The following is a 101,706-nucleotide window of genomic DNA, read 5'->3' as shown; positions in this document are numbered from 1 at the left end:
GCAATTTGGGTTTCTAGTCCCTTTTTAACATGTGATTGGTCTGAATAACGGGCGGAAGTAGAGTCCGACGAGTTTGAGCTACAAACGCATGTAACATGTTCAGCTTTATTTCACTCAAAAGCTACACACAAGTCGTTAGGAAGGTAAAGGTTGTTTTTAAACATTTATTTTACCTCTTATTTAACGAGGCAAGTCGGTTATTAAAGAACAAATCCTTATTTTCAATGACCGTCTCGGAACAGTGGGTTATAACTGCCTTGTTCAGGGAGCAGAGGCTCTAACCGCTAGGCTACCTGCTGGTTATTGGCCCAACACTCTGACCACTAGGCTACCTGCTGGTTACTGGCCCAACACTCTGACCACTAGGCTACCTGCCGCCCCTACACTCTAACCACTAGGCTACCTACTGGTTACTGGCCCAACACTCTGACCACTAGGCTACCTGCCGCCCCTACACTCTGACCACTAGGCTACCTGCCGCCCCTACACTCTGACCACTAGGCTACCTGCCGCCCCTACACTCTGACCACTAGGCTACCTGCCGCCCCTACACTCTAACCACTAGGCTACCTAATGGTTACTGACCCAACGCTCTAACCACTAGGCTACCTGCCGCCCCTACACTCTGACCACTAGGCTACCTGCTGGTTACTGACCCAACACTCTGACCACTAGGCTACCTGCCGCCCCTACACTCTGACCACTAGGCTACCTGCCGCCCCTACACTCTGACCACTAGGCTACCTGCCGCCCCTACACTCTGACCACTAGGCTACCTGCCGCCCCTACACTCTAACCACTAGGCTGCCTACTGGTTACTGACCCAACGCTCTAACCACTGGGCTACCTGCTGGTTACTGGCCCAACACTCTGACCACTAGGCTACCTGCTGGTTACTGGCCCAACACTCTGACCACTAGGCTACCTGCTGGTTACTGGCCCAACACTCTGATCACTAGGCTACCTGCTGGTTACTGGCCCAACACTCTGACCACTAGGCTACCTGCTGGTTACTGGCCCAACACTCTGATCACTAGGCTACCTGCTGGTTACTGACCCAACACTCTGACCACTAGGCTACCTGCTGGTTACTGGCCCAACACTCTGATCACTAGGCTACCTGCTGGTTACTGACCCAACACTCTGACCACTAGGCTACCTGCTGGTTACTGACCCAACACTCTGACCACTAGGCTACCTGCTGGTTACTGGCCCAACATTCTGACCACTAGGCTACCTGCTGGTTACTGACCCAACACTCTGACCACTAGGCTACCTGCTGGTTACTGACCCAACACTCTGACCACTAGGCTACCTGCTGGTTACTGACCCAACACTCTGACCACTAGGCTACCTGCTGGTTACTGGCCCAACATTCTGACCACTAGGCTACCTGCTGGTTACTGACCCAACACTCTGACCACTAGGCTACCTGCTGGTTACTGACCCAACACTCTGACCACTAGGCTACCTGCTGGTTACTGACCCAACACTCTGACCACTAGGCTACCTGCTGGTTACTGACCCAACACTCTGACCACTAGGCTACCTGCTGGTTACTGACCCAACACTCTGACCACTAGGCTACCTGCCGCCCCTACACTCTGACCACTAGGCTACCTGCCGCCCCTACACTCTGACCACTAGGCTACCTGCCGCCCCTACACTCTGACCACTAGGCTACCTGCCGCCCCTACACTCTAACCACTAGGCTGCCTACTGGTTACTGACCCAACGCTCTAACCACTGGGCTACCTGCTGGTTACTGGCCCAACACTCTGACCACTAGGCTACCTGCTGGTTACTGGCCCAACACTCTGACCACTAGGCTACCTGCTGGTTACTGGCCCAACACTCTGATCACTAGGCTACCTGCTGGTTACTGGCCCAACACTCTGACCACTAGGCTACCTGCTGGTTACTGGCCCAACACTCTGATCACTAGGCTACCTGCTGGTTACTGACCCAACACTCTGACCACTAGGCTACCTGCTGGTTACTGGCCCAACACTCTGATCACTAGGCTACCTGCTGGTTACTGACCCAACACTCTGACCACTAGGCTACCTGCTGGTTACTGACCCAACACTCTGACCACTAGGCTACCTGCTGGTTACTGGCCCAACATTCTGACCACTAGGCTACCTGCTGGTTACTGACCCAACACTCTGACCACTAGGCTACCTGCTGGTTACTGACCCAACACTCTGACCACTAGGCTACCTGCTGGTTACTGACCCAACACTCTGACCACTAGGCTACCTGCTGGTTACTGGCCCAACATTCTGACCACTAGGCTACCTGCTGGTTACTGACCCAACACTCTGACCACTAGGCTACCTGCTGGTTACTGACCCAACACTCTGACCACTAGGCTACCTGCTGGTTACTGACCCAACACTCTGACCACTAGGCTACCTGCTGGTTACTGACCCAACACTCTGACCACTAGGCTACCTGCTGGTTACTGGCCCAACACTCTGACCACTAGGCTACCTGCTGGTTACTGGCCCAACACTCTGACCACTAGGCTACCTGCTGGTTACTGGCCCAACGCTCTAACCACTAGGCTACCTGCTGGTTACTGACCCAACACTGACCACTAGGCTACCTGCTGGTTACTGACCCAACACTGACCACTAGGCTACCTGCTGGTTACTGACCCAACACTCTGACCACTAGGCTACCTGCTGGTTACTGGCCCAACACTCTAACCACTAGGCTACCTGCTACCCTACATAGAAGATCATAGGAAATCCCAGAACATAGTGTCTATAATACTGTAATAAGCTCAAATAGTTGCTGTCACAAATCCAATGGTCATTGACTAGTTTATTAATTTCCCACTAAAGCAAACCATTTCCGTACTTACTGTATTCATATTAAATTAAAGTTTGTTCAGGTTTTTGATTTACGTCAATAAAACGCAAGAATATAACTGATTTGTTAAATAGTTGTGTCCTACTTGTTGTCCTGATCAGAAAATGGTAAAAATCACTTCATTGTGTGGCTAAATATAAGGTCTGCAGATGCGTTGGGACTGATGAGGCTAAACCTCCCTTTTTTTGGGGGGGGGGGGGGGTTAATTTCAGCCGATAGTTTTGCTCGCAATCCAGAAGTTGCCCTTTTTAAAATAAAATAATATTCTTGTTTACATCATCCATTTCGTATGATATGTCCTACAATTTTTTTGTTTTGTGTTTTACGAATCCAATTTGTGTTTTTAAGCTCCTGGAGTGCGTCTTTAATAAGGAAGGGCGCAGGTGAACGGTCTGTCTTAACTGTCCTACGCCCTTACCTGACCAGTTTAGGTGAACGGTCTGTCTTAACTGTCCTACGCCCTTACCTGACCAGTTCAGGTGAACGGTCTGTCTTAACTGTCCTACGCCCTTACCTGACCAGTTTAGGTGAACGGTCTGTCTTAACTGTCCTACGCCCTTACCTGACCAGTTTAGGTGAACGGTCTGTCTTAACTGTCCTACGCCCTTACCTGACCAGTTCAGGTGAACGGTCTGTCTTAACTGTCCTACGCCCTTACCTGACCAGTTTAGGTGAACGGTCTGTCTTAACTGTCCTACGCCCTTACCTGACCAGTTCAGGTGAACGGTCTGTCTTAACTGTCCTACGCCCTTACCTGACCAGTTTAGGTGAACGGTCTGTCTTAACTGTCCTACGCCCTTACCTGACCAGTTTAGTCACCGCGCTAGCTGGCTACTGAAGGATATCACCTTACTACTCGCCTCACTTATGTTTTTATCTTTTTGTAGCAAAACTGGCGAAAACCCCGTGGTATCGACAACCGGGTGCGGCGGCGCTTCAAAGGCCAGATGCTGATGCCCAACATCGGCTACGGCAGCAACAAGAAGACCAAACACATGCTGCCCTCCGGCTTCAGGAAGTTCCTGGTGCACAACATCAGAGAGCTGGAGGTCCTCATGATGAGCAACAAGTATGTTCCCATATTTATTTCTTCCTTTCTCTGAACGTGTACACTTGCGCTCTCCCCCCGTCACGGCTTTAAAAGCATTGGATTGGTGTACGCATTGACTGGATGAGCTTTTCAGCATTGTTAAATCCGTGACAAGAAGGGTTCAGAAATGGAATCCCACCTGTGATCATTCAGCGGGGCTGCGTTCAGCTCAGCGGGGCTGCGTTCAGCTCAGCGGGGCTGCGTTCAGCTCAGCGGGGCTGCGTTCAGCTCAGCGGGGCTGCGTTCAGCTCAGCGGGGCTGCGTTCAGCTCAGCGGGGCTGCGTTCAGCAGGGCACCACGTTTGTGGAACATTCACCTTAGAAAATATGTTATACAACTCCATATAATAGACATGTATAATAAGGAGTCCTGTTGGCTTTATTCATGACAGTTCATGAACAACGTTTGGGTTGCCTACTGAACGTAGCCCAGGGGTAGAAAGTAGACTGATGGTTCAGCATGTGGTGCAATGTTATGGTTTGGTTTGTCTTAAGTCTTGTGAATCTTTTTCTTAGAATCCTATTCATTAATTTTGAGGTGTTCATTCAAGTGCAATATTTCATTTTGGCTTATGTTTGTGTCCTAGCCTGGTTAAAAACAGCCGGATCTCACAGTAGCTCACATTCTGAAATGAAATAGGGGGGTCGCGGTCTGTCTGCTTGACCAGGCTATGTGGATTAACCCTTGTGCATGTGTGTCCTGTAGATGTCCTGCATATAATGACTTATAAATCTAGTTAAGTCTAATTCCATTTGAATTACGTTAAAAACAGCCGGATCTCACAGTAGCTCACATTCTGAAATGAAATAGGGGGGTCGCGGTCTGTCTGCTTGACCAGGCTATGTGGATTAACCCTTGTGCATGTGTGTCCTGTAGATGTCCTGCATATAATGACTTATAAATCTAGTTAAGTCTAATTCCATTTGAATTACATAAGCATTGAGGAATTAGAATTTCGTGGTTTACTTCCTGAATTGAAATTTAATCGACCCCTAACCCTGATGACATCCAGTTGTTTCCGGAGAAATGAAATCTCCCCTTTTTTGCCCTCTTGTGTCTTGTTACTATAACCATCTCCCTACCCCCTCCCCAGGACCCATGCTGCAGAGATAGCCCACAACGTGTCGTCTAAGAACAGGAAGTTGATTGTGGAGAGGGCAGCTCAGCTGGCCATCAAGATCACCAACCCCAACGCCAGGCTACGCAGCGAGGAACACGAGTGATCTGGGACCACGACTCTTCGTCTTTCAATAAATTATCTATAAACCTGTCAATACTATTTACTGTATGTGCCTGTCATCATATGGTTTGATTATATTAGGGTGGGGGGTCATAATGCTTTATAATGGCCTTAGGGAGGGTGGGGGGGTCATAATGCTTTATAATGGCCTTAGGGTGGGTGGGGGGTCATAATGCTTTATAATGGCCTTAGGGAGGGTGGGGGGGGTCATAATGCTTTATAATGGCCTTAGGGTGGGTGGGGGGGGGGTCATAATGCTTTATAATGGCCTTAGGGTGGGGGTGGGGGGGTCATAATGCTTTATAATGGCCTTAGGGTGGGGGTGGGGGGGTCATAATGCTTTATAATGGCGTTAGGGGGGGGTGTCATAATGCTTTATAATGGCCTTAGGGTGGGGGTGGGGGTCATAATGCTTTATAATGGCCTTAGGGTGGGGGTGGGGGTCATAATGCTTTATAATGGCCTTGGGGGGGGGGGTGTCATAATGCTTTATAATGGCCTTAGGGTGGGGGGGGGGGGGTCATAATGCTTTATAATGGCCTTGGGGGGGTCATAATGCTTTATAATGGCCTTGGGGGGGGGTCATAATGCTTTATAATGGCCTTAGGGTGGGGGGGTCATAATGCTTTATAATGGCCTGTGGGGGGGGGGTCATAATGCTTTATAATGGCCTTAGGGTGGGGGGGGGTCATAATGCTTTATAATGGCCTTGGGGGGGGGTCATAATGCTTTATAATGGCCTTGGGGGGGGGGGTGTCATAATGCTTTATAATGGCCTTAGGGTGGGGGTGGGGGTCATAATGCTTTATAATGGCCTTGGGGGGGGTCATAATGCTTTATAATGGCCTTGGGGGGGGGGGTCATAATGCTTTATAATGGCCTTAGGGTGGGGGGGTCATAATGCTTTATAATGGCCTTAGGGGGGGGTCATAATGCTTTATAATGGCCTTAGGGTGGGGGGTCATAATGCTTTATAATGGCCTTAGGGTGGGGGGGGGGGGTCATAATGCATTATAATGGCCTTAGGGTGGGGGGGGTCATAATGCTTTATAATGGCTTTAGTGTGATATATTAGGGTGGGGGGGTCATAATGCATTATAATGGCTTTAGTGTGATATATTAGGGTGGGGGGGTCATAATGCTTTATAATGGCCTTAGGGTGGGGGGGGTCATAATGCTTTATAATGGCCTTAGGGTGGGGGGGTCATAATGCTTTATAATGGCCTTAGGGTGGGGGGGGGTCATAATGCTTTATGATGGCTTTAGGGTGGGGGGGTCATAATGCTTTATAATGGCCTTAGGGTGGGGGGGTCATAATGCATTATAATGGCCTTAGGGTGGGGGGGTCATAATGCTTTATAATGGCCTTAGGGTGGGGGGTCATAATGCTTTATAATGGCCTTAGGGTGGAGGGGGGGGTCATAATGCATTATAATGGCCTTAGGGTGGGGGGTCATAATGCTTTATAATGGCTTTAGGGTGGGGGGGTCATAATGCTTTATAATGGCTTTAGGGTGGGGGGGGTCATAATGCTTTATAATGGCTTTAGGGTGGGGGGGTCATAATGCATTATAATGGCTTTAGGGGTGGGGGGTCATAATGCTTCATAATGGCCTTAGGGTGGGGGGTCATAATGCATTATAATGGCTTTAGGGTGGGGGGGGGGTCATAATGCATTATAATGGCCTTAGGGTGGGGGGTCATAATGCATTATAATGGCTTTCGTGTGATAGGGTGGGGGGTCATAATGCATTATAATGGCCTTAGGGTGGGGGGTCATAATGCTTTATAATGGCTTTAGTGTGATAGGGTGGGGGGGGGGTCATAATGCTTTATAATGGCTTTAGGGTGGGGGGGTCATAATGCATTATAATGGCTTTAGGGTGGGGGGTCATAATGCTTTATAATGGCCTTAGGGTGGGGGGGTCATAATGCATTATAATGGCTTTAGGGTGGGGGGGGGGTCATAATGCATTATAATGGCCTTAGGGTGGGGGGTCATAATGCATTATAATGGCTTTCGTGTGATAGGGTGGGGGGTCATAATGCATTATAATGGCCTTAGGGTGGGGGGGTCATAATGCTTTATAATGGCTTTAGTGTGATAGGGTGGGGGGTCATAATGCATTATAATGGCCTTAGGGTGGGGGGGGGGGTCATAATGCATTATAATGGCCTTAGGGTGGGGGGGGAGTCATAATGCATTATAATGGCTTTAGGGTGATATATTATTGGGTGGGGGGTCATAATGCATTTAGTGTGATATATTAGGAGGGTCTTAATGCATTATGTCGGCTTTAGGGTTTATTTTTTATTTATTTAACCTCTATTTAACTAGGCAAGTCGGTTAAGAACAAATTCTTATTTTCAATGATGGCCTAGGAACAGTGGGTTAACTGCCTGTTCAGGGGCAGAACGACAGAGTTGTACCTTGTCAGCTCGGGAGTTTGAACTCGCAACCTTCCGGTTACTGGTGTGATATATTAGGGGGTCTTAATGCATTATGACGGCTTTAAGGCTGGGATCATCAACTAGATTCAGCTGCAGGCCAATTACAAAAAAAAAAATACAAAGTATGTTGTTCAGATGGTTGGGGGGCCGGGAACATAATCCCAAAAATAATTAGCAGACTGCAAATTGACCTCAAGAAGTCCTAACAGATATATTTTAAACTTTGCCTACGTTTATATATAATCTTGTGTTTCTCTCTGCGTGGGAATACTTGGAACCGGTTTACAAAATTAATGTCCCGACAATAAATGCAAAATAAAGCCACTCGTGGGACGCCAGTTGGGGAACCCTGCTTCAGTATTACAACCTTAGTCTGAAATGGATCACAAAAATAAATCTATGACTAAGTGAAAACAGGTTTAAGACGTTTTTGCGAATGTATTGAAAAGAAACAGACCATTTGCTTTGTAGAAATTGAGCTCCGGGTGATCCTGTTTTCCATTGATCATCCTTGAGATGTTTCTACAACTTGATTGTCGGTCTACTTGTGGTAATTAAATGGACATGATTTGGAAAGGCAACACATCTGCCTATATAAAGGTCCCACAGTTGACAGTGGAAAAACCAAGCCACAAGGTCCACGGAGTTGTCCGTGAGAAACGGGATTGTGTCACGAGACAGATCTGGAGAACGGCACCAAAACATTTGCTGCATTGATCGTCCCCCAAGAACAGTGGGGACTTCAATAAATAAACTTTGGAACCACCAAGACTTCCTAGTGCCGTCCGCCCGTCCGAACTGAGCAATTCGGGGGGGGGCCTTGGTCAGGGAGATGACTAAGGACCTGATGGACCAAAATATAGAGATCCTTGATGAAAATCTGCTCCGGAGCGCTCAGGGCCTCCGACTGGGGCAAAGGTTCACCTTCCAACAGGACAACGCAGGAGAGGCTTCGGTACAAGTGTCTGAATGTCCCTGAGTGGCCCAGTCAGAGCCCGGACTTGAACCTGATCGAACATCTCTGGAGAGATCTGAAAATGGCTGTGCAGTGACGCTCCCCATCCAACTTGACAGAGCTTGAGAGGATCTGCAGAGAAGAATGGGAAAAACTCCCCAAATAGAGGTGTGTCAAGCTTGTAGCGTCATACCTAAGACGACTCGAGGCTGTAATTGCTGCCGAAGGTGCTTCAACAAAGTACTGAGTAAAGGGTCTGAATACTTATGTAAATGTGATATTTAAGATTATTTTGAATCGTTTTGTAAAAATGAATTTAAAAAAAAAAAAAAAAACGTTTTGCGTTGTCATTATGTGCTATTGTGATGTCATTATGGGGTATTGTGATGTCATTATGGGGTATTGTGTGGAGATTGATGAGGGAAAAACTATTTAATCCATTTTAGAATAAGGCTGTAAGGTAACAACATGTGGAAAAAGTCAAGGGGTCTGAATACTTTCCAGAATGCCCTGTATATTAGTAGGGGGCTGTAATGCATTATGCAAGTCTTACATGTTACACACTAGACGATGCACAGTTAAATGAACAAAACGTTTGTTTATTTGCAATGTATTCACGGAGAATACTGTATCAATATCACAGCCCTACCAAAATGGCACTGAATACCACTGGCCTTAAAGTCCTTGATCAGAAGGCACGTTTTCATCTCAACGTTGATTAAGGCAGATGAATAATTGCCATTGATTAGGCCCTACGACATCCCGACTAGCCAATAAGGCACGTTTTCAACTCAACTTTCAAGGCAGAATATAAATAATTTCAGTGGCAGTGAATACGGCCTATGACAGTCATACAATTTTGCATCTAGCCAAAAATGCTGGGCATTGGCTTCGGTTTCTGTTCTATTTTAAAGAATAACTTCAAATTATCCTGGGAGGGTGTCCCCTCCTGTCGTTTGGTTCTAACTGGTGTCCATGCTTTCCACTGTGCTGGAGCGTGTGTCTCCCTGAATGCTCTCTAAGATGGAGGCCATCTCTGCGTTGGTGCGTATCTGGTTGGCAAAGTCGGCCATGGCAGGACTCTTCTCCACCTCGCTGATAGAGAGCAAGGCTGCCACGGCCCTCATCGCTGAACGACGCAGCTCCTCCTGCTTCTCAAACTCCTGCTTCACTGACCCCGCCTTCACCTGGGACGACGATAGAAGAAGCAAATGTTATGTAAGCGCTGTCATCTTTTATTGGCAACGTTAACGTAAATACAGTGAGCTCAAAGTATTGTGCTATTTTGGAGTCACTTTAAAAAAAAGAAATGTAAATAAGAATATAATGTTTCTAAACACTTCTACATTCATGTGGATGCTACAATGGTTACGGATAACCCTGAATTAATCGTGAATAATGATGAGTGAGAAAGTTACAGACAAATATTGTACCCCCGAGACATGCTAACCACTTACCATTACAATAACTGGGGAGGTTGCCAGACCTTATAGGTAATTTTATGTGTGGTGTACAGAGATGAGGTAGTCATTTAAATATCATGTTAAACACTATTGCACACAGAGCTATGTGTACACAGCACTAAACTAACAGGTTAAATGAACTAACGGGTTGTAACTACAGTATGTGTTTGCAGCTCTAAACTTACAGGTTGTAACTATGTGTTTGCAGCTCTAAACTTACAGGTTAAATTCATTAACGGGTTGTAACTACAGTATGTGTTCACAGCTCTAAACTAACAGGTTAAATTAACTAATGGGTTGTAACTATGTGTTCACAGCTCTAAATTAACTAACGGGTTGTAACTATGTGTTCACAGCTCTAAACTAACAGGTTAAATGAACTAACAGGTTGTAACTATGTGTTCACAGCTCTAAACTAACAGGTTAAATTAACTAATGGGTTGTAACTATGTGTTCACAGCTCTAAACTAACAGGTTAAATTAACTAACGGGTTGTAACTATGTGTTCACAGCTCTAAACTAACAGGTTAAATTAACTAACGGGTTGTAACTATGTGTTCACAGCTCTAAACTAACAGGTTAAATTAACTAATGGGTTGTAACTATGTGTTCACAGCTCTAAACTAACAGGTTAAATTAACTAATGGGTTGTAACTATGTGTTCACAGCTCTAAACTAACAGGTTAAATTAACTAACGGGTTGTAACTATGTGTTCACAGCTCTAAACTAACAGGTTAAATGAACTAACAGGTTGTAACTATGTGTTCACAGCTCTAAACTAACAGGTTAAATAAACTAACGAGTTGTAACTACAGTATGTGTTCACAGCTCTAAACTAACAGGTTAAATTAACTAACGGGTTGTAACTATGTGTTCACAGCTATAAACTAACAGGTTAAATTAACTAACGGGTTGTAACTACAGTATGTGTTCACAGCTCTAAACTAACAGGTTGTAACTATGTGTTCACAGCACTAAACTAACAGGTTGTAACTATATGTTCACAGCACTAAACTAACAGGTTAAATTAACTAACAGGTTGTAACTATGTGTTCACAGCACTAAACTAACAGGTTAAATTAACTAACAGGTTGTAACTATGTGTTCACAGCACTAAACTAACAGGTTAAATTAACTAACAGGTTGTAACTGTGTTCACAGCTCTAAACTAACAGGTTAAATGAACTAACGGGTTGTAACTATGTGTTCGCAGCTCTAAACTAACAGGTTAAATTAACTAACGGGTTGTAACTATGTGTTCACAGCTCTAAACTAACAGGTTAAATTAACTAACGGGTTGTAACTATGTGTTCACAGCTCTAAACTAACAGGTTAAATTAACTAACGGGTTGTAACTATGTGTTCACAGCACTAAACTAACAGGTTAAATTAACTAACGGGTTGTTACTATGTGTTCACAGCACTAAACTAACAGGTTAAATTAACTAACGGGTTGTAGCTATGTGTTCACAGCACTAAACTAACAGGTTAAATTAACTAACGGGTTGTAACTATGTGTTCACAGCACTAAACTAACAGGTTAAATTAACTAACGGGTTGTAGCTATGTGTTCACAGCACTAAACTAACAGGTTAAATTAACTAACGGGTTGTAACTATGTGTTCACAGCACTAAACTAACAGGTTAAATTAACTAACGGGTTGTAGCTATGTGTTCACAGCACTAAACTAACAGGTTAAATGAACTAACGAGTTGTAACTGCAGTATGTGTTCACAGCTCTAAACTAACCGGTTAAACTAACTAACGGGTTGTAATTATGTGTTCACAGCTCTAAACTAACAGGTTAAATTAACTAACAGGTTGTAACTATGTGTTCACAGCACTAAACTAACGGGTTGTAACTATGTGTTCACAGCACTAAACTAACGGGTTGTAACTATGTGTTCACAGCACTAAACTATCAGGTTAAATGAACTAACAGGTTAAATGAACTAACAGGTTAAATGAACTAACGGGTTGTAGCTACGTGTTCATAGCTCTAAACTAACAGGTTAAATTAACTAATGGGTTGTAACTATGTGTTCACAGCTCTAAACTAACAGGTTAAATTAACTAACGGGTTGTAACTATGTGTTTGCAGCACTAAACTAACAGGTTAAATGAACTAACGGGTTGTAACTATGTGTTCACAGCTTTAAACTAACAGGTTAAATGAACTAACGGGTTGTAACTATGTGTTCACAGCACTAAACTAACAGGTTAAATTAACTAACGGGTTGTAACTATGTGTTCACAGCACTAAACTAACAGGTTAAATTAACTAACGGGTTGTAACTATGTGTTCACAGCACTAAACTAACAGGTTAAATTAACTAACAGGTTGTAACTATGTGTTCACAGCTCTAAACTAACAGGTTAAATGAACTAACGAGTTGTAACTACAGTATGTGTTCACAGCTCTAAACTAACAGGTTAAATTAACTAACGGGTTGTAACTATGTGTTCACAGCTATAAACTAACAGGTTAAATTAACTAACGGGTTGTAACTACAGTATGTGTTCACAGCACTAAACTAACAGGTTGTAACTATATGTTCACAGCACTAAACTAACAGGTTAAATTAACTAACAGGTTGTAACTATGTGTTCACAGCACTAAACTAACAGGTTAAATTAACTAACAGGTTGTAACTATGTGTTCACAGCACTAAACTAACAGGTTAAATTAACTAACAGGTTGTAACTGTGTTCACAGCTCTAAACTAACAGGTTAAATGAACTAACGGGTTGTAACTATGTGTTCGCAGCTCTAAACTAACAGGTTAAATTAACTAATGGGTTGTAACTATGTGTTCACAGCTCTAAACTAACAGGTTAAATTAACTAACGGGTTGTAACTATGTGTTCACAGCTCTAAACTAACAGGTTAAATTAACTAACGGGTTGTAACTATGTGTTCACAGCACTAAACTAACAGGTTAAATTAACTAACGGGTTGTTACTATGTGTTCACAGCACTAAACTAACAGGTTAAATTAACTAACAGGTTGTAACTATGTGTTCACAGCACTAAACTAACAGGTTAAATTAACTAACGGGTTGTAGCTATGTGTTCACAGCACTAAACTAACAGGTTAAATTAACTAACGGGTTGTAGCTATGTGTTCACAGCACTAAACTAACAGGTTAAATTAACTAACGGGTTGTAACTATGTGTTCACAGCACTAAACTAACAGGTTAAATGAACTAACGAGTTGTAACTGCAGTATGTGTTCACAGCTCTAAACTAACCGGTTAAACTAACTAACGGGTTGTAATTATGTGTTCACAGCTCTAAACTAACAGGTTAAATTAACTAACAGGTTGTAACTATGTGTTCACAGCACTAAACTAACGGGTTGTAACTATGTGTTCACAGCACTAAACTAACGGGTTGTAACTATGTGTTCACAGCACTAAACTAACGGGTTGTAACTATGTGTTCACAGCACTAAACTAACAGGTTAAATGAACTAACAGGTTAAATTAACTAACGGGTTGTAACTATGTGTTCACAGCACTAAACTAACAGGTTAAATTTACTAACAGGTTGTAGCTACGTGTTCACAGCTCTAAACTAACACAGGTTAAATTAACTAACGGGTTGTAGCTACGTGTTCACAGCTCTAAACTAACAGGTTAAATGAACTAACGGGTTGTAGCTATGTGTTCACAGCACTAAACTAACGGGTTGTAGCTATGTGTTCACAGCTCTAAACTAACAGGTTGTAGCTATGTGTTCACAACACTAAACTAACGGGTTGTAGCTATGTGTTCACAGCTCTAAACTAACAGGTTGTAGCTATGTGTTCACAGCTCTAAACTAACAGGTTGTAGCTATGTGTTCACAGCACTAAACTAACAGGTTGTAGCTATGTGTTCACAGCTCTAAACTAACAGGTTGTAGCTATGTGTTCACAACACTAAACTAACGGGTTGTAGCTATGTGTTCACAGCTCTAAACTAACAGGTTGTAGCTATGTGTTCACAGCCCTAAACTAACAGGTTGTAGCTATGTGTTCACAGCTCTAAACTAACAGGTTGTAGCTATGTGTTCACAGCCCTAAACTAACAGGTTGTAGCTATGTGTTCACAGCTCTAAACTAACAGGTTGTAGCTATGTGTTCACAGCTCTAAACTAACAGGTTGTAGCTATGTGTTCACAGCTCTAAACTAACAGGTTGTAGCTGTAGTGTTCACAGCTCTAAACTAACAGGTTGTAGCTATGTGTTCACAGCACTAAACTAACAGGTTGTAGCTGTAGTGTTCACAACGCTAAACTAACAGGTTGTAGCTATGTGTTCACAGCTCTAAACTAACAGGTTGTAGCTATGTGTTCACAGCACTAAACTAACAGGTTGTAGCTATGTGTTCACAGCTCTAAACTAACAGGTTGTAGCTATGTGTTCACAGCTCTAAACTAACAGGTTGTAGCTATGTGTTCACAGCTCTAAACTAACAGGTTGTATCTATGTGTTCACAGCTCTAAACTAACAGGTTTTAGCTATGTGTTCACAGCTCTAAACTAACAGGTTGTAGCTGTAGTGTTCACAGCTCTAAACTAACAGGTTGTAGCTGTAGGACCTTCAGAATGTATTCACACCTCTTACATGTTTCCTCATTTTGTTGTTATAGCCGACATTTAAAATGAATGAAACTGTGATTCTGTGTCACTGGCCTACACACAATAAATACCCCATAATGTCAAAGTGGAATGACGGTTTTTTGAAACATTTTTTTTTACAAATGAATAAAAAAATAGAAGGCTGAAATGTCTCGAGTCAATAAGTATTCAACCACTTTGTTATGGTAAGTATAAATAAGTTCAGGAGTAACAATGTTTCTTAACAAGTCAAATAATAAGTTGCATGGACTCTGTGTGCAATAAAATAGTGTTTACCATATATTGTTTGATGACTACCCCACACATTACAATTATCTATATGGTTCCTCAGTTGAGCAGTGAATTTCAAATGTTCCAAAACATGCGTCCTGTTCGCAATAAGGCACTAAAGTAAAACTGCAAAATCATGTGGCAAAGAAATTAACTTTATATCCTGAATACAAAGCGTCATGTTTGGGGCAAATCCAACAAAACTCATCACTGAGTATCACGCTTCATATTTTCAACCATGGTGGTGGCTGCATCATGTTATGGGTATGCTTGTCATCGGCAGGGACTAGGGAGTTTTTTTTTTCGGACAAAAATAAACAGAATAGACCTAAGCACAATCCTAGAGGAAAAGCTGGTTTAGTCTGGTTTCCAACAGACACTGGGAGACAAATTCACCTTTCAGCAGGACAATAACCTAAAACACAAGGCCAAATATACGCTGGAGTTGCTTATCAAGACAACATTGAATATTCCTGAGTGACCTAGTTACACTTTTGACTTAAATCAGCTTGAAAATCTATGGCAAGACTTGAAAATGGCTGCTTAGCAATGATCAACAATCAATTGGACAGAGCTTGGAAGAATTATCCAGGCGTGCAAAGCTCTTATTAGAGCCTTACCCAGAAAGGCTCACAGCTGTAATCACTTCCAAAGGTGATTCTAGTATGTATTGACTCAGGGGTGTGAACACTTGTTTTTTTTTTACATGTTGGCAAATGTACTGAAAATGAAATACAGAAATATCTAATATACACATGTTTTCACTTTATCATTATGAGGTATTGTGTGTAGATGTGTGTGAGAGAAAAAAAATATTTTAATCCATTTTGAATTTCAGGCTGTAACACAACAAAAAGTGGAATAAGACAATATATATATATATATGATATATATATATATATATGATATATATATATATGATATATATATATATATATATATATCATATATATATATGATATATATATATATATATATATATCATATATATATATATATTTGTTGATAGGGATAGGGATATGAATACTTGTTGAAGGCACTGTAAGTCAATTTGTCCCAATACTTTTGGTCCCCTGAAATAGGGAGACTATGTACAAAAAGTGTTGTAATATCTAAACGGTTCACCTGATATGGATGAAAATATCCTCGAATTAAAGCTGACAGTCTGACCTTTAACCTCGTAGTCACCTGTATCATTTCAAATCCAAAATGCTGGAGTACAGAGCCAAAACAACCAGAAATGTGTCACATTCCCAATACTTATAGAGCTCACTCTATATAACATTCTTGCAGGATGAACATCAAACTGTAATTCTGCTATAAATGTCCTTCATGCTTTTTGTGAACGTCAGTTCACACAATTTACTACTTGGCATATTGTCAAAGTACATTATACAACCCAAATAGAAGGTTCTTAGACTGTGGACTGGCACAAGCCCGACCTTCCCCTGGAACGAAGATGATGCAATAATGCACATGGTTTTGATTGGTGTTCTTTCACAGTTATATTTCCTAACCAGTATAGCTTAGCATAATAATGGTAAGATGTTTACGGATGATTAGTCAATTCAAACCAGACGAAACGTGCAAATATGTGTCCTGCGCACAAGTCAAGGTGGATCTGTTCTAGTTTGTTGACATCCACATAAGAAAAGTGACGCTTTTAATAATAATTATAAAAAATAAAATAAAAATGACCCCCAATTTCGTGGCATCCAATTGGTAGTTATAGTCTTGTCTCATCGCTGCAACTCGCGTACGGACTTGGGAGAGGCGAAGGTCGAGAACCGTGCGTCCTCCGAAACACAACCCAACCAAGCCGCACTGCTTCTTGACACAACGCCCACTTAACCCAGAAGCCAGCCACAACAAAGTGTCGGAGGAAACACCGTACACCTGGCAACCGTGTCAGCGTGCACTGCCCCCGGCCCGCCACAGGAGTCGCTAGTGCGCGATGAGACAAGGACCTCCCTGCCGGCCAAACCCTCCCCTAACCCGGACGACGCTGGACCAATTGTGCGCCCCCCCATGGGTCTCCTGGTCACGGCCGCCTGCGACAGAGCCTGTAGTCCAACCCAGAATCTCTAGTGACACAGCTCGTACTGCCTTAGACCACTGCGCCACTCGGATAGGCCCTCGCTTTTAATTATTTGAGGCTTGTGTGGACTGCCATGTCATAAGTCTCCTTACCTTAGTGGTGCAGGTAACCCTGAGAGGTTCGATCAGTCTGTCCAGTCTCTGGACCACAGCATTGGGACACAGACAGCAGAGTCTGGCCAGCATGATGAATGTCAACATCTGGGTAAGGGGGGGAGGGGGGGACAGGCAGGAAGACATTTTAGAGAAATAAGATGGGAGAGACATTCTATCTGTTTTCAATGCCGGACGTGCATAATAATGGAGGAATTCAGTTTGAGCACTAGCCACAGAATTTGGAGCGTGCAACATGGTTCAATGTGCCTTTTAAATCAGCACAATCTACTTGTTCATGTTTTCAAATTGCCACCGTCTTGGGAGTTAGAATTGGGGTCATATATACAGTGCTAATGCCGATACAAAACAAGAGGAGAACACTGTAAAATAAGGAGAATTTAGCAAATGAGGAGGTTGTGGTAAGTACATCTTTATGGCATTGGTTGACAAATCTCTCATTGCATCAAAGTTGGTCTCTCGTTAAAAAAAAAGAGTTCTGGGTGAATTAAGATTTAGATTTAAAGATTTAAAAACCTCCCCAATTTTTTTCTGACAGACAGCGTGGCACTCCTCTCATCTAAAACCATTAAGTTGGCTGTGTACTTTAAGCATCATTTGTCCGGTTTAGGAGTGCCCCAACACACTAGTACCATGTTTTAGGGATTTCAAATGGCCTTGAAGAAGTTAAGTTTGCCGTCCTGCTAAGTTTACGTGCAGTCTTACTCTGATGTCGTAGTGGTCTTTAAGGCCTTCTTCTACGCGGTCGAGGAACTCGAAGATGTCCAAGCAGTCCAGACAGCTGTCCAGCAAAGTATACATGCACTCAAACGCTGCCTTTCTCACGTCCAGACCATCGTCCACTGTGTGCTTGAACGGACCCATCTCCACCTGACATAGACAGAGTAATGGAGGAAGAAGAGGAGGAGGAGGAGGGTGAGTGAGTGGAGTGAGTGATTGAGTGAGTGAGTGAGCGAGTGAGTGAGCGAGCGAGTGAGTGAGTGAGCGAGCGAGTGAATGTGTTTGTGTCTAAAAAGCAAGCTTGTTATTCGATAATCCGTTTGTTATTTTATCACCTAAGTGTTCTTCGTCGATCCGTTTATTGTTATTGACGTAATGGTTGCCTGTACTGTGATTAAAGTGATACCATCCTCTCATTTTACAACATACACATATTCAACATATAGTCAATACAGGGGATTTATCAAAATGCACACATTGGACTCCACTCGACACAGTAGCTTGTGAAAGGATTCACCCCCTGGGCATTTTTCCTATTGTGTTGCCTCACAACCTGGAATTAAAATAGATTTTTTGGGGGGGGATCTGTATCATTCGATTTACACAACATGGCTACCACTTTGAAGATACAAATATATTTTCTTGTGAAACAAATAAGAAATAAAACAAAGAAACTTGAGCGTGCATAACTATTCACCCCCCCCCCCAAAGTCAATACTTTGTAGAGCCACCTTTTGCAGCAATTACAGCTGCAAGTCTCTTGGGGTATGTCTCTATAAGCTTGACACATCAAGCCACTGGGATTTTTGCCCATTCTTCAAGGCAAAACTGATCCAATTCTTTCAAGTTGGATGGGCTCTGCTGGTGTACAGCAATCTTTAAGTCATACCACAGATTCTCAATTGGATTGAGGTCTGGGCTTTAACTAGGCCATTCCAAGACATTTAAATGTTTCCCCTTAAAACACTTGTGTGTTGCTTTAGCAGCTTAGGGTCATTTTCCTGCTGGAAGGTGAGCCTCCGTCCCAGTCTCAAATCTCTGGAAGACTGAAACATGTTTCCCATCGCCATCCATCATTCCTTCAATTCTGACCAGTTTCCCAGTCCCTGCTGATGAAAAACATCCCCACAACATGGATGATGTTCTCAGGGTGACGAGAGGTGTTGGGTTTGCGCCAGACATAGCATTTTCCTTGATGGCCAAAAAGCTCAATTTTAGTCTCCCACATGCCTTTTGGCTAACAGCAACTGTGTTTGCTTATTTCTTTCTTTAAGCAATGGCTTTTTTTTCTGGCCATTCTTCCATAAATCCCAGCTCTGTGGAGTGTACGGCTTAAAGTGGTCCTATGGACAGATACTCTAATCTCCACTGTGCAGCTTTACAGCTCCTCCAGGGTTCTCTTTGGTCTCTTTGTTGCCTCTCTGATTAATGCCCTCCTTGCCTGGTCCATGAGTTTTGGTGGGCGGCCCTCTCTTGGCAGGTTTGTTGTGGTGCCATATTCTTTCCATTTTTTAATAATGGATTTAATGGTGCCCGTGGGATGTTCAAAGTTTCGGATATTTTGTTATAACCCAACCCCGATATGTACTTCTCCACAACTTTGTCCCTGACCTGTTTGGAGAGCTCCTTGGTCTTCATAGTGCCGCTTGCTTGGTGGTGCCCCTTGCTGAGTGGTGTTGCAGACTCTGGGAGTCACGCCCTGACCTTAGTATTCTTTGTTTTCTTTATTATTTTGGTTAGGTCAGGGTGTGACATGGGTGATTATATGTTTTTGTCCTGTCTATGGTTTTTTGTATGTCTATGGTTGCCTAGATTGGTTCTCAATTAGAGGCAGCTGTTTATTGTTGTCTCTGATTGGGAACCATATTTAGGCAGCCATATTCCTTGAGTATTTCACGGGTGATTATCTATGTCCATGTCCAGTTGCCTGTACTAGTATATTATAGCGGAACGTTCGGTTTATTGTTTTGTAAGTTTGTTAAGTGTCTCTTCATCTTCATTAAAGTAGTATGTATTCATCTCACTCCTGCTCTTTGGTCTCCTCCACAAACGTGACACTGGGGCATTTCAGAACAGGTGTATATATACTGAGATCATGTTTTATTTTTTATTATTTATTTAACCTTTATTTAACTTGGCAAGTCAGTCAATAACAAGTTATTATTTATTTACAATGAAGGCCTAGGAACAGTGGGTTAACTGCCTTGTTCAGGGGCAGAACGACAGATTTTTACCCTGTCAGCTTGGGGATTCGATCTAGCAACCTTTCGGTTACTGGCCCAACGCGCTTCCCGACTTGGCTACCTGCTGCCCCAAATATGACACTTAAATAAAGTCCACCTGTGTGGACTGACTAACTAATTATGTGACTTCTTAAGGTAATCAGTTGCACCAGATCTTATTTAGGGGCTTCATAGCGAATATGCACGCACCACTTTTCCAGTTTTTTCTGTTGTTGTGGAATTTATTGAAACAAGTAATTTTTTTCATTTCACTTGACCAATTTCGACTATTTTATGTATGTTCATTACATGAAATCCAAATACAAACCCATTTAAATTACAGGTTGTAATGCAACTAAATAGGAAAAACGCCAAGGGGGATGAATACTTTTGCAATGACCATGGCAGAACACTGACATTCCTGTCTTGCAGGAAATCACGCACAGAATGAGCAGTATGGCTGGTGGCATCGTAATGCTGGAGGGTCATGTCAGGATGAGCCTGAAGGAAAGGGACCACATGAGGGAGGAGGATGTCTTCTCTGTAACGCACAGCATTGAGATTTCCTGCAATGACAACAAGCTCCGCCCGATGATGCTGTGACACATCGCCCCAGACCATGACGGACCCTCCACCTCCAAATCGATTCCGCTCCAGAGTACAGGTCTCGGTATAACGTTTATTCCTTTGACGATAAACGTGAATCCGACCATTACCCCTGGTGAGACAAAACCGCGGCTCGTCAGTGAAGAGCACTTTTTGCCAGTCCTGTCTGGTCCAGCGACGTTTGTGCTCAAAGGCGACGTTGTTTCCTATGATGTCTGGTGAGGACCTGCCTTACAACAGGCCTACAAGCCCTCAGTCCAGCCCCTCTCAGCCTATTGCGGACAGTCTGAGCACTGATGGAGGGATTGCGCGTTCCTGGTGTAACTCAGGCAGTTGTTGTTGCCATCCTGTACCTGTCCTGCAGGTGTGATGTTCGGATGTACCGATCCTGTACAGGTGTGACACGTGGTCTGCCACTGTGAGGACGATCAGCTGTCCGTCCTGTCTCCCTGTAGTGCTGTCTTGGGCATCTCACAGTACGGATATTGGAATTTATTGCCCTGGCCACATCTGCAGTCCTCATGCCTCCTTGCAGCATGCCTAAGGCACATTCACACAGATGAGCAGGGACTCTGGGCATCTTGATTTTGGTGTTTTTCAGAGTCAGTAGAAAGGCCTCTTTAGTGGTCTAAGTTTTCACAACTGTGACCTTCATTGCCTACCGTCTGTAAGCTGTTAGTGTCTTAACGACCGTTCCACAGGTGCATGTTCATTAATTGTTTATGGTTCATTGAACAAGCATTGGAAACACTGGGAAACAGTGTTTAAACCCTTTACAATGAAGCTCTGGGAAGTTATTTGGATTTTTTACGAATTATCTTTGAAAGGTAGGGTCCTAAAAAAGGGACGTTTCTATTTTTGCTGAGTTTAGTAACATGTTTTCACGAGGAAACATATTTCACTAAACTGTTGACCGCCCCTCTACGTGCTCAATAAAGGAATGAAGGAGAGAGAGGATGAGATGGAAACGCACGGTGGTCAGATACTCTGTAATGTGTCAGCCTATTAATTATGAAAATATAAAATATGACCTATTACGAGGCTATTCAAAATACAAAATTCACTATAATTGTCGCCCAACTCTGAATACGTTTAGGCTCGACCAATTACGTACCAAAGACATCTTAAATCAGTTTTTAAATGTTTTTCTGCCAGGCGTAATAAGCAATAGACTATTGTGACGGACATTTTTCTGTTTGTGCTTTTCTAATGTCTGTGTTCATGTAAGTGACTGATTGAACGAATCCTCACTATCAGTATCTGCAATTTGACAGGACGCCCAGAAACTTGTTTAGAGCAAAGGGATATCTCCGTTTTTAAGGTCTCAGCTTAGACATCAGAAGCATTGGTCTGTCACATGCATGACCCAGTATTGGTCTGTCACATGCATGACCCAGTATTGGTCGTCACATGAATGAAGCAACCATTAATTATGAATAATCATGCAAATATAACTTGTCGGTATATAAAACATCTAAGTTTGACTGTACTCACTCTAGCTTGCTGACAATAAACAGCGATTAATCTAAGATTGACTTCGAGTGTCCCTGTGTAAGAATTTCCAAAACACTATGTATTGTATAATGGCACAATCATTATTTCAATTCAGGGTTGTTATTTTTTTCTGGCTTGGACTATACATACACTCTAATATGCATAATCTTACAGCTGTCCATTTCGTTGTGTTTGGCTTTGAAACAACATCCGCAACAACCACGTTGTTCCCCACTCAGTTTCAACCTGTTATTGAACCTCTTTCTTCACATGTATCGATCACAGTGAGGTGAGTTTTAAAAGCACTGATACTGTTTTAATGATACGTGTTTTGATGTGATTTTCCATTTCATTTGCATTGATGTCAGAGAGGTTATCAGGGACAATGGAGCCCTGAGTACCAGGCCATTAGCGACGACCCGATGATCGTTATCGAGTTGTCGAGTACTACTAAAGCTCTTCCAGAGTGTATAAGAGGAGATTACAGTGACTCAGCGGTCACATGGAATTCAGCCATGACACATGACATCAGGTGTGGCGGTAACACGGTCAAGGCAACAGCCTCCTTCCTGATCTGTGTCTTGTATGTAGAGGTTAGGTGATATTGAGGCTAGCTGCACACACACACACACACACACACACGCACGCACGCACACACACACACACACACACACACACACACACACACACACACACACACACACACACACACACACACACACACACACACACACACACACACACACACTACCTCTCTGATAAGGTCCTTCTTGATCTGTGTCTTGTATGTAGAGGTTAGGTGATATTGAGGCTAGCTGCACACACACACACACACACACACACACACACACACACACACACACACACACACACACACACACACACACACACACACACACACACACACACACACACACACACACACACACACACACACACACACACTACCTCTCTGATGAGGTCCTTCCTGATCTGTGTCTCGTTGTAGAGGCTAGGCAGTACTGAGGCTAGCAGACCGCGGATCAGAGAAGGTTTGTTGTGGGCCGCTGAGTTGAACATCACCAAGGCCACACGACGCACATTCGGGTCTTTGTCCTGCAGAGTCTTCAGGAAGTCACCTGGCATAGAGAACAGGGTGATGTTCATTAAGAACCAAATGGGAGAAATCAAACAGAAACCGGGAGGCAAACACACCAAAAAATATTTCCCGTTGCAAATATTATTATTTTTTTCATTAACTGAATGAATACAACCCTGGACGTTGCAGCATGTTGTGGGTGCATTTTAAATGACACCCCATTCCTCCATAAAGTGCACTATTTTTAACCAGACGTGGCTTTAACCCAAAAGAAGTGCACTACGGTTGAATAAGGCTATCATATAACCAGTGTAGAAAAAGTTATATGTTGCGTCACTTTGACATCTTACCTATGCATCCTTTGAGTAGTGAATCTATAGGTACAGGCTGGTCAACGATGGTGAACTTAACAGCAGTGACCACAGTACTGCGGGCCACAGGAGACCCTGAGGACAGCTGTTGTTTGAGCCTGGGCAAGAGCTGAGCCGGGTTGGCCATGGTGAGTTTCCCCAGGCACTCCGCCACCACATTCCTCGTCCCCTCTTCGGCACACTCGCGGTTCTTAAAGAGCAGAGCCCAGATATCCTCGACGTGGGCCAACAAGCTCTCCGTCGAGCAGGCGCTGATCACCTCTTTGAGGCTGTGTAACAGCAGGTACCTTCTCTTAGCCTGGCTACCAATCTCCGTCAGCATAAAGGGAAGGTAGTCCTCCAGGTTGCCCACACAGATGTTCCCCAGAGCGCAGGAAGCGGCTGACTTGACTTCCTCGTTGGGAGAGGAGAAGGCCTCCAGGATCACGGTCTTTAGTTCCTTCTGACCCCCCAGGTTCATGGTACGCCCCGCCTCCCCAGACACAGGAAAGACAGGATTCTGACGGACTCGGAACACTTGGGGTTCTTGACTTCCTGGATGAAGCCGGTGACCATTCCGGATGCTTCTTTAGGGCACACGGAGGATAGAGCAGCTACACACCTGGCCAAAACAAGAGACAATATAAAACAGAAAAAATAAAAACATCATTTTGTGTTTCTCATGCCTCTACAAGACACTATAGGTATATCACTTATATCTATCCTCTTTATCTGTACGCTCAATCAATCAATCAATCAATCAATCAATCAATCAATCAATCAATCGAACAAACCACTACTCCTACCTGGCCACAGAGTAGTAAGACTGTCTGTGCATGGGTGTGGGGTCTGTAGCCTTCGCTGAGCCGTGGAAAGGACCGGTGAGAGCTTTCAAGAGGTCGTTGTATCCCATGTTCCCAGCCTTAGTGACCACCAGGGCCTTGAAGAACTCCAAGATGGCCGACAGAGCCCCTCCTTGCAGCAATGGGGAATGAACCAGATGAAACACACCAGGTAAGACGGTGTTCCCGATCTTGGACAGGGAGGAGGGGCACACCTTAGCTATACAGGTGAGAAGCATCACCGCCACCTGGGATATGTGCATGTCGTTCTCCTCGATCAGGGCAGGTAGCTCGTTGAGCACAGCCTCGATCACGGGCGGCTTCAGGCTGTCGCTGTAGTTCATAACTATCATGTTGAAGGCAGTCAGTGTGCTCAGCTTGAGGGCGCGCTGGTTCTTCCTGAGGAAGGAGGCTAGGATGGGGATGCCCTCAGTGAGTAAAGGTCGGAGGTCGATCCTGAGGGGCGATGTGGCGATGAGAGTCAGTGTCTTCACCGCTGTCAGCCTGTGAGGAGAAGAATTGGACCAGTTTGAAACAGAGACAGCCCTCAACGACGCTCCACAAGTTGTCACAGAAGCCATTATTGGAGAGATGCAAAGATGAACCCTGGATAACATACATTATTGTCATGGAGACACTTTTTGTTTTACACACCCCCCCCCCCCCCCCACACACACACAATATACATATAAACCCACAGAGAGCTTTGATGAAAGAGTTAGCCACAGTTTAGTTTATGGGGTTGAGTGTGTTGCTCAATGGCACGAGATAGTATGGGGATACTGATGCCAGTAACTCTCCTGTTGCAGGCTCACTTCCCAGCCTACACCAGATGTTGTTTTTTTACAGTTGGGAGCAGGGATTTGTACCTGCAAAACACTAGGCTACCTACCTGGTGATCTCGTTCTTCAGTCTCTCCAGGAAGATCTGCAGTGTCGGCTGGAGGTCCCCGCCCAGCTGGTCTCCTAGGTGACACACGATGTGACCCATACAGGAAATGGCCCTCTCCTTCACTTCCTGGTCAATGTCTGCAGCCTTCAGCCTCTTCAGAGTGGCAGAGAACACATCCTTCACGTAGGGCTTGACATCGAAGGCGGGTAGTTTATCTAGAGTAGAATAGATACTTTTATTTGGAACGGAATTTCTTATTCTACCTTTCATCCCAACCCCAGTAAAAACAATGCTCTGACACTAGTAGCCAGTTCAGTCCTCACAATTTCCTCCCCATGGACCAGGACTTGAACCAGCAACCTTTTGATTACTGATCCACCTCTCTAACCTCTGGGCTACAGTACCTACCTCCTAACGGGCATATGATCTTGACCATCTGCTGCGTGACCAGTAGGGCTTCGGAGGTGATCTTATAGAAGGGGTCCTCCACACACTGCACCACCGGAGGCAGAATAACCTTCATGTGAGGCTGGAACACGGCAGGAGGATGGCTGCACAGGAGGACATTGAGGAAAGAGAGGGCATCGATCTTCATGTTGGACGAGGTAGACTTGTCTGTAAGGGAGTGAACTATACCTGAAAAGAGAGATGCCAGAGAAAAGGTGAATATGAATGTCGAGATGACTTTTTTTGACATTGTATCTATAACCCTTCCAAGCATTATTTCCTTTTAAGTTATAGTACTATATTTTTATTGACGGGAGTTTTCCTGACCACGTGGCTAGAACGCGAAATTGTCCTGACTAACTACAGAGAAGAAATTAACAACTGTTGTAGCCTATAACTACAGTAGGCCCTGAGTTTTTCCTGGCCAGGTCACATGATCGATGCCCTGTCTTTCCTCAAGGTCCTCCTAAGCAGCCATCCTCCTGCCTCAGGAGGACCCCTTCTATAAGATCACCTCCTGAGGCCCTACTCGTCACTCAGCAGATGGTCAAGATCATTTTAAATGTTATGTAGCTCTGTCATTGAGCTGTTCTTGTCTATTATTGTCCTGTATTCTGTCATGATTCTTGTTTATTGTGGAACCCAGGAAGAGTAGCTGCTGCTTTTGCAACAGCCAATGGGGATCTAAATGAAATCCGATTTGTAATGGAAAAACTACTGGCCTCAGAAATGAACAAAGGAATGTAGTAATTTCGATAAGAAGCTGCGGGTAAGTGAACGTGTGAGTGAGGTTGCCAGGGATGTGAGTGAGGTTTACCAGGGATGTGAGTGAGGTTGCCAGGGATGTGAGTGAGGTTTACCGGGGATGAGAGATGGTATGTGAGGGTGTGAGTGAGATTACCAGGGATGAGAGATGGTATGTGAGGGTGTGACTAACTACAGGTTACCGGGGATGACTAACTACAGGTTACCGGGGATGAGGTTACCGGGGATGAGAGATGGTATGTGAGGGTGTGAGTGAGGTTACCGGGGATGAGAGATGGTATGTGAGGGTGTGAGTGAGATTACCAGGGATGAGAGATGGTATGTGAGGGTGTGAGTGAGGTTACCAGGGATGAGAGATGGTATGTGAGATTACCAGGGATGAGAGATGGTATGTGAGGGTGTGAGTGAGATTACCAGGGATGAGAGATGGTATGTGAGGGTGTGAGTGAGATTACCAGGGATGAGAGATGGTATGTGAGGGTGTGAGTGAGATTACCAGGGATGAGAGATGGTATGTGTTTTCCCAAGGCTCCTGGCAGTACGTTGGCCAGCTCTGTCAGCAAACTGAAACAGCCCTGTCTAGACTTCATACTCTTCTCCTTCAGCTGCTTGTGGAGAGCCTTCACTACTGTGGGGACCTGGGAAACAACAACAAAAAGCCCTGAGGAACACCTCAAACGAATGAAAGCTCACATTAAAACGTACTTAAATATGTCTCCTAATTCACCTTGTCATCTCTGTATTGTGATATACACTATTACTGTATGCTCTGCTGATGTCTTGGATGAGGTCCCACTTTAAAAGGCATTTTAGCCCCATGAGACTAACGCCGGTTGATTAATGTTTAGAAAACAACAACAACAAAAACAACAACAAAAAGCAAAACAAATGACCTGTTTCTTGAGCAGAGTGATGGCTGGATCTTCTTGGACTCCAGGCTCTGTTGCCGTGGCGATGAGGCCCTGAGAAGGCCTGGTCTGTTTGAGTAAGGCAACAAAAGCTACAAAGATGTCCGTCCTGACGTTCTCCTCCCTCTCTTTAAACCGAGCCAGCAGGGTTGGAGCCACGGACCCATAGAGCTCCACTAGCAGGTCTCTCCTTGTGCTGATCACAGCCTCCAGACACTTCACTGACGACCTCCGTACCTTCCAGCTCATGTCGTCATCGTCACTGTACTCGTCATCTGACTCTGCAAGGGAAAAGAATGTTGACTTTGTTCCAATGTCCATATATGCATACCATATTACAATTAATGTCTAATAGATTGCATTTAAATTCCCTAAATTCCCTTACCCTGACCCTAACTCTAACCTCAAACCTGACCCTAACTCTAACCTGACACTAACTCTAACCCCAAACCTGACCCCATCTCTAACCCCAAACCTGACCCTAACCCCAAACCTGACCCTAACTCTAACCTCAAACCTGACCCTAACACGAACTCTAACCCCAAACCTGACCCCATCTCTAACCCTAAACCTGACCCGAACTCTAACCTCAAATCTGACCCTAACTCCAATCTCAAATCTGACCCTAACACTAACCTGACCCTAACCCCAAAACTGACCCTAACTCTAACCCCAAACCTGACCCGAACTCTAACCTGACCCTAACCCCAAAACTGACCCTAACTCTAACCTCAAACCTGACCCTAACCCCAAACCTGACCCTAACTCTATCCCCAAACCTGACCATGACCCCAAACCTGACCCTGACCCCAAACCTGACCCTAACTCTAACCCCAAACCTGACCCTAACCCCAAACCTGACCCTAACTCTAACCCCAAACCTGACCCTAACCCCAGAACTGACCCTAAACCCTAATCCAAACCTGACCCTAACTAACCCCAAATCTGACCCTAACCCTAACCCCAAACCTGACCCTAACTAACCCCAAACCTGACCCCAAATCTGACCCTAACCCCAAACCTGACCCTAACTAACCCCAAACCTGACCCTAACCCTAACCCTAACCCCAAATCTGACCCTAACCCCAAACCTGACCCTAACTAACCCCAAACCTGACCCTAACCCTAACCCCAAATCTGACCCTAACCCTAAATCTAATCCAAAATCAGACCCTGATCCTAACTCTATTTAATAATTGCACATCAGCATAGTTGCTGTTGATAGGTTTGTTGATAGTTTGAGTACCTTGGTCCTCATCCTCTCCGTCCTCTGTGTCCATGGACTCATCCCCGTCCTCATCCCCGCCCTCATCCACATCATAGTTGTAGTTGGGGTCATAGGTGACGTACCTCAGACACAGCTTGATCACCGTGGACATATGTGGGGACATCTCCTTGGGGCATCTCATATAGAAATAACAGATCAACTATTGAACGAATTTAGTAGTTATGGGTCTGTTTTTTCATCTGTGTCTAATCTTGTGTGAGCACTGGGCTCTGGTCAGCTAGTAATGGGTGGAATAAATCACAAGAGAAACCTCAAGTAGAGAGGGAGAGAGAGAGAGAGAGAGAGAGAGAGAGTTTTTATTTATTTATTTTTTTACCTGCGGATGAAGGCTTCAAAGGCCTGGAAGCAGTACTCCCTGAGTTCATCATCCTCCACACTGCAGAACGTCATCACCATGGGGATGATCTTCTCCAGGTGCTCACCTGGAACAAGAGCAATAAAACAACCACTTACCCGACCGACCAATACAATGCTTCTCTCTGGTGACTAAAAGTACAACCACTTACCAGACCGACCAATACAATGCTTCTCTCTGGTGACTAAAAGTACAACCACTTACCAGACCGACCAATACAATGCTTCTCTCTGGTGACTAAAAGTTCAACAATGTCCATTTTGATTTGCAACCACTTTGACAGATATCAAGTTGGTTTCGGAAAAAAATAAATAACTTGGATGTCATTTCATTTCCAGAGCTCAGATTTTTTATTTTACTATAAATTCAACAATCAAGCTTAAAGAAACTGATCCCCAGCCAACCTCACCCTACACTCTACCCTGTTGAACAGCACCTCACCCTACCCTCTACCCTGTTGAACAGCACCTCACCCTACACTCTACCCTGTTGAACAGCACCTCACCCTACCCTCTACCCTGTTGAACAGCACATCACCCTACCCTCTACCCGTTGAACATCACCTCACCCTACCCTCTCCTGCCTGTTGAACATCACCTCACCCTACCCTCTACCCTGTTGAAAATCACCTCACCCTACCCTCTACTCTGTTGAACATCACCTCCCCCAACCCTCTCCTGCCTGTTGAAAATCACCTCACCCTACCCTCTACCCTGTTGAACATCACCTCCCCCAACCCTCTCCTGCCTGTTGAACAGCACCTCAACCTACCCTCTACTCTGTTGAACAGCACCTCAACCTACCCTCAAACCTGTTGAACATCACCTCACCCTACCCTCGACCCTGTTGAACATCACCTCACCATGCAATCTACCCTGTTGAACATCACCTCACCATGCAATCTACCCTGTTGAACAGCACCTCACGCTACCCTGTTGAACAGCACCTCACCCTACCCTCTACTGCCTGTTGAACATCACCTCACCCTACCCCTATCCTGCCTGTTGAACAGCACCTCACCAGACCTATCCTGCATGTTGAACAGCACCTCACCCTACCCTCTACTCTGTTGAACATCACCTCACCCTACCCTCCACCCTGTTGAACATCACCTCACCCTACCCTCTACCCTGTTGAACATCACCTCCCCCAACCCTCTCCTGCCTGTTGAACAGCACCTCAACCTACCCTCTACCCTGTTGAACAGCACCTCACCCTACCCTCTACCCTGTTGAACAGCACCTCACCCTACCCTCTACCCTGTTGAACAGCACCTCACCCTACCCTCTACCCTGTTGAACAGCACCTCACCCTACCCTCTACCCTGTTGAACAGCACCTCACCCTACCCTCTACCCTGTTGAACAGCACCTCACCCTACCCTCTACCCGTTGAACATCACCTCACCCTACCCTCTCCTGCCTGTTGAACATCACCTCACCCTACCCTCTACCCTGTTGAAAATCACCTCACCCTACCCTCTACCCTGTTGAAAATCACCTCACCCTACCCTCTACCCTGTTGAACATCACCTCCCCCAACCCTCTCCTGCCTGTTGAACAGCACCTCAACCTACCCTCAAACCTGTTGAACATCACCTCACCATACCCTCGACCCTGTTGAACATCACCTCACCATGCAATCTACCCTGTTGAACAGCACCTCACCCTACCCTCTATCCTGTTGAACAGCACCTCACCCTACCCTCTACTGCCTGTTGAACATCACCTCACCCTACCCCTATCCTGCCTGTTGAACAGCACCTCACCAGACCTATCCTGCATGTTGAACAGCTCCTCACCCTACCCTCTACTCTGTTGAACATCACCTCACCCTACCCTCCACCCTGTTGAACATCACCTCACCCTACCCTCTCCTGCCTGTTGAACAGCACCTCAACCTACCCTCTAACCTGTTGAACAGCACCTCACCCTACCCTCTACTGCCTGTTGAACATCACCTCACCCTACCCCTATCCTGCCTGTTGAACAGCACCTCACCAGACCTATCCTGCATGTTGAACAGCTCCTCACCCTACCCTCTACTCTGTTGAACATCACCTCACCCTACCCTCCACCCTGTTGAACATCACCTCACCCTACCCTCTCCTGCCTGTTGAACATCACCTCACCCTACCCTATCCTTCCTGTCGAACAGCACCTCACCCTACCCTATCCTGCCTGATGAACAGCACCTCACCCTACCATCTACTCTGTTGAACATCACCTCACCCTACCCTCTACCCTGTTGAACATCACCTCACCCTACCCTCTACCCCGTTGAACAGCACCTCACCCTACCCTCTACCCTGTTGAACAGCACCTCACCCTACCCTCTACCCTGTTGAACAGCACCTCACCCTACCCTCTACCCTGTTGAACATCATCTCACCCTACCCTCTACCCTATTGAACATCACCTCACCCTACCCTCTACCCTGTTGAACAGCACCTCACACTAACCTCTACCCCGTTGAACATCACCTCAACCTACCCTCTACCCTGTTGAACATCATCTCACCCTAACCTCTACCCTATTGAACATCACCTCAACCTACCCTCTACCCAGTTGAACATCACCTCACCCTACCCTCTACCCTGTTGAACAGCACCTTACCCTACCCTCTACTGCCTGTTGAACAGCACCTCACCCTACCCTCTACCCTGTTGAAAATCACCTCACCCTACCATCTCCTGCCTGTTGAACATCACCTCACCCTACCCTCTCCTGCCTGTTGAACATCACCTCACCCTACCCTCTCCTGCCTGTTGAACAGCACCTCACCCTACCCTTTCCTGCCTGTTGAACAGCACCTCAACCTACCCTCTACCCTGTTGAACATAGCCTCACCATACATTCTACCCTGTTGAACAGCACCTCACCATACATTCTACCCTGTTGAACAGCACCTCACCCTACTCTCTACCCTGTTGAACAGCACCTCACCCTACCCTTTACCCTGGTGAACAGCACCTCACCCTACCCTCTCCAGCCTGTTGAACATCACCTCACCCTACCCTATCCTGCCTGTTGAACAGCACCTCACCCTACCCTATCCTGCCTGTTGAACAGCACCTCACCCTACCATCTACTCTGTTGAACATCACCTCACCCTACCCTCTACCCTGTTGAACATCACCTCAACCTACCCTATCCTGCCTGTTGAACTGCACCTCACCCTACCATCTACTCTGTTGAACATCACCTCACCCTACCCTCTACCCTGTTGAACATCACCTCACCCTGCCCTCTACACTATTGAACATCACCTCACCCTACCCTCTACAATGTTGAACAGCACCTCACCCTACCCTCTCCTGCCTGTTGAACAGCACCTCACCCTACCCTCTACCCTGTTGAACAGCACCTCACCCTACTCTCTTCTGCCTGTTGAACAGCACCTCACCCTACCCTCTCCTGCCTGTTGAACATCACCTCACCCTACCCTCTCCTGCCTGTTGAACATCACCTCACCCTACCCTCTACCCTGTTGAAAATCACCTCACCCTACCCTCTACCATGTTGAACATCACCTCACGCTACCCTCTCCTGCCTGTTGAACAGCATCTCACCCTACCCTCTCCTGCCTGTTGAACAGCACATCAACCTACCCTCTACTCTGTTGAACAGCACCTCACCCTACCCTCTACCCCGTTGAACATCACCTCACCCTACCGTCTACCCTGTTGAACAGCACCTCACCCTAACCTCTACCCCGTTGAACATCACCTCAACCTACCCTCTACCCTGTTGAACATCATCTCACCCTACCCTCTACCCTATTGAACATCACCTCACCCTACCCTCTACCCTGTTGAACAGCACCTCACCCTAACCTCTACCCCGTTGAACATCACCTCAACCTACCCTCTACCCCGTTGAACATCATCTCACCCTATCCTCTACCCTATTGAACATCACCTCACCCTACCCTCTACCCGGTTGAACAGCACCTCACCCTACCCTCTACCCTGTTGAACAGCACCTAACCCTACCCTCTACTGCCTGTTGAACAGCACCTCACCCTACCCTCTACCCTGTTGAAAATCACCTCACCCTACCCTCTACTCTGTTGAAAAGCACCTCACCCTACCATCTCCTGCCTGTTGAACATCACCTCACCCTACCCTCTCCTGCCTGTTGAACATCACCTCACCCTACCCTCTCCTGCCTGTTGAACAGCACCTCACCCTACCCTTTCCTGCCTGTTGAACAGCACCTCAACCTACCCTCTACCCTGTTGAACAAAGCCTCACCATACATTCTACCTCGTTGAACAGCACCTCACCATACATTCTACTCTGTTGAACATCACCTCACCCTACCCTCTTGAACATCACCTCACCATACATTCTACCCTGTTGAACAGCACCTCACCATACATTCTACCCTGTTGAACAGCACCTCACCCTACCCTCTACCCTGTTGAACAGCACCTCACCCTACCCTCTACCCTGGTGAACAGCACCTCACCCTACCCTCTCCTGCCTGTTGAACATCACCTCACGCTACCCTATCATGCCTGTTGAACAGCACCTCACCCTACCCTATCCTGCCTGTTGAACAGCACCTCACCCTACCATCTACTCTGTTGAACATCACCTCACCCTACCCTCTCCTGCCTGTTGAACATCACCTCACCCTACCCTCTCCTGCCTGTTGAACAGCACCTCACCCTACCCTTTCCTGCCTGTTGAACAGCACCTCAACCTACCCTCTACCCTGTTGAACAAAGCCTCACCATACATTCTACCTCGTTGAACAGCACCTCACCATACATTCTACTCTGTTGAACATCACCTCACCCTACCCTCTTGAACATCACCTCACCATACATTCTACCCTGTTGAACAGCACCTCACCATACATTCTACCCTGTTGAACAGCACCTCACCCTACCCTCTACCCTGTTGAACAGCACCTCACCCTACCCTCTACCCTGGTGAACAGCACCTCACCCTACCCTCTCCTGCCTGTTGAACATCACCTCACGCTACCCTATCATGCCTGTTGAACAGCACCTCACCCTACCCTATCCTGCCTGTTGAACAGCACCTCACCCTACCATCTACTCTGTTGAACATCACCTCACCCTACCCTCTACCCTGTTGAACATCACCTCACCCTGCCCTCTACCCTATTGAACATCACCTCACCCTACCCTCTCCTGCCTGTTGAACAGCACCTCACCCTACCCTCTAACCTGTTGAACAGCACCTCACCCTACCCTCTACCCGGTTGAACAGCACCTCACCCTACCCTCTACCCTGTTGAACAGCACCTCACCCTACCCTCTACTGCCTGTTGAACAGCACCTCACCCTACCCTCTACCCTGTTGAAAATCACCTCACCCTACCCTCTACTCTGTTGAAAAGCACCTCACCCTACCATCTCCTGCCTGTTGAACATCACCTCACCCTACCCTCTCCTGCCTGTTGAACATCACCTCACCCTACCCTCTCCTGCCTGTTGAACAGCACCTCACCCTACCCTTTCCTGCCTGTTGAACAGCACCTCAACCTACCCTCTACCCTGTTGAACAAAGCCTCACCATACATTCTACCTCGTTGAACAGCACCTCACCATACATTCTACTCTGTTGAACATCACCTCACCCTACCCTCTTGAACATCACCTCACCATACATTCTACCCTGTTGAACAGCACCTCACCATACATTCTACCCTGTTGAACAGCACCTCACCCTACCCTCTACCCTGTTGAACAGCACCTCACCCTACCCTCTACCCTGGTGAACAGCACCTCACCCTACCCTCTCCTGCCTGTTGAACATCACCTCACGCTACCCTATCATGCCTGTTGAACAGCACCTCACCCTACCCTATCCTGCCTGTTGAACAGCACCTCACCCTACCATCTACTCTGTTGAACATCACCTCACCCTACCCTCTCCTGCCTGTTGAACATCACCTCACCCTACCCTCTCCTGCCTGTTGAACAGCACCTCACCCTACCCTTTCCTGCCTGTTGAACAGCACCTCAACCTACCCTCTACCCTGTTGAACAAAGCCTCACCATACATTCTACCTCGTTGAACAGCACCTCACCATACATTCTACTCTGTTGAACATCACCTCACCCTACCCTCTTGAACATCACCTCACCATACATTCTACCCTGTTGAACAGCACCTCACCATACATTCTACCCTATTGAACAGCACCTCACCCTACCCTCTACCCTGTTGAACAGCACCTCACCCTACCCTCTACCCTGGTGAACAGCACCTCACCCTACCCTCTCCTGCCTGTTGAACATCACCTCACGCTACCCTATCATGCCTGTTGAACACGACCTCACCCTACCCTATCCTGCCTGTTGAACAGCACCTCACCCTACCATCTACTCTGTTGAACATCACCTCACCCTACCCTCTACCCTGTTGAACATCACCTCACCCTGCCCTCTACCCTATTGAACATCACCTCACCCTACCCTCTACAATGTTGAACAGCACCTCACCCTACCCTCTCCTGCCTGTTGAACAGCACCTCACCCTACCCTCTAACCTGTTGAACAGCACCTCACCCTACTCTCTTCTGCCTGTTGAACAGCACCTCACCCTACCCTCTCCTGCCTGTTGAACATCACCTCACCCTACCCTCTCCTGCCTGTTGAAAATCACCTCACCCTACCCTCTACCCTGTTGAAAATCACCTCACCCTACCCTCTACCATGTTGAACATCACCTCACGCTACCCTCTCCTGCCTGTTGAACAGCATCTCACCCTACCCTCTCCTGCCTGTTGAACAGCACATTAACCTACCCTCTACTCTGTTGAACAGCACCTCACCCTACCCTCGACCCTGTTGAACATCACCTCACCATGCCATCTACCCTGTTGAACAGCACCTCACCCTACCCTCTACTGCCTGTTGAACATCACCTCACCCTACCCTATCCTTCCTGTTGAACAGCACCTCACCCTAGCTATCCTGCCTGTTGAACAGTACCTCATCCTACCCTCTACTCTGTTGAACATCACCTCACCCTACCCTCTTCCCTATTGAACATCACCTCACCCTACCCCCTACCCTGTTGTACATCATCTCACCCTACCCTCTACCCTGTTGAACAGCACCTTACCTTACCCTCTACCCTGTTGAAAAGCACCTCACCCAACCCTATCCTGCCTGTTGAACATCATCTCACCCTACCCTCTACCCTGTTGAACATCATCTCATCTCACCCTACCCTCTACTCTGTTGAAAATCACCTCACCCTACCCTCTACCCTGTTGAAAATCACCTCACCCTACCCTCTACCCTGTTGAACATCACCTCACCCTACCCTCTACCCTGTTGAAAATCACCTCACCCTACCCTCTACCCTGTTGAACATCACCTCACGCTACCCTCTCCTGCCTGTTGAACATCACCTCACCCTACCCTCTCCTGTCTGTTGAACAGCAACTCAACCTACCCTCTACTCTGTTGAACAGCACCTCACCCTACCCTCTACCCCGTTGAACAGCACCTCACCCTACCCTCTACTCTGTTGAACAGCACCTCACCCTACCCTCTACCCTGTTGAACATCATCTCACCCTACCCTCTACCCTGTTGAACATCATCTCATCTCACCCTACCCTCTACTCTGTTGAAAATCACCTCACCCTACCCTCTACCCTGTTGAAAATCACCTCACCCTACCCTCTACCCTGTTGAACATCACCTCACCCTACCCTCTACCCTGTTGAACATCACCTCACCCTACCCTCTACCCTGTTGAACATCACCTCACCCTACCCTATCCTTCCTGTTGAACAGCACCTCACCCTAGCTATCCTGCCTGTTGAACATCATCTCACCCTACCCTCTACCCTGTTGAACATCATCTCACCCTACCCTCTACCCTGTTGAAAATAACCTCACCCTACCCTCTACCCTGTTGAAAATCACCTCACCCTACCCTCTACCCTGTTGAACATCACCTCACCCTACCCTCTACCCTGTTGAAAATCACCTCACCCTACCCTCTCCTGCCTGTTGAACAGCAACTCAACCTACCCTCTACTCTGTTGAACATCACCTCACCCTACCCTCTACCCTGTTGAAAATCACCTCACCCTACCCTCTACCCTGTTGAACATCACCTCACCCTACCCTCTACCCTGTTGAAAATCACCTCACCCTACCCTCTCCTGTCTGTTGAACAGCAACTCAACCTACCCTCTACTCTGTTGAACAGCACCTCACCCTACCCTCTACCCCGTTGAACAGCACCTCACCCTACCCTCTACCCTGTTGAAAATCACCTCACCCTACCCTCTACCCCGTTGAACAGCACCTCACCCTACCCTCTACCCTGTTGAACAGCACCTCACCCTACCCTCTACCCCGTTGAACAGCACCTCACCCTACCCTCTACCCTGTTGAAAATCACCTCACCCTACCCTCTACCCCGTTGAACAGCAACTCAACCTACCCTCTACTCTGTTGAACATCATCTCACCCTACCCTCTACCCTGTTGTACATCATCTCACCCTACCCTCTACCCTGTTGAACAGCACCTCACCTTACCCTCTACCCTGTTGAAAAGCACCTCACCCTACCCTATCCTGCCTGTTGAACATCATCTCACCCTACCCTCTACCCTGTTGAACATCATCTCACCCTACCCTCTACCCTGTTGAAAATAACCTCACCCTACCCTCTACCCTGTTGAAAATCACCTCACCCTACCCTCTACCCTGTTGAACATCACCTCACCCTACCCTCTACCCTGTTGAACAGCATTCCACCCTAACCTCTACCCCGTTGAACATCACCTCACCCTACCCTCTACTCTGTTGAACAGCACCTCACCCTACCCTCTACCCTGTTGAAAATCACCTCACCCTACCCTCTCCTGCCTGTTGAACAGCATCTCACCCTACCCTCTACTCTGTTGAACATCACCTCACCCTACCCTCTACCCTGTTGAACAGCACCTCACCCTACCCTCTACCCCGTTGAACAGCACCTCACCCTACCCTCGACCCTGTTGAACATCACCTCACCATGCCATCTACCCTGTTGAACAGCACATCACCCTACCCTCTACTGCCTGTTGAACATCACCTCACCCTACCCTATCCTGCCTGTTGAACAGCACCTCACCCTACCTATCCTGCCTGTTGAACATCATCTCACCCTACCCTCTACTCTGTTGAACAGCACCTCACCCTACCCTCTACCCTGTTGAACATCATCTCACCCTACCCTCTACCCTATTGAACATCACCTCACCCTACCCTCTACCCTATTGAACATCACCTCACCCTACCCTCTACCCTGTTGAACAGCACCTCACCCTACCCTCTACTGCCTGTTGAACAGCACCTCACCCTACCCTCTACCCTGTTGAACAGCACCTCACCCTACCCTCTACCCTGTCGAACAGCACCTCACCTTACCCTCTACCCTGTTGAAAAGCACCTCACCCTACCCTCTCCTGCCTGTTGAACATCACCTCGCCCTACCCTCTACCCTGTTGAACATCACCTCACCCTACCCTCTACCCTGTTGAACATCACCTCACGCTACCCTCTCCTGCCTGTTGAACAGCATCTCACCCTACCCTCTCCTGCCTGTTGAACAGCACCTCAACCTACCCTCTACTCTGTTGAACAGCACCTCTCCCTACCCTCTACCCCGTTGAACATCACCTCACCATACCATCTACCCTGTTGAACAGCACCTCACCCTACCCTTTACCCTGTTGAACAGCACCTCACCCTACCCTCTCCTGCCTGTTGAACATCACCTCACCCTACCCTATCCTGCCTGTTGAACATCACCTCACCCTACCCTCTACCCTGTTGAACATCACCTCACCCTACCCTCTACCCTGTTGAACATCACCTCACCCTACCCTCTACCCCGTTGAACATCACCTCACCATACCATCTACCCCGTTGAACAGCACCTCACCCTACCCTCTACCCCGTTGAACATCACCTCACCCTACCCTCGACCATGTTGAACATCACCTCACCATGTCATCTACCCTGTTGAACAGCACCTCACCCTACCCTCTACTGCCTGTTGAACATCGCCTCACCCTACCCTATCCTTCCTGTTGAACAGCACCTCACCCTAGCTATCCTGCCTGTTGAACAGTACCTCATCCTACCCTCCACCCTGTTGAACATCATCTCACCCTACCCTCCACCCTGTTGAACATCACCTCACCCTAACCTCTAACCCATTGAACATCACCTCACCCTACCCCCTACCCTGTTGTACATCATCTCACCCTACCCTCTACCCTGTTGAACAGCACCTCACCTTACCCTCTACCCTGTTGAAAAGCACCTCACCCTACCCTATCCTGCCTGTTGAACATCATCTCACCCTACCCTCTACCCTGTTGAACATCATCTCACCCTACCCTCTACTCTGTTGAAAATCACCTCACCCTACCCTCTACCCTGTTGAAAATCACCTCACCCTACCCTCTACCCTGTTGAACATCACCTCACCCTACCCTCTACCCTGTTGAACATCACCTCACGCTACCCTCTACCATGTTGAACATCACCTCACCCTACCCTCTCCTGTCTGTTGAACAGCACCTCAACCTACCCTCTACTCTGTTGAACAGCACCTCACCCTACCCTCTACCCCGTTGAACAGCACCTCACCCTACCCTCGACCCTGTTGAACATCACCTCACCATGCCATCTACCCTGTTGAACAGCACCTCACCCTACCCTCTACTGCCTGTTGAACATCACCTCACCCTACCCTATCCTGCCTGTTGAACAGCACCTCACCCTACCTATCCTGCCTGTTGAACATCATCTCACCCTACCCTCTACTCTGTTGAACAGCACCTCACCCTACCCTCTACCCTGTTGAACATCATCTCACCCAATCCTGTACCCTATTGAACATCACCTCACCCTACCCTCTACCCTATTGAACATCACCTCACCCTACCCTCTACCCTGTTGAACAGCACCTCACCCTACCCTCTACTGCCTGTTGAACAGCACCTCACCCTACCCTCTACCCTGTTGAAAATCACCTCACCCTACCCTCTACTCTGTTTTACAGCACCTCACCCTACCCTCTCCTGCCTGTTGAACATCACCTCAACCTACCCTCTAACCTGTTGTACATCACCTCACCCTACCCTCTACCCTATTGAACATCACCTCACCCTACCATCTACAATGTTGAACAGCCCCTCACCCTACCCTCTACCCTATTGAACATCACCTCACCCTACCCTCTACCCTATTGAACATCACCTCACCCTACCCTCTACAATGTTGAACAGCACCTCACCCTACCCTCTCCTGCCTGTTGAACAGCACCTCACCCTACCATCTACAATGTTGAACAGCCCCTCACCCTACCCTATACCTATTGAACATCACCTCACCCTACCCTCTACCCTATTGAACATCACCTCACCCTACCCTCTACCCTGTTGAACAGCACCTCACCCTACTCTCTTCTGCCTGTTGAACAGCACCTCACCCTACCCTCTCCTGCCTGTTGAACATCACCTCACCCTACCCTCTCCTGCCTGTTGAACATCACCTCACCCTACTCTCTACCATGTTGAACATCACCTCACGCTACCCTCTACCCTGTTGAACATCACCTCACGCTACCCTCTACCCTGTTGAACATCACCTCACCCTACCCTCTCCTGCCTGTTGAACATCACCTCACCCTACCCTCTACCATGTTGAACATCACCTCACGCTACCCTCTCCTGCCTGTTGAACATCACCTCACCATACCATTTACCCTGTTGAACAGCACCTCACCCTACCCTCTACCCTATTGAACATCACCTCACCCTACCCTCTACAATGTTGAACAGCACCTCACCCTACCCTCTCCTGCCTGTTGAACAGCACATCAACCTACCCTCTACTCTGTTGAACAGCACCTCACCCTACCCTCTACCCCGTTGAACATCACCTCACCATACCATCTACCCTGTTGAACAGCACCTCACCCTACCCTCTACCCTGTTGAAAATCACCTCACCCTACCCTCTACTCTGTTTTACAGCACCTCACCCTACCCTCTCCTGCCTGTTGAACATCACCTCACCCTACCCTCTCCTGCCTGTTGAACATCACCTCACCCTACTCTCTACCCTGTTGAAAATCACCTCACCCTACCCTCTACCATGTTGAACATCACCTCACCATACCATCTACCCTGTTGAACAGCACCTCACCCTACCCTCTACCCTATTGAACATCACCTCACCCTACCATCTACAATGTTGAACAGCCCCTCACCCTACCCTCTACCCTATTGAACATCACCTCACCCTACCCTCTACCCTATTGAACATCACCTCACCCTACCCTCTACAATGTTGAACAGCACCTCACCCTACCCTCTCCTGCCTGTTGAACAGCACCTCACCCTACCATCTACAATGTTGAACAGCCCCTCACCCTACCCTATACCCTATTGAACATCACCTCACCCTACCCTCTACCCTATTGAACATCACCTCACCCTACCCTCTACCCTGTTGAACAGCACCTCACCCTACTCTCTTCTGCCTGTTGAACAGCACCTCACCCTACCCTCTCCTGCCTGTTGAACATCACCTCACCCTACTCTCTACCATGTTGAACATCACCTCACGCTACCCTCTACCCTGTTGAACATCACCTCACGCTACCCTCTACCCTGTTGAACATCACCTCACCCTACCCTCTCCTGCCTGTTGAACATCACCTCACCCTACCCTCTACCATGTTGAACATCACCTCACGCTACCCTCTCCTGCCTGTTGAACATCACCTCACCATACCATTTACCCTGTTGAACAGCACCTCACCCTACCCTCTACCCTATTGAACATCACCTCACCCTACCCTCTACAATGTTGAACAGCACCTCACCCTACCCTCTCCTGCCTGTTGAACAGCACATCAACCTACCCTCTACTCTGTTGAACAGCACCTCACCCTACCCTCTACCCCGTTGAACATCACCTCACCATACCATCTACCCTGTTGAACAGCACCTCACCCTACCCTCTACCCTGTTGAAAATCACCTCACCCTACCCTCTACTCTGTTTTACAGCACCTCACCCTACCCTCTCCTGCCTGTTGAACATCACCTCACCCTACCCTCTCCTGCCTGTTGAACATCACCTCACCCTACTCTCTACCCTGTTGAAAATCACCTCACCCTACCCTCTACCATGTTGAACATCACCTCACGCTACCCTCTCCTGCCTGTTGAACAGCACCTCAACCTACCCTCTACTCTGTTGAACAGCACCTCTCCCTACCCTCTACCCCGTTGAACATCACCTCACCATACCATCTACCCTGTTGAACAGCACCTCACCCTACCCTTTACCCTGTTGAACAGCACCTCACCCTACCCTCTCCTGCCTGTTGAACATCACCTCACCCTACCCTATCCTGCCTGTTGAACATCACCTCACCCTACCCTCTACCCTGTTGAACATCACCTCACCCTACCCTCTACCCTGTTGAACATCACCTCACCCTACCCTCTACCCCGTTGAACATCACCTCACCATACCATCTACCCCGTTGAACAGCACCTCACCCTACCCTCTACCCCGTTGAACATCACCTCACCCTACCCTCGACCATGTTGAACATCACCTCACCATGTCATCTACCCTGTTGAACAGCACCTCACCCTACCCTCTACTGCCTGTTGAACATCGCCTCACCCTACCCTATCCTTCCTGTTGAACAGCACCTCACCCTAGCTATCCTGCCTGTTGAACAGTACCTCATCCTACCCTCTACTCTGTTGAACATCACCTCACCCTACCCTCTACCCTGTTGAACAGCACCTCACCCTACCCTCTACTGCCTGTTGAACATCACCTCACCCTACCCTATCCTGCCTGTTGAACAGCACCTCACCCTACCTATCCTGCCTGTTGAACATCATCTCACCCTACCCTCTACCCTGTTGAACATCATCTCACCCTACCCCCTACCCTGTTGTACATCATCTCACCCTACCCTCTACCCTGTTGAACAGCACCTCACCTTACCCTCTACCCTGTTGAAAAGCACCTCACCCTACCCTATCCTGCCTGTTGAACATCATCTCACCCTACCCTCTACCCTGTTGAACATCATCTCACCCTACCCTCTACTCTGTTGAAAATCACCTCACCCTACCCTCTACCCTGTTGAAAATCACCTCACCCTACCCTCTACCCTGTTGAACATCACCTCACCCTACCCTCTACCCTGTTGAAAATCACCTCACCCTACCCTCTACCCTGTTGAAAATCACCTCACCCTACCCTCTACCCTGTTGAACATCACCTCACCCTACCCTCTACTCTGTTGAACAGCACCTCACCCTACCCTCTACCCCGTTGAACAGCACCTCACCATGCCATCTACCCTGTTGAACAGCACCTCACCCTACCCTCTACTGCCTGTTGAACATCACCTCACCCTACCCTATCCTGCCTGTTGAACAGCACCTCACCCTACCTATCCTGCCTGTTGAACATCATCTCACCCTACCCTCTACTCTGTTGAACAGCACCTCACCCTACCCTCTACCCTGTTGAACATCATCTCACCCAATCCTGTACCCTATTGAACATCACCTCACCCTACCCTCTACCCTATTGAACATCACCTCACCCTACCCTCTACTGCCTGTTGAACAGCACCTCACCCTACCCTCTACCCTGTTGAAAATCACCTCACCCTACCCTCTACTCTGTTTTACAGCACCTCACCCTACCCTCTCCTGCCTGTTGAACATCACCTCAACCTACCCTCTAACCTGTTGTACATCACCTCACCCTACCCTCTACCCTATTGAACATCACCTCACCCTACCATCTACAATGTTGAACAGCCCCTCACCCTACCCTCTACCCTATTGAACATCACCTCACCCTACCCTCTACCCTATTGAACATCACCTCACCCTACCCTCTACAATGTTGAACAGCACCTCACCCTACCCTCTCCTGCCTGTTGAACAGCACCTCACCCTACCATCTACAATGTTGAACAGCCCCTCACCCTACCCTATACCCTATTGAACATCACCTCACCCTACCCTCTACCCTATTGAACATCACCTCACCCTACCCTCTACCCTGTTGAACAGCACCTCACCCTACTCTCTTCTGCCTGTTGAACAGCACCTCACCCTACCCTCTCCTGCCTGTTGAACATCACCTCACCCTACCCTCTCCTGCCTGTTGAACATCACCTCACCCTACCCTCTACCATGTTGAACATCACCTCACGCTACCCTCTCCTGCCTGTTGAACAGCATCTCACCCTACCCTCTACCCTGTTGAACAGCACCTCACCCTACCCTCTACCCCGTTGAACATCACCTCACCATACCATCTACCCTGTTGAACAGCACCTCACCCTACCCTCTACCCTGTTGAAAATCACCTCACCCTACCCTCTACTCTCCTCTGTTTTACAGCACCTCACCCTACCCTCTCCTGCCTGTTGAACATCACCTCACCCTACCCTCTCCTGCCTGTTGAACATCACCTCACCCTACTCTCTACCCTGTTGAAAATCACCTCACCCTACCCTCTACCATGTTGAACATCACCTCACGCTACCCTCTCCTGCCTGTTGAACAGCACATCAACCTACCCTCTACTGCCTGTTGAACATCACCTCACCCTACCCTCGACCCTGTTGAACATCACCTCACCCTACCCTCTCCTGTCTGTTGAACAGCAACTCAACCTACCCTCTACTCTGTTGAACAGCACCTCACCCTACCCTCTACCCCGTTGAACAGCACCTCACCCTACCCTCGACCCTGTTGAACATCACCTCACCATGCCATCTACCCTGTTGAACAGCACATCACCCTACCCTCTACTGCCTGTTGAACATCACCTCACCCTACCCTATCCTGCCTGTTGAACAGCACCTCACCCTACCTATCCTGCCTGTTGAACATCATCTCACCCTACCCTCTACTCTGTTGAACAGCACCTCACCCTACCCTCTACCCTGTTGAACATCATCTCACCCTACCCTCTACCCTATTGAACATCACCTCACCCTACCCTCTACCCTATTGAACATCACCTCACCCTACCCTCTACCCTGTTGAACAGCACCTCACCCTACCCTCTACTGCCTGTTGAACAGCACCTCACCCTACCCTCTACCCTGTTGAACAGCACCTCACCCTACCCTCTACCCTGTCGAACAGCACCTCACCTTACCCTCTACCCTGTTGAAAAGCACCTCACCCTACCCTCTCCTGCCTGTTGAACATCACCTCGCCCTACCCTCTACCCTGTTGAACATCACCTCACCCTACCCTCTACCCTGTTGAACATCACCTCACCCTACCCTCTCCTGCCTGTTGAACAGCATCTCACCCTACCCTCTCCTGCCTGTTGAACAGCACCTCAACCTACCCTCTACTCTGTTGAACAGCACCTCTCCCTACCCTCTACCCCGTTGAACATCACCTCACCATACCATCTACCCTGTTGAACAGCACCTCACCCTACCCTTTACCCTGTTGAACAGCACCTCACCCTACCCTCTCCTGCCTGTTGAACATCACCTCACCCTACCCTATCCTGCCTGTTGAACATCACCTCACCCTACCCTCTACCCTGTTGAACATCACCTCACCCTACCCTCTACCCTGTTGAACATCACCTCACCCTACCCTCTACCCCGTTGAACATCACCTCACCATACCATCTACCCGTTGAACAGCACCTCACCCTACCCTCTACCCCGTTGAACATCACCTCACCCTACCCTCGACCATGTTGAACATCACCTCACCATGTCATCTACCCTGTTGAACAGCACCTCACCCTACCCTCTACTGCCTGTTGAACATCGCCTCACCCTACCCTATCCTTCCTGTTGAACAGCACCTCACCCTAGCTATCCTGCCTGTTGAACAGTACCTCATCCTACCCTCTACTCTGTTGAACATCACCTCACCCTACCCTCTACCCTGTTGAACAGCACCTCACCCTACCCTCTACTGCCTGTTGAACATCACCTCACCCTACCCTATCCTGCCTGTTGAACAGCACCTCACCCTACCTATCCTGCCTGTTGAACATCATCTCACCCTACCCTCTACTCTGTTGAACATCACCTCACCCTACCCTCTACCCTGTTGAACAGCATCTCACCCTAACCTCTACCCGTTGAACATCACCTCACCCTACCCCCTACCCTGTTGTACATCATCTCACCCTACCCTCTACCCTGTTGAACAGCACCTCACCTTACCCTCTACCCTGTTGAAAAGCACCTCACCCTACCCTATCCTGCCTGTTGAACATCATCTCACCCTACCCTCTACCCTGTTGAACATCATCTCACCCTACCCTCTACTCTGTTGAAAATCACCTCACCCTACCCTCTACCCTGTTGAAAATCACCTCACCCTACCCTCTACCCTGTTGAACATCACCTCACCCTACCCTCTACCCTGTTGAAAATCACCTCACCCTACCCTCTACCCTGTTGAAAATCACCTCACCCTACCCTCTACCCTGTTGAACATCACCTCACCCTACCCTCTACTCTGTTGAACAGCACCTCACCCTACCCTCTACCCCGTTGAACAGCACCTCACCATGCCATCTACCCTGTTGAACAGCACCTCACCCTACCCTCTACTGCCTGTTGAACATCACCTCACCCTACCCTATCCTGCCTGTTGAACAGCACCTCACCCTACCTATCCTGCCTGTTGAACATCATCTCACCCTACCCTCTACTCTGTTGAACAGCACCTCACCCTACCCTCTACCCTGTTGAACATCATCTCACCCAATCCTGTACCCTATTGAACATCACCTCACCCTACCCTCTACCCTATTGAACATCACCTCACCCTACCCTCTACCCTGTTGAACAGCACCTCACCCTACCCTCTACTGCCTGTTGAACAGCACCTCACCCTACCCTCTACCCTGTTGAAAATCACCTCACCCTACCCTCTACTCTGTTTTACAGCACCTCACCCTACCCTCTCCTGCCTGTTGAACATCACCTCAACCTACCCTCTAACCTGTTGTACATCACCTCACCCTACCCTCTACCCTATTGAACATCACCTCACCCTACCATCTACAATGTTGAACAGCCCCTCACCCTACCCTCTACCCTATTGAACATCACCTCACCCTACCCTCTACCCTATTGAACATCACCTCACCCTACCCTCTACAATGTTGAACAGCACCTCACCCTACCCTCTCCTGCCTGTTGAACAGCACCTCACCCTACCATCTACAATGTTGAACAGCCCCTCACCCTACCCTATACCCTATTGAACATCACCTCACCCTACCCTCTACCCTATTGAACATCACCTCACCATACCATCTACCCTGTTGAACAGCACCTCACCCTACCCTCTACCCTGTTGAAAATCACCTCACCCTACCCTCTACTCTGTTTTACAGCACCTCACCCTACCCTCTCCTGCCTGTTGAACATCACCTCACCCTACCCTCTCCTGCCTGTTGAACATCACCTCACCCTACTCTCTACCCTGTTGAAAATCACCTCACCCTACCCTCTACCATGTTGAACATCACCTCACGCTACCCTCTCCTGCCTGTTGAACAGCACATCAACCTACCCTCTACTCTGTTGAACACTACCTCACCCTACCCTCTACCCCGTTGAACATCACCTCACCATACCATCTACCCTGTTGAACAGCACCTCACCCTACCCTCTACCCCGTTGAACATCACCTCACCCTACCCTCGACCCTGTTGAACATCACCTCACCATGCCATCTACCCTGTTGAACAGCACCTCACCCTACCCTCTACTGCCTGTTGAACATCGCCTCACCCTACCCTATCCTTCCTGTTGAACAGCACCTCACCCTAGCTATCCTGCCTGTTGAACAGTACCTCATCCTACCCTCTACTCTGTTGAACATCACCTCACCCTACCCTCTACCCTGTTGAACAGCACCTCACCTTACCCTCTACCCTGTTGAAAAGCACCTCACCCTACCCTATCCTGCCTGTTGAACATCATCTCACCCTACCCTCTACCCTGTTGAACATCATCTCGCCCTACCCTCTACCCTGTTGAACATCATCTCGCCCTACCCTCTACCATGTTGAAAATCACCTCACCCTACCCTCTACCCTGTTGAAAATCACCTCACCCTACCCTCTACCCTGTTGAAAATCACCTCACCCTACCCTCTCCTGCCTGTTGAACAGCATCTCACCCTACCCTCTCCTGTCTGTTGAACAGCACCTCAACCTACCCTCTACTCTGTTGAACAGCACCTCACCCTACCCTCTACCCCGTTGAACAGCACCTCACCCTACCCTCGACCCTGTTGAACATCACCTCACCATGCCATCTACCCTTTTGAACAGCACATCACCCTACCCTCTACTGCCTGTTGAACATCACCTCACCCTACCCTATCCTGCCTGTTGAACAGCACCTCACCCTACCTATCCTGCCTGTTGAACATCATCTCACCCTACCCTCTACTCTGTTGAACAGCACCTCACCCTACCCTCTACCCTGTTGAACATCATCTCACCCTACCCTCTACCCTATTGAACATCACCTCACCCTACCCTCTACCCTATTGAACATCACCTCACCCTACCCTCTACCCTGTTGAACAGCACCTCACCCTACCCTCTACTGCCTGTTGAACAGCACCTCACCCTACCCTCTACCCTGTTGAACAGCACCTCACCCTACCCTCTACCCTGTCGAACAGCACCTCACCTTACCCTCTACCCTGTTGAAAAGCACCTCACCCTACCCTCTCCTGCCTGTTGAACATCACCTCGCCCTACCCTCTACCCTGTTGAACATCACCTCACCCTACCCTCTACCCTGTTGAACATCACCTCACGCTACCCTCTACCCTGTTGAAAATCACCTCACCCTACCCTCTCCTGCCTGTTGAACAGCACCTCAACCTACCCTCTACTCTGTTGAACAGCACCTCTCCCTACCCTCTACCCCGTTGAACATCACCTCACCATACCATCTACCCTGTTGAACAGCACCTCACCCTACCCTTTACCCTGTTGAACAGCACCTCACCCTACCCTCTCCTGCCTGTTGAACATCACCTCACCCTACCCTATCCTGCCTGTTGAACATCACCTCACCCTACCCTCTACCCTGTTGAACATCACCTCACCCTACCCTCTACCCTGTTGAACATCACCTCACCCTACCCTCTACCCCGTTGAACATCACCTCACCCTACCCTCTACCCCGTTGAACAGCACCTCACCCTACCCTCTACCCCGTTGAACATCACCTCACCCTACTCTCTACCCTGTTGAAAATCACCTCACCCTACCCTCTACCATGTTGAACAGCACATCAACCTACCCTCTACTCTGTTGAACAGCACCTCACCCTACCCTCTACCCCGTTGAACATCACCTCACCATACCATCTACCCTGTTGAACAGCACCTCACCCTACCCTCTACCCCGTTGAACATCACCTCACCCTACCCTCGACCATGTTGAACATCACCTCACCATGCCATCTACCCTGTTGAACAGCACCTCACCCTACCCTCTACTGCCTGTTGAACATCGCCTCACCCTACCCTATCCTTCCTGTTGAACAGCACCTCACCCTAGCTATCCTGCCTGTTGAACAGTACCTCATCCTACCCTCTACCCTGTTGAACATCACCTCACCCTACCCTCCACCCTGTTGAACATCACCTCACCCTACCCTCCACCCTGTTGAACAGCACCTCACCCTACCCTCTACTGCCTGTTGAACATCGCCTCACCCTACCCTATCCTTCCTGTTGAACAGCACCTCACCCTAGCTATCCTGCCTGTTGAACAGTACCTCATCCTACCCTCTACTCTGTTGAACATCACCTCACCCTACCCTCCACCCTGTTGAACATCACCTCATCCTACCCCCTACCCTATTGAACATCATCTCACCCTACCCTCTACCCTGTTGTACATCATCTCACCCTACCCTCTACCCTGTTGAACAGCACCTCACCTTACCCTCTACCCTGTTGAAAAGCACCTCACCCTACCCTATCCTGCCTGTTGAACATCACCTCACCCTACCCTCTACCCTGTTGAAAATCACCTCACCCTACCCTCTACCCTATTGAACATCACCTCACCCTACCCTCTACCCTGTTGAAAATCACCTCACCCTACCCTCTCCTGCCTGTTGAACATCATCTCACCCTACCCTCTACTCTGTTGAACAGCACCTCACCCTACCCTCTACCCCGTTGAACAGCACCTCACCCTACCCTCGACCCTGTTGAACATCACCTCACCATGCCATCTACCCTGTTGAACAGCACCTCACCCTACCCTCTACTGCCTGTTGAACATCACCTCACCCTACCCTATCCTGCCTGTTGAACAGCACCTCACCCTACCTATCCTGCCTGTTGAACATCATCTCACCCTACCCTCTACTCTGTTGAACAGCACCTCACCCTACCCTCTACCCTGTTGAACATCATCTCACCCTACCCTCTACCCTGTTGAACATCACCTCACCCTACCCTCTACCCTATTGAACATCATCTCACCCTACCCTCTACTCTGTTGAACAGCACCTCACCCTACCCTCTACCCTGTTGAACATCATCTCACCCTACCCTCTACCCTGTTGAACATCACCTCACCCTACCCTCTACCCTGTTGAACAGCACCTCACGCTACCCTCTACTGCCTGTTGAACAGCATCTCACCCTACCCTCTACCCTGTTGAACAGCACCTCACCTTACCCTCTACCCTGTTGAAAAGCACCTCACCCTACCCTCTCCTGCCTGTTGAACATCACCTCGCCCTACCCTCTACCCTGTTGAACATCACCTCACCCTACCCTCTCCTGCCTGTTGAACAGCACATCAACCTACCCTCTACTCTGTTGAACAGCACCTCTCCCTACTCTCTACCCCGTTGAACATCACCTCACCATACCATCTACCCTGTTGAACAGCACCTCACCCTACCCTTTACCCTGTTGAACAGCGCCTCACCCTACCCTCTCCTGCCTGTTGAACATCACCTCACCCTACCCTATCCTGCCTGTTGAACATCACCTCACCCTACCCTGTACCCTGTTGAACAGCACCTCACCCTTCCCTCTCCTGCCCGTTGAACATCACCTCACCCCATGCTAAGGCTAGCTAGCTGCCTCACCGACTCGATGCCCTCCCTGGCGGCTGACGGTGGCCAGACACTGGATGTAGGTGCGTGTGGTGGAGGTCTGCTGTCCTCGGCCCAGCTCAGCCAGCAGGTGCTCAGTGAGCTGGGTGAAGAGAATTGTGCTGCAGCTGGGCACCAGGTGACCCAGGGCCATGATAGCCCTCTTCCTCACAGCCATACGGGGACTGGTCAGCTGGGGGAGCAGGCTGGTCAGGATGGAGGCATGGAAGCTGATCAACGTACCACTCAACCTATAGGGGTGAACAGAGAGGGTACAGGATCAGATTTTTTTTTAAACAACATTATGTAACATTCTTTCAAATATCTGAGCCGTGCTTGATTTTCCAAGTACAATGGTCCAAAAACTCTAAATGTAATCAAAAACACATCAATACGAGAATTGACCTGTATTTGATCCAGATCTGTATAAGATAAATACTGGTCGTCATGGAGTCTTCTGCTTAAAAAAAAATAAATGTTTATTACACTCTAGAAAAGCAGTACTTACCTTCCCAACATGTCCGACAGGATGTCCAAGGCCTCCAGTTGAACAGAAACATCCTCCTGTTTCCCCATGGCTCCTATCAGCTGAGATGTGATCTTCTTACACACGTTGGCAGTCAGGCTCTGACCTGGTAACTCAAAGGAAAAGAGGAATTCTAGAACTGTATAATTTTCTGCATTCAGATTCTCTACCCTTTTTACCGAAGAGGTGCACTTGTAGGCTACACTACCTGGCTCAATCCCAAATGGACCACTAAGCCCTAAAACCTATGCCTATAAGGTTTAGGGGTGCATTTGGGATTGGGCACCTGTCATGGATTTAACAATGGTGGACACTTCCTCCAGTCATTGCTTTCACCAATCCGATTCGCTACATGGTTAGCTGACATAATATAAAACACTCTCATTGGACAGTTTCCATTTCAGAGCTCCTCCAAGGAGGAGAACCAATACTGTAGTGTAGCTTGTACAACAACAACAGAGACTCGTACCTGCGGAGCATGGGGGCAGCTCAGCGATGACTGTCTTCAGACCCATACTGGAGATGTCTCTGAGTTGTTCCTTGTCTGACACCATGTTAGAGCAGAGAGTATCCACCATGATCTCAACCTGGTACTCTTTCACCTTGCTCACCAAGGGACCCAGACTGCAGCAGAGAGACACAAAGCATTACCCAACTAACTGATTGAAAAACAAAATAAAGTTGTTATATCTGCAAGTGCTCCTTGAGAAAGACTTAACTATTTTATTTTTTACCTTTAATTTACTAGGCAAGTCAGTTAAGAACAAATTCTTATTTTCAATGACGGCCTAGGAACAGTGGGTTAACTGCCTGTTCAGGGGCAGAACGACAGATTTGTGCCTTGTCAGCTCAGGGAATCGAACTTGCAACCTTTCGGTTACCAGTCCAACGCTCTAACCACTAGGCTACCTGCCACCTCTACACACTAATCACTAGGCTACCCTGCCACCTCTACACTCTAACCACTAGGCTACCTGCCACCTTTACACTCTAACCACTAGGCTACCCTGCCACCTCTACACTCTAACCACTAGGCTACCCTGCCTCCTCTACACTCTAACCACTAGGCTACCCTGCCGCCTCTACACTCTAACCACTAGGCTACCCTGCCGCCCTTACACTCTAACCACTAGGCTACCCTGCCACCTCTACACTCTACCACTAGGCTACCCTGCCACCTCTACACTCTACCACTAGGCTCCCTGCCTCCTCTGCACTCTCACCACTAGGCTCCCTGCCTCCTCTACACTCTAACCACTAGGCTCCCTGCCTCCTCTACACTCTAACCACTAGGCTACCCTGCCTCCTCTACACTCTAACCACTAGGCTGCCCTGCCACCTCTACACTCTAACCACTAGGCTGCCCTGCCACCTCTACACTCTAACCACTAGGCTACCTGCCACCTCTACACTCTAACCACTAGGCTACCTGCCTCCTCTACACTCTAACCACTAGGCTACCTGCCACCTCTACACTCTAACCACCAGGCCACCCTGCCGCCCCCACTATCAACATGTGACTTTAAAACCTTTAAAAAAATCTGAAATATCTTTGTGACACACAAGAGATTTTATTTAACCTTTATTTAAATAGGCAAGTCAGTTAAAGAACAAATTCTTATTTACAATGACGGCCTATCCCGGCCAAACCCTAACCCGGACGTCACTGGGCCAATTGTGAACCGCCCTATGGGACTGCCTATCGCGGCCTGTTGTGATACAGCCTGGAATCGAACCAGGGTCTGTAGTGAGGCCTCTAGCACTGTGATGCAGTGCCTTAGACCGCCGTGCCACTCAGAAGCCCAAGTGGTGATGCCTTGTGCATTTTAACGCTTTACAAAACACAATGGATATTATAAAGAGACATGGCCAGCATTAGCCTACCACTTGACAGCCAGATTCTGCACCTCTCCATTCTTATCTTCCAGTAGCTTCAGGAGCATGGTGACCACCTTCTTCTCGCTGTCTTCATCCAACTTGATAGAATCCTTCTGAAGCTCCATCATCAGGTCATTGGTGGCCATGAAGCTTGGAGGAAAAGATGAGTCCAGTTATTCCACTAACACAAAGTTATCTCCTGTATTTTAGACAGTATTACTTTATTATGGCCATGAACGTGGAGGAAATGAGTCCACTATCTGTTTTGGTTCTCACAAAATGAACAATAAAATACAATTGCAGTTGGAAGTTCACATACACCTTAGTAAATTACATTTAAACTCAGTTTTTCACAATTCCTGACATTTAATCCGAGTAAAAATTCCCTTTCTTAGGACAGTTAGGATCACCACCTTATTTTAAGAATGTGAAATGTCAGCTTTTATTTATTTCATCACATTCCCTGTGGGTCAGAAGTTTACATACACTCAATTAGTATTTGGTAGCCTTGCCTTTAAAATGTTTAACTTGGGTCAAACGTTTTGGGTAGCATTCCACAAGCTTCCCACAATAAGTTGGGTGAATTTTGGCCCATTCCTCCTGACAGAGCTGATGTACCTGAGTCAGGTTTGTAGGCCTCTTTGCTCGCAAGCGCCTTTTCAGTTCTGCCCACAAATTTTCCATATGATTGAGGTCAGGGCTTTGTGATGGCCACTCCAATGCCTTGACCTTGCTGTCCTTAAGCCATTTTGCCACAACTTTGGAAGTATGTCCTGTGTGGCTCAGTCGGTAGAGCATGGCGCTTGCAACGCCAAGCGTCGTGGGTTCGATTCCCGCTGGGGCCACCCATATGTAAAAGTAGTGGCCCCAGCCGACTTGTAAGTCGCTTTGGACAAAAGCGTCTGCTAAATGGGATATATTATATTATTATATTATTATTATATATTGGGGTCCATGTCTATTTGGAAGATCCATTTGTGACCAAGCTTTAACTTCCGGACTGATGTCTTGAGATGTTGCTTCAATATATCCACATCATTTTCCTTTCCTCATGATGCCATCTATTTTGTGAAGTGCACCAGACCCTCCTGCAGCAAAGCACCCCCACAACATGATGCTGCCACCCCCATGCTTCACAGTTGGAATGGTATTCTTCGGTTCCTAACATAACGATGTTCATTATGACCAAACAGTTCTATTTTTGTTTCATCAGACCAGAGGACATTTCTCCAAAAAGTACGATCTTTGTCTCCATGTGCAGTTGCAAACCGTAGTCTGGCTTTTTTAGGGCGGTTTTGGAGCAGTGGCTTCTTCCTTGCTGAACGGCCTTTCAGGTTATGTCAATATAGAACTCGTTGTATTGTGGATATAGATTATTTTGTATGTTTCCTCCAGCATCTTCACAAGGTACTTTGACGTTGTTCTGGGATGGATTTTCACTTTTCGCACCAAAGTACGTTCATCTCTAGGAGACAGAACACGTCTACTTCCTGAGCGGTATGACGGCTGCGTGGTCCCATGGTGTTTATACTTGCATACTATTCTTTGTACAGATGAACGTGGTACCTTCAGGCATTTGGAAATTGCTCCCAAGGATGAACCAGACTTGTGGAGGTCTACAATTTATTTTCTGACATCTTGGCTGATTTATTTTGATTTTCCCATGATGTCAAGCTAAGAGGCACTGAGCTTGAAGGTAGGCCTTGAAATACATCCACAGGTCCACCTCCAATTGACTCAAATGATGTCAATTAGCCTATCAGAAGCTTTTAAAGCCGTGACATAATTTTCTGGAATTTTCCAAGCTGTTTAAAGGCACAGTCAACTTAGTGAATGTAAACTTCTGACCCACTGGAATTGTGACCTCTTATTTTCATGGCTCTCACTATCACACCTGTCATTCAATTATCATAATGTACAGTGAGTGATAAGTCATTTTGAGGTTCTGGAAGATAGCATTACGTCATAATTATTATTGTTGGACCCACTTTCGTGAAAGGAGTAAGAATTTATTTTATCATAACCTTGACGTTATTATTGTTATGCATTTAATTTGTAATTATAGCCTAATCTACACTAAGCGTATTATTTGAATAGGTGAGATACGTTATAGGCCAGTTTTTAAAGTCATTAGTAATAAAAGTAGTCAAAAATACTTCGTGGCAGACTTGACACACACGAAAAAATGACAGTCATTGTTGATAGCCCACATTATTACTGTCATCCCACACGCAAACATGCATCGCAAAACACTCGGCCTTCTTACCGAAAGTCTTTGTCGGTAGATGTCATTTTCTCCAACAGATTGGAGATATGGTAGGAGATATTCGACATCTTGACTACCAATTACAGTTAATTTATATATGATAAAAGTTGAATGAATAACTTTGAAAATAGTGTAGAGCAGAAGTTTCAGCCGGAGAACATGGCGAGAGACAGGGTGGCAATAGCGACGAGCTAACTTTGGACAAGAACAAACTGAGAAACATGACACTTTCAGGGTTCGTTATAAATAGGCACGACCGTGTTACGAGTGAGTCGAGAATGAATTCCTAGTTTATACTGACACCTGGCGGAACCAATCAGGAACCAACGCTCAGCGCATCAGAAACGTTTTTCTTCCTTAAGTTGTACATTTTCTCGAAATCTAATGGCACAATCTATATTCGAGCCAATGTTTTAAGTAGTTGAACATGTTATCACTCCAACCTCGTGAAAGTGACAAACTGACACGTTTTCAATTTCGTCAAAAAACAACTTTATATCGAAAGACGCGCAGTTCGTAGCGAGACGACCGTTAGACCCGAAGACTTGATTCCACGCATGAGTTTCGCCAACGTCGCCATGCAACCCAGTCTCTCGTTATTAGTACATAAAATGTGTAAATATTGTACATAATTCATGAGCGACTGAGTTGCGCCATGACATCGCCTACAAATGTGATCGTGGAAACAGTTCAATTCAAAGGGCTTTATTGGCATGGGAAGCATATGTTAACATTTGCCAAAGCAATTGAAATAGATAAGAAACAAAAGTGAAATAAACAATTTAAAAAAATGAACAGTAAACATTACAATCATTAAAAAAGTTTCTAAAGAATAGAGACATTTCAAATGTCATATTATGGCTATGTACAGTGTTATAACAATGTGCAAATAGTTGAAGTAGAAAAGTTTATGCCTATCTTCATATTGTACTATCTTCATATTGTACTGTCTTCATATTGTACTGTCTTCATATTGTACTATCTTCATATTGTATTATCTTCATATTGTACTGTCTTCATATTGTACTATCTTCATATTGTATTATCTTCATATTGTACTATCTTCATATTGTACTATCTTCATATTTTCATATTGTACTATCTTCATATTGTACTATCTTCATATTTTCATATTGTACTATCTTCATATTCTACTATCTTCATATTGTACTGTCTTCATATTGTACTATCTTCATATCTTCATATTGTACTATCTTCATATTGTACTGTCTTCACATTGTACTATCTTCATATTGTATTATCTTCATATTGTGCTATCTTCATATTGTACTGTCTTCACATTGTACTATCTTCATATTGTACTATCTTCATATTGTACTATCTTCATATCTTCATATTGTACTATCTTCATATTGTACTGTGTTCATATTGTACTGTGTTCATATTGTACTGTCTTCATATTGTACTATCTTCATATTGTACTGTGTTCATATTGTACTATCTTCATATTGTACTATCTTCATATTGTACTGTGTTCATATTGTACTGTGTTCATATTGTACTGTCTTCATATTGTACTATCTTCATATTGTACTGTGTTCATATTGTACTGTGTTCATATTGTACTGTCTTCATATTGTACTGTCTTCATATTGTATTATCTTCATATTGTACTATCTTCATATTGTACTATCTTCATATTGTACTATCTTCATATTGTAATATCTTCATATTGTACTATCTTCATATTGTACTATCTTCATATCTTCATATTGTACTATCTTCATATTGTACTATCTTCATATTGTACTATCTTCATATTGTATTATCTTCATATTGTACTATCTTCATATTGTACTATCTTCATATTGTACTATCTTCATATTGTAATATCTTCATATTGTACTATCTTCATATTGTACTATCTTCATATCTTCATATTGTATTATCTTCATATTGTACTGTCTTCATATTGTACTATCTTCATATTGTACTATCTTCACATTGTACTATCTTCATATTGTACTATCTTCATATTGTACTATCTTCATATCTTCATATTGTATTATCTTCATATTGTACTATCTTTATATTGTACTATCTTCATATTGTACTATCTTCATATTGTACTATCTTCATATTGTATTATCTTCATATTGTACTATCTTCATATTGTACTATCTTCATATTGTACTATCTTCATATTGTAATATCTTCATATTGTACTATCTTCATATTGTACTATCTTCATATCTTCATATTGTATTATCTTCATATTGTACTGTCTTCATATTGTACTATCTTCATATTGTACTATCTTCACATTGTACTATCTTCATATTGTACTATCTTCATATTGTACTATCTTCATATCTTCATATTGTATTATCTTCATATTGTACTATCTTTATATTGTACTATCTTCATATTGTACTATCTTCATATTGTACTGTCTTCATATTGTACTATCTTCATATTGTACTATCTTCATATTGTACTATCTTCATATTGTACTGTGTTCATATTGTACTGTCTTTGAGCTGGATCCACATGAAGACTTCCGGGTTTTTCAGATCTTTACCTTCAAAAAGAAAAGACCACGCTATGTGTATGCTAGGAATGAATCCATCTGGGCATCATGCTTAAGACAGAACAGACCATGTCAGTACAGTTCAAAGGTCGCAGTCATATCAAATCAGTCAGGGTACAGTTAGTAGCCAAATACAGTTTCATCAGCTGTCCGGGAGGTTTGTCTCAGATGATACCCGCAGGTGAAGAAGCCAGATGTGGAGGTGTATTGGTTGGCATGGTTACGCGTGGTCTGCGGTTGTGAGGCCGGTCTAAAACGATGTAGAGAAATTAACATTTCATTCTCTGGCAACAGCTCTGGTGGACATTCCTGCAGTCAGCATGCCAATTGCACGCTCCTTCAAAACTTGAGACACCTGTGGTATTGTGTTGTGTGACAAAACTGCACTTTTTAGAGTGGCGTTTTATTGTCCCCAGCACAAGGTGCACCTGTGTAACGATCACGTTGTTAAATCAGCTTCTTGATATGACACATTTGTCAGGAGGAAGGATTATCTTAGCAAATGAGAAATGCTCATTAATAGGGATGTCAACAAAATTTGTGAACAACATTTTAGAGAAATAAGCTTTTTTTGTGAGTATGGAACATTTCTGAGATCGTTTATTTCAGCTCATGAAACACATGACATGTTCCGTTTTATATTTTTTTTGTTCAGTGTAGCTAAGATAGTTGACTGAGTGTCATTGATTTGATTTTGAATGAGTTGTGTATCAGGTTAATTCCACTGCCCTGTATGTCTTTATTAAGCTTTTCCTCACTCGACTGTTATGCAACAAAACTATCCTCTGAATTGATTGTATCTAGCTATGCCTCGTCTATTACGAACTGCACCTTGACTGATTTGATTTGACTGCGACCTTTGAACTGTACTGACGCGGTCTGTTGTGTGTAGAAGCATGATGCCCAGATGGATTACTCCGGCACCAGACAGGCCACCTGCTCTTCTGACAGGTCTGTCAAGAATCTTCCATGTCAAAAATGGAGAACAGATCCTTGTGGCGGATTTGAGAGGGTAAGTGTGACCGAAATGATTACAGATCTATTGTGGTTGTTCTTTTGATCACAGTTCTTATCTTTTATTAGTTATTTAACCTAGTTATATATTTATTTCCCCCACCAGGAGAAGATATTCTACCATGTGGTCAGCGTAGTAGGAAAACATGTGATTGTTGGAACTTTTTTTTTCACATTTTCAAACTCACACGGAGGGAAGTATAAATGTTGGTGTTTTATAATTTTCTCTCTCGACCGCAGTCACGAGGGTCCTGTGTGGCAGGTGGCCTGGGCTCAGCCCCATGTACGGCAACATCCCGGCCTCGTGTTCCCGCGACAGGAAGGTGATCATCTGGAAGGAGGAGGAACGGTTCTTGGGACAAAATGTACTAGTACACTGGACACGACTCTTCAGGTAAGAGCCTCTCTTGTAACCACGTAACCCTTAATTACTCCAGGGGCACGGAACCTTGGCTGACCCTGACCCTGTGCTTCAGGGGGTTCGGTTAAAAGGCAAGCAAAATAAGCATTTCTGTGGACTGTAAAGAAAATAGGCAATAATGTATTCTGGGAAATATACCAGTATGTACATGTATATACTGTACTCTATATCATCTACTGCATCTTTATGTAATACATGTATCACTAGCCACTTCAACTATGCCACTTTGTTTACATACTCATCTCATATGTATATACTGTACTCGATACCATCTACTGTATCTTGCCTATGCTGCTCTGTACCATCACTCATTCATATATATGTATGTACATATTCTTTATCCCTTTACACTTGTGTGTGTATAAGGTAGTAGTTGTGGAATTGTTAGTTAGATTACTTGTTAGATATTACTGCATTGTCGGAACTAGAAGCACAAGCATTTCGCTACACTCGCATTAATATCTGCTAACCATGTGTATGTGACAAATAAAATTTGATTTGATGTTAAAGATCTGTGAATTTTGTTGTATGTTATTGGTTGTTATAAACCGGGTGAATACTTACTGGCTGAAAGCTGTGGTATAACAGACCGTATACCACAGAAAAAAATACTATTTACTGTTATAATCATGTTGGTAACCAGTTTATAACAGCAATAAGGCACCTCGGGGGTTTGTGGTATATGGCCAATATATCACGGCTGAGGGCTGTGTCCAGGAGATCAACAGTGGGGCATGAAGAAGATCAGCAATGCACACACAGTGAGAACAACGTTAACGATTTAAATTAATGTACTTTTTCACTGTGTGGTCTGACGTAAAACCCTACAGCTTTCTATTCTCATAACGCTTCGTATGAATAAAACCTGAATGTTTCAGACTAAAGTAGTCAACATTTGAATTGTTTGACATGTTGTGGTCGTATAAACGGGCTTTTTCTTTATTAAACTGTCTGTCAATGTGACTGTGTGTTGTAACAACACAATGTACTCCCTCTGTCCTGTCAGATTGGCTGTAAATGCAGTGAGCTGGGCTCCTACGGTGGTGCCAGGTGGTCTGATAGACCAGCCATCGGGTCAGAAACCCAACTGCACCAAGAGGTTTGTCTCAGGAGGCTGTGACAACCTGGTCAAGCTCTGGAAGTAAGTCAAGGGGGTCTCCTCTGTTAATGTTTAAATGCACAGCACCGTTATAGTTCTATAAAACTAAAGAAAATATTCACTTACAACATGATGAAATAGCGTGAGCCACTTTCATGAAAAGTGTTACTAAATAGGTTAATATGTTAAGTGAAGAATTTTACTAAAATGGCTGCCAGACAGGTTTGTATGTCTTCTTTCTTAGAGAGGAGAATGGCCAATGGAAGGAAGACCAGAAGCTGGAGGCTCACAGTGATTGGGTCAGAGATGTAGGTTGGGCTCCCTCCATAGGGACTACCCAGGTACGTCTCTACTACTATCAGAGAAAAACAGTCTTGTGTTTGATTCAGGCTCATCTCATATGACCAACAAACTGCTGAAGGTCAAATCCAATTTAGTTCATTCCGTCAATTCCAACAATTTGAAAAAGTGGCCGTTTTATTTACAATTAGAGGTGTTTTCGCCCTCAAAATGTCACTTCCTGAATTTAAATGGAGTTGGACACATAACCACATTCGATCATCTTGTAAGGTCTGTTGGGACCCACGCGAACGGCAGTTTAAAATAAAACAGTTGTTTGTTGTGGTCTTGTCTGCTAGTGTGGCTAAGACATTTATCTCATAACAAAAAACTCTCTCTTGCTGTCTGACTGCAGGACGGTTTTCATCTGGACGTGTGACGACCCTTCAGGTAACGAGTGGACGGATAAACTGCTCCACGAGTTCAACGATGTGGCGTGTCAGCTGGTCCGTCACCGGAAACATCCTGGCTGTATCCGGAGGGGACAACAAGGTCAACACACACACACACACACACACACACACACACACACACACACACACACACACACACACACACACACACACACACACACACACACACACACACACACACACACACACACACACACACACACACACACACACACACACACACACACACACACACAGGTCAGGGTTGAAATGTTTACTCTTTCACTAAATAAACCTTTTTAATTTTGTCTTTAATTGTGACTGTCGTTGCCTGTCTCTAGGTGACTCTGTGGAAGGAGTCTATGGACGGCCAGTGGGCTTGCATCAGCGATGTCAACAAAGTCCAGGGAGCCGTATCAACCATCACAGATGGAGCAGCGAGTGAACTACCACCTAGCCTAGTCCCAGATCTGGGCTAACTACCACCTAGCCTAGTCCCAGATCTGGGCTAACTACCACCTAGCCTAGTCTCAGATCTGGGCTAACTAACACCTAGCCTAGTCCCAGATCTGGGCTAACTACCACCCAGCCTAGTCCCAGATCTGGGCTAACTACCACCTAGCCTAGTCCCAGATCTGGGCTAACTACCACCTAGCCTAGTCCCAGATCTGGGCTAACTACCACCTAGCCTAGTCCCAGATCTGGGCTAACTACCACCTAGCCTAGTCCCAGATCTGTGCTAACTACCACCTAGCCTAGTCCCAGATCTGGGCTAACTACCACCAAGCCTAGTCCCAGATCAGTTATAGCTACTACCTAGTCCCAGATCTGGGCTAACTACCACCTAGCCTAGTCCCAGATCTGGGCTAACTACCACCTAGCCTAGTCCCAGATCTGGGCTAACTACCACCAAGCCTAGTCCCAGATCAGTTATAGCTACTACCTAGTCCCAGATCTGGGCTAACTACCACCTAGCCTAGTCCCAGATCTGGGCTAACTACCACCAAGCCTAGTCCCAGATCAGTTATAGCTACTACCTAGTCCCAGATCTGGGCTAACTACCACCTAGCCTAGTCCCAGATCTGGGCTAACTACCACCTAGCCTAGTCCCAGATCTGGGCTAACTACCACCAAGCCTAGTCCCAGATCTGGGCTAACTACCACCTAGCCTAGTCCCAGATCTGGGCTAACTACCACCTAGCCTAGTCCCAGATCTGGGCTAACTACCACCAAGCCTAGTCCCAGATCAGTTATAGCTACTACCTAGTCCCAGATCTGGGCTAACTACCACCTAGCCTAGTCCCAGATCTGGGCTAACTACCACCTAGCCTAGTCCCAGATCTGGGCTAACTACCACCAAGCCTAGTCCCAGATCAGTTATAGCTACTACCTAGTCCCAGATCTGGGCTAACTACCACCTAGCCTAGTCCCAGATCTGGGCTAACTACCACCAAGCCTAGTCCCAGATCAGTTATAGCTACTACCTAGTCCCAGATCTGGGCTAACTACCACCTAGCCTAGTCCCAGATCTGGGCTAACTACCACCTAGCCTAGTCCCAGATCTGGGCTAACTACCACCTAGCCTAGTCCCAGATCTGGGCTAACTACCACCTAGCCTAGTCCCAGATCTGGGCTAACTACCAATTTGTTTGTTGGCTCAGTAAAACGCAGGGCATGAGTCCCAAATGGCACCCTATTCCATATATAGTGCACTACTTTAGACCAGAATCATATTCCCTATATAGTGCACTACTTTAGACGCAGAGCACTATTCACTATATAATGCACTACTTTAGACCAGAACCCTATTCCCTATATAGTGCACTACTTTAGACTCAGAACCCTATTCCCTATATAGTGCACAACTTTAGACCAGAACCCTATTCCCTATATAGTGCACTACTTTAGACCCAGAACCCTATTCCCTATATAGTGCACTACTTTAGACCAGAACCCTATTCCCTATATAGTGCACTACTTTAGACCCAGAACCCTATTCCCTATATAGTGCACTACTTTAGACCAGAACCCTATTCCCTATATAGTGCACTACTTTAGACCCAGAACCCTATTCCCTATATAGTGCACTACTTTAGACCAGAGTCCTATTCCCTATATAGTGCACTACTCTAGACCCAGAACCCTATTCCCTATATAGTGAATTGTTTTTGACCCTGTTTCGCAAATAGGGTTTAACCTTTATATAGGGAATAGTATGCCATTTGGGATGTCGTCCATGCATGGTTGTCATGAAACTCCACTTTCCGCAGCTCCTGAACTTCAAGGTGTTAGTAAATGATTAATAACGAAGTGTTATTTTTACTAGTTTGTTTAATGATACTCGTTTAATGCACAATTATGCAAATGGAGGGTGAAATTAGAATATTACATGGCAGGAAACAGCGTTAAACCTGCTCAGACAAAGATTATACTTGCTTGTCATATATGAAACTGTTGAGATTTTCCAATTGATTGTTGAAAAGCGAGAATGTTACATTTTTGATATTTTCAAAATGATTTTAAAAACAGATCTTCAAAGGGAAAATCTATATTGCTCAGCGGAAGATGTTGGATAAGTGAACATAGTTCACTCAGGACGTTTACCATTGGGGAATAAAATTGCCAGTTCCTGTCAGCTTAACGGGTTGGCTCTCTAGCTTTGGTCTGCTTAGTTCATTTGACTTCAATTGAACCAGAAAAATAACAGCGAGTGGATTGTCTCGCTTCTGGCTCGGCTATTTATTCCATGCCAAAGGCCATATTTGTCTATAACAGATCCTAACAGGGATGAGAAACTCCAGTCCTCAGGGGCTTGATTGGTGACACACTATTACCCCAGCTGATACACACCTGACTCCAGTAATCAAAGTAAACAAAGTGCGTGCCACGTTAAAGAGTGTGCCGTCAGGCACCAGATTGCTATAATATGATGTGGTTAGCTGATATGTAAAATACCTATCCAAGCGTTGTAAGATCTGGGATGCGTCAGCAATGTAGTCGGGCGGGAACGCACTCAAGGTCAGCAACATGGACCTGTGGGAGTGCACCAACAAGGTTTCTGTGGATGAGGAGATCCGGAGCTGATGATGGAGATTGGCCACATCCTCCGAAAGGCACTCCACCATCACCAGGCAAGTTCTCTGCTAAAACCACCAAAGGCAAAAGGAAAAGAGGGCACCAAGGAAACACCTAGAGAGGTGCCAAAGAAACACCAAGGAACACCTAGAGAGGTGCCAAAGAAACACCTAGAGAGGTGCCAAAGAAACACCAAGGAACACCTAGAGAGGTGCCAAAGGCACACCTAGAGAGGTGCCAAAGGAACACCTAGAGAGGTGCCAAAGAAACACCTAGAGAGGTGCCAAAGGAACACCTAGAGAGGTGCCAAAGGAACACCTAGAGAGGTGCCAAAGGAACACCTAGAGAGGTGCCAAAGAAACACCTAGAGAGGTGCCAAAGAAACACCAAGGAACACCTAGAGAGGTGCCAAAGAAACACCTAGGAACACCTAGAGAGGTGCCAAAGAAACACCTAGAGAGGTGCCAAAGAAACACCAAGGAACACCTAGAGAGGTGCTAAAGAAACACCTAGAGAGGTGCTAAAGAAACACCTACAGAGGTGCCAAAGGAACACCTAGGAACACCTAGAGAGGTGCCAAAGAAACACCTAGAGATGTGCCAAAGAAACACCAAGGAACACCTAGAGATGTGCCAAAGAAACACCAAGGAACACCTAGAGATGTGCCAAAGAAACACCAAGGAACACCTAGAGATGTGGCAAGGGAACACCTAGAGAGGTGCCAAAGAAACACCTAGAGAGGTGCCAAAGAAACACCTAGAGAGGTGCCAAGGGAACACCAAGGAACACCTAGAGAGGTGCCAAAGAAGCACCTAGGAACACCTAGAGAGGTGCCAAAGAAACACCTACAGAGGTGCCAAGGGAACACCTAGAGAGGTGCCAAAGAAACACCTAGGAACACCTAGAGAGGTGCCAAAGTAACACCTAGAGAGGTACCAAAGAAACACCTAGAGAGGTGCCAAGGGAACACCTAGAAAGGTGCCAAAGAAACACCTAGGAACACCTAGAGAGGTGCCAAAGAAACACCTAGAGAGGTGCCAAAGAAACACCTAGAGAGGTGCCAAAGAAACACCTAGAGAGGTGCCAAAGAAACACCTCGAGAGGTACTAAAGAAACACCTAGAGAGGTGCCAAAGAAACACCAAGGAACACCTAGAGATGTGCCAAAGAAACACCTAGAGAGGTGCCAAAGAAACACCTAGAGAGGTGCCAAAGAAACACCTAGAGAGGTGCCAAAGAAACACCTAGAGAGGTGCCAAAGAAACACCTAGAGAGGTGCCAAAGAAACACCTCGAGAGGTACTAAAGAAACACCTAGAGAGGTGCCAAAGAAACACCAAGGAACACCTAGAGATGTGCCAAAGAAACACCTAGAGAGGTGCCAAAGAAACACCTAGAGAGGTGCCAAAGAAACACCTAGAGAGGTGCCAAAGAAACAGCAAGGAACACCTAGAGAGGTGCCAAAGAAACACCTAGGAACACCTAGAGAGGTGCCAAAGAAACACCAAGGAACACCTAGAGAGGTGCTAAAGAAACACCTAGAGAGGTGCCAAAGAAACACCTAGAGAGGTGCTAAAGAAACACCTGGAGAGGTGCTAAAGAAACACCTACAGAGGTGCCAAAGGAACACCTAGGAACACCTAGAGAGGTGCCAAAGAAACACCTAGAGATGTGCCAAAGACACAACAAGGAACACCTAGAGATGTGCCAAAGAAACACCAAGGAACACCTAGAGATGTGCCAAAGAAACACCAAGGAACACCTAGAGATGTGGCAAGGGAACACCTAGAGAGGTGCCAGAGAAACACCTAGAGAGGTGGCAAAGAAACACCTAGAGAGGTGCCAAGGGAACACCTAGAGAAGTGCCAAAGAAGCACCTAGGAACACCTAGAGAGGTGCCAAAGAAACACCTACAGAGGTGCCAAGGGAACACCTAGAGAGGTGCCAAAGAAACACCTAGGAACACCTAGAGAGGTGCCAAAGAAACACCTAGAGAGGTACCAAAGAAACACATAGAGAGGTGCCAAAGAAACACCTAGAGAGGTGCCAAAGAAACACCAAGGAACACCTAGAGAGGTGCCAAAGAAACACCTAGAGATGTGCCAAAGAAACACCTAGAGAGGTGCCAAAGAAACACCTAGCAACACCTAGAGAGCTGCCAAAGAAACACCTAGCAACACCTAGATAGGTGCCAAAGAAACACCTAGCAACACCTAGAGAGGTGCCAAAGAAACACCTAGCAACACCTAGAGAGCTGCCAAAGAAACACCTAGCAACACCTAGATAGGTGCCAAAGAAACACCTAGCAACACCTAGAGAGGTGCTAAAGAAAAACACCTAGAGAGGTGCCAAAGAAACACCTAGCAACACCTAGAGAGGTGCCAAAGAAACACCTAGCAACACATAGAGAGGTGCCAAAGAAACACCTAGCAACACCTAGAGAGGTGCCAATGAAACACCTAGAGAGGTGCCAAAGAAACACCTAGAGAGGTGCCAAAGAAACACCTAGAGAGGTGCCAAAGAAACACCTAGAGAGGTACCAAAGAAACACCTAGAGAGGTGCCAAGGGAACACCTAGAGAGGTGCCAAGGAAACACCTAGAGAGGTGCCAAAGAAACACCTAGCAACACCTAGAGAGGTGCCAAAGAAACACCTAGTTAGGTGCCAAGGGAACACCTAGAGAGGTGCCAAAGAAACACCTAGCAACACCTAGAGAGGTGCCAAAGAAACACCTAGAGAGGTGCCAAAGAAACACCTAGAGAGGTGCCAAAGAAACACCTAGAGAGGTGCCAAAGAAACACCTAGCAACACCTAGAGAGGTGCCAAAGAAACACCTAGAGAGGTGCCAAAGAAACACCTAGAGAAGTGCCAAAGAAGCACCTAGGAACACCTAGAGAGGTGCCAAAGAAACACCTACAGAGGTGCCAAGGGAACACCTAGAGAGGTGCCAAAGAAACACCTAGGAACACCTAGAGAGGTGCCAAAGAAACACCTAGAGAGGTACCAAAGAAACACATAGAGAGGTGCCAAAGAAACACCTAGAGAGGTGCCAAAGAAACACCAAGGAACACCTAGAGAGGTGCCAAAGAAACACCTAGAGATGTGCCAAAGAAACACCTAGAGAGGTGCCAAAGAAACACCTAGCAACACCTAGAGAGCTGCCAAAGAAACACCTAGCAACACCTAGATAGGTGCCAAAGAAACACCTAGCAACACCTAGAGAGGTGCCAAAGAAACACCTAGCAACACCTAGAGAGCTGCCAAAGAAACACCTAGCAACACCTAGATAGGTGCCAAAGAAACACCTAGCAACACCTAGAGAGGTGCTAAAGAAACACCTAGAGAGGTGCCAAAGAAACACCTAGCAACACCTAGAGAGGTGCCAAAGAAACACCTAGCAACACATAGAGAGGTGCCAAAGAAACACCTAGCAACACCTAGAGAGGTGCCAATGAAACACCTAGAGAGGTGCCAAAGAAACACCTAGAGAGGTGCCAAAGAAACACCTAGAGAGGTGCCAAAGAAACACCTAGAGAGGTACCAAAGAAACACCTAGAGAGGTGCCAAGGGAACACCTAGAGAGGTGCCAAGGAAACACCTAGAGAGGTGCCAAAGAAACACCTAGCAACACCTAGAGAGGTGCCAAAGAAACACCTAGTTAGGTGCCAAGGGAACACCTAGAGAGGTGCCAAAGAAACACCTAGCAACACCTAGAGAGGTGCCAAAGAAACACCTAGAGAGGTGCCAAAGAAACACCTAGAGAGGTGCCAAAGAAACACCTAGAGAGGTGCCAAGGGAACACCTAGAGAGGTGCCAAAGAAACACCTAGAGAGGTGCCAAAGAAACACCTAGCAACACCTAGAGAGGTACCAAAGAAACACCTAGAGAGGTGCCAAGGAAACACCTAGAGAGGTGCCAAAGAAACACCTAGAGAGGTGCCAAAGAAACACCTAGCAACACCGAGAGAGGTGCCAAAGAAACACCTAGAGAGGTGCCAAAGAAACACCTAGAGAGGTACCAAAGAAACACCTAGAGAGGTGCCAAAGAAACACCTAGAGAGGTGCCAAAGAAACACCTCGAGAGGTACCAAAGAAACACCTAGAGAGGTGCCAAAGAAACACCTAGAAGCGGGCGCTTAAAGCAGAAACCAAAGAAATTCGGAATGGGGTGGAATGATCTGGAGAAGACAGGATCTGGCATGGGGTGGAAGGAGCTGGAGGTGACAGTCCAGAACAGAGTGTGATGGAAGGGGAGTCATCGATGAACTAGGCTCCCTGGGGAATGACGAGCCAAAGTAATTAGGTCAGGCTGTATTTAACGCAACACTTTACTAAAGTCTTCATAACCAATTTCATAAGCAGTACAGAAGTATAACTCACTTTAATTCCTAAAATATGTATTTGTTTCTTATTATTTGTTTTACCATCACCACCATCGCTCTCACCATCATCATCACCTCTACCACCACCATCACTCTCAACATCATCATCACCTCTACCACCACCATCACTCTCAACATCATCATTACCTCTACCACCACCATCACTCTCAACATCATCATTACCTCTACCACCACCATCACTCTCAACATCATCATCACCTCTACCACCACCATCACCTCTACCACCACCATCACTCTCAACATCATCATCACCTCTACCACCACCATCACTCTCAACATCATCATCACCTCTACCACCATCATCACCTCTACCACCACCATCGCTCTCACCATCATCATCACCTCTACCACCACCATCACTTTCAACATCATCATCACCTCTACCACCACCATCACCTCTACCACCACCATCACTCTCAACATCATCATTACCTCTACCACCACCATCACTCTCAACATCATCATCACCTCTACCACCACCATCACCTCTACCACCATCATCACCTCTACCACCACCATCACTCTCAACATCATCATCACCTCTACCACCACCATCACCTCTACCACCACCATCACTCTCAACATCATCATCACCTCTACCACCACCATCACCTCTACCACCACCATCACTCTCAACATCATCATCACCTCTACCACCATCATCACTCTCAACATCATCATCACCTCTACCACCACCATCACTCTCAACATCATCATCACCTCTACCACCACCATCACTCTCAACATCATCATCACCTCTACCACCACCATCACCTCTACCACCACCATCATCATCACCTCTACCACCATCATCATCTCTACCACCACCATCACCTATACCACCACCATCACTCTCAACATCATCATCACCTCTACAACCACCATCACTCTCAACATCATCATCACCTCTACCACCACCATCACCTCTACCACCACCATCACCTCTACCACCACCATCACCTCTACCACCACCATCATCTCTACCACCATCATCTCTACCACCACCATCACCTCTACCATCATCATCACCTCTACCACCATCACCTCTACCACCATCATCTCTACCACCACCATCACCTCTACCACCACCATCACCTCTACCACCACCATCACCTCTACCATCATCACCTCTACCACCATCATCACCTCTACCACCACAATCACTCTCACCATCATCATCACCTCTACCACCATCATCATCACCTCTACCACCATCACCTCTACCACCATCATCACCTCTACCACCACCATCACTCTCACCATCATCATCACCTCTACCATCATCATCACCTCTACCCCCATCATCACTCTCAACATCATCATCACCTCTACCACCACCATCACCTCTACCACCACCATCACTCTCAACATCATCATCACCTCTACCACCACCATCACCTCTACCACCATCATCACCTCTACCACCACCATCACTCTCAACATCATCATCACCTCTACCACCACCATCACCTCTACCACCATCATCACCTCTACCACCACCATCACTCTCAACATCATCACCACCTCTACCACCACCATCACCTCTACCACCACCATCACTCTCAACATCATCATCACCTCTACCACCACCATCACCTCTACCACCACCATCACTCTTAACATCATCATCACCTCTACCACCACCATCACTCTCAACATGATCATCACCTCTACCACCACCATCACTCTCAACATCATCATCACCTCTACCACCATCATCACCTCTACCACCACCATCGCTCTCACCATCATCATCACCTCTACCACCACCATCACTTTCAACATCATCATCACCTCTACCACCACCATCACCTCTACCACCACCATCACTCTCAACATCATCATTACCTCTACCACTACCATCACTCTCAACATCATCATCACCTCTACCACCACCATCACCTCTACCACCATCATCACCTCTACCACCACCATCACCTCTACCACCACCATCACTCTCAACATCATCATCACCTCTACCACCACCATCACCTCTACCACCACCATCACTCTCAACATCATCATCACCTCTACCACCACCATCACTCTCAACATCATCATCACCTCTACCACCACCATCACTCTCAACATCATCATCACCTCTACCACCACCATCACTCTCAACATCATCATCACCTCTACCACCACCATCACCTCTACCACCACCATCACCTCTACCACCACCATCATCATCACCTCTACCACCATCATCACCTCTACCACCACCATCACCTCTACTACCATCACCTCTACCACCACCATCACTTCTACCACCATCACCTCTACCACCACCATCACCTCTACCATCATCATCACTACAACTACCATCATCACCTCTACCACCATCATCATCACTACCATCATCATCACCTCTACCACCATCATCATCACTACCATCTTCATCACCTTTACCATCATCATCACCTCTACCACCTCGACTTCCATTTGGCAAATCTGACCATAACTCTATCCTCCTGATTCCTGTTTACAAGCAAAAATTAAAGCATGAAGCACCAGTGACTTGGTCAAAAAAAAGTGGTCAGATGAAGCAGATGCTAAACTACAGTAAAGTTTTGCTAGCACAGACTGGAACATGTTCCGGGATTCTTCCGATGGCGTTGAGGAGTACACCACATGGCAACTGGCTTTATCAATAAGTGCATTGAGGACATTGTCTCCACAGTGACTGTATGTACATACCCTAACCAGAAGCCATAGATAACAGGCAACATTTGCAAACAAGCAAAGCGTCAATACAGGACTAAGATCGAATCGTACTACACCGGCTCCGACGCTTGTCAGATGTGGCAGGGCTTGCAAACTATTACAGACTACAAAGGGAAGCACAGCTGAGAGCCTTCCAGTGACACGAACCTACCAGACGGGCTAAATAGCATCAGCTGTTCCCGTCGACTGTGTGATCACGCTCTCCACAGCCGATGTGAGTAAGACCTTTAAACAGGTCAACATTCACAAGGCCGCAGGGCCAGACGGATTACCAGGACGTGTACCCCGTAAAGCATGCGCTGACCAACTGGCAAGTGTCCTCACTGACATTTTCAACATCTCTCTGTCTGTAATACCAACATGTTTCAAGCAGACCACCATAGTCCCTGTGCCCAAGAACACTAAGGTAACTTGCCTAAATGACTACTGACCTTTAGCTCTCACATATGTAGCCATGAAATGCTTTGAAAGGCTGGTCATGTCTCACATCAACACCATTATCCCAGAAACCCTAGACCCTCTCTAATCTGCATACTTCCCCAACAGATCCACAGATGATGCAATCTCTATTGCACTCCACACAGCCCTTTCCCACCTGGACAAAAGGAACATCTATGTGAGAATCGTGTTCATTGACTACAGCTCAGTGTTCAACACCATAGAGCCCTCAAAGCTCATCACTAAGCTAAGGATCCTGGGACTAAACACCTCCCTCTGCAACTGGATCCTGGACTTCCTGACGGGCCAACCTCAGGTGGTGAGGGTAGGTAATAACACATCCGCCCAGCTGATCCTCAACACAGTGGCCCCTCAGGGGTACGTGCTCAGTCCCCTCCTGTACTCCCTGTTCACTTATGACTGCACTGTCAGGCATGACTCCAACACCATCATTGCCGATGACACAACAGTGGTAGGCCTGATCACTGACAAAGATGAAACAGCCTATAGGGAGGAGGTCAGAGACCTGACCGTGTGGTGCAAGGACAACAGCCTCTCCCTCAATGTGATCAAGACAAAGGACATGATTCTGGACCATAAGAAAAGGATGACCGAGCACGCCCCTATTCTAATCGAGGGGGCTGTGGTGGAGCAGGTTGAGAGCTTCAAGTTCCTTGGCATCCACAACAAACTAACATGGTCCAAGCACACCAAGACAGTCGTGAAGAGGGCACAACAAAACCTATTCCCCCTCAGGAGACTGAAAACATTTGGCATGGGTCCTCAGATCCTCAAAAGGTTTTCCAGCTGCACCATCGAGAGCATCCTGACGGGTTGCATCACCGCCTGGTATGGCAACTGCTCCGCAAGGCAGTACAGAGGGTAGTGCGTATGGCCCAGTGCAGCCATAAGACTCCTGAACATCTAATCAAATGGCTACTCAGACTTCTTGCATCCCCCCCCTTTACTGTTAGTTATTATCTATGCATAGCCACTTTAATAACTCTACCTACATGTACATATTACCTCAATTACCTTGACGCCAGTGCCCCTGCCCATTGACTCTGTACCAGTGTCCCCTGTATATAGCCTCCACATTGACTCTGTACCGGTACCCCCTGTATATAGCCTCCACATTGACTCTGTACCGGTACCCCCTGTATATAGCCTCCACATTGACTCTGTACCGGTACCCCCTGTATATAGCCTCCACATTGACTCTGTACCAGTACCCCCTGTATATAGCCTCCACATTGACTCTGTACCGGTACCATCTGTATATAGCCTCCACATTGACTCTGTACCGGTACCCTCTGTATATAGCCTCCACATTGACTCTGTACCAGTGTCCCCTGTATATAGCCTCCACATTGACTCTGTACCGGTACCCCCTGTATATAGCCTCCACATTGACTCTGTACCGGTACCCCCTGTATATAGCCTCCACATTGACTCTGTACCAGTACCCCCTGTATATAGCCTCCACATTGACTCTGTACCGGTACCACCTGTATATAGCCTCCACATTGACTCTGTACCGGTACTCCCTGTATATAGCCTTCACATTGACTCTGTACCGGTACCCCCTGTATATAGCCTCCACATTGACTCGTACCGGTACCCCCTGTATATAGCCTCCACATTGACTCGTACCGGTACCCCTGTATATAGCCTCCACATTGACTCTGTACCGGTACCACCTGTATATAGCCTCCACATTGACTCTGTACCAGTACCCCCTGTATATTACATTTACATTACATTTAAGTCATTTAGCAGACGCTCTTATCCAGAGCGACTTACAAATTGGTGAATTCACCTTCTGACATCCAGTGGAACAGCCACTTTACAATAGTGCATCTAAATCATTTAAGGGGGGGGGTGAGAAGGATTACTTATCCTATCCTAGGTATTCCTTGAAGAGGTGGGGTTTCAGTTGTCTCCGGAAGGTGGTGATTGACTCCGCTGTCCTGGCGTCGTGAGGGAGTTTGTTCCACCATTGGGGGGCCAGAGCAGCGAACAGTTTTGACTGGGCTGAGCAGGAACTGTACTTCCTCAGTGGTAGGGAGGCGAGCAGGCCAGTGGTGGATGAACGCAGTGCCCTTGTTTGGGTGTAGGGCCTGATCAGAGCCTGGAGGTACTGCGGTGCCGTTCCCCTCACAGCTCCGTAGGCAAGCACAATGGTCTTGTAGCGGATGCGAGCTTCAACTGGAATCCAGTGGAGAGAGCGGAGGAGCGGGGTGACGTGAGAGAACTTGGGAAGGTTGAACACCAGACGGGCTGCGGCGTTCTGGATGAGTTGTAGGGGTTTAATGGCACAGGCAGGAGCCCAGCCAACAACCACTAGGCTACCCTGCCGCCTCTACACTCTAACCACTAGGCTACCCTGCCGCCTCTACACTCTAACCATTAGGCTCCCCTGCCACCTCTACACTCTAACAACTAGGCTACCCTGCCGCCTCTACACTCTAACCACTAGACTACCCTGCCACCTCTACACTCTAACCACTAGGCTTCCTGCCGCCTCTACACTCTAACCACTAGGCTACCCTGCCCCCTCTACACTCTCTTTACTAGGCTACCCTGCCGCCTCAACACTCTAACCACTAGACTACCCTGCCGCCCCTACACTCTAACCACTAGACTATCCTGCCACCTCTACACTCTAACCACTAGGCTACCCTGCCACCTCTACACTCTAACCACTAGACTACCCTGCCGCCCCTACACTCTACCACTAGGCTACCCTGCCACCTTTACACTCTAACCACTAGGCTACCCAACCACCCCAACACTCTAACCACTAGGCTACCCTGCCCCCTCTACACTCTAACCACTAGGCTACCCTGCCGCCTCTACACTCTAACCACTAGACTACCCTGCCACCTCTACACTCTAACCACTAGGCTTCCTGCCGCCTCTACACTCTAACCACTAGGCTACCCTGCCCCCTCTACACTCTAACCACTAGGCTACCCTGCCGCCTCTACACTCTAACCACTAGACTACCCTGCCGCCCCTACACTCTAACCACTAGACTATCCTGCCACCTCTACACTCTAACCACTAGGCTACCCTGCCACCTCTACACTCTAACCACTAGACTACCCTGCCGCCCCTACACTCTACCACTAGGCTACCCTGCCACCTTTACACTCTAACCACTAGGCTACCCTGCCACCCCAACACTCTAACCACTAGGCTACCCTGCCCCCTCTACACTCTAACCACTAGGCTACCCTGCCGCCTCTACACTCTAACCACTAGACTACCCTGCCGCCCCTACACTCTAACCACTAGACTATCCTGCCACCTCTACACTCTAACCACTAGGCTACCCTGCCACCTTTACACTCTAACCACTAGACTACCATGCCGCCTCTACACTCTAACCACTAGGCTACCCTGCCGCCTCTACAATAACCACTAGGCTACCCTGCCGCCTCTACACTCTAACCACTAGGCTACCCTGCCACCTCTACACTCTAACCATTAGGCTCCCCTGCCACCTCTACACTCTAACCACAAGGCTACCCTGCCGCCTCTACACTCTAACCACTAGACTACCCTGCCACCTCTACACTCTAACCACTAGGCTTCCTGCCGCCTCTACACTCTAACCACTAGGCTACCCTGCCCCCTCTACACTCTAACCACTAGGCTACCCTGCCGCCTCTACACTCTAACCACTAGGCTACCCTGCCACCTCTACACTCTAACCACTAGGCTACCCTGCCACCTCTACACTCTAACCACTAGACTACCCTGCCGCCCCTACACTCTACCACTAGGTTACCCTGCCACCTTTACACTCTAACCACTAGGCTACCCTGCCACCCCAACACTCTAACCACTAGGCTACCCTGCCCCCTCTACACTCTAACCACTAGGCTACCCTGCCACCTCTACACTCTAACCACTAGACTATCCTGCCACCTCTACACTCTAACCACTAGGCTACCCTGCCACCTCTACACTCTAACCACTAGACTACCCTGCCGCCCCTACACTCTAACCACTAGACTATCCTGCCACCTCTACACTCTAACCACTAGGCTACCCTGCCACCTTTACACTCTAACCACTAGGCTACCCTGCCACCCCAACACTCTAACCACTAGGCTACCCTGCCCCCTCTACACTCTAACCACTAGGCTACCCTGCCGCCTCTACACTCTAACCACTAGGCTACCCTGCCACCTTTACACCCTAACCACTAGGCTACCCTGCCGCCTCTACACTCTAACCACTAGACTACCCTGCCGCCCCTACACTCTAACCACTAGACTATCCTGCCACCTCTACACTCTAACCACTAGGCTACCCTGCCACCTCTACACTCTAACCACTAGGCTACCCTGCCACCTCTACACTCTAACCACTAGACTACCCTGCCGCCCCTACACTCTACCACTAGGCTACCCTGCCACCTTTACACTCTAACCACTAGGCTACCCTGCCACCTCTACACTCTAACCACTAGGCTACCCTGCCACCTCTACACTCTAACCACTAGACTACCCTGCCGCCCCTACACTCTACCACTAGGCTACCCTGCCACCTTTACACTCTAACCACTAGGCTACCCTGCCACCCCAACACTCTAACCACTAGGCTACCCTGCCCCCTCTACACTCTAACCACTAGGCTACCCTGCCGCCTCTACACTCTAACCACTAGACTACCCTGCCGCCCCTACACTCTAACCACTAGGCTACCCTGCCACCTTTACACTCTAACCACTAGGCTACCCTGCCACCTTTACACTCTAACCACTAGGCTACCCTGCCACCTCTACACTCTAACCACTAGGCTACCCTGCCACCTCTGCACTCTAACCACTAGGCTACCCTGCCACCTCTACACTCTCCACATTGACTCTGTACCGGTACCCCCTGTATATAGCCTGCACATTGACTCTGTACCGTAATACCCTGTATATACTCCACATTGACTCTGTACCGTAACACCCTGTATATAGCCTCCACATTGACTCTGTACCGCTACCACCTGTATATAGCCTCCACATTGACTCTGTACCGGTACCCCCTGTATATAGCCTCCACATTGACTCTGTACCAGTACCCCCTGTATATAGCCTCCACATTGACTCTGTACCGGTACCACCTGTATATAGCCTCCACATTGACTCTGTACCGGTACTCCCTGTATATAGCCTTCACATTGACTCTGTACCGGTACCCCCTGTATATAGCCTCCACATTGACTCGTACCGGTACCCCCTGTATATAGCCTCCACATTGACTCGTACCGGTACCCCCTGTATATAGCCTCCACATTGACTCTGTACCGGTACCACCTGTATATAGCCTCCACATTGACTCTGTACCAGTACCCCCTGTATATTACATTTACATTACATTTAAGTCATTTAGCAGACGCTCTTATCCAGAGCGACTTACAAATTGGTGAATTCACCTTCTGACATCCAGTGGAACAGCCACTTTACAATAGTGCATCTAAATCATTTAAGGGGGGTGAGAAGGATTACTTATCCTATCCTAGGTATTCCTTGAAGAGGTGGGGTTTCAGTTGTCTCCGGAAGGTGGTGATTGACTCCGCTGTCCTGGCGTCGTGAGGGAGTTTGTTCCACCATTGGGGGGCCAGAGCAGCGAACAGTTTTGACTGGGCTGAGCAGGAACTGTACTTCCTCAGTGGTAGGGAGGCGAGCAGGCCAGTGGTGGATGAACGCAGTGCCCTTGTTTGGGTGTAGGGCCTGATCAGAGCCTGGAGGTACTGCGGTGCCGTTCCCCTCACAGCTCCGTAGGCAAGCACAATGGTCTTGTAGCGGATGCGAGCTTCAACTGGAATCCAGTGGAGAGAGCGGAGGAGCGGGGTGACGTGAGAGAACTTGGGAAGGTTGAACACCAGACGGGCTGCGGCGTTCTGGATGAGTTGTAGGGGTTTAATGGCACAGGCAGGGAGCCCAGCCAACAACCACTAGGCTACCCTGCCGCCTCTACACTCTAACCACTAGGCTACCCTGCCGCCTCTACACTCTAACCATTAGGCTCCCCTGCCACCTCTACACTCTAACAACTAGGCTACCCTGCCGCCTCTACACTCTAACCACTAGACTACCCTGCCACCTCTACACTCTAACCACTAGGCTTCCTGCCGCCTCTACACTCTAACCACTAGGCTACCCTGCCCCCTCTACACTCTCTTTACTAGGCTACCCTGCCGCCTCTACACTCTAACCACTAGACTACCCTGCCGCCCCTACACTCTAACCACTAGACTATCCTGCCACCTCTACACTCTAACCACTAGGCTACCCTGCCACCTCTACACTCTAACCACTAGACTACCCTGCCGCCCCTACACTCTACCACTAGGCTACCCTGCCACCTTTACACTCTAACCACTAGGCTACCCAACCACCCCAACACTCTAACCACTAGGCTACCCTGCCCCTCTACACTCTAACCACTAGGCTACCCTGCCGCCTCTACACTCTAACCACTAGACTACCCTGCCACCTCTACACTCTAACCACTAGGCTTCCTGCCGCCTCTACACTCTAACCACTAGGCTACCCTGCCCCCTCTACACTCTAACCACTAGGCTACCCTGCCGCCTCTACACTCTAACCACTAGACTACCCTGCCGCCCCTACACTCTAACCACTAGACTATCCTGCCACCTCTACACTCTAACCACTAGGCTACCCTGCCACCTCTACACTCTAACCACTAGACTACCCTGCCGCCCCTACACTCTACCACTAGGCTACCCTGCCACCTTTACACTCTAACCACTAGGCTACCCTGCCACCCCAACACTCTAACCACTAGGCTACCCTGCCCCTCTACACTCTAACCACTAGGCTACCCTGCCGCCTCTACACTCTAACCACTAGACTACCCTGCCGCCCTACACTCTAACCACTAGACTATCCTGCCACCTCTACACTCTAACCACTAGGCTACCCTGCCACCTTTACACTCTAACCACTAGACTACCATGCCGCCTCTACACTCTAACCACTAGGCTACCCTGCCGCCTCTACAATAACCACTAGGCTACCCTGCCGCCTCTACACTCTAACCACTAGGCTACCCTGCCACCTCTACACTCTAACCATTAGGCTCCCCTGCCACCTCTACACTCTAACCACAAGGCTACCCTGCCGCCTCTACACTCTAACCACTAGACTACCCTGCCACCTCTACACTCTAACCACTAGGCTTCCTGCCGCCTCTACACTCTAACCACTAGGCTACCCTGCCCCCTCTACACTCTAACCACTAGGCTACCCTGCCGCCTCTACACTCTAACCACTAGGCTACCCTGCCACCTCTACACTCTAACCACTAGGCTACCCTGCCACCTCTACACTCTAACCACTAGACTACCCTGCCGCCCCTACACTCTACCACTAGGTTACCCTGCCACCTTTACACTCTAACCACTAGGCTACCCTGCCACCCCAACACTCTAACCACTAGGCTACCCTGCCCCCTCTACACTCTAACCACTAGGCTACCCTGCCACCTCTACACTCTAACCACTAGACTATCCTGCCACCTCTACACTCTAACCACTAGGCTACCCTGCCACCTCTACACTCTAACCACTAGACTACCCTGCCGCCCCTACACTCTAACCACTAGACTATCCTGCCACCTCTACACTCTAACCACTAGGCTACCCTGCCACCTTTACACTCTAACCACTAGGCTACCCTGCCACCCCAACACTCTAACCACTAGGCTACCCTGCCCCCTCTACACTCTAACCACTAGGCTACCCTGCCGCCTCTACACTCTAACCACTAGGCTACCCTGCCACCTTTACACCCTAACCACTAGGCTACCCTGCCGCCTCTACACTCTAACCACTAGACTACCCTGCCGCCCCTACACTCTAACCACTAGACTATCCTGCCACCTCTACACTCTAACCACTAGGCTATCCTGCCACCTCTACACTCTAACCACTAGGCTACCCTGCCACCTCTACACTCTAACCACTAGACTACCCTGCCGCCCCTACACTCTACCACTAGGCTACCCTGCCACCTTTACACTCTAACCACTAGGCTACCCTGCCACCTCTACACTCTAACCACTAGGCTACCCTGCCACCTCTACACTCTAACCACTAGACTACCCTGCCGCCCCTACACTCTACCACTAGGCTACCCTGCCACCTTTACACTCTAACCACTAGGCTACCCTGCCACCCCAACACTCTAACCACTAGGCTACCCTGCCCCCTCTACACTCTAACCACTAGGCTACCCTGCCGCCTCTACACTCTAACCACTAGACTACACTGCCGCCCCTACACTCTAACCACTAGGCTACCCTGCCACCTTTACACTCTAACCACTAGGCTACCCTGCCACCTTTACACTCTAACCACTAGGCTACCCTGCCACCTCTACACTCTAACCACTAGGCTACCCTGCCACCTCTGCACTCTAACCACTAGGCTACCCTGCCCCCTCTACACTCTAACCACTAGGCTACCCTGCCGCCTCTACACTCTAACCACTAGGCTACCCTGCCACCTCTACACTCTAACCACTAGGCTACCCTGCCACCTCTACACTCTAACCACTAGGCTATCCTGCCACCTCTACACTCTAACCACTAGGCTACCCTGCCACCTCTACACTCTAACCACTAGACTACCCTGCCGCCCCTACACTCTACCACTAGGCTACCCTGCCACCTTTACACTCTAACCACTAGGCTACCCTGCCACCTCTACACTCTAACCACTAGGCTACCCTGCCACCTCTACACTCTAACCACTAGACTACCCTGCCGCCCCTACACTCTACCACTAGGCTACCCTGCCACCTTTACACTCTAACCACTAGGCTACCCTGCCACCCCAACACTCTAACCACTAGGCTACCCTGCCCCCTCTACACTCTAACCACTAGGCTACCCTGCCGCCTCTACACTCTAACCACTAGACTACCCTGCCGCCCCTACACTCTAACCACTAGGCTACCCTGCCACCTTTACACTCTAACCACTAGGCTACCCTGCCACCTTTACACTCTAACCACTAGGCTACCCTGCCACCTCTACACTCTAACCACTAGGCTACCCTGCCACCTCTGCACTCTAACCACTAGGCTACCCTGCCACCTCTACACTCTCCACATTGACTCTGTACCGGTACCCCCTGTATATAGCCTGCACATTGACTCTGTACCGTAATACCCTGTATATACTCCACATTGACTCTGTACCGTAACACCCTGTATATAGCCTCCACATTGACTCTGTACCGCTACCACCTGTATATAGCCTCCACATTGACTCTGTACCGGTACCCCCTGCATATAGCCTGCACATTGACTCTGTACCGTAATACCCTGTATATACTCCACATTGACTCTGTACCGTAACACCCTGTATATAGCCTCCACATTGACTCTGTACCGCTACCACCTGTATATAGCCTCCACATTGACTCTGTACCGGTACCCCCTGCATATAGCCTCCACATTGACTCTGTACCGTAATACCCTGTATATAGCCTCCACATTGAATCTTTACCGTAATACCCTGTATATAGCCTGCACATTGACTCTGTACCGTAATACCCTGTATATAGCCTCCACATTGAATATTTACCGTAATACCCTGTATATAGCCTGCACATTGACTCTGTACCGTAATACCCTGTATATAGCTTCCACATTGAATCTTTACCGTAATACCCTGTATATAGCCTCACTATTGTTATTTACTGCTCTTCTTTAATAATTTGTTATTCTTATCTCTTACCTTTTTTTTGGTATTTTCTTAAAACTACATTGTTGGTTAAGGGCTTGTCAGTAAGCATTTCACTGTAAACACCTGTTGTGTTCGGCGCACGTGACTAATAAACTTTGATTTGATCATCATCACTACCATCATCATCACCTGTACCATCATCATCATCACCTGTATCATCATCATCATCACCTGTACCATCATCATTATAACTACCATCCTCATCATCCCTATCACCATCACATGTACCATCATCATCATCACCTGTATCATCATCATCATCATCATCACCTGTACCATCATCATTATCACTACCATCCTCATTATCCCTATCACCATCACCTGTACCATCATCATTATCACTACCATCCTCATCATCCCTATCACCATCACATGTACCATCATCATCATCATCACCACTACCATCATCATCATCACTTTCACCATCATCACTACATCATCCCCATCACTATCACCATCATCATCATCATCATCACTACCATCATCACTACCATCATCCTCATCTTCATCACTGTCATCACCATCATCATCATCACTACCATCATCACTACCATCATCCTCATCTTCATCACTGTCATCACCACTACCATCATCATCATCACTTTCACCATCATCACTACATCATCCCCATCACCACTACCATCATCATCATCATCACTACCATCATCACTACCATCATCATCATCTTCATCACTGTCATCACCACTACCATCATCATCATTCAGCTCTCTGAGGAGGAATGGAACTGCAACTGAGGTGTGTGTGTGTGTAAGAGAGAGAGAGAGAGAGTAGCATATTGAATACTCAACGAAATAGATGCATCTTAATTCACCATTTTCCTCCATTTTATAATGCCATAAGCATTGTCATGTTTGAGAAAATCACGAGCTTATAAGTGTTGGGATCAGACAGATGGGCTGTTGAGGAGTCTGCGTCCTCCACTACTGAAACCAGGGAGCCTATCAGCGGAGACTCTCCGCTCCCGAGCGTTCCTGTTCTGAGACGTGCAAGCTGCGGCGCAAGTCTCTCTGCTTCCCAAGCGGTGTGTGATGCTCTCTGTCTCTCTGCTGCCCAAGCGGTGTGTGATGCTCTCTGTCTCTCTGCTTCCCAAGCGGTGTGTGATGCTCTCTGTCTCTGCTTCCCAAGCGGTGTGTGATGCTCTCTGTCTCTCTGCTTCCCAAGCGGTGTGTGATGCTCTCTGTCTCTCTGCTTCCCAAGCGGTGTGTGATGCTCTCTGTCTCTCTGCTGCCCAAGCGGTGTGTGATGCTCTCTGTCTCTCTGCTGCCCAAGCGGTGTGTGGTGCTCTCTGTCTCTCTGCTTCCCAAGCGGTGTGTGATTTCTCTCTGTCTCTCTGCTTCCCAAGCGGTGTGTGATGCTCTCTGTCTCTCTGCTTCCCAAGCGGTGTGTGATGCTCTCTGTCTCTCTGCTTCCCAAGCGGTGTGTGATGCTCTCTGTCTCTGCTTCCCAAGTGGTGTGTGATGCTCTCTGTCTCTCTGCTTCCCAAACGGTGTGTGATGCTCTCTGTCTCTCTGCTTCCCAAGCGGTGTGTGATTCTCTCTGTCTCTCTGCTTCCCAAGCGGTGTCTATATGTGCTGCTCAGTTATGTCCATGAATAACAAACTTCACAATGACAACAAACCAAAAATATGATGCAAAACGTGTCATACAGGCTGTTTTTCTGCCTGCTTGAATGAGATGAACCCAGCTGCAGCCCCGCAATGACCCCCTGCAATGACCCCTGAAGTGACCCCGGGAATCAATAGAGCATTGCTCAGAGATTCACAAATACAACATACAGTAACATTCATCTACAGTAACATTCAACTACAGTAGCATTCAACTACCGTAGCATTCAAATACAGTAGCATTCAACTACCGTAGCATTCAACTACAGTAACATTCAACTACCATAGCATTCATCTACAGTAGCATTCAACTACAGTAGCATTCAACTACAGTAACATTCATCTACCGTAGCATTCATCTACAGTAGCATTCAACTACAGTAGCATTCAACTACAGTAGCATTCAACTACAGTAACATTCATCTACAGTAGCATTCAACTACAGTAACATTCAACTACAGTAGCATTCAACTACAGTAGCATTCAACTACAGTAACATTCATCTACAGTAGCATTCAACTACAGTAACATTCATCTACAGTAGCATTCAACTACAGTAGCATTCAACTACAGTAGCATTCAACTACAGTAACATTCAACTACAGTAGCATTCAACTACAGTAACATTCAACTACAGTAGCATTCAACTACAGTAACATTCAACTACAGTAGCATTCAACTACCGTAGCATTCAAATACAGTAGAATTCAACTACCGTACCATTCAACGACAGTAACATTCAACTACCATAGCATTCATCTACAGTAGCATTCAACTACAGTAGCATTCAACTACAATAACATTCATCTACCATAGCATTCATCTACAGTAGCATTCAACTACAGTAGCATTTAATTACAGTAACATTCAACTACAGTAACATTCAACTACAGTAGCATTCAACTACCGTAGCATTCAACTACAGTAGCATTCAACTACCGTAGCATTCAACTACAGTAACATTCAACTACCATAGCATTCATCTACAGCTTACATTCAAAATGGGTGAATCTTTCCTTTCAGCCAAAAGCAAGGTTTTACCAAGCCAAAGGTTGCGTGTTTGAATCACATCTCGTACAACTTCAGCTATTTAGTAACTTTAGTACCTTTTTTTTTAGCTAATTTGCAACTACTTAACATGTTCGCTAACCCTAATCTTAACCCAGGCTATCCTAAATTCGGTCCTCGGGATGCCAAGGGATAGGCATTTTGGTTTTTGCCTTAAAATAATCAATTAATCATCATGCTTTGATCATTTGAATCAGCCGTGTGGTGTTCGGACAAAAAACAAAACGTGCACCCCTTGGGGTTCCTAGGAGCAGGTTCTGGAAATGCTTTTTTTTAAACCTTTATTTAACTCGGCAAGTCACGGTTCTGACTTAGAATATATGGACAACTACAAATACCTAGGTGTCTGGTTAGACTGTAAATCTAGAATCAGCTTCCTATTTTGCAACAAAGCCTCCTTCACTCATGCTGCCAAACATACCCTCGTAAAACTGACTATCCTACCGATCCTTGACTTCGGCGATGTTATTTACAAAATAGCCTCCAACACTCTACTCAGCAAATTGGATGCAGTCTATCACAGTCCCATCTGTTTTGTCACCAAAGCCCCATATACTACCCAGCACTGTGACCTGTATGCTCTCATTGGCTGGCCCTCGCTTCATATTTGTTGCCAAACCCACTGGCTCCAGGTCATCTATAAGTCTTTGCTAGGTAAAGCCCCGTCTCATCTCAGCTCACTGGTCACCTTTGCAGCACCCACCCATAGCACGCGCTCCAGCAGGTATATTTCACTGGTCACCCCCAAAGCCAATTCCTCATTTGGCCGCCTTTCCTTCCAGTTCTCTGCTGCCAATGACTGGAACGAATTGCAAAACTCACTAAAGCTGGAGACTCATATCTCTCTAACTAACTTTAAACATCAGCTGTCAGAGCAGCTCACAGATCATTGCACCTGTACATAGCCCATCTGTAAATAGCCCATCCAACTACCTCATTCCCATATTGTTATTTTTGTTGTTGCTCCTTTGCACCCCAGTATCTCGACTTGCACATTCATCTTCTGCACATCTATCACTCCAGTGTTTATTTGCTAAATTGTAATTACTTTGCCACTACGGCCTATTTATTACCTTACCTCCATAATCTTACGTCATTTGCACACACTGTATATAGATAGTTTCCATTGTGTTATTGACTGTACGTTTGTTTATTCCATGTGTAACAATTAGATTGCGCACAGGTGGACTTTATTTAAATAATTTTGTGACTTCTGAAGGTAATTGGTTGCACCAGATCTTATTTAGGGGCTTCATAGCAAAGGGGTGAAAACATATGCACGCATCACTTTTCTGTTTGGAATTGTTTTTTTGAACAAGTCATTTTTTAAATTTCACTTCACCAATTTGGACTATTTTGTGTATGTCCATTGCATGATATCCAAATTACAGGTTGTAATGAAACAAGATAGGAAAAACGCCAAAGGGGTGAGTACTTTTGCAAGGCACTGTAGCATATCATCAAATGGAGTGAGATGGATTTTACGTTTACTATGTTACGTCTACCCTGAGCGCAGGTTGCCAAAAATGACCAATGTCCAACTGCTTAGGGTATGTTTTTTTGCCAACACTTCCCGGGACTCGCACTCTCTCTGAAGTGCCGAAAAGGGACACTTACTGCGGCGCTCGCTGACACATAATCTGAAGTGAAGTAGCAGTTTACGACCGTTCTCCTCCGTCATCATCGTTTGCCTTACTACAACATCATTATCTCTGTTCAGAGAGCGCTTTCATCTTTACCAACATGCCCGGCTGGAAATTAAATCTGACTTTATGCCTGCAGAGAATCAACGAACAAGGTAAGACCGAGGGTTTTTATTATGACAAAAGGGGATGCAAAAGGCGATGTTTCTTGTGATGCTGAGGTTTGTCATTTCTGATTTTAGATATTTAAGCACAATATTTGAAGCTGTGTTGAATGAAATGAGGGGTAGTTTTGATGTCTCAGGTTGGAATAAAGCGCTACTGGGCTCAGAGCTGCGCGCCGCTCTTAGCAGCACGTGTCTTTATGATTTTAGTTGCCGCTTTCCTCTTGCGACAGCTGTGTTGTTACAAGATGTTTTCATTATGACTGGTTCTGTAGCCGAGCCGTGGGTTCACAGATTGTGTGGTTCCGTAGTCAACTGGTTCTGGGTCGTCTGTGTCTGTCTATTCGACTTGGCAGAATTCCAACTCATTCAGTTGTCTATTAGGCTACTTTACAATAAGTTGTCATTATGCACATGTATGGAGTCCATGGATTTGAGTCCGAAACACTGTTGCTTCATGGGCTACAGTAGATGTGCCACACAAGTGCTCTACCTCTAAAGCATGTGACGTGACAATGAGTATACATTTGAATTTACTGGAGAAATAACTTTTGGTATCCACTGTGTGTTTGGGTTTATGTGCCAGCCAGGCATACAGTAGGTCACCTGAACTCTCCTGCTAGTTTGCATGTGGTGTCAGAGGTGGGATTTTAAAGGGAGAGGCTCAACCTGCCTCTTATCTTGTGCCTCTGCATACATATTATCATGGGAGGAACCCAACTGGTTCTGTTGAGGAACGACTGGTAACAGGTAATCAGTCCCAGTATCTTGTCTGTAAACCAAGATACTATATGAACAGGTAAGAAACCATGCCAATTTTATTTTTTTATTTTTTTAAACCAGGAAATTAGTTGTAGAACTGCTACATGTTCTCCCAGCCTCATTGCAAAAATGTATAGAATAGCATGAGGTTTGCTATAGAACTTCAGGTTTTGGTGTGTGTGTGTGTTTTTAAGTGTACTTTCTAATCTGAGCCAAGAGGTGGGACTGTTTGAAGGTGTTATCTTCAGACCGGGAGTGGGTGGGGGGCTTGGTGAACCAGGGTGGTAGGATGGTAAACCAGGATGGTAGCCTGGCGACAAGACAGATACACCTGCTCCAGCAGGTGTATCTCACTGATCATCCCTAAAGCCAACACCTCATTTGGCCGCCTTTCGTTCCAGTACTCTGCTGCCTGTGACTGGAACGAATTGCAAAAATCCCTGAAGTTGGAGACTTTTATCTCCCTCACCAACTTCAAACATGTGCTATCTGAGCAGCTAACCGATCGCTGCAGCTGTACATAGTCTATTGGTAAATAACCCACCCATTTTCACTTACCTCATCCCCACACTGTTTTTATTTATTTACTTTTCTGCTCTTTTGCACACCAGTATCTCTACCTGTACATGACCATCTGATCATTTACCACTCCAGTGCTAATCTGCAAGGTTGTAATTATTCGCCTACCTCCTCATGCCTTTTGCACACAATGTATATAGACTCGCCTTTTTTCTACTGTGTTATTGACTTGTTAATTGTTTACTCCATGTGTAACTCTGTGTTGTCTGCTCACACTGCTAAGCTTTATCTTGGCCAGGTCGCAGTTGCAAATGAGAACTTGTTCTCAACTAGCCTACCTGGTTAAATAAAGGTGAAATAAAATAAAAAATAAATAAAAAATAAACAAATGTGCAGGTTATCCCTCCAGACACTTCTCCATCCCAATGATGTTGAAAACATACTCTTCCGATTCTAGAAGCTCATGTGCTCAATATTATAAGATGTACTTCATTAGTTCCCCCTCTCTTATATTTATTTATATATCTATCTATCTGGGTGCCAGGTAGCCCAGTGGTTAGAGCGTTGGGCCAGGTAGCCCAGTGGTTAGAGCGTTGGGCCAGGTAGCCCAGTGGTTAGAGCGTTGGGCCAGGTAGCCCAGTGGTTAGAGCGTTGGGCCAGGTAGCCCAGTGGTTAGAGCGTTGGGCCAGGTAGCCCAGTGGTTAGAGCGTTGGGCCAGGTAGCCCAGTGGTTAGAGCGTTGGGCCAGGTAGCCCAGTGGTTAGAGCGTTGGGCCAGGTTGCCCAGTGGTTAGAGCGTTGGGCCAGGTTGCCCAGTGGTTAGAGCGTTGGGCCAGGTTGCCCAGTGGTTAGAGCGTTGGGCCAGGTAGCCTAGTGGTTAGAGCGTTGGGCCAGGTAGCCTAGTGGTTAGAGCGTTGGGCCAGGTAGCCTAGTGGTTAGAGTGTTGGGCCAGGTAGCCTAGTGGTTAGAGTGTTGGGCCAGGTAGCCCAGTGGTTAGAGTGTTGGGCCAGTAACTGAAAAGTTGCTGGATCAAATCCCTGAGCTGGCAAGTCAAACATCTGTTGTTCTACCCTTGAACAAGGCAGTTAACCCACTGTTCCCTGGCTGCTGATGATGTCTCTGACTCAGAAGTGTTGGGGGTTAAATGAGGAAGACACATTTCAGTTGAAGGCATTTAGTTGTACAACTGACTAGGTATCCCCCTTTCCCCTTTCAAGTAACCCAGGTTGTCTGTATACCAAGGCTGGTTCCTATCTTTAGTCTACTACTTTAGACAAAGGGCTCACAAAGGGCTCGCACTCCAAGAGTTTAAGTGAAAATAAACCTATGCACTTCTGTTATTTCCCGGTTTCACACTCCGTTTATCAAGCTCTCCAAAAAAAATATGCTCCTAAATATGTCATTTTTAGAAAATAATATTGATGAACATGTGTGAATGATTTCGATAATCATGTCCGTAGATTCATGAGTGTGTTTTATTTATTTTTATTTTACCGTTATTGAACTAGGCAAGTCAGTTAAGAACAAATAATTATTTTCAATGACGGCCTAGGAACAGTGGGTTAACTGCCTTGTTCAGGGGCAAAACGACAGATTTGTACCTTGTCAGCTTGGGAATTTGAACTTGCAACCTTCCAGTTACTAGTCCAATGCTCTAACCACTAGGCTACCCTGCCACCCTGTGTGCTAGAGTAATTATGGGGGTAAATTCATTAACATTAACATAATTGCACTGTAACGTTTACGCGCTCACACCTATTAAGTGTTTTTAGGTGTTAATTACTGGCTGTGTAGACTGTGTACTCACGGCTGTGTAGACTGTGTACTCACGGCTGTGTAGTCTGTGTGAGATGGAGCTTTCCAAACAGTTTATTGTACAGATGGTGTGTGTGCACGCACACGTTGCAAGCGTTTGTGTGTATGTGCATTTGTGTGTGTGTGCGTGTTGCCCTGATTACCCTGAGGGCATTACAGCCCCCCAACATGGGTCTGTACTATAACACCACAGCTTGGGACTGTCATGACTGACTGATCACTGTTGGCATATGCATGATCGCTCAGTAAAAGCAGATATTTTAGTTTACACTTAATTTTATTTCTCCTTTCCTTCTGGTGTGCTCATAAATGAGTCAATGGCAACATATTCTAATCGATGTAGACCACTGAAAGTGCACATGTGTATGTGATGTGAAGCTGTACTCTATGACACGTTTCCATTCTTTCTTGTGCTGTGCTCTGACACGTTTCCCTGCTTTCTTGTGCTGTACTCTATGACACGTTTCCATGCTTTCTTGTGCTGTACTCTATGACACGTTTCCATGCTTTCTTGTGCTGTACTCTATGACACGTTTCCATGCTTTCTTGTGCTGTGCTCTGACACGTTTCCATTCTTTCTTGTGCTGTGCTCTGACACGTTTCCATGCTTTCTTGTGCTGTGCTCTATGACACATTTCCATGCTTTCTTGTGCTGTGCTCTGACACGTTTCCATGCTTTCTTGTGCTGTGCTCTATGACACGTTTCCATGCTTTCTTGTGCTGTGCTCTGACACGTTTCCATGCTTTCTTGTGCTGTGCTCTGACACGTTTCCATGCTTTCTTGTGCTGTGCTCTGACACGTTTCCATGCTTTCTTGTGCTGTGCTCTATGACACGTTTCCATGCTTTCTTGTGCTGTGCTCTATGACACGTTTCCATGCTTTCTTGTGCTGTGCTCTATGACACGTTCCCATGCTTTCTTGTGCTGTGCTCTATGACACGTTTCCATGCTTTCTTGTGCTGTGCTCTGACACGTTTCCATGCTTTCTTGTGCTGTGCTCTATGACACGTTTCCATGCTTTCTTGTGCTGTGCTCTATGACACGTTTCCATGCTTTCTTGTGCTGTGCTCTATGACACGTTTCCATGCTTTCTTGTGCTGTGCTCTGACACGTTTCCATGCTTTCTTGTGTGCTGATGATGATGTACAACATGTACAGCGCCTTTGGAAAGAATTCAGACCCCTTGACTTTTTCCCACATTAAAAATCGGATAAACCAAAAAAATATACCCTCAGCCATCTACACACAATGACGTCACAATGACGTCACAATGACCCCACAATACCCCACAATGACGTCACAATACCCCACAAAGACAAAGCATTTTTTTTAAAGAAATGTTTTCAAATGTATAACAAAACAGATACCTTACTTACATTTTAGTATTCAGACCCTTTACTATGAGACTCAAAGTTGAGCTCATGTGCATCTTGTTTTCTACAATGTTTCTACAACTTGATTGGAGTCCACCTGTGGTAAATTAAATTGATTGCACATTATTTGGAAAGGCACACACCCATCTATATAAGGTCCCACACTTGACAGTACATGTCAGAGCAAAAACCAAGCCATGAGGTGGAAAGAATTGTCCGTAGAGCTCAGACAGGATTTTGTTGAGACACAGATCTGGGGAAGGGTACCAACATTTCTGCAGCATAGAAGGTCCCAAAGAACTCAGTGGCATCCATCATTCTTAAATGGAAGAAGTTTGGAACCAACAAGACTCTTCCTAGTGCTGGCTGCCCGGTCAAACTGAGCAATTGGGGGGAGAAGGGCTTTTGTCAGGGAGATGACCAAGAACCTGATGGTCTCTGACAGAGCTCTAGAGTTCCTCTGTGGAGATGGGAGAAACTTCCAGAAGGACAACCATCTCTGCAGCACTCCACCAATCAGGCCTTTATGGTAGAGTGGCCAGACAGAAGCCACTCCTCAGTAAAAGGCTCATGACATCCCGCTTGGAGTTTGCCAAAAGGCACCTAAAGGACTCAGACCATGAGAAACAAGATTCTCTTGTCTGATGAAACCAAGATTGAACTCTTTGGCCTGAATGCCAAGCGTCATATCTGGAGGAAACCTGGCACCATCCCTACGGTGAAGCATGGTGGTGGCAGCATCATCTATTCCAATTCTGTAGTCTACCAATTCTCCATTGTCTTGGCTGTGTGCTTAGGGTCGTTGTCCTGTTGGAAAGTGAACATGAGTTCCTGAGCGCTTTGGAACAGGTTTTCATCAAGGATCTCTCTGTACTTTGCTCCGTTCATATTTCCCTCAATCCTGACTAGTCTCCCAGTCCCTGCCGCTGAGAAACATCCCTAAGGCATGAGTCCCTGAATGTCATTGAATCCGGACTTGAACGGACTTGAACTTGAATCAAACATCTCTGAAGAGACCTGAAATTAGCTGTGCAGCGACGCTCCCATCCAACCTGACAGAGCTTGAGAGGATCTGCAGAGAGGAATGGGAGAAACTCTCCAAATACAGGTGTGCCAAGCTTGTAGCGTCATACCCAAGACTCAAGGCTGTAATCGCTGCCAAAGGTGCTTCAACAAAGTACCGAGTAAAGGGTCTGAATACTTATGTAAATGTGAAAACAGTTAATTTTTATTTTTAATACATTTGCAAACATTTTTAAGAACCTGTTTTTTTTGCTTTGTTATTATTGGGTAATGTGTAGATTTGATACATTTTAGAATGAAGGCTGTAACCTATAACAAAGTGGAACAAGTCGAGGGGTCTGAATACTTTCCAAAGGCACTGTATATTCTATAGGTTAAAATACTCTGCTATTCCTTCTATGTAAGGTTCTCAAGTTAAGTGCACATGGTGTGTGTGTAGTGGGTCTTTGTGATATATATACAGTACCAGTCAAAAGTTTGGACACCGACTCCTTTAGGGTTATAGTCCACGTGGAGCACTCTCATTAGGGTTAGTCCACGTGGAGCACTCTCTTTAGGGTTAGTCCACGCGGAGCACTCTCTTTAGGGTTAGTCCACGTGGAGCACTCTCTTTAGGGTTAGTCCACGCGGACCACTCTCTTTAGGGTTAGTCCACGCGGAGCACTCTCTTTAGGGTTAGTCCACGCGGAGCACTCTCTTTAGGGTTAGTCCACGCGGAGCACTCTCTTTAGGGTTAGTCCACGCGGAGCACTCTCTTTAGGGTTAGTCCACGCGGAGCACTCTCTTTAGGGTTAGTCCACGCGGAGCACTCTCTTTAGGGTTAGTCCACGCGGAGCACTCTCTTTAGGGTTAGTCCACGGAGCACTCTCTTTAGGGTTAGTCCACGTGGAGCACTCTCTTTAGGGTTAGTCCACGCGGAGCACTCTCTTTAGGGTTAGTCCACGTGGAGCACTCTCTTTAGGGTTAGTCCACGCGGAGCACTCTCTTTAGGGTTAGTCCACGCGGAGCACTCTCTTTAGGGTTAGTCCACGTGGAGCACTCTCTTTAGGGTTAGTCCACGCGGAGCACTCTCTTTAGGGTTAGTCCACGTGGAGCACTCTCTTTAGGGTTAGTCCACGGAGCACTCTCTTTAGGGTTAGTCCACGCGGAGCACTCTCTTTAGGGTTAGTCCACACGGAGCACTCTCTTCAGGGTTAGTCCACGCGGAGCACTCTCTTTAGGGTTAGTCCACGCGGAGCACTCTCTTCAGGGTTAGTCCACGTGGAGCACTCTCTTTAGGGTTAGTCCACGCGGAGCACTCTCTTTAGGGTTAGTCCACGCGGAGCACTCTCTTCAGGGTGATAATGTGGTTGGAGGACTCAGAGCATCATGTCTCTGCGTCTCTCTGCCTCTCTCTGCAGGCCATTGTGCCTGCTGTATTTATCCTAAACCATTAAAACACTTTTTTTTGGTCCTAATACCTATGTAGGTACACACTGTGGCAGGCAGGCTTAATGTGTGCTGAGAATAATCCAGCACTCTGATTCACAGGATAACTAATGACATTTTCCGTGCAATAAGCACGTTTTTATGTACAGTAGTAAGTCATTGGTACATGGGTATCTGTCTATGACTCGCACTTCCCTGCTTTGAGATGCAAAGATGAGACTGGCTGGACGATGGAAGAGATCAACGTCTGACATTAAAATACAGGACTCATATTTATTCAGTTTAGATCTCTGTCAGGAAAATGTAGTGTGTGTGTGTGTGTGTGTGTGTGTGAGAGAGAGATGCAGAGAGAGACTCTTCCGCTCTGTGGGTCTAGTGAGGACTACAGACAGGCAATGGAGACATGATCCTGGTGACCCTACGACCCTGCTGGGTGTCCTAGAGCCAGGGTGACCCTACGACCCTGCTTGGTGTCCTAGAGCCAGGGTGACCCTACGACCCTGCTGGGTGTCCTAGAGCCAGGGTGACCCTACGACCCTGCTGGGTGTCCTAGAACCAGGGTGACCATACGACCCTGCTGGGTGTCCTAGAACCAGGGTGACCATACGACCCTGCTGGGTGTCCTAGAACCAGGGTGACCATACGACCCTGCTGGGTGTCCTAGAACCAGGGTGACCATACGACCCTGCTGGGTGTCCTAGAACCAGGGTGACCATACGACCCTGCTGGGTGTCCTAGAGCCAGGGTGACCCTAGAGCCAGGGTGACCCTACGACCCTGCTGGGTGTCCTAGAGCCAGGGTGACCCTAGAGCCAGGGTGACCCTACGACCCTGCTGGGTGTCCTAGAGCCAGGGTGACCCTACGACCCTGCTGGGTGTCCTAGAGCCAGGGTGACCCTACGACCCTGCTGGGTGTCCTAGAGCCAGGGTGACCCTACGACCCTGCTGGGTGTTCTAGAGCCAGGGTGACGCTACGACCCTGCTGGGTGTCCTAGAACTACAGTCTACTGGGATTCCTACACCTCCAGGCACCAGGCAGACCTCCTGTTACTGACCCTGTGTTACTACAAGGCCTTGGGTAGACCATATGGTCCTGGATTACCCAGAACACTTAGAGCTCTGATCCCGTGAGTACTGGGGAGACTGTTCCTCGCTCTGTCTGTTCCTAACGTTACTAGATCCACACCACTATTGCTCTTTAGAGGGTAGAACAGAACACAGTGTACAATATGCTAGGAATGTAATTCTACCTGATTTGTAGATCTGTATACATTTCTCTACGACCAGTGGCCCAGAAGAAGAAGCTTTGAGGGCTGTTGTTGTTGTTTGAGACAGAACTACAGTCATTTCCTCCTCGTGGTTGACTCTTCATAGCTGCTGTTGAAAGATGCCATCTTGCAGTGGGGCTAGTTGTCCTCCTGAAGAAACAGAAAAACCAGCAGTCATCTATCTTGTCTGTCAGTCAGTGTGGTGCTGTTTCCTGCGAGCTGAGTTGAGTGGTAGGTTAAAAGTTAAGACAAGTGTCCATGGCCACTCATCAGGCGTGCGTGTGTGTGTGTTAAGACACGGGTTCATCCACACGCTCTCTGTGTGTGTGTGTGTGCAGCCACTCTTCAGCAGAGCCAATCGCAGTCCCTTAGGCATGGACAGTAAAGATCTGTCAATTACATTATGGGTAGAAGTTTTTCTCCTCTCAGGACACACACACACACACACACACACACACACACACACACACACACACACACACACACACACAGTGTTTGGTGGTGTAAGAAATGAGGACGCAGCTAGGGGAATGATACGCTGACAATGCACCGTAGGGTGTGGCGGGGTCGTGTCTGTGTGTTTCGTAGTCTAGTAAAGGAACCTTGGAAACAGGACGCCTGCTACAGTAGTCTAGTGAAGGAACCTTGGAGACAGGACGCCTGCTGCAGTAGTCTAGTGAAGGAACCTTGGAGACAGGACGCCTGCTGCAGTAGTCTAGTAAAGGAACCTTGGAAACAGGACGCCTGCTGCAGTAGTCTAGTGAAGGAACCTTGGAGACAGGACGCCTGCTGCAGTAGTCTAGTGAAGGAACCTTGGAGTCAGGACGCCTGCTGCAGTAGTCTAGTGAAGGAACCTTGGAGACAGGACGCCTGCTGCAGTAGTCTAGTGAAGGAACCTTGGAGACAGGACGCCTGCTGCAGTAGTCTAGTGAAGGAACCTTGGAGACAGGACGCCTGCTGCAGTAGTCTAGTGAAGGAACCTTGGAGACAGGACGCCTGCTGCAGTAGTCTAGTGAAGGAACCTTGGAGACAGGACGCCTGCTGCAGTAGTCTAGTGAAGGAACCTTGGAGACAGGACGCCTGCTGCAGTAGTCTAGTGAAGGAACCTTGGAGACAGGACGCCTGCTGCAGTAGTCTAGTGAAGGAACCTTGGAGACAGGACGCCTGCTGCAGTAGTCTAGTGAAGGAACCTTGGAGACAGGACGCCTGCTGCAGTAGTCTAGTGAAGGAACCTTGGAGACAGGACGCCTGCTGCAGTAGTCTAGTGAAGGAACCTTGGAGACAGGACGCCTGCTGCAGTAGTCTAGTGAAGGAACCTTGGAGACAGGACGCCTGCTGCAGTAGTCTAGTGAAGGAACCTTGGAAACAGGACGCCTGCTGCAGTAGTCTAGTGAAGGAACCTTGGAGACAGGACGCCTGCTGCAGTAGTCTAGTGAAGGAACCTTGGAGACAGGACGCCTGCTGCAGTAGTCTAGTGAAGGAACCTTGGAGACAGGACTCCTGCTGCAGTAGTCTAGTGAAGGAACCTTGGAGACAGGACGCCTGCTGCAGTAGTCTAGTGAAGGAACCTTGGAGTCAGGACGCCTGCTGCAGTAGTCTAGTGAAGGAACCTTGGAGACAGGACGCCTGCTGCAGTAGTCTAGTGAAGGAACCTTGGAGACAGGACGGCTGCTGCAGTAGTCTAGTGAAGGAACCTTGGAGACAGGACGCCTGCTGCAGTAGTCTAGTGAAGGAACCTTGGAGACAGGACGCCTGCTGCAGTAGTCTAGTGAAGGAACCTTGGAGACAGGACGCCTGCTGCAGTAGTCTAGTGAAGGAACCTTGGAGACAGGACGCCTGCTGTAGTAGTCTAGTGAAGGAACCTTGGAGACAGGACGCCTGCTGCAGTAGTCTAGTGAAGGAACCTTGGAGACAGGACGCCTGCTGCAGTAGTCTAGTGAAGGAACCTTGGAGACAGGACGCCTGCTGCAGTAGTCTAGTGAAGGAACCTTGGAGTCACACTTCTGATAGGACCAGGATAGAGTTCTGAACACACCATCCATTATTTGAAAGGAGAGATAAAAGGACACTGTAATAGTGCCACTTTGAAAGGTTATAGAGATATTTGTACCCGACAGACACACACACACACACACACACAGAGACACACACACACAGAGACAGACACACACACACAGAGACAGACACACACACACACACACACAGAGACAGACACAGAGACAGACACACACACACACACAGAGACAGACACACACACACACACAGAGACAGACACACAGACACGAGTGTGCCTATTGTCACAAAGACTGACTCTCTCAGACAATCTCCCCTCGTCTGATTGCTACTCAGGTTTAGAAGGGAAACCAATAAGTACCGAACATGGTGCCAATAAGTACCGAACATGGTACCAATAAGTACCGAACATGGTGCCAATAAGTACCGAACATGGGAGAGTTCTTCACAGCACATCCTCACATCCTCTCTAATCAATTCAACTATTGTCTTGCAGGAAGCAGCATTTCGCTGTGCCTGGCAGTTACTACGCTTTTATTGGACTTCTTTTGAAAACGACCAATAGCATTAATCCATTTACATGGAGAGGCTGTTGTACGGTATTCTGTTGTTGTACGGTATTCTGTTGTTGTACGGTATTCTCCGGTTGTACGGTATTCTCCGGTTGTTGTACGGTATTCTGTTGTTGTACGGTATTCTCCTGTTGTACGGTATTCTCCTGTTGTACGGTATTCTGTTGTTGTACGGTGTTCTGTTGTTGTACGGTATTCTGTTGTTGTACGGTATTCTGTTGTTGTACGGTATTCTGTTGTTGTACGGTATTCTCCTGTTGTACGGTATTCTCCTGTTGTACGGTATTCTCCTGTTGTACGGTGTTCTGTTGTTGTACGGTGTTCTGCTGTTGTACGGTATTCTGCTGTTGTACGGTATTCTGCTGTTGTACGGTATTCTCCTGTTGTACGGTATTCTCCTGTTGTACGGTATTCTGTTGTTGTACGGTATTCTGTTGTTGTACGGTATTCTCCTGTTGTACGGTATTCTGTTGTTGTACGGTATTCTGTTGTTGTACGGTATTCTGCTGTTGTTGTACGGTATTCTGCTGTTGTACGGTATGCTGTTGTTGTACGGTATTCTGCTGTTGTACGGTATTCTGCTGTTGTACGGTATTCTGTTGTTGTACGGTATTCTGCTGTTGTTGTACGGTATTCTGCTGTTGTACGGTATTCTGCTGTTGTACGGTATTCTGTTGTTGTACGGTATTCTGCTGTTGTTGTACGGTATTCTGCTGTTGTTGTACGGTATTCTGTTGTTGTACGGTATTCTGTTGTTGTACGGTATTCTGTTGTTGTACGGTATTCTGTTGTTGTACGGTATTCTGCTGTTGTTGTACGGTATTCTGCTGTTGTTGTACGGTATTCTGCTGTTGTACGGTATTCTGCTGTTGTACGGTATTCTGTTGTTGTACGGTATTCTGTTGTACGGTATTCTGCTGTTGTACGGTATTCTGCTGTTGTACGGTATTCTGCTGTTGTACGGTATTCTGCTGTTGTACGGTATTCTGCTGTTGTTGTACGGTATTCTGCTGTTGTACGGTATTCTGTTGTTGTTGTACGGTGTTCTGTTGTTGTACGGTATTCTGCTGTTGTACGGTATTCTGTTGTTGTACGGTATTCTGCTGTTGTTGTACGGTATTCTGCTGTTGTTGTACGGTATTCTGCTGTTGTACGGTATTCTGCTGTTGTACGGTATTCTGTTGTTGTACGGTATTCTGCTGTTGTTGTACGGTATTCTGCTGTTGTTGTACGGTATTCTGCTGTTGTACGGTATTCTGCTGTTGTACGGTATTCTGCTGTTGTACGGTATTCTGCTGTTGTACGGTATTCTCCGGTTGTACGGTATTCTCCGGTTGTACGGTATTCTCCTGTTGTACGGTATTCTGCTGTTGTACGGTATTCTGTTGTTGTACGGTATTCTGTTGTTGTACGGTATTCTGCTGTTGTACGGTATTCTCCGGTTGTACAGTATTCTGCTGTTGTACGGTATTCTCCGGTTGTACAGTATTCTGCTGTTGTACGGTATTCTCCGGTTGTACGGTATTCTCCGGTTGTTGTACGGTGTTCTCCCGTTATTGGTCACATATACACATGGTTAGCATATGTTAATGGCCACATGGTCAGCATATGTTATTGGTCACATACACATAGTTAGCAGATGTTATTGGTCACATACACGTGGCTAGCAGATGTTATTGGTCACATACACATGGTCAGCAGATGTTATTGGTCACATACACATAGTTAGCAGATGTTATTGGTCACATACACGTGGCTAGCAGATGTTATTGGTCACATACACATGGTCAGCAGATGTTATTGGTCACATACACATAGTTAGCAGATGTTATTGGTCACATACACGTGGCTAGCAGATGTTATTGGTCACATACACATGGTCAGCAGATGTTATTGGTCACATACACGTGGTCAGCATATGTTATTGGTCACATACACGTGGTCAGCATATGTTATTGGTCACATACATGTGGTCAGCATATGTTATTGGTCACATACACGTGGTCAGCAGATGTTATTGGTCACATACACGTGGTCAGCAGATGTTATTGGTCACATACACGTGGTTAGCAGATGTTATTGGTCACATACACGTGGTCAGCAGATGTTATTGGTCACATACACGTGGTTAGCAGATGTTATTGGTCACATACACGTGGTCAGCAGATGTTATTGGTCACATACACGTGGTTAGCAGATGTTATTGGTCACATACACAGCAGATGTTATTGGTCACATACACATGGTTAGCAGATGTTATTGGTCACATACACATGGTTAGCAGATGTTATTGGTCACATACACATGGTTAGCAGATGTTATTGGTCACATACACGTGGTTAGCAGATGTTATTGGTCACATACACGTGGTTAGCAGATGTTATTGGTCACATACACGTGGTTAGCAGATGTTATTGGTCACATACACACGGTTAGCAGATGTTATTGTGGGTTTAGGGAAATGCTTGTGGGTCTAGTAGAGTGGTGCTGATGGTAGGATACTGCTAGCTCTGGCCTCTGCTGCCTTACAGCTGTGTTGTCATGCGTGGATAACACCGGGCTGTTTCCCCACGCACTGATAACACCGGGCTGTTTCCCCGCGCACGGATAACACCGGGCTGTTTCCCCACGCACGGATAACTCCGGGCTGTTTCCCCACGCACGGATAACACCGGGCTGTGTCCCCACGCACTGATAACACCGGGCTGTTTCCCCACGCACGGATAACACCGGGCTGTGTCCCCACGCACTGATAACACCGGGCTGTGTCCCCGCGCACTGATAACACCGGGCTGTGTCCCCGCGCACGGATAACACCGGGCTGTGTCCCCGCGCACGGATAACACCGGGCTGTGTCCCCGCGCACGGATAACACCGGGCTGTGTCCCCGCGCACGGATAACACCGGGCTGTGTCCCCGCGCACGGATAACACCGGGCTGTTTCCCCACGCACGGATAACACCGGGCTGTGTCCCCGCGCACGGATAACACCGGGCTGTTTCCCCACGCACGGATAACACCGGGCTGTTTCCCCACGCACGGATAACACCGGGCTGTTTCCCCACGCACGGATAACACCGGGCTGTGTCCCCACGCACGGATAACACCGGGCTGTTTCCCCACGCACTGATAACACCGGGCTGTGTCCCCGCGCACGGATAACACCGGGCTGTTTCCCCACGCACTGATAACACCGGGCTGTGTCCCCGCGCACGGATAACACAGGGCTGTTGTCCCCACGCACGGATAACACCGGGCTGTTGTCCCCACGCACGGATAACACAGGGCTGTTGTCCCCACGCACGGATAACACCGGGCTGTTGTCGCGCACGGATAACACCGGGCTGTTGTCCCCGCGCACTGATAACACCGGGCTGTTGTCCCCGCGCACTGATAACACCGGGCTGTTGTCCCCGCGCACTGATAACACCGGGCTGTTGTCGCGCACGGATAACACAGGGCTGTTGTCCCCGCGCACTGATAACACCGGGCTGTTGTCCCCGCGCACTGATAACACCGGGCTGTTTCCGCGCACTGATAACACCGGGCTGTTGTCCCCGCGCACTGATAACACCGGGCTGTTGTCCCGCGCACTGATAACACCGGGCTGTTGTCCCGCGCACTGATAACACCGGGCTGTTGTCCCCGCGCACTGATAACACCGGGCTGTTGTCCCCGCGCACTGATAACACCGGGCTGTTTCCCCACGCACTGATAACACCGGGCTGTTGTCCCCGCGCACGGATAACACCGGGCTGTTGTCCCGCGCACTGATAACACCGGGCTGTTGTCCCCGCGCACTGATAACACCGGGCTGTTGTCCCCGCGCACTGATAACACCGGGCTGTTGTCGCGCACGGATAACACAGGGCTGTTGTCCCCGCGCACGGATAACACCGGGCTGTTGTCCCCGCGCACTGATAACACCGGGCTGTTGTCCCCGCGCACTGATAACACCGGGCTGTTGTCGCGCACGGATAACACAGGGCTGTTGTCCCCGCGCACGGATAACACCGGGCTGTTTCCCCGCGCACTGATAACACCGGGCTGTTGTCCCCGCGCACTGATAACACCGGGCTGTTGTCCCCGCGCACTGATAACACCGGGCTGTTGTCCCCGCGCACGGATAACACCGGGCTGTTGTCCCCGCGCACGGATAACACCGG

The 101,706-nt window shown here is 47.3% G+C and overlaps 2 protein-coding genes and 1 pseudogene across 2 annotated transcripts; 2 read left to right on the top strand and 1 right to left on the bottom strand.

Moving 5' to 3' along the window:
* Positions 1–3,767: 3,767 nt before the first annotated feature.
* On the top strand, positions 3,768–5,249 carry LOC135537328 (large ribosomal subunit protein eL32-like; the record flags this gene model as incomplete). Its single annotated transcript, XM_064963529.1, has 2 exons — positions 3,768–3,949; positions 5,064–5,249. Coding segments are annotated over 2 exons (312 nt in total), but the record flags the coding sequence as incomplete, so codon positions are not given.
* A 3,968-nt stretch (positions 5,250–9,217) lies between these two features.
* Positions 9,218–56,197, bottom strand: LOC135537329 (cullin-associated NEDD8-dissociated protein 1-like). Its single transcript, XM_064963530.1, is given in 18 exon segments — positions 9,218–9,803; positions 17,167–17,274; positions 17,893–18,057; positions 23,178–23,347; positions 23,658–24,158; positions 24,161–24,279; positions 24,464–25,003; positions 25,392–25,605; positions 25,799–26,026; positions 27,099–27,240; positions 27,496–27,791; positions 28,757–28,914; positions 29,115–29,220; positions 51,354–51,610; positions 51,868–51,991; positions 52,355–52,509; positions 53,770–53,913; positions 56,030–56,197. Coding segments are annotated over 18 exon segments (3,720 nt in total). The 5' UTR covers positions 56,098–56,197; the 3' UTR covers positions 9,218–9,578.
* A 3,678-nt stretch (positions 56,198–59,875) lies between these two features.
* LOC135537327 (protein SEC13 homolog) lies at positions 59,876–62,324 on the top strand (annotated as a pseudogene).
* The last annotated feature ends 39,382 nt before the right edge of the window (positions 62,325–101,706 follow it).

Source organism: Oncorhynchus masou, unplaced genomic scaffold (assembly GCF_036934945.1).
Source record: "Oncorhynchus masou masou isolate Uvic2021 unplaced genomic scaffold, UVic_Omas_1.1 unplaced_scaffold_751, whole genome shotgun sequence".
In the NCBI taxonomy this organism is placed as follows: domain Eukaryota; kingdom Metazoa; phylum Chordata; class Actinopteri; order Salmoniformes; family Salmonidae; genus Oncorhynchus; species Oncorhynchus masou.
This window is presented reverse-complemented; position numbering and strand designations above follow the sequence as displayed.